Consider the following 135878-nt stretch of genomic DNA (forward strand, 5'->3'; position numbering starts at 1 on the left):
GGCTGCCTGGCTAGGCTCCTTCCCCTTTTCCTTCCAGCACTTACTTACTTAGCATTTCTGAGTTTAGAGTTAAGACGACAGTTTTTATATCTAGGGCTCATTTAAGGACTGAGTTTTCATGGAGGGTCAGGGGTATGGGGAATGGCAAGCAAACTAGCCTCCTTCAAGGAGAGCATCGGGGTGAGAAACAGGAGTGATAGAAAGAGACTCACACGGTGGGCTGGTTTCTGTCAGAACTGGGGACGTGCTGTGGTTCTGGAGGGGGGCTTCTCTAGGGCCACAGCCTGGGTTTCCGTATCTGTGAAGCAGTCACCTGGTCCTACCTCCCTTCCCTTTGTCTTAGAATGTTTTTCACGTTTGCCGCAGCTGATGCTTGTAAGCTGTGCATTTCTGGTCCCTGGTTATATCACGTTCACAGGAAGCCTCTGGCCACGTGTCTGGTTTACCTTTGGTCTGTGAATGTCGTTCCCTGGGAACGTTTCTGCCGAACGGCTGGGAAAACTTGGATTCTTCTCACAGCTTTGCCACTGGCTCACCGGGTCTCTCTGGAAAGCCACCACCCCTCCCTTGGCCTCTGACCCCTCCTGTGTAAAGCAAGTGTATTTCATTAGACCCCTCTCAGGCCCCTGCCAGTTCCGGCGTCCCAGTGGGTGGGCCGGCCCCTGCCAGCTCTCCCTGTGCTCTCTGGCTGATGCAAGACTGCCTGAGACTTGGGGGCTGGAACCGGGCCTGAGTGGAAAGTTCCCTTTCCAGGGAGGATGCTGAGTCCATGCTTTGGACTGACAGGGTTCACATCCCCTCACCCTCCCCTCCTCCTTTCCCCAGGCCCAGGACACTTCTGCCTGCCAGAAACACTGGATTAAGAACAGTTTCCTACCAGCTGTGTGTGTTTTCTGCCCTCCCTGGTCCCGTGGAGGCTGCCCTCTCATGAACGAGGATGGAAGTGCTTTCGGGGAGGCACGTCCCAGGGCGATCAGCTCTCTGACACTTGCAGCAAATCCGGGACAGCAGAGGGTGCTGTGGGAGCAGCCTGATGGTCCCCACAGCCTACCTTTCCCTCCGGAGGTCATCTCAGGCCACCCCTGCCTTTTAACCAGATTCTCCCTCATCTAGCCCAGCCCAGCCCTAGCCTGTTTCATTTTTGTAATTTCACAGTGCCCTGTACACGGAAGGTACTTGGTGTGTGTTTGTCAAATGAATGAATAATGGAAAGAAACAGAAATCTCTTCTCAGTTCCTACTTCTGTGGACAAAGGAGAGACGCTCCTGCCCCAGCTGGTTTCCTGTCCCTCGCTAACCTTGCTGGAATACGGAGGTCTCCCTGTAAGGCCTGTTGCTTCCAAGTGCCTAGAGACTTGCAAGCAGGCAGTGCTGAGTCCTGAGCAGCAGTCTTGAATCACTGTTCTGGTTGTGCACAGGCTCTGTTCTTTATTTGACTAAATCCCACGAAGCGCCCTCCAATGTCAAGAACATCTTTGAGAGAGAGACCAATAGACAGAGGGTCAGTAAGCCCGAGGCCAGGACCATGCACCGAAGGAAGGTGGGCTGTCCTCCTGCTGTCTCTGTGGGAGAATAACCAAGGCACTGAGGTCCTGCAGGACCTGGGGTCGTGGGGCAGCGTGTCCTCCTCTCCAGGTGGTTCTGGGGTTCAGCACTGGGTGAGGCCCGGGGTGAAGGAGGATGGGGTTATGGCCTGAGCGCTGCAGTCTGGTCCCCTGGGAGAAGAACCCAGGCTGTTTGGGTTGTGCATTCCTTCCTTTGAACACCATGGAGGATACACCAGTGAACTGTTGGGCTTTTAGGGAGCTTGCCGGTGAGCAGTGTGGAGAGAAGATGAAGTGGAGGCTACTTCATAGGTGATCTGTGTTGTGTTGAATAGAGACTCCAGGTGCAAGAAGGAAAGATCCACAGGAGGAGTGGAGAGGCTTCAGGGGACAAGCAGAGGGTACGGCTGACTTAATGAGGAGGCGCTAGGTGATTCCTACAATGGCAGCTGAGAGTGGGGCTTAGTGGGGATTGGTGGTGGTGGTCATGAGGAGGTATCACCTCAGTCTACAGAAAGGACGTGCTGGAGGCCAGTAGGAGATGAGTCTGGATGGGCAATTGTGTAATGGTGGCTAGATTATGTACAAAGGGGTAAATTTTTCTTCAGTTTAAAAATATTTTTGTTATTGTTGTTGGTAGAGGGGTCTGAAAATAAAAGGATATATATTCCCTAAGAAGGAGCATGGTCAAGCAATATTGTTGTTAGGGGCACTGACACATCAGCTCTCTAAATTCCGTCTATCATCATTGCCACTTTCTAAGTCCAGGCTGCTATAACTATGTACACTAACCTCCCAACTGGTATCCTTGCCTCCAGTCTTTCTGTCCCCTATGGTTCTGCCAGAATGAGCTTTTGAAAAAAGCATATCAAGGCATGCCAGCTTTCACTTTAAAAATCTTTGTCAGCCCGTTACCTGCAGGATCAGTTCTAAACTCCTTAGCGTGGTGTTAAGGCTTTTAAAAAACGAGCCCCTTTTTAGGAGATTCTGAGAAAATGGGGCAGCTGTAGCATAGATTCAGAATTTTTCCGAATTCCCACTTAAAGACAGAGTAACTAAATGGCAAGATCCCCAAATCATGAACAATAATTATAACAAAATTAGGTTACAATATCCTCACAAACCCCAAAATGCAAGGGGATGAGGGCAAGTCACCTTCTGACCTGAGAACTTGTGTTATTGGTGTCTAGAAGGGAGAGAGCAGAGACAAGTGATGGGAAACCTTGCAAACTCAAGAGCAGAAAAACCCCTAAATGCCCAACAGGTATTCCCTGGAAGGCATTTCAGACCAATCTGAGAACAGCAGCTTAAGATGAGAAGGGTTTTCCTCACTGCATTTGTGGGTGGGTGCCAGGGCCCTGCAGGGAGTCTGAAGAGGCTGGCTGGCTGGGGAGTCAAACCCCTTGTTGGTGTGAAAATATCAGGGCTCCCTTCCAGGGAGGAGAAACCGCTGGGAGTGGAATAAAAATAGTGCAGGATAGGGACAAGAGGGGCAAACTATAGGGAAGAAAAGGTAAGGGTGAGGTAGGGGGACAGAATGGGAAATCTCAGAAGGAAGCCACCATATATATTTTTTAACACTATGTGAAAACAACAGAAGAGGGAGCTTGTGAAGTTAGAAAAGCCACCCTGTATCACATTTCCTTCTGAAGTCCGAGAATACGAATTTTATGTAAAAATGAACAACAGAAAAGTATTAAGGTCAAATACTATAAAAGCTTTTTTATAAAAAAGGAAAAACAACAGAATAACATGCCTACAGACAAGGAAAGCATGCCAAGAAAACATACCCACAGAACAGATCAAATCTTGTAATCTTTTATTTAAAAATGAGGTAAAAGACATCAAGAAAATTATTCAAGACATAAAAGAACAACGTAAATCAGAATTATGAACTCCGAAATGAGGTGACCAAACTCAGAAAGAATGAGAAATAAAAGAGAAAAAATTATTTCAGAGTGAACTTAACTAGAAGGAATGTAAGTGAATTAACATAACAGGTAATGCTTCGGGTAAATAGAAGTGAAAAGTAGGAAAATTTTAAAAATATAAGAGAAATTAAGAAAGATAGGATTCAAGAGCAAGTGACTGATACTGTTGAGAGGCAAATATTATACACGTAATAGAAATCCCTTGAGAAGAAACCAAAGACAGGGAGTAGAACAATTAAAAATCCTACTTTGAGAAATTTTTCCTGAAATCAGAAAGATTTGAAGCTACAAATGGAAAGAGCATATCCTCTACTTGAGAATATCAGCCCAGAATGACCAATACGAAGACAAAATGCAGTAAAATTGTTGGACTTCAGACACATAAAAAGCCTTTGGTCATGTAGGCAAAAACAGTAAGTGACTTAAAAGGAAAAGAAAATTAGATTATCATCAGACTTTGTGATAGCAGTGCTTTGTGTAAGAAGAAAATGAAGTAACATATTTAAGCCTCCAAGGAAAGAAAATGTGAACTAAGGATTTTATATCCAGCAAAACTGACTTGAAAATATAAGGGCACACACAATTATCAATGTGCCCTTCCTGAGGAATCTACTAGAAAATGAGCTTCAGAAAATCAGAGAGACTAGAGAGGTATCAACATAAGGAACGGTGGCAAGCATTAAAAATATAGCTACAGGGCTTCCCTGGTGGCGCAGTGGTTGAGAGTCCGCCTGCCGATGCAGGGGACACGGGTTTGTGCCCCTGTCCGGGAAGATCCCACATGCCACAGAGAGGCTGGGCCCGTGAGCCATGGCTGCTGAGCCTGCGCGTCCGGAGCCTGTGCTCTGCAGTGGGAGAGGCCACAACGGTGAGAGGCCCGCGTACCGCAAAAATAAATAAATAAAAATATATATAGCTACATGTAGAACTAAAACAAAATGAGAGTTAAAAAGAAGGGTATAGCATGAAATGGGTATATATTCAATCAGTTAAGATACAGGGTTACAAGAATGAGGAGCGTACATAGGCATTTTAAAAAAATGAATTTATTTGTTTTTGGTCATGTTGGGTCTTTGTTGCTGTGCGCAGGCTTTCTCTAGTTGCGGTGTATGGGCTTCTCATTGTCGTGGCTTCTCCTGCTGGGGAGCACGGGCTCTAGGCGTGTGGGCTTCAGTAGTTGTGGCATGCGGGCTGAATAGCTGTGGCACACGGGCTTAGTTGCTCCGCGGCATGTGGGATCTTCTGGGACCAGGGATCGAAATCGTTTCCCCTGCATCGGCAGGCGGATTCTTAACCACTGTGCCACCAGGGAAGCCCATGCATAGGTATTTATAAAAACTATTCTGAGTATCAGAGTTGGTAGTGTTAACATTGTTATTTTCATATTATTGTTGTATAATATAGGATAATGTAAAGAAGAAGTAATTGCGGGGCTGTTCCACCATCTAGTGTTTTTAAGAACTAGGATTCTTTTTACTTTCTAGGAAAAAAAACTTGCTGGGATTTTTATTGGGATAACATTGACTCTATAGATAATTTGGGGAAAATAGACATCTTTACAGTATTGAGTCTCTCCATCATGAACATGGTCTATTCCTTAATTTATTAATAATAACTAGTAATATAATATTAACAGTAATGTTTTGTAGCTTCTGTACAGGAAGTTTTCTGTATCTGGTTTTACAATAAAAGGTTTAAAAAATGTCTAGTCCTTTGCTAGAAAGTTCTCCTTTCCATACTCCCATGCACCCCTTTAGTATCTCCATTCTGAGCAGTTCCTCTGACAGCTCAGCGATCTTTCCCCTGCCACAAATTTGTCTGACTGCTCCTTTTGCCTAGGATAACCCTCCCAGGTCATCCAGCTAATAAATTACAAAGTTGGCACTAAACCTTGGGCTGGCTGATTATTCGTGCTGGCTCTTTCCACTGTAGTACACTATTCCTCTTTCATAATCCAAATTGATTCAGAAATCTGCCTGGTCCAGCTATTACCACTTCTTCGGTGGTAAGTCTCCTGGTCTCGCTCAGTGAGTGAGACTGGGGTCCTTCATCACCTGCTTGATCCTTGGGGACCCCCATCTTCTTTTAGGGTCTATGACTTTGGAACTTAGGACTGTGTTCCCTCTACTGATTTTCTTAAGAGTTTGTGGTCTTTGCCACTGCTCTCCTCCTTCTTGGCTACCCGGGAAGTTCTAATCTTCTTAGTCTTAACTTCAGGCAAGGACACACCATATATAATTTGACAGTGAGTATAGTGAATGATGAAGAGCCAGCACAGCAGGAGTGCCAGGACTGATCAGGTTCAAAATCATGGTTCTTTCCATTGACCTCATGTCCTGTCTTTGTACCCAAAACCCTGCATCAGGCCAGAGTTTCTGGGTTAAGTACCTTTTATGATCACAGCCACATGCTGGACTACAGTCAGTTCCCCCATCTCACCTTGGGCCTTGTGTAGTGACTTCCCTTTTGGGAGCCCCTGGTGTCCTTTTCTATCAACAGACTCCATTGGGATAGCCCGAGCAATGAGAGCGGAGTGTGTTACAGTTTAATCCCAGGAGGGAAGGGCTCAGTGTCTTGATCCGCGTCCTCTTAGAAGCTTTGTTGGACCCTGTGAATATTTACTCACTTTCACCCCAGGGATCTGCTCTAGCCGCTGAAGATATTAAATAAACTGGCCTTGTCTAGCCATGTAGAAAAGGTCTGATGATACCATTTCCCCAGGAGAGTGGATACCCACCCATCTTGCAACTGTACAGTTAAAATAACTATTTAGTGTTTCAACCAGAACAATGAAAATCTGCTCAGAGGTGATCCCTTCTCTTTAGACCTAGAAAAGGTTAGTGAAATCTTAAGTTCTGTCTTACTAAGCATTCCATTACATAAGTAATAATCAATTCCAGTATTCATGTAAGACACTTATAACCTGATTGACATAAGCTAATTAGGGTTGGAACATTGGTTTTATATAATTTAAAATAAATGGAGTGATGTTTTATATTTTCTCCTATATATCCTTATTAGTGACGTGTAATTATTATTAGAGTCATTGAAAGACAGCAAAGAGTTAGAGGCCCTACATTACCACTCTCATGAACTGCTAGGGATCTGGATAACCCAGGTGGGAAGCTTTGTTTTATATGACATAGATCTAGAATACACACCACCTCAGGGCTTTCTTAAAGGATGTTCCGCTGGGGCTCACACGACACATGCCCTGCTCTGCATGCTTGTTCATGTCCAATGCGGGACGAGTGAATCATTCCACAGAGGGTGAGGTCCTGCTTCCCAGTTCCCGGGAGGACAACGCTAGATACGCTAGAAGGTGGGTTTAAGGGACACACTTCCCTGTTTTGATGACAGGGAAATATAGACCTTGGTGATGGAAGCGGGTGAGGATAGCAGCTTCCTTGGAAGGGTGTGATGCTTCAGAATGAGTCCTGTGGTTTCCCCCTTCTCTCTCGGGTTTTTGGGGGCAGCTGATCAGTGCTCAGTGTGTATACAATAGGCACCTGTTAGGTACCATGTGATCTTACCTGCCTGTGCAACTTGGTACCCGAATCTGTAATATCATCAGCAGACCCTCCTCACACTCCTGGGAGAGACAGACTGATAGGGCGCAAAAAAACTCTGGACTAAAGTACCGCTCAGAAGTCCAATTCACAGCAACAGCTCAAGGAGCAAACTTGCTAACACCCATGTTCCCCTGTTTTCTCAGTCTTTTCTAGGTAAACTTTCTCTTCCCTATGCCTTATCCCTCCTCCTTTTCCTTAGAGCATTTACTTTAGAAAATTTGAAATTATAAATCCTTTCTCTGCTCCTTTGAGATGTAAATCTTTAACAAAACCTTCCTGTAGCTAGTAGGAAGCAGATGCATAGCACAGGGAGATCAGCTGGTGCTTCGTGACCACCTAGAGGGGTGGGATAGGGAGAGTGGGAGGGAGGTGCAAGAGGGAGGGGATATGGGGATACATGTATACGTATAGCTGATTCACTTTGCTATACAGCAGCAACTAACACAACATTGTAAAGCAATTATACTCCAATAAAGATGTTAAAAAGAAAAAAGCTTCCTGTAGGCTTTACAATCAAGGAACATCTTTCTCAGGGCCTGGGAGCCAACTCTTTGAAATACAATCAAGGACCAGAGTTCCCCTATCTCTTAGTCTGGTGGAGGCTAGGAGTCTAATTAAGGTGCCTGGCTCCAAGTAGCAAAACTACCTCCTGTCAGGACTTCCCTGGTGGCGCAGTGGTTGAGAATCCACCTGCCAACGCAGGGGACACGGATTCGAGCCCTGGTCCTGGAAGATCCCACAAGCCGCGGAGCAGCGAAGCCTGTGCGCCACAACTACTGAGCCTGAGCTCTAGAGCCCGTGTGCCACAACTACTGAGCCCATGTGCCACAACTACTGAAGCCCGCGTGCCTAGAGTCCGTGCTCCACAACAAGAGAAGCTACTGCAATGAGAAGCCCGTGCACCGCAACGAAGACCCAACGCAGCCAAAAATAAATAAATAAATAAATATTTTAAAAAGAGAGAGCAGATTGCTAAAAACAAATAAACAAACAAAAAAACTACCTCCTGTCCTAAAGATGAGATAAGTGTTTTCCTTTGGATAAAGGCAATTAGCTAATGCTCATGACCACCCTAATTACCACGTGAATTTCGGATGAACTCTGTGTGATTATCATTTATCTGGAGACCGTGTATGCAAGTCGAATGTACTTGTCTATACATAAGGGTGAGATTCCTTTCTGTCTTTGCAGTCTCTTTAGTGAATTGCCTGTGATGCGCACCACATTCTGGTTTAATGCTTATTCAATAATACAAGTGTTTCCTTGTCTTCTACTTTTGTGGAAGGATTTTCTGGGTTGGTAGGAGATTTTATCTTTAATTACATCCCCTAACTCCTCTTTCACCAGACTTTTCAGCTCCCTCCTTCGCCCCCTCCTGAAACTACATTTTGCCTCCAAGAATCTCTTCTACAACTGAACCTTTCTCTGGAACTTTCTTCCACTTCCCGGCTTTAACTGAAACCTGCTACCTTTGGGCAACAGGGCAGGCAGCAGGGCGGTGTTGTTTGACCGCCTTGGGCTCTGCTGACAGACACGGTGTGTTAACTCCCCTCTTCTAGGACTTCAAACAGTGACTTAGTTTCTCTGAGTCTGTTTCTTCGTCTATAAGAGAAGGATGACACAACTTTCTGTAAAGAGATAATTAGATTTTTTTTGAAACAGAGTCTGGTTTTTGGAAGCAGAAAGTCATCTGACAAGAAGTGAACGCATTTCCAGATCCAACTTAAACCAAGGCACCGGGGGTTCTGGTTAGGACTCGGAGTTCATTTTGTGTTTGAGTTGTTGTTTATCCACTGACTTCTTGGTTAGTCTCTCAGGTTCATCAACATCTTTGGCATTTGGTTCAGAGTATTCATCTGTATTTCTCTGAGGTCATTTCATTATCCATTTGATACCCAAATATTGGGAAATCATGTTTTCCAATTTCCCAAACATATACACACATATAAACATATTGATACATAGTGTCATCTGTTTCCATACTTTCTCCTTCTTCCCCTACCTTCACTCTCAACACCCTCACCCCTGTCCCCCAAATCTTAGTGGACAAAGCATTGTTCCTAAACCCTTGATTTTATTTCCACATTTTTCTGCAACTTGAACTTATTCCTCTTCTGGCAGTTTTCCCCCAGCCCACAAACATTATTTTATTCCTACTTTGTAGAGAAATCTCTCTTTTAATCCTATGCTCCCCTCTACCTGCTCTATCACTTTTTTACCTTTTACCAAAATTTCTTTATGCTTTTATTCTATTCCTCATCTCTCTATTTACTCCTACATCCATTTAACTGGATTCTGCTCTAACATTCCTTCTGAAAAAAATCCTTTAATCCTTATTTGGTATTTCTTTTATGAATTTGATTTTGCTAATTTCCTTTTTTACAAATAATTCACCATTTTTCCTTAGACAAGTTCATTTAAAATCTTTGAAAATGTGGATTAACAAAATGAAGAGAACAAATCCGTCATTAAAAATGATTATTGAGGGGCTTCCCTGGTGGTGCAGTGGTTGAGAGTCTGCCTGCCGATGCAGGGGACACGGGTTCGTGCCCCGGTTCGGGAGCATCCCACGTGCCGTGGAGCAGCTGGGCCCGTGGGCCATGGCTGCTGGGCCTGCGGGCCATGGCTGCTGGGCCTGCGCGCCCGGAGGCTGTGCTCCGCAACGGGAGAGGCCACAACAGTGAGAGGCCCGCGCACTGCAAAAAAAAAAAAAAAAAAAAAAAAAAAAAAAAAATGGTTATTGAACATTGGAGGAAGCACAGGCTCGAGGGTGGATTGAAATAATGAATTCGATTCCCAGAATGTTGAATTGAACTGGCTGGGTGTTATCCAAGATGTTATTTAGGCAGTTCAATGTACGGGTATGGAATTCAGGAACGATTTCGGGCTGCCGGTATAGTGATGACAAAAATAATACTACTATGTGTTAGATGCTGTGCTGGGAGTTTTCAATTGATTTTCTTATCTAATCCTGTTAACATCTGTATGTTTTTACAAATTAGGAAATTAAAGCAAGAGATGTTATGTAATTTATCCAAGTTAATAAGTGGCATTGGTGGCATTTGAATCCAGGTCAGCCGTCTCCAGAGTCCACACGCTAACCTCTCCGCTGTACTTCCTCTCTCGATCTCTCTCAATCTCTTGTATTCCTAATTTCAATATGGGGATATTTTGGTTTATTTTCCTTAAAGATGTTTATATCTTAATGCATGTTCTTCTAGCTCCTGCCTAACTATTAAAGGATTAATTCAGAGTCTTAATATTTGATCTGTTCTTCCTCCTTTGGACCTTGTGGCTTGACTTATTCTCCTCATGGGTTTTCCAAAAGCAACAAATAACAATCTCAATCACATGTTATCCAAGCAAGAAAATAGTTCTTAGTCTTCATTGAAAGGGTACTGAATTTCTTATGTACCTGGTGAAGGCAATGTCTTCTTTGCTGATTAGCAGATGGTCTGGCCTCCCCGGACACCTCCTCATCTGTGACTGCAGTAGTTACCGTGAGAAGGACATCTGACCTTTGACGTGTAGCCAAGAAGGGAAATTAGAGGCTAGTTCTTCTGGTGAGGTGATAAAGGGGTCAATGCGAAATGAAGAAGCAAGAACAGGGAGTAGAGACGCTTTCAAGAAGTTTGGCCTGGGTGGTGACAGATCTGTGTTGGCAGGGATATGGTGTTGAGGGAGGGTTTTTTCCAAGTTAAGAGTGGCTTCACTATATTTAAATGCTGATGAAAAAGAGACTGCAGATGAACACTGCTAATTTTTTCTTGCTTACACATTCAGATATGTTTCTTTTTTAAATGCTAAATCTCTATACTTCCACTCCTATGTGGTATTATTATTTAAAAATTTTCTTGGAGTATAGTTGATTTACAATGTTGTGTTAGTTTCAAGTGTACAGCAAAGTGAACCAGTTGTACATATATCCACTCTTTTTTAAGATTCTTTTCCCATATAGGCCATTACATTTCCCATATAGGCCATTAAATTACAATATACATTTCTATACATATACATATAGTAATTTTAGAAAATAAGAAATATATAAAACAGTCAAAAGGGAAAAAAAAGAATGAGAATGAAAAAATCACTTGGAATGTCACCGTTGAGGGTTAGCTGTTTTTAACCGTTTCAGGTTTGGGGGGGATATATATATATATATGCATATAGATATGGCAGGACTTTTATCTCCTCTAGTTCTGTTCCAGTACCTCAAGGACTGTTTCTATTTCTTTCCTTCCCCCAGCCTATACTGGAGCAGATACAAAGATTTAAATCTCAGCTTAATTTCAAGACAAAAAGATACAGTTGCTTGCTTGCTGAGCTAGGGGTTCCTCTCCCAAGGCAGGGCTAGAGGAGAGAAGGAGGGGTTGAGTGGAGTTGGAGAGGACGAGGAATCACAGTCCTTGGATTCCATGCTGAGGACCTGGGAGCTGCCTGTCAGAACTCAGTGCTGAACCAATTCTTAAGGTAGACTCATCCACTCCACTGATCCTGTAGAAAACTGTCTACAACAATCCTGGACTCTTCCAAAGCCTCCCTGGGCAGGTGGTCGTGTACTTACAGATCTATGATGAGGCTGAGCCCGAGGAGAAATCGTCACCTCTGGACCAAGGGTAACTAGGCAGAGCCATTGAGAACCTTCCTATGAGCCCGTGCGACAGTGTGACAGATACTGCCACTGTTAATCTATGTAAGTTGTTTATTGAACAAGCTGGACCTGGTAGGAGGAAAGTAGAGAAACAATATTCTTCTCACCACCATCTTTGGAAACCTTTTCTGTAAAACCATTTTTTCTACCCCCGGATGAAACTGCAAACTGTTTTTATAGCTTTTCCAAACACTGTCAATAAATAAGAAGTGAATTATAATATCAAAACTCAAGACTGTCATCCATTTAAAAGCTTTCCCTCTCCTTATGGACTGTTCTGGCTTGGAAGCATGCAGTGTGTTTGGCCTGGTTGCCAATGCCCCCTGCTGTGTCCCTGATCCCCTCTCTCCTGTGTCAATTCATGGAGTGTCCTACTGGTAGAGTCTATCTCAAGGAGATCTAGGGAGCCTTCCTCCCAAGTACTCTATCTCTGGCCCATGGGAAACTCATGTACCATTTGCCCTGCCAGTTTCTGGACACGTGGGCTGTGACCAACACAGACCTTTTGATTCCATTGTGTAGAGTAGTGTGACGGGATAGCTTCTTCGTTTTGGAATTTTCAGGAGAAAGAGTGATAGCTATGACTCACCATTCCTTCAGATCCGGAAGACACATGTCATACTCCCTAAGTGCTTCTATGGAAGCCTCTCTCATCTAGTTTAACATGAAGGGAGGAAGCACACTCTTCCTCCCTGGCACACTGACATTCCTCTCCAAAGGAATCCCCAGTGACGGGCTTTAAATGCTCCATGAATTCTCAGGTTTGTCTCATAGAATCTGGAGACGGGTGATGAGGAATGGAAAAATCCTTTGAACTATCTACGCTCTGCACAGGTGGTATAACAACACGTTGCTTTAGAAGTGAGGGTACTTGGTACCTATTATTTGTTTTTTTCTTCCTGGGGGCTTTTGCCAAAACAAAGACAAAAAGGTCGCATGGAAGCATCCAGTTACATACAAAGACACAGATACATTCAAAAGAATTTCGTCATACTATATATACACTGCTTTTCTCAATGGACACTATATTGTAATACTTTTCAATGTTAATAACAGTACAACCATATCTTACCTGAATGGAGTGTATTTTTCAATTTAATTATTTAAAGATTGAAAGGCAGTACATGCTCATATAAAAATTCAGAAAATATGGAAAGGGGAAAGTTCCCATTTGCTACTGAAATTCTTCTCTCCTCTCTATAAAAAGCCATTTTAATTTTCTATGTGTCCTTCTGAGTCTTTTTCCAATTTACAAACATACGTATAGACTTAAAAATTAAGAATAGGACCATATTTTTATTTACAGCTCAATGTCTTAAGATGACTTCTCATCTGTGCATCTTTCTTATTTTATTAGCACATACAGCCTCATCTCATCTTAAAAAATGGTAGCCTCGTATTTCAAAGAATGAATGTGCTCTCTTTAATTTAGTTACTTCCCTATTGATAGATCTTTGGGGGTTGTTTCCAATTTACCTCTATGTTAATAATGCTGAAGTGGAATTCTTTGTGTACATGTGTGAATATTTTTGAAGGACAGACTCTTCGAAGTTGAATTGCTGGTTCAAGGGATATGTTCATTTGACATACTTTCCTAACTAACCTTTTGTTTATCATATGTTGTTAGAAGAGATATCAGCTTTCTTCTATTCAGAATGGCTCTTTCCATGTTAAGAAAACTCCAAGCATAACACTCATGGCCTCTCTTCACCCCTAAGCAGAAGTGACTTGAAATGAGTGGGGAGTTTGGAAGAAGAGATTGAGTAGGTGTGGCGGGCTGAGCACCTATTCTCCTCTTTCTCTTGGGACCCAAACTGCCCTTGGAGAGCACGTGTCCTGCTGTCCTCCTCCACACTGGGGACCTCCTGTGGGATGGCCTGGGGTGGCCCAGCACCACCTGTGAGTAGACAGGTCACTGTATTTAACTCTGGGATCCAGTGGTAGAAAGTTTCTTTTGTATAAATATGAGCTTTATTCTCCACTATCAGATTTATCTGTAGGAAAGGTAATATCTTAATCATCCTTTGCCATATTCCGTAAAAAAAGGTCAACTTTTTATTCTGAAATACTTTCCAACTTCAATAAAAGTTACACAAATAAACAAGAAACTTCTGTATGCCCTTCCCCCAGATTTCCCAATTGTAAATAATTTACCACATTCGCCTTATCATTCTCACTTATTTTTATTATTTTCAGCCATTTGAGACATGATACCCAATTACCTTTAAATAGTGTATATTTCCTAAAAACAAAGACATTAATCTAAATAACCATAGTATACCCATCAAAGTCAGAAGATTAACACTGATACAATACTACCATGTAATTCACATTCAAATAATGTCAATTGTCCCAATCATATCCCTTGTAGCAGAACAAATAACAACAAAAGAAAACCAGCAACAAAGAAACAACAAAACAACAGAAATCTTCTCTTTTGTACCTTGACTTTCTTTCCAGAATTGAATCTAGGATCATGCATGATATTTGGTCTTCATGTCTCTTTAGCTTCCTTCAATCTGGAAAACTTCACTGCTGTATCTCCAGGGCCCAGAAAAGGAACTCAATTTAGTATTTGTTGAATGAATTAACACCAAACACTTTTCCAATTGAAAAGCTAAAAGAAAAAGAAAACTTTTGGGACCAGATGATGGAGAAACTCAAGCAGAAATAAAAGCAGGACAGGGCTACTGCCAGAAATGTGACCTGCTCTGCCCCCAGGAATCCTGGAGAGCCTTGAAGCCAGGAATAAATAAACTCAAGGAGAAACTGACCAAGGGGATAATCATAAAGATAAATAAGCAAATGACTGGAACAGCCAGGCTAGTCATTCCCCCACCCCTCCTCATGTTTACAGAGTGACTGAAGGGTTTGCCCTGGAGTGAGCAAACAGAGAGAGGAGTGAACCAGGGCCTGCAGTGACTCTGGACCTTCAGATGGTCACAGAGGAGTAAAGAAAGGAAGGATTGTTCTTCAGGAGGAATACCGGCTTACCTGTTGACCCCATTTTCATAACATCCACATACCTTAATAAGAAACCTTTCTGTCAACAGCCTCATCCTGCTTGCTCCTTTAGGCCTTCCAGGAGAAGGAGAGTCATCTGTGATGGAAACAGACATGTAGAAAGTTGGAGGAACCTATGCCAGGTGTTTATAGCATTATAAAGCGCTAGGAGAGGAAGGCCTTAAGGTGCCTCATTTAAAACGAAGAATTATGAAATATTTGCAGAAAAAGAACAGTTTGGAAAAAAAAGAACGAAAATACAGAATAACTAATTCTGGTTTTTTTTGCGGTACGAGGGCCTCTCACTGTTGTGGCCTCTCCCGTTGCGGAGCACAGGCTCCGGACGCGCAGGCTCAGCGGCCATGGCTCACGGGCCCAGCCGCTCCTCGGCATGTGGAATCTTCCCGGACCGGGGCACGAACCCGCATCCCCTGCATCGGCAGGCGGACTCTCAACCACTGCGCCACCAGGGAAGCCCAGAATAACTAATTCTGGATGAAGCAAACTTTTTTTCATTTCATACAAAAATTATAATTACTTAGGAAACCTTGAGTGAATACTAAATGCACAAAACTAGGGCAGATTTTGTTGCAGAAGAGCCAATTGCTAAACAAGAAAGATTTATGATTTTAAAAAGAAAGCAATTAATAGGAGGGCTAAGTAACTGAAAGCACATGGCTAAAGAATAAATCAGTGATTTGGAAATTAAGGTGTTTTTGTTTTGTAATGTAAAGCAAAAAGACAACAGACATTATGGGACAAAAGTTAAGAGATATAGAGGATATGCCCAGGAGAACAAATATTCATTGAAGAGAAGTTAAAGAGAAGAAAACACAGGGGAGACAAAAAGTGAAAAATAGACAGAAATTTACAAAAATAGAAGGAATTTCCCTGAGGGCAACATATACTCAAGACTTTAGATCCAAAGTGACCACTAAAGGTTAGCTAGGTAGGAATACTGAAAGAAGACACCCACATCTAAACATGCTTGAAATTTCTGAATTTCAAGTGTAAAGAAAAACCTTATTACTTTACAGAGAAAAACGTCACTCACAAAGGAAAGCAAATCAGATTAGTCCTGGTGTCCTATCTACTACCCAGAAAGCTAATGGACTGTGGGTCAGAGCTGCCACCTTTTAAAGCTAGAGTTCTGTAGCCAGTTAAATATTCTGAGGGCAAAATAAAGAGCTGTGAAGGTATTTCACTCATGCTTATTCTTTGAAAAAAAAAAATTGGTCTACAAACAGCACAATTTCAAGGAAGGAGAACCTGATATACAAGAAAGATTGGTAAACAGAGATACCAACAGAATGTATAATTAAGTATAAACAATTCTCTTTTTTATCATGGTGTTTAATAGTATTGTTAAGAAATGATTCCTAAAATATATAGTCTCTATTATATTGACTACTATTATATTATTATACATGTATATTTTAATAATATATAATATATAACCATATAAAATTATATATAAAATATTACTATGTATTATTATATAACAACAAAAATTAACAATATCTGAAATAAAATTAAAGATAATTTCATCAAAATTTTGGAGACTGGGGCTTCCCTGGTGGCGCAGTGGTTGAGAGTCCGCCTGCCGATGCAGGGGACGCGGGTTCGTGCCCCGGTCTGGGAGGATCCCACATGCCGCGGAGCGGCTCCGCCCGTGAGCCATGGCCGCTGGGCCTGCGCCTCCGGAGCCCGTGCTCCACAGCGGGAGAGGCCGCAGCAGTGAGAGGCCCGCGTACCGCAAAAAAAAAAAAAAAAAAAAAAAAAAAAAAAAAAAAATTTGGAGACTGAATAGGAAAGGAGCAAATTATATACAAAATTATACATGATGCAGGTATCACTTTTTGCAGGGGGAAAGTCATGGATATTAATTGTTGATATTAATACAAAAATACTGAAATAGGTTCATCAGAAATAGAAACATATTTACTAATAGAATGAGTATAGTATGCAGCTGTGGCAGTGTGTTACTTGCCTACTCAGTATCCATTCTTGGTTCCTTCCATAGAAATAGAATTCTGATGTCATTTAGGGAGGTAATATGTCTACTGAAAAGATGACATTTCCCAGCCACGCTTGCAATAAGTAGTGGTCACATCAGTAATGTAAATGGAGTGCTGTATGAAATGTCAAGAAAGTCTTCTCAAAAGGAGCTGATTCAGCTGACACTTTGCCCTTTGTGCCTTCTTTCTCCCTACTGCTTGGAAATTGTACATGATGGCTAAAGCCTGAGCAGCTGCCTTATGACCTTGAGAAACAGGAGTTATTTTGTAAGAACCATGGAGCAGAAAGAGGAAAGGTGGCTGGATTCATGAAGCCAATGGAGTCTCCATTCCAGTCCTGGTATAACTGACTGGTGTGGACTGACTCTCGCTAGACTTCTTTTGCTTAGAAAAAAAAGCGCTCATGTCTTTAAGCTGCTTATTTTGGAGTTTCTATTTCATGCAGCCGAACTGAATCTTAACTGATTTATAGTCTTCCGTACTGGGAGAGGGAGAAGAGGAGCAACAACAAAAATTTTGATCGACCCAATGAAGGTTAAGAAGGCAAGGTGAAAAAAAGAAATAAAGAACAACAAGAAACCAAAGTAAATAAACGGCAGGTTAGAAAGTGAACTGAAGTCATAGATTTCTTTTGTAAGAGACACACCAAGAATAAAATGACACACAAAAGTTGAAAATAAAGGGATGGTTAGAGAAATGTTAGGTAAATAGGATGGCACTATTAATATATGGCAAAATAGAATTCAAGGCCAAAATAATTAAAGGGAATGTAAAGTGTTACTTAGATAGCATAGATAGGAAAAGGTAAAATTCGCCAAGAGGATAAAATATTTGCAAACATTTATGCACTGAAACAAAGCAGAGACTGTTATAAATATGAAGAATATTTGACAAAAACACGATCTCTGTAGGAAATCTCAGGAAGTGATGATTTTTGTGGACTGAATATAATTTTGTCTATAGAGGATTTGAAGTAGCACAATGGACAACCTTGCTATTTTTATTTTATTTTATTTTTTTGCGGTACGCGGGCCTCTCACTGTTGTGGCCTCTCCCGTTGCGGAGCACAGGCTCCGGACGCGCAGGCTCAGCGGCCATGGCTCACGGGCCCAGCCGCTCCGCGGCATGTGGGATCTTCCCAGACCGGGGCACGAACCCGTGTCCTCTGCATCGACAGGCTGACTCTCAACCACTGCGCCACCAGGGAAGCCCTGACAAGCTTGCTTTGAATGTTATACCCAATGATAAGAGAATAAACATTTTTTTCAGCACCCACAGGACTTTACAAAATTGATTAAATACTATGTACCAGAGAAAATCTGAATTAATTCTCCAAAGAAGAAATTATGAAGGGCACTTTCCTGTTACCACAGTATAATATGTTAGAAATTAAAAATGAAAGGGAGGGCTGCCCTGGTGGTGCAGTGGTTAAGAATCCGCCTGCCAAAGTAGGGGACGTGGGCTCGAGCCATGGTCTGGGAAGACCCACATGCCGCGGAGCACTAAGCCTGTGCTCCACAGCTACTGAGCCTGTGCTCTAGAGCCCACGAGCCACAACTACTGAACCCATGTGCCACAGCTACTGAAGCCTGCGCACCTAAAGCCCGTGCTCCGCAACAAGAGAAGCCACTGCAATGAGAAGACCACGCACCGCAATGAAGAGTAGCCCTGCTCCCCGCAACTAGAGGAAGCCCGAGCGCAGCAACAAAGACCCAATGCAGCCAAAAGTAAATAAAATAAATTTTTAAAAAGAATGAAAGGGAACAATGACAATAATTAACAAAACTAACCACTGGGGTAAAAGAACAATCTTCTTAATAATTTTGGGGTCAAAAAGAAAACTGAAACTTAAATTATGATTGTTTGGAAAGGATGTTATATGAACACTATACATTTTTACCTGGATTAGCTCCAATGGAGTTCTTACAGGATCCCTGGTGTTTAGTGCTTCTATGAGAAATGAATACTTAGCAAAAATAAATTCGGGTTTAGTGGCTAGGAAAAGGCCAACCAAATACCCTGAGAAAAAGAAGAGAAGGGAATTAATAGATATAAAAATAGAATTAATTTAACTAAATTTAAAAAGAAGCTAATAACCTATAATGGAAAATTATCTGAAACTAACACAATATTGTAAATCAACTATAGTTTAATAAATAAAATTTTAAAAAGTAAAAAGAAGCAATCCCAGCTGGAAAATCACAGCTCTCCAGGCATCTCCCTTTCTCTCTGAAGTGTGGCCCACTCATTCCCACAGCTGCGCTCCTCAGGTTAGCGGTGGAGGATGCTACAATGTTGATCACTTTGGACTCACAGCAGTGTCCAGACGTGTCACTAACAACTCCTCCCCCGAGGAGTCCCGGGTCATCTGTCTACCCCTCCTCATCACTTTATCTGCTGAGCTCTCAGTCACTCCCCCTCCTTCATGGAAGACTGACCCTTGGATGGTCGTCTTCTCTTTTGTCTCAAGATTCTGGACAACTTCAAGGATCGTGAGCATGACCCACCCAGCAATCTGGGTTCCCAGTTCCTTGAGCTCCTCATGACTTTCATCTGAACTCCCATACTCAGTATGGACCTGGTCATCACTCAGAGCTACTCCACTTCTGAAAACACCCACTCTCTGACCACAGTCTCCTTTACTTCCAACTGTGTTATTTTGATACTTCCTTTACATCTGTTTTTCAAAATTCACTTCCTTGACCTTTTAATTCTCTCTTTTTTTTTTAATGTATGCCTACTCCAGCCTTTACTTGCTTCCATTTCCAAGTTAAATTGCATGGTCCACCAACTTAGACAAGTCTTCTGCCAATATGTACTCCTCCCTGGTCCCACTTTTACAAAGTCTGGCAAAATTTTGATCCTTGAAGAAACTAGTCATCTACTTTCTCTGGTCCTATTCCAGGCTACCGAGCACATCTAGAGAGGAAAAGATACAAAATTATAGACATAATACATTTAAACTTCTGGTGTGTAATCTCAACTAGGCTCTCAACTTTGTCCAAGCAAATCCACAATACTTTCCTAGTCAGTGCTGTCTCCTATTTCCATAGAAGCTATAGTAGACCTTATTCTAGCTCCTTAGACCACCTATCCCATCACATCCTGTCTCACCCACACCAGGTAACCCCATCAGCTTCACAGAGAAAACAGAAGGTTTTGGACATATAATCCTTTTATTTCCTGGTAATATCTACAATCTTACGTGTACTTACATCCACCTTTTGTGCCTCTTCTACAGTGACTGTGTGAGAGTTTTTACTTCTCTTGTCTAAGACTTAATCCTTCATCTATTGTCTGAATTCTCATCTTCTGCCTTCTCAGAAATCTTGCTCTGCTGGTTATCTCCATTCTCTCTTGCACTTTCTCCTGGCACTTAAAAAAAATTGCGATTAATGAGAATGACAAGGAATTAATCTCCAAAATATACAAATAGCTCATATAGCTCCATATCAAAAACAAACAACACAATAAAAAAAATGGACTGAAGACTTAGATAGACATTTCTCCAAAGAAGACATACAGATGGTCAACAGGCACATGAAAAGATTCTCAATATCACTAATTATTAGAGAAATGCAAATCAAAACTACAGTGAGGTATCACCTCACACTGGTCAGAATGTCCATCTTCAAAAAGTCTGCAAATGGGGCTTCCCTGGTGGCGCAGTGGTTGAGAGTCTGCCTGCCGATGCGGGGGATACGGGTTCGTGCCCTGGTCTGGGAAGATGCCACATGCCGTGGAGCAGCTGGGCCCGTGAGCCATGGCTGCTGAGCCTGCGCGTCCGGAGCCTGCGCTCCGCAACGGGAGACGCCACAACAGTGAGAGGCCCACGTACCACACACACAAAAAAAAAGTCTGCAAATAATTATGCTGGAGAGGGTGTGGAGAAAAGGGAACCCTCCTACACTGCTGGTGGGAATGTAAATTGGTGCAGCCACTATGGAGAACAGTATGGAGGTTCCTTAAAAAACTAAAAATAGAGCTACCATATGATCTAGCAATCATATTCTTGGGAGTATATCCAGAGAAAACTCTAATTTGAAAAGATACATGTGTCCAAATGTTCATAGTGGTGCTATTTACAATAGCAAAGCCATGGAAGCTGCCTACGTGTCCATCAACAGATGAATGGATGAAGAAGACGTGGTATATATATACAACAGAATATTACTCAGCCATAAAAAAGAACAAAATAATGCCATTTGCAGCAACATGGATGGACCTAGAGATTATCATATTAAGTGAAGTAAGTCAGAGAAAGACAAATATCATATGATATAACTTATATGTGGAAACTTAAAAAATGATACAAATGAACTTATTTACAAAACAGAAACAGACTCACAGACATAGAAAACAAATTTATGGTTACCAAAGGGGAAAGGGGCAGAGAGGGATAAATTAGGAGCTTGAGATGAACAGATACACACTATTTTATATAAGATGGATAAAGAACAAAGTCCTACTGTATAGCACAGGGAACTAAATTCAATATCTTGTAATAACCTATAATGGAATGAATCTGAAAAAGGATATATATATATAAATGTACGTATATATATATAAAACCGAATCACTTTTCTGTACACCTGAAACTAACACAACATTGTAAATCAACTATACTTCAATTAAAAAAAAAAAGCCTTCCCCAAATCCCCCAGCAATTAAACATAGTTTACAGGGTCCTTCATGGTCTGGCCTCTTCCTACCATCTCATTGGCTTTTGGGGTTTTTTTTTAATCTCTTTTCACCTCTCAATCTGTGTCCTAGCCTTATAGATTTTCTTTCAGTTCCTTGAGCAAGCCTTGTCTCATTCCTGGGAGTTTGCACATGCCAATCATTTTTTCTGGAATGTTACCTTCCCCTTCACTTCCAATCCCCATATTTGATTAATGCTTTTTACATCTTTCATCTTATATCACTTTCTCTGGGAAGTACTCTCCTATTCTTTAAGTTCTGATTAGGCATGGTTCTAATAGACTTTACCTGCACCCTATACTACCCTTCCATAGCATTTACCATTTTGAAATATACTGAGAGATTTATTTTTCTAACCTCCTCTACTCTTTCTTCCTCCAACAAGACCAGGACTTCTTATTCAATGTTGAATTCCTGGCACCTGGAACACGTCTGGCACATAAAAACCACTCAACATTTATTTTTTGTTGGATTGATTCAATCATTTGACTGACTCTATGGCCTCAAGGCAAAATATAGAACTTTAGGAAGCTTAATTGGTCCATATGGGAAATGTATTTTGTGTGGCTAAGAATCCTAAAACGTGCCATTTGTTAAGCTCAAATTTAAGTCTTGGAATTTTCCACTCAGGAGAGATGAAATCCACAGCCATCAGTGTCAAAGGAAAATGAGCTAGAGAGAGGTTTTCACTGTACACAGATATTTATCCCACCCTGCCCCTCTGTCCGCAACTAGAAAACAAGGTTCAATGAGGGTCTGCAGTCTGCTCTGGCCTCCAAGTATTTCCTCTCCTTGAAAAAGAGTGAAGAGGGACCTTGAGCTTCTTCCCCTAGAGACCAATACAATGATATCCTTCAGTGGAGAAGTTTAATCAGTGAAACTGAGAAACAACATTTGAGCTCTGTTAATGCAATTCTGCTTAGGCATCTTAGTTTGGGTATATTCTTAGCAAACACCCCTTGTTTGAATAGTTTTTTTAAATTGAGGGATTTGATTATTACTATGAAATTTTATGTTTTCTGTGGTGGAAGCAGACAGTGTAAAATGCTTAAAGTAAGTACTAAGTAAGGTGGCCATATGTCCTACTTTGCCTGGGACAGTCCCAGTCTAGGCCTGTTTTCTCCCAGTGTTCAGTCTGGGTTAGCATGTGACCTGGAATTTACATATTTTAATAAGGTATTAATATGATTATTAATAACTACATTACAATAAACAGGTAGTTTGGTAGAACTTCGCTGTGCATTTCTGCCATGGTCTCATTGAGAAGTGTGAGAAACCCATGTACTCACTTTAACGTGTGATTAAATCTGAAAGACAGCTAGTGATAACCTTTCCTTCTTACCTTTTATAGATGCAATTTGACTAACACCTCCCTTTCAAGGACTGCATGCAGGGCACTTCTGATAAAAAATAATGTGCCTACTTGGAACAGTTAGGGACACTTATTTCATTCAGGCCTTGCATGGTGGTGGGAAAAATATTTGACACTGTTCTTCCTTCTGGCCACTTGCTGTGTCAGCCAGTTGTTCAATGGTCTGTGAAAAGACCTGCGAAGTGCAACAAAAATCAGGGCACAGGTTGACAGAGTCAGTAGGAAACCTGGGAAGTTACGTGAGGTATTTGTGGGAGAGAGAGGCTGATCAGTTTTGTAATAGATATACAGCAGATAGCCTGATTTCCCTAGCTAAGTGTTTTGTTTTGTTTTTTTTAAAATAAATTTATTTATTTATTTTTGGCTGCGTTGAGTCTTCATTGCTGCGCGCGGGCTTTCTCTAGTTTTGCGGCAAGCGGGGGCTACTCTTCATTGTGGTGTGCAGGCTTCTCTGATGTTATACCATCAGTGTCATTGGATATTTCAAGTAGAAAATTAATTAATTCCAATCATTCAGTTTTGTTCCCATTCAATTCATGGAATCAAAATAAAGCTTCTGGAAGTTCATTTGATATTATTGAGAATACTAATGTTAATTTAGTTAAACAGCTTAAGTTTGAAGATAAAATCATTTGTTTTTGTGGTGATAATATGAGTAAAATTTTTGGAGGATCATAATGTTGTAGTAAAAATGTTTCAAAATTAATAAAAAACTATGAACTAGAAATGTGCTTGTGGTGCATATATAATTTATAACTGAGGCCAAATAAGTGACAGTGTTCTACCAATCCAAACAGAGCTATAGTTGTAAAAATTTACAAATATATATATTAAATTTACAAATATATATAAAATTACAAACTCATACATAATTTATATGAGTGTAAACATACATATATACATAATAAACATACATACATAAACATACACATATAAGTTAGATATGTATGAGCATAGATATGTGTGCATTATACATGTATGAGCTAAGATAATTTATCAGGAAGCTGATGTCATCAACTTAAATGTTCTACAATGGTATGAAAGTTTTTAAAAATGAGCAGAATAATTATTACTGGTATATACTCATGAACAGTAACCTGTGAATCGTGAGTGCACTTTGTTTAAAATTCACTGGAAATATTTAATAAAAATATTCCTTAAATGACATGCCCAAAACTTCAGCATTTGAAACTTTTAGTAAATTGCAACAATGGAAAATACAGTTTGCTTGTGGAGACATTGAAATTTATCTCCAGAAAAGCAAGTGAAAATCAAACAAATCAAACGATGAGCACTCAAGCAGTTTACAAGGTTTAATTCCGAGAATTTAGAATATCTCAACCTTGTGGGAAGAGTGTTTTGATAGAGCCTCTATATTTAAACAAACAAACTGATATTCTCTTCTCGCATTAGATGAATTGAGAAGCCCTATGATATTGCAGGATCTCAATCTGGTGAAATAGCCAAAGAATCATAAATTAAAGACTACTTGTCAATTCCTTTTGCCTTCTAAAAATATTTGCCAACAGGTTAGAAGATAGTTATCTGTGAAAATTTCTGGGCCAAAATATTTACACATTTCAAAAAGAAAAAATTAGGATAGAATGTTCTATTGGGCAGAATTTTCTGAGTTTACCAGGTACTTCAGCAATTGTAAAGAGAGTATTTTCTCACTGAAAATATTATGGTCTACAGAAAAGAGTTAATTAAAGATGTCAACAATTTCAAATTTGTTAATCATAAAATGCAAATTTGGGAATGGTCACTGGCAATTTTAATAAGAAGTAAAAAAATAATAAAATGCTGTTGAAAAAATATCCTTCAGAATGAAACCAGTGACATATGGTGTTAGAGGCAGAGATGGCTGAGAAACAGTTAAAGTCTGTGAGTACATACCCAGAATAATTATTCTGCTTATGTTATTTTTAAATGTATTGTTTGAAGCATGAGGTGTCTATTACATTCTAGCAATGTCAACACTTGCACTTGTGTTATAACTTAATATAAAAGATTATGTGATTGCTAACCTGTAATTTTTTTTGGTTGCTCTCTAGAACTGTTGGAAATAAATGGTCTTCCAGAAATAGTCCACCTTGAACTCCCTGGGTGAGAGATATTTAATCACATTGCTTGCCAATTTCTGGGGACCTCTGGAGACCTACCGGGTCATCAGGATCAATATATCGGAATGTTTAATACCTTGAAACAATTTCTTTTTCAGAGATAGGCCACCTAGGTCTCTTAAAAATATAGCACTGGGAGCTGGCCTTGTTGCCCCAGGCCTTTCTGTCTGATTATTCAGAAAAAGAGGAAAACAGTAGTGAAACTTCTCATGACAAAGGCTGCCCTTAGCTGTCAGGTCTGACCCCCATGGAGAGGAAAAAGTCAAAGCAGGATTTAGGGAAACCTTCTTTGCCAGAATCCACACCTCACAGAAATCAGAAGGGATGGAGAATTCAGGAACAGAGCTCCATGGCTGTTTCACAGAATATTAAGGAATATTCTCAACCTTTCCTGAAGTTTTAGATTTTTGGATCATGGTTTGAGTCACCTGCACAACAAGTGATCCTCTGCTAGATTTTCCACTACATATTAATCTTCTTTCAGGGGATTCAAATGTTGAAAACATTTGATTCATTTTTTAAGAGTGGTAAGAATTTAATATAAATTGTTAAAGTGCCATGTGAAGATGCCCAGCAAGGCTGAAACCCCTAGACAGTGGGTCTGCAATAACCTGGGAAGGATGCAAAGGTTCGTGGGCCTTCAGAAAATGTGAGATAATCCGGTATGGTTTATCCTGGACATCTAAATAATAATTTAAACAATAATGCAGTCTGTGTAAAATTGTTCATAAGCTCGTTTAAATAAAGAGGAAGCTGGCAGAGAGTCCTTAAGCACATACACAATGTCTGTCTAAGAATTCCAACCCCACCTACTTGGTGTCTGTACTCCTTGAGCTGAACATGGTTGGGGGAAAATCACATGTGGGCCGGTCTTAGTTTAAATTTATTACTGCAAACCTACACCAGGTACCTATCCCCACTTATCAGTCCTACAACATTTCTCCAGTAAATATGCTCCCCACTCACCCAATTAACTATTTCACACAATGCTTTCTCTCCTCAAACCTTCCATGAACACTAAGCTCCTTTCCATGCTCAGGGCCTTTGCATAACTTCAACCATCTTTTCTACTGACGGCTCCCATCTCTTCCCCAGGGAGCTCTCTGACGTGTCTGTACACCTTCCTGGTGACCCCCCATAACTGCTCCTCCTGTTGTGTTTCTCATTCAGCCTAATGGTGTGAGCACATTTTCAAATGACTAAGTCAGAAATCTTGGGGCTTCCCTGTAGAGTCCTCTCGATTCTTTCCCTGTCCTTATTTTTTAGTGCCACTCTTTTAGCCCAAGCCCTTATTGTATCTCAGCCTGATAAAGAACCGTCTTACGACGAGTTTACATTCTGATGGTCTGATCCGTCCTCCAACGGCTGCCAGAATAGCTTTTAACATGAAAATGTGATCCTGTCACTTCTGCTTAAAATCCTCCAAAGCCTCTCAACTGCCTTTAAGGATAAACCTCGGATACTTAGTCAAGCAAACATAGTCTTTCAATGACCTGACCCAGCCACATTTTTAGCTTTTTCACTTCTCAAGCCCTCATTTGGACTTTATGCTTTTGACACAGATTTTTTGAAAGTTTCTCAGTAGATCAAGGTTTTCCATTAAGTTAGAACTTTTCCCACGTTGTTCCCTAAACCTGAGAGCCCTTGCCCGATTGAATAGATGTCTAAATCTACTCATCCTTTAAGGCTCGGATCAGGAATTTCTTTCCACCTGAAGTTTTCCTGGAGTTCTCTGGATCTTCTTCCTTTCCAGTCTGGGTCAGGGATCTTTCTTGTGGGCTCATGGTGCCTTGTGGAGTGTGGCCTGTCTGAGGTTCTCTAGGATGGGCCCTGCGAAGTGTCAGAAGGGAGGTGAAGTCACCATACCTGGCTTGGTGGAGAGCAGCTCTGCTACATCTGAATGGTCGCTTCTTGTAGAGGCTGATATACAGAGAGGAAGGTCAGGTAGGTCTGTAGGAGACAGTGGGTTCACTATGAGGTGGAAATAAAGTGATCAGCAACGGAGGGGCTGAGAGTCAGTTGGTTCTCTGATCAGGAGGGTTCAGAAAGAGATTCCTGGCAGTGAGGGGCGGAGCAGGGTGGTAGTAGGAGGTGGGACAGGTTAGATTGTTGTGGGCCCCACTTACCCACTGGAAAAACTTTTTGTTGGGCACTGGTTATAGAGAGAAGAGTCTGGCAGATTCTTATCCTCAAGGGGTCCACAGTCAGGTTTGGGATTAAATTTGAGATAAACAATTTGAGATTTACCTGGTTTCTAAGGGCAGGATATCCAGAAGAGACAGAATGAAGGGCTGATGTGCTTTAGGGTCAGTGGCTGGAGAAAAGGGCATGTGCTGGATAAGGATTCAGAGGCAGTGTGGACTTGGCCGTTGAATGGCTGAGGGTAGTGAGGGAACGGATAAGGGGTGCATGTCTGAGGGTTTGAGTCTGGGTGTGCACTGGTGTATGTGAGTGTGTTTGTGTGTGGATGAGTGTGTGTGTGTGTGTGTGTAGTGTATGGGTGGGTGGTGGCTTGTGGCTAAAGGGAAGAGCTCTGATTCTAGGACCCAAGTGGTCTCTAGCAGCAGAGTGTTAGAGCCAACCATTGCAAACTGTAACTTGCACAAGTCTTTTGTAAGAGGAGATGGGGTCTCCAAAACCAACACCAGAATGGCCACAGAGCAGAGTCTTTCTAAATATCACTATTTACTATCGACCCAATTCTCTAGTTGCCTCACTCCTGACCCCAGGAGTTAACAAGGAAATTATTCACAGAAATGCAGGTTTAAGAAATATGGGCTTGTGTGCTGTAGTATTGCCCCCCCACTATTTTATGCTAGGTCCCAGTCTCAATGTTATTAAATGTAAGGGAAGGGAAGGAATCCATTGTGTGTGCTGTGGAAGGGTTTGTTAAAGTGAAGCCTCCTCCCCTCTCCTGTGTCCTGTTGAAGGGCTGTTCTCCATGAAGTCCTGTTAGACCTGATGAATATCCATCTGTTTGCCCAGTTGTGTATCCTCCACCCACCAGGCTTTTCCGAACTTCTTTCCCCATTCTTCTGCCCGCCTGTGCAGACCTTGCCTGGGAGTGGGAGGGGTAACAGAGACCCCAAAGAGAGGAAGTGACTCTGACTCATTAGGGTCGAGACATAGATATAGGCTGTCTCTACAAGGGCCATCTTATCCTGACTGCTGTGATTGACATGACTGCTCTTCTCCGCCAAGTACCTGTGATGCTGCTTCACGCCCCTGATGCCCTTGACCCTTCACCTTGGCCTGGTAGGGGAATGTATGACGGAAAGCAATGGAGCTGAATCTTTACCAGATGCCTCAGAAGATGCCTGCCTGATTCAGTCCTTGAGAGTCAACATGTGGCAAACGTTGGTCTTTTGTGGGTTGATTCGACTTTTGGAAACAGTTGTAACAGTTTTACTTTCCTGCAGTCATTGCTTCCACGTATGCTTTGTCGAATCATCTTTTCCTATGCTTTTTTTTTGCGGTACGCGGGCCTCTCACTGTTGTGGCCTCTCCTGTTGCTGAGCACAGGCTCCGGACGCGCAGGCCCAGCGGCCATGGCTCACGGGGCCAGCCGCTCCGCAGCATATGGGATCTTCCCGGACCGGGGCACGAACCCGCGTCCCCTGCATCGGCAGGCGGACTCTCAACCACTGTGCCACCAGGGAAGCCCATCTTTTCCTATTCTTTAACTGCACTTTGGCAAATACCATGACTTTCTGGTCATTTGGTTATTAAGGGTCTGTCCTTGAAAATTTACTATCAAGTTTAGTATAAACCTCATCTCCTTTCTTCCTCCCAGTACAGGCAAGGCACCTGGCTGGAGGGAGTTGGGAGGAGCAGCTGTGTGATCTGGTTCTGGGATGCCTCATATCTGCTGGACAGATGAGGCCCCAGCCTACATTTTCTGTCCAACCCAACCTTACACTATTCTCTCTGGTCCTCTGTCCAGCTGTTAGGCGCTGGGGTAAGAGAAATTAACTTGACAAGATTCTTCTCTTGCAGAAGTTTACAGTGTGGGACTGATACAGAGCTTAATGTCAATGATGTTGAGATCAATCTAAACTGTAATAGGAAGCCCCTAGAAGAGAGGGATAGTAGTACAGGAACAGTGGGAGTGGAGGAAAGAGGGTGTGTTGGATAAACGCTGCAGGGTCTGTAAAGACAGGACTTGGCAGCTGGCTGGACGTGGGAGGTGAGGGAGAGGGAGGTGCGTTGCATGCCCGGGGATTCCATGTAAGTGAGCAAGAGAGTGTGTGGTCTTGACAGGCATGGGGGAGCCTGAGGGGGAGGACAGGAATCAGGTGTGTGTGTGTGCGCGTGCACACGCGCGCACGCGTGCACGGTAGGCGAGCGTGCAAGTTTCCAGGATGTGTAGACAGATGTGGGTCCTCTCATTCTCCGTGATGGGTCATTGAAGACACAGCCGGGGCAGGTCCCACTATTTGCACCAGGCTTTTTCTCAGATGTAAACTGGCCTTCAGGGTTCCTGACTCAGAACTTGCAGCAGGAAACGCCTCTCCAACTCCAGCCCTCCCTGCCTTTCTCCTGTCGGAGGCCCAGGGATTGAAGGGGATGTACTGACAGGGATGAAAAGCAGGGATCTGGGTGGTAAAGATCTTCTCATTAATTTTTAAAAAGTGACCCAAGTTTAATGTTCATCCCAAATGGGGTTAGAGCGGGAAGGCATAGGATGGGAGAGGTAGGGGCTATTCCAGAAAGGTTTACTTGTTTTCTCCTGAGATGGTTAATAAACACATCCCGTTCTGTTTGGGTGGCTTGAGAGCCTATCCTCCCTGGACCTCCTATGGAAGGTCCTAATGATTGTATGTCTGACTGTCCTCATGTCCTGCATGTTCTTTCTGTAGTCCTTGTCGCTGGGTGCAGAGCCCTGTCCCAGAGAGTGGGGGATGGAGGATGCAGAACTCAGCGGGAAGGAATGACCCAGATCCTCCCAGGAGCTCCTAGCCCAACGTGGGAGGCACCTTGCATCTCCAAGACCCAAGTATAAACTGTCTTTACATGAGTTATCTTACTCAGGCCACTGACTTCCCTGGTCCTCCTGCCAAGCCCCTGTGGGCACTGCAGTAGTGAGTTGCTTCCCTGAGCTGACCAATCACCTTGGTCAAGTGCACCAGGTATGAACAGAAGGCAGAGAAGCTGCCTTACCAGAAACACACCTGAGAATAACTGTCCCAGGCTTTGAATACTCTCAGGTGACATATCACAGTCCTATGAAGGCTGAGCTGATGTTTGGAAATAGGCAAATGACATTAAGCTCGAATGGTAAGAAATATGAGGAGAGAAATTTAGGTGGAAAATAGGGCTTGACAGGTATAAGCTTTTATATATAGAATGGATAGACACCAGGGATAAACACCAAGGTCCTACTGTATAGCACAGGCAACTATATTCAATATCTTATGATAACCATAATGGAAAAGAATATTAAAAAAGAATGTGTATATATGTGTAACTGAATCACATTGCGGTACAGCAGTAATTAACACAACATTGTAAATCAACTATACTTCAATTAAAAAAATAAAAATTTTTTATTCCATGTGTATGCCTTGCCTATATTTTTAAAAATCTAAATTTTAAAAAAATAAAAACAAGATTAAAACATTAAAAAAAAAAAGAAAATAAGGCTTGATGACACCAATACAAGGTTTTCTAGTTTGCATGGACTACAAAAGAGCTTCTAAAGGTCATTTTAAACGGGAAGTTTTCACAGGCATTTTTGGAGCAATGAATGCTCTAGCCCCCTGCTCCCCCGTATTTACTGAAATATAATTGACACATAACATTATGTGAGTTTAAGGTGGTTTGAGGTGTACCATGTGTTGATTTGATATACTTATATATTGTGAAATGATTACCACCATAGCATTAACCCCGACCTCTCTCCTATCACATAGATTTCCATTGCTTTTTTTGTGGTGAGAACATTCAAGATCTACTCTGTTAGCAACAGTCAAGCATATGATACGGTATTATTAGCTATAATCACCATGTTGGCCATTAGACCCCCAAACCTGTTAACCTTATAACTGGAGATACGTACGCTTTGACCAATATAGCCCCAATTCCCCCAGCCTGTGGTAATCACGACTCTGCTCTCTGGTTCTCTGAGTTTGACTTTTTTAGAGTCTACATGTAAGTGATCATTGGATGCTCTTTTGGAATATAAGTGCTTTGTCTCTGAGAGTGACTAGTTTGGAGAGGACAAAGGCCACTTAGATGTAGAAGTTCTGATTTATTGGTGACAAATCTATTCTCACCTTGTCATCGTGTATCTTGGACTTGGTCTTACTTAGCAAGGTCATGGACATACTTCGTGGAAGCTGCGTTCCTTCGCCCCACAGGGATGGGGGGACTGAGGCATCATTAGACCCTGGGAAGTTGTGGGGGAAGCAATACACTTCATGTGACTTCCTGAAGGAAGAAACCTATGAAGTAGAGTTAGAAAGGAGGGCAGGTGGAACTTAGGGCTGCCAAGCTAGAGACTGCTGACTGTGGGTTTTGGATATAGAAGGGGAGGGGCAAAACCAGGACAAATCAGCTTCGTGGAACTGATCTGGGGACCCCTCTAAATGACGGGTGACATAAACATGGGGTGGAGGGAGCTGTCTGAAGCCCGGGATGTTTCTTACAGTAGGCTGTGAAAAGACAGAGTCCTAACCAGCTTAGCTCTCTGCCTCGATCTACTTTTGGGAGTTGGGGCCAGTTCTAAAGTTCTGATGGGACCTTAATTGGATCCGGGTCCTTGCCAACCCCGAGTCCTCCTGACCCATGCTTTAATCCCTGGAGGCATCAGAGAGGCAAGCCCAGGTACACGAATTGCCAATTCACTCATGGGAATGATGTAGACAAATAGAATTTTTGTGTTTCTGTCAGTTCATGGGGTGGGGAAAAAGGAGCTGCCCAGTGGAGTATGAAGGACACACGGGTTCCTGTTCCCTGCTGAGACTCCAGGAACTTTGGGAAGACATTGTGTCCTGAAATGCCCCAAATGGCCACAGTCCCTGGTTCCCTCTCATTCTGTATTGGGTAGAATTCCACTCTCTCTCCTTCTTCCTGTTCTGAGTTGGCAACAAGGAAGGAGCCAGCTGGGTACATGAAGGGATTTAACTCAGAGATACTTAGAGGGGAAGGGGCTTAGGTGGGTATCATTCCACCCATATCTGTCAGACTGGCAGGGAGGGGGAAGCAAATAAGCCATGTCTAGTGTAGAGTGGAGCTGGGGTGAGAGAATAAGTCTTTACTCTAGCTTTACCTTTTGCTGTAAGCATGTAACTTTGCTCTCTGGATACATCCTATGGTTAGGTATTTATAACTACGTCTATCTTAAGGCTGGGAGTCTCCTTGTTCTCCAACTTTCTTTAATATCTCCTTCTATGACATGAAAAATAACATATGGGGGAAGTTGAGCTCACACAACCCCAAATATCAGTGGAGCCCCAGGGTCTTCTAGTCTCATGACCACTTTCCCTGTGATTTCCTTTTCCTGCAAAACTGCCGGTCTCATTGGTATCTTGTTCTCAGTAGCTATTCTATTGGCTTTGAATCTCCCCAAAGACTTAGCCCCCTTTCTCTGAGTCCCCCCAGCATCGCCAGCATGAAGCTGCTGTGTGAGACAGGCTCTTGCTAAAGGTTTGGGTTGACATCACAGGATGACTAACAATTTTAGGAGGATGAACCACCCACAATGTATGCTCACGGGCTATGGCTGACACAGAATCTCCCACTCTCCAACCTCCTCCTCGGGCCTCTCATCCTCTCACAGCGCTTCTCTTCCTGTCCGGCCACTGCCCCTGGCTATTGTCTCTCTCCTCAGGTCCCCCCTCTCCTAATTGTTTCCACCTTTTTTTCTTACTCATTCAGGAAACAAGTGTTTGTCGAGAGCGCGGTACCAGGTAGCATTCTGCTCGCTGATGAGTTTAGTTCTCTCTGTCTTATTGCCCAGGGGAACCTCGCCTTTCTGACGAAAGGCCTGCCGGAGGTCCTCAGGATGTAATTTTTAGCAACAAAACAAAACAAAACAATCAAAAAACTGTCTGCTCCTGGATGAAAGCTGTCACTCTTTTGTTGTAGAGTTTTCTTACTCTCTGGGGTCAGTATTAGGGGTAGCGTATGTGTGTGCGCGTATGTGTGTGTGTGAAGGGCTGGGAAGAACAGGGAGTGTCCCACTGAAGGGTCAGGAGACTCCCTGGGCGGTCGTAGACAATGCGTGTTCACAGCAAGGTTTTGACGCTGAGCCTCGGCACCTCTCCCTCATCCTCTGTCCCAGGGTCCCCATGAGTCCCCTGTCCCCTGGCCGATGACGCCTCGCAGGGACCAGTGCTGCAGAGCTGACTCTGTGTTGGGAGGAAGGGGTCTCTTGGCAGTTGGAGGGGAGCAGACTGTCGCTGACAAGGTCCTAGGTGGAGGGGTGTAAGAGAGTTCCCAGGATGGGGACAGATTTCTGCCCATCCTTTCAGGGCAGCTTGGGATCAGCCATCTAGTGAGGCAGGAGGTAGAATGGGACGGCCTGTGAGCTGTGGTCACACAGGAAGGCGAGGACCCTGTATATGAGGCAGCAGAGCACATGTTCTAGGGTCAGAGTAGCTGGGCTTGAATCCCAATTCTGCCCCTTATTTTTTGAGTGACCTTGAAGAGATCCTGAGCTCTTGAGTCTGCGAGATGGGCATGACAGGGTTCTCACCCTCTCATCCTGATTAAAGTTCAGTAGAAGAATTGGAGGTTACTGTAGCCTGTAATGTAAGAGGGAAGGCCAGAAGGGAGAGATGAAGCATCTGTGATAGTCTGAGGACAGCGGGTGTGGAGCAGAGGGTATGCGTTGGATAAACACCGAGGTGTCAGCACGGACAGGAATGCGTGTGTGTGCGCACATGTGTGTTGTGTCTGAGAATGTCTGGGCATCTTATATATTTGTGTGTGTTGTACATGTGTGTATTGTGACTGTGTGTGGTATGTATATATTGTGTATCTGTTTGGTCTGTGAGTTTGTCACAGTTGTGTTTAATTTTTTAATGTTTATTTATTTATTCATTTATTTATTTTGGCTGCATTGGGTCTTCGTTGCTGTGTGTGGGCTTTTTCTAGTTGCAGCCAGAAGGGGCTACTCTTCGTTGTAGCGCACAGGCTTCTCACTGCAGTGGCTTCTCTTGTTGCGGAGCACGGGCTCTAGGTGTGCAGGCTTCAGTAGTTGTGGCACACAGGCTCAGTAGTTGTGGCACATGGGTTCTAGAGCACAGGCTCAGTAGTTGTGGCTCACAGGCTCTAGCGCACAGCCTCAGTAGTTGTGGCACACGGGCTCAGTAGTTGTGGTGCATGGGCTTAGTTGCTCCGCGGTATGTGGGATTTTCCCGGACCAGGGATCGAACCCATGTCCCCTGCATTGGCAGGTGGATTCTTAACCACTGAGCCACCAGGGAAGTCCCATATGTTTAATTTAATTTAATTAATTAAATTTAATTTAATTGTATCTTCCCAGGGCTAGTCTTAGAGGAAGGAGTGCCTCAGGGAGCAGGGCAGGTGATGGCACCTGAAGGAGGAAAGTAAACAGCCTCACAGCCCCAGGGAGCCTGCAGAGAGGTCCAGGGACTGAATCAGAAGGAAGCCCAATCCCGTGGCTTTCCAGCGCTCCGCTGCCTCCCAATTCTCTGGAGTGGTGTTCTGGGCTTAGTGCTTGGAGCCATGTGGGTCATCTATCAAGGGCAGGTTAGCCCCCAGGTGACTCGGAAAAAGCTTCTCGTACAATGTTCAGTCTCTGCTGCTGTCCCCCGCTTCCCAGCCCACTTGCACCGTGACCTTGAGAGAGTGAAGCAAGGCAACCTCAATGCCAAAGTAAATACCAGGCTAGTACTGGCAGGAACCCAGGGAAACATTTGACGAAACGCAGAGCCAACGTCCTCGGGCAGCGGGAGGTGGATCAATGGATTTGGCGGACAGGTGAAGGATGAGGGAGAAATGGAACCCAGGGAGGGATCTTTTGGCCAGGTGGTCTGAACCTTGTCAGGGTTACCTAGGATGGTCTCCTGAATGTCATGGCTGAGGCCCTGGGGTCAGATTCCCAGGTTTCTGGGTGAAGATTTTGGAACTGATAGTATTGATACATGCTCATGGCAAGCAACGTTTGAATGACTCAGGGGAGAGGGAAGAGCAGGGTTTGGTGGGTGGATGAGCAGAGACACACAAAGAGGTAGAGACACATGCAAAGAAAGATGGGAAGAGAGAGACCAGGGAGGGAGAGATTTGGAGAGACAGAAAGTTGAGAGGTCTAGAGTGAGAGACTGAGAGAGAGAGGGAGAGAGGGAGAGACAATAAAAAGTCTGTCCTGGGCTTCCCTGGTGGCGCAGTGGTTGAGAGTCCGCCTGCCGATGCAGGGGACGCGGGTTCGTGCCCCGGTCCGGGAAGATCCCACATGCCGCCGAGCGGCTAGTCCTGTGAGCCATGGCCGCTGCGCCTGCGCGTCCGGAGCCTGTGCTCCGCAACGGGAGAGGCCACAACAGTGAGAGGCCCGCGTACCGCAAAAAAAAAAAAAAAAAAAAAAAAAGTCCAACCAAATGCTCTGCAAAGGGGGTGCCCATGACGTATTTGTTTCCATTGCTCCAACACTCAATATTATTAGCCTTTAAAAAGTTTGCAAATATAATGGATATGAAAGTCGTTTCTAATTATTTTCACTTGTGTTTATCAGTGAAGTTGAAGTTTTTTTTCATATGTCTATTGGCCTTTGTGCTGCTTTTGTGAATTTCTTTTTAAAAATTTTTAATTTTTTTTTTTTTTACTGTGGTAAGAACACTTAATGTGAGATCTACCCTCTTAACAAGTTTGAAAGTGTTCAAACAGTTATTGTTAACCAAAGGCATAACGTCATAGAGTAGATTCTAGAATTCACCTTATATCTACTCTTTTTATTTGCACTTTTTAGGTCTCTGTTCAAAATTCATTTTTCCAAACTCCTGTAGCTAAGGTTATCCACTCTGACTCCGATTAATCTTCATCCTACCGCCCTGCTTTCTTTTCTTTCTTTTTTTAAATTGCCATTTAAAACTTTAACTTTAAAATTAAAAAAATTTATGCCAGCTTTACTGAAGTGTAATTGACGAATAAAAGTTATATATATTAAAGATGTACGACTTGATGTTTTGATATACAGACATATTGTGAAATGATCACCACAATCAAGTTAATTAACATCCATCACCTCCTGTAGCTACCTTCATTTATTTATTTATTTTTTGTGGTGAGAACACAAGATTTACTCTCTTAGCAAATTTCAGGTATACAGTACAGTATTACTAACTATAGTCACCATGGTGTACATTAGGTCCCTAGAACTTATTCATCTTATAACTTTGACCATCATCTCTCCATTTTTCCCACCTCCAGCCCCTGGCAACCACTATTCTCCTCTCTGCTTTTATGAGTTCCACCATACCATACAGTATTTGTCTTTCTGTGTCTGGCTTATTTCACTTAGCATAACGTCCTCCAGATTCATCCATGTTGTCTTAATTGGCAGGATTTTCTTCTTTATCATGGCTGAAGAAGAAGACATGACAATAGTGAAGAATATGAGGGTCTCCTCACAAGCGTTTCCTCTTATTAGGGGTCACAGGAAGCCTTCTCTAAAAGCCCCATCTAAGAATTTTTTCAGCTGCCATTGGCTACCCACCCCTAACTGAAAAGAAGTCAGGATGTGGTCATCTGCCTTTGCATCCTTGATAGGGCCAAGTGGGCTGGCAGCAAGGAATATGGGAACTAACACAACACTGTAAATCTACTATACTCCAATAGGAATTTAAAAAAAAATAGGAATACGGGAAGTGGCAGGTGAAAACATGCGCTGTCAGCCGAGTCAACAGCCAAGTGCCCACCACATAAATCAGTAGAAAGCTGAAGAACCTAACAGAAAATTGTGCTAAACATATGATAAAAAAATTCACAAAAGAATTCAAATGACCAGATAACCTTGAGAAATGTTTAACTTTGCTTGTGAGCAAAGGAATGAGAATTAAAGCAAAGAAACATTGCCTTTGGCTTATCTGGCTGGCGAGGGTGGAAAAGAAAAATGAGAATCAAGTTTGGAGGGGGGGTTTGGAGAAATTGGGAATATTTACTCCATGCCGAACAATTGTAATTTTGCCAGTGTGTCTGAAAATCTTTTAAAAAGATGTATATATTTTTATCCCAGCAGTTCCACATTTAGAATTTTTTCCTGAGTAAATAGACGGACAAGATACAATTTTATTGCTTCTCTCTGTTGTGGAATAGCCCATAATGAAATGGGCACTCCCTACAACTTACTTATCCACTGCACTGGTGATGTTCCAGCCAGTTTTGTTCCAGCTCTTTGCTATCATGAACAATATTGCAGTAAAAAGCGTCAGACGTGTCTCCCTATGAATGTGTGTGGGGTTGGATTGTTGGGCCATAGGATGTATACATATTTAATATCACCTGGGACCGCCCGATTCCTCCTGGAATGGTAGAACCACGAACAGCTGATGAAAATTCCCTTTCTCCACATATCCTCATCAATACAGAATATACCAATATTTGTTTTTATCTATTTTTCTAATTTTTTGCCACATTAATGGTGGTAAAGTGGCAGTTAGCTGCTTTAATTTGCATATTTCTGATTGCTAATACATTTAGAATATCTTCATATAGTACTTTTTGCCCATTTGTATTTCCCTTTTTGTGAATTTTATATTCTTTGCCCACTTTTTGGGTTGTGTTTCTTGTTTTATTGATACCATAAAAATCAGCTAATATTATTGATCGTTTTGTATGTGTTAGGCAAATACTTTTCTAAATAACTTAATCCTCACAATAAACTCTTATTATATTATTGGTGAAGAAAGTGAGACCTTGTGTGGTTAGTAAGTTGTGGAAAAATTACAAGTTCTTTCTGCCCCTTTGAGATGTTAATATTAAAAAACCCCCAAACTTCTTAGGACTTCCCTGGCGGTCCAGTGGTTAAGACTCTGTGCTTCCACGGCAGGGGGCACAGGTTTGATCCTTGGTTGGGGCACTAAGACCCCACATGCCTTTGTTTCAGTAGATTTGAGCTAAGACTGAGTTCTAGTCTCTCTCTCTCTATTGCAATAGCCTTGAATGAAGTCTTTCTTGCCTATTTAACTTTTTCCACTGTGATTTTTTCAATTGGTTATTTTTTCAAAGAAAAACGATGAGAAAATAAAAACCGTATGATAGCCCACTTGTGTGCAATTATGCATACATGTACGTGAACATGTGCACAAAGACAAATATGAAATATGGTTATAAAAATGAACATAATGGCAATCCTAAAATGGTGGAATTGGGATTTCTGGTGATCTTTTTTTTTTCTTTTGCAGTACGCGGGCCTCTCACTGCTGTGGCCTCTCCTGTTGCGGAGCACAGGCTCCGGACGCGCAGGCTCAGCGGCCATGGCTCACGGACCCAGCCACTCCACGGCATGTGGGATCTTCCCGGACCGGGGCACGAACTCGCATCCCCTGCATCGGCAGGCGGACCCTCAACCACTGCGCCACCAGCGAAGCCCGAGCAACTTCCTTTTGAGAGAAAGGTGAAAGAAAGGATTTAGGTTCGGCATCCACGTTATACTTTTCTAAGCCACAAATCGCATTGAGTCCCCTCCCCCACTCCCAGGAGAGTGAGTGAGAGCGCTGTGCGAGGCCAGGAGTACTGGACAAGCAGAACATTATCCGCACAAGAGGAAACAGCAAAATCAGGAAAGAAGCATTCCTCCTTGTGCTAAGAGTTTCCAATATCCATTCCTTTCTTCCTTATCAGTATCAGAACTCCTAAATTTAGCTAAGTCCATGGCCACCCAGAAGAAAAGTGACATTTCTCAACCTCAGACAAGTGTGATTACATGGTTAAATATGTCCATGAGGGGTAAGCGGAAGAGGTATCGTGAAACTTATAAAAAGTTTCCTTTAAAGAGGGGTCATGCCTTTCTTCTGTCTTTTCTTTCCTTCCTGCTGTGTGTAATGTGGGCCTGATAACTGAGGCTACAAATAGCCATGTTGGGCCATGAGATGAATGCATGGTCAGGATTGTAGAGCAACAGGATCAAAGAACCCTGGGTTCGTTATGATGGTGGATTGGTTACGGCAAGTGTAGACTTTCAGGGAGAGAGAGTGAGACAGAGAGAGAGAGAGAGAGAGAGATGTTTAGCATGTTTAAGCCACTGTTTCTTTGTTTATTTATTTATTCGTTTATTTCCTGCTGGATCCAGTCCTAACTAATCTATACTATGGTACTAGGAAATGGGAGGGTACACGAGACAGAAATTAACGTTGGCTTCGTGATTGACTAGCGGGCAGCCCAGATTTTGCAGGGTGAAAGATTTTGCCACTACTGTCATTCAGTGGCAACACATTTGAAAAAAGGAAACTGCCAGAATTGGAGAGCTAACCGCCTGCCCACTGAGCGTGTGTGGTATTAGTGGAAGTGATGGGAAATCGCATATTAGTGTGCGTTGGCTGCTTCTTGCCACTTTCATCAAAGTCCTGGGAGAGAGATGGATTCAGGCTAGAGCTCATCAGTCTGCAAGCCGAGATAGGAGGAGGTATAGCGCTTTGGGAGGTGCTCTCTGCCTGAGGCCTCTAATTTAAGTTGACTGAAAGTCTGTAATTTGGAGTCTTGAAGTTTGGAAAAGAAAATCACTATAATATCCCAAAATGAAGCAGTTATATCAGTGGCTGTGAAGAAACAGCGGGAGCAGGAGGTAAAACCATGGCCCCAAGCCTTTTTAGCATCCTCAAGGAAGAGTTTTCTGCCAATGAGAACCCAGTGCAACGGCAAAGATCAGATTAAGGATGCTGCCTTGATGCTAAAACTATTTTTTTTTTTCATTCTCAGCACCTGTAGATAGCTGCTGTTAACATAATAGAGAGGAGAGAGGCCAGCCAGTACAAACCAGAGTCTTCAGATTTAAAAACCCTTTGATTGACGCTTAGGTTGCTTCCATGTCCTGGCTATTGTAAATAGAGCTGCAGTGAACACTGTGGTACATGACTCTTTTTGAATTATGGTTTTCTCAGTGTATATGCCCAGTAGTGGGATTGCTGGGTCGTATGGTAGTTCTACTTTTAGTTTTTTAAGGAACCTCCATACTGTTCTCCATAATGGCTGTATCAATTTACATTCCCACCAACAGTGGGATAGGGAGGGTGGGAGGGAGATGCAAGAGGGAGGAGATATGGGATATATGTATATGCATAGCTGATTCACTTTGTTATAAAGCAGAAACTAACACACCATTGTAAAGCAATTATACTCCAATAAAGATGCTAAAAAAAAAAGAAGCACCATAGAAAATCAGTTAAATAAACAATGTATTTCTGAATCAAAAACAAAAAACCCTTTGATTGTGGGTTATTTGCTTGTGGGATATCTGGAACTTACCAGATATAAATAGATCAGGTCTCTAAGTTTTTAAGGAATTATAGTTATAAAGAAACCATGAGCCTGGCTGTAAAAGCCTGTGATTTTTCCACCTGCAAAACCTACAATCAGTGGGAAGTTGTATAGCTTCTAAGAAGGTGATGTTTTCTAAAGTTTCTAGGGTTGGCTTTGGCTACCGAAGATGATGCGCAAGGAGGGACAGACTGGATAAGACAGAGGAAAGGGAGTTTACTCTTCAAGACCAGAACCAGGGGAAGCTGGATGGTCAAAATAAGGACTTAGTCTACTACCAAAGAACAACGGAATTAATTAATTGCTATGGACTAGTGACTGGTGTGTATTTTCCCTGCTCCTCTTTACCAAATTGTAGATTTAATCTGTGTCGAAATCCTCCATTGCATCTTGGGTGTGTTCTGAGCAGATGAGGTCTTGTAACTTATAGGTCACCGGATTACAAGGAGCCATATCTAGACCCAACTGAGAAAGAGTTCATCACCCAGAGAGAGCCCTGACTCTGATCAGGAAGCTGTGACTGGTTGGGACTTTGCTGTTGTCTTTTTTTGTTGTTTTGTTTGTTTGTTTGCGTTACGCGGGCCTCTCACTGTTGTGGCCTCTCCCGTTGCGGAGCACAGGCTCCGGACGCGCAGGCTCAGCGGCCATGGCTCACGGACCCAGCCACTCCGCGACATGTGGGATCTTCCCGGACCGGGGCACGAACCCGTGTCCCCTGCATCGGCAGGCGGACTCTCAACCACTGCGCCACCAGGAAGCCCTGCTGTTGTCTTTTTTGAGGAGCCAGTGTGCCTGTCCTTTAGGGAGAGGAAGGATGTACACAGATGAAGCCAAAAAGTCAGACGATGGTAGAGAATGCAAGTTAGTCCCTAATATCCATCCTTCCCTTCTTCCTCAGCCAGAGAAACTTCACATGTTAGCTGGGTACTTGGCTGCTGGACCTAAGGATGATTTTCTAACTGCCATTGAGGCCATTATGGCCGCAGGGCTCTATTCTGGCCAAGAGCGTGCGTACGTGGAAGAGGCTGGTGCATCTGCTGAGAGCATCGTCCTTAGAGAGGAGAATGGGTGCACCCTTCTTTTTCTTGTTTTTCCTTCTTACTGGCTAGGATGAAAGCATGTGAGCTGGAAGTGGAAGAGGTATCTTCAACCAGGAGGCAATGTAGCATCCACATCTTGGGATGGTAGTGTAACAAGGTAGAAGGCAACTGGTTTACTGGTAATTGTGGAGCCAAGTACAGTGATGGTTCACCTCTGCTTATGTGAGAGAAAAAAATGTATTTTTGGATCTAATCTTGATATTTCCCCCCAAATTTATATAATCATAAAAAATCCACTGCAGCATTTACTTATTTTGATTTTTAAAATTTTAATTAATTAATTTTAAATTTTATTGGAATATAGATGATTTACAATGTTGTGTGAGTTTCAGGTGTAAAGTGATTCAGTTATACATATACATGTATCTATTCTTTTTCAAATCCTTTTCCCAGTTAGGTTATTACAGAACATTGAGTACAGTTCCCTGTGCTATACAGTAGGTCCTTGTTGATTATCTATTTTAAACATTGTAGCATGTAGATGTTAATCCCAAACTCCCAATTTATCCCTCCCACCCACCTTCCCCTTTAGTAACCATAAGTTTGTTTTCTAAGTCTGTGAGTCTGTTTCTGTTCTGTAAATAAGTTCATTTGTATCCTTTTTTTGAGATTCCACATAGAAGTGATATCATAGGATATTTGCCTTTCTCTGTTCGACTTACTTCACTTAGTATGATGATCTCTAGGTCCATCCATGTTGTACAGCATTTTTTAAAATGACCAACCAACCAACAGCAACATCCGAAAGAACCAAGTTGAAGAGATTTGAGTAATGGTTTGTATTCAGTTTGACTATCAAGAGGCCTCACAAACAAAGCTGTGTTTTCTTTTCCCTCCGAGACCATCTTAGTTGAGTGAAAGCACTCGATATATTGCTTGGGATTTGGGGATGGGCTGCTCTGCAACTTGAGTGGCAATTACACAGCAGGCCCATGTCCCTGATATTGGCTTGATTTGCCCCCAGTGACGTACATTGTCTCCAGCGTATGATATGTGTCATAAGCAAGCTTTTCTTTTCCTCGACATCAGGCATAAATCGCATTTCTAAGCAGGCAAAAGAGATTAACTCAGTGTTCTTTGGCAGTACGTAAATAATTTAAACGGTACATAAATGCCACAGAAAGGTAAAGTATTTTGAACAAGTTGCAGTTATTAGACCAGTTATGATACTACGTAACAATAGATATGATAACAGCAATATGATGCTGGCCAATTTAAGTATAGATGTGTCTGTATTCTACATATATTAAATTCCTCTATATACAATGCATTATTCAAATGGAATTATTATACCACCTTGAAAAGTCTAATGCTAAAAAGTAATAGTTGAAGTATTTAAATATCATAAACGTTTCAAATATATATGGAAATAAAACACTATAATATCCTTTGTTTTAAATTAAATCTGACTCTGACTTGTGGTATTTAAAGAAGTTGAAAGTTGAGCTCCTCTGATGCAAGCCCTGGTGGGCCAGGACCCAGAGCCCTCTCACTAAGTCCCCGCCCCAGTCCAGCCTCCACTCCCATAGGGGGTTCAAGGGAATGCCAGAGTTCGTAGGGTGCAGTTAGGCAGAACCTCTCTCGTTCTATGCCCTCACTTAACACTGGAGGTGACTGCAGCCCAGAGGGGAAGTTACGTGTTTTGGATTATACCATGTGCTTTCTTCTTCCATTAGGCAGTGGGAATCCTTACGGCGATTGGCAGGTCTCAGGAACCCTGTAGCATTATGGGAGAAAGCGCCTTTTGTATTACTCTTCAATTTGTTTGGTAGATTTACTAGAGAGAGCCTGTGGATGGAGGGGAAATGGAAAAGGGAGAGGAGAGGTAATGAGGGGAAGGAAGGTGCAAGGGTTACTCTTTACCGAGAGTAATCTGATAAGAAAGACAGTTCCTTTCTTCCTTCTTTCCTTCCTTCCGTCAAACTTTTCAAAAAGTTAAACAAACAAACAAACATGACTCTCATACAACGTAGTATGAGAATATATAAAGGATTTACTTAACTCGTCGATGAGGGAAACAGCAAGATAGGAGGGACTAGCATATTTGTTAAATTAAAGAAAAAAATGGTAGAATAAGATTGCAAAATTAAATACAAAACTGGTTAATGTCCAGGACTCGAGCTTTGGGGTTATCTTTTCTATGGGACAGAAATCATTCACCGTTCACTATCTTTTCCAAAGTAATATCTGACTTTACAGAGTCTGGGCCCCACTCAATAATAAACAGAGTCAGAGAACTATGTTCCCTAGACAATCAGATGATCCTTAAGCAGGCTTGTTAGACAATGTCTTGTATGAACTTGAAATGGTACAAAGTGATTTTTTTGGTCTCCTTTCCAAGTTTTTAAATAATTTTTCTTAATTCTTCCTTCCTAATTTCCAAAGATCTTTAATTTCTTGCTTGCTCTTTCACCTGTGGTCCTTTATAAAACTATTAGGAGGGCTTCCCTGGTGGCACAGTGGTTGAGAGTCCGCCTGCCGATGCAGGGGACACGGGTTCGTGCCCCAGTCCGGGAGGATTCCACATGCCACGGAGCGGCTAGGCCCGTGAGCCATGGCTGCTGAGCCTGCGCGTCCGGAACCTGTGCTCCACAACGGGAGAGGCCACAACAGTGAGAGGCCCGTGTACCGCAAAACAAAACAAAACAAAACTATTAGGAGCTCTATTCTGTGCTCTGGGGTCCAATGGTGAAAAAGACATCTACAGAGTTCTAACATTTCTTGCTCCAGCCGGCTCTCTGTCATTGTGATGACAGCTGTACCTTCCACCCCAATCTGGTGTTAGAGGTGAGGACAGTCTACATCTGCCTGATCCTTAAGGTTTAGTCTTTGTCATTCATCTGATGAGGATGCCCTGACAGCTTTTGGGAAGCCTAGTGTGGGCTGTTACTTGATAGACAGCCCTGGGAAGGAGCAGGCATGTTATCTGCTGCTCACGAGACAGACCCGCAATCAGTGAGTGGAGTTCACGGGCTTCACATCAACGTACCCAGGCATTTACTGTGTTATTTTTTCCCCTCTACATTTGTAAGGCATTTCAAAATCCAGACATTCAATATGGTGTTTATCATGAACTCTTCCTCTGCCCTTTACCACTCCCATCTCCTCAGAGTTAGTCCTGGCTCTTTTAAGAACAAGTAATAGCTGTTATTCCATTTTGTTTGAACATAATTACATGACAAAGAACTTCTAAGGTATCTCTTATGACAGACAGAAAAATGGTGAAAGAGGCTCATTATTTCCCTGTTTTCAGCCAGTAACTGTGCTAATTACACTGTGCTTTGTTACTTTCTGAATAAACAACAGGAGGGCATGAACCAAGCCTGATGGTTCCAATTGCATGAGTTTCCTTATTGCTTTTACAGTTTATAAATATTTCTTCAACCAGCTTCTTCACTAACAGGTGTGTGATTCCCAGCAATCTCTCTGAAGGCAAGTGAAGGAGAATAAGATGAAGTTATCACAGATTCACCTTGCTGTGCAGGTGTCTGATACATGAGATACTGAAGTAGAACACCGAGTTGCACTAGTAAAATGTAATTCAGTGGCATATTTTCTAGAAAGAACTTTGTATCTCGGATTAAGTTTGAGAAAAATCTCAAAAATCCTTCTTCAACAACTGCAAATGGTCATCAGTCCATAGTAATAATTTCAACAAGCTTTTTGTTAAAATTTTTAACTTTGACAGACTCAAAACTATAAGGCAGCGTCTTTTAAAATTATTCTTGTAACGCCTGTTGGCTTGAAGTTTGATTAGTGAGAACACAATGTGTTTTTCCAATACTTCACAAAGTATTCCTCTCTCATTTTCCTGTTTTATTCATACCCTTTGTATTCTTCATTATGGCTTGACTGGTGCTAGAAAAACCTGGTTTGTGTGTGAATGTAGATGTGTCTGACAGATTCTTGAACCTGGGCTTACATGATTTTGGTATTTTTCTCTCGATCAAAAATTTGAGGTGAAGAAGTTGACATTTTGCTTTTAATTCATCCTTCTATGATGTGAAGAATTTCCAAATAAGCCTTTTTTCATGAAAGACTCATGGTTAGCTGCAATTAAAATAATAAAAATTAAGTGTGATTCTTTTTTTTTGGCTGCATTGAGTCCTTTTTGCTGGGCACGGGCTTTCTCTTTAGTTGTGGCTAGCAGGGGCTACTCTTTGTCGTGGTGTGTGGGTTTCTCATTGCGGTGGCTTCTCTTGTTGTGGAGCCCGGGCTCTAGGCACACGGGCTTCAGTAGTTGCAGCATGTGGGCTCAGTAGTTGCGGTGTGTGGGCTCAGTAGTTGTGGCTTAGTTGCTCCGCGGCATGTGGGATCTTCGCGGACCAGGGATCAAACCCATGTTCCTTGCATTGGCAGGTGGATTCTTAACCACTGTGCCACCAGGGAAGTCCCAAGATTCTAAAAGGCTATTTTGCTTAATGTCATTTATGTTGCTGTCTCAAACAGTTCTAACAAGAGGAAGATCGATTAGTCTTCTTTTTACTATCATTTAAAATATATTTTATAAATATTTGTTGGCACAAAATGATATTATATTCTTTCTAAATCATCTAGCTGAAGCCAGATGAATGTATGCTTTTCATATTTGTATTGATTAATAATTAAATTTATTTAACTATTTAAAAGTCCTTAGGAATTATTTTTATACATAAAATGAATGGATTTTACAATTGTTAACCCTTGCTGTGTCAGAGGTCCCCAAGTCCACCCTTAGGTTTAATGACTCATTAGAAGGACTCATAGAACTCAGAAAAGAGGTAGTACGTATGGTTACTGTTTATAACAGCAATAGTATACAGATTAAAATCAGGAAAGGAAAATGGTGCATAGGTCAGAATCCAGGAAAGACCAGGCATGAGCTTCAAGTTTCCTCTCCCAGTGGAGTCATGTGGACAGTGCTTAATGCTCCAGTGTGACAACGTGAATGAGCTATTGCCAACCAGGGAAGCTCACCTGTGCTTCAATGTCCAGGGTTTTTATTGGAGGTCAGTCATATAGGCATGGAGCACCTGTGTGACTGACCTTAGCTACTTAGTCTCTAGCTTCTACAGAGGTGAAACAGATGCAGTGTGGCCCAGTGCCCCAGGTGAGCAGAAACAGGTGCCCCCCATAAATCAGGTTGTTAGTATAAACTATTTGGCATGGCCCAAGTTCCAGGTAGTCAAAGACACTCTTAGCAGGCAGGCTATTCCAAGGGCTTAGAGGTTATTGCTCCGCAGGCAGTCAAGGGCCAGCCCTTTCTTTGGGATGGGCAGGATCTGAACACCCTAAGCCTGCTAAGTTAACCTTTCATTGCACACTTGCAGAATTTATTGTGCTAAAAGAATGCTTATGTGAAAGTTAACAATGCATCTGAATGACACAGCCTGTTTGCATTACTGACAGTTTTAGGTTATTAGCTATGAAGGTACTTATGAGATAATATAGTCGTTGGTCATCAGAGTCTCCGTAATGTCAGAAATGGATGTAGGTATTTAGCTAAAGACTGAGGCTGAAGTCAAAGTTGAAAAGCAGATTCAAAGACAAAGGAGGAGGCCTTAGTTTTTACAGATTCCACAGTTTGCATCTTCCTTCTGCTCCTCATTCCCAGTCCAAGCCCTCAGGAGTTGTTTGGGTAAATCCTAAAGGCCCATGTCAGATATTTAACAGACACATATACCCTTGCACATACACATTTCTCTTCTGAGCACCTGTTATGTACATCATGTACATATCTCTACTGGAATATTTAAAATTCACTTTTCTGTTTCGTAGCTGGGTTAAACTTCTTGGAATGGTAAAATAATGAGCTATTATCTGCAAGGCAGAAATAGAGACACAGATGCAGAGAACAAACGTATGGACACCAAGGGGGGAAAGCGGGGGGTTGGGGGGTGGTGGGATGAATTGGGAGATTGCCACTGACATATATACACTAATATGTATAAAATAGATAACTCATAAGAACCTGCTGTATAAAAATAAATTTTTAAAAAAAGAGATGCTATTTTGCTAGGAGGACCAGAAAAACCAGAATCCTATGTCAATCCAGTCACTTCTCCAGTCCTTAGAGATCCTAAGGGGCTATATGTACACAAGAGAGGAAAAACAAAAGCAAAGGCAGAGTCAAGTCAAAATCAAAGCCAAAATCAAAGCAGTTCTTTATGATTAACTAGGGCTACTGGTGGCCAACTCCAGCGCAGAGCTCCAATAAGCTGGGCAGGATCTCTTGGAGGACTTTTTCTCCATAGTTCATTCATTCAACAAACTTTTATTGAGTGCTGACTGTGTATCAAAAACTGTTAATATTACTTAGCTGTAAAAAAGAATGAAATAATGCCATTTGCAGCAACATGGATGGACCTAGAGGTTATCATACTAAGTGAAGTAAGTCAGACAGAGAAAGACAAATATCATATGATACTGCTTATATGCGGAATCTAAAAAATGATACAAATGAACTTATTTACAAAACAGAAATAGACCCACAGATGCAGAAAACAAACTTATGGTTAATAAAGGGGAAAGAGGGGGAGGAATAAATTAGGAATTTGGGATTAACATTTACATACTACTGTATATAAAATAGATAACCAACAAGGACCTACTGTATAGTACAGGGACCTATACTCAATATTTTGTAATAACCTATATGGGAAAAGAATCTGAAAAAGAATATATATATATATATATATATATATATATATATGAATCACTTTGCTGTAACCTGAAACTAATACAACATTGTAAATCAACTATACTTCAATAAAAAATTTTAAAAAAAGCAAAACCTGTTCTATATGATGGAAATATAGGAGGTGTCATAAACAACAGCCCGATAAGTAAGGAGGTTGATTCTATTCAGGCCGTTGCAAAGAGCATGCCCAGATCTGAAAGTCTCAGTAGGGTGGTTTTGCCTTAGCTACTAATATAAGGAGGGGAAAAGAAGTTGCAAATGGGGTGATTTACAGTTGAAGTAGTTGAGAGAGGAGGGGGAGTCCAGTCGGTCATCTGAACAGGAAATGTTTTCCTCCATGGTTCGATAGTTTTAAGGGACACATGGTTCTAATCTTATCTAATCAATTAGGAGGCAGGGATGAGAAGTTGGTGGTTCTGAGTCTGGCTTTGTCAGCAGGTTCAGGCAAAAGGAGAATGGTCTGTGTTTGGCCTTGTTGGAGTGAGTAAAAGAAAACTCCTGCCCTCATAGAGGTTACATTCTAGTGGAGGAAGACAGACAATCAAACAAGTAAATAGATAAATATATCATAGGTCAGATGGTTAAGTACTTTGAAAAAAGGCAGCATCAAATGAAATGTGACATTATTTTCTTTAATTAATTAATTTATTTATTTATTTTTGGCTGTGTTGGGTCTTCGTTTCTGTGCGAGGGCTTTCTCTAGTTGCGGCGAGCGGGGGCCACTCTTCATCGCGGTGCGCAGGCCTCTCTCTATCGCGGCCTCTCTTGTTGCGGAGCACAGGCTCCGGATGCGCAGGCTCAGTAGTTGTGGCTTATGGGCCTAGCTACTCCGTGGCATGTGAGATCTTCCCAGACCAGGGCTCGAACCCGTGTCCCCTGCATTGGCAGGCAGATTCTCAACCACTGCACCACCAGGGAAGCCCCTGATGTGACATTTTGTTATGATGGTGTCACTGGGGAAGAATTCTCTGGGGAGATGATCTGAAGGAAGTGAAGGAGGAGCCTGGTGGATACCTGGGGAGGAGTGATCCCGTCCTGGGTGGAGCATGCCTCTCCGGTGAGTGACAGCAAGGAGGCCACTGTGGCTGGAGAGAGGTGAGAAAGGGCCAGAGTGGGACTGGATAAGATCAGAGGAGGGGCTGGAGGCCACATCACGTGGGGCTTGTGAGAAATGAGAAGCCTTTGCAGGCTTTTAAAGTGGGTTCTCTATAAACCCAAAGTTATGCATTAAGGACTCTGACGATGCAAAACCACATCCGAGATAACCAGTAGAAATGGAACTGGTGGCACTTAACAGGAGAGGCCTGATTATTTCCTAATTTTCTGTCTCTTAGATACTGGATCCAGTTAGAAATCTGACCAATCATAACCATATTCCTCTTTTCTGGGCAAGAGTGAAGAGGCGGGTTGAAACTGTTCACCTCTGTCTTTTCTTTTGAGTTTAACAAACCTATGGTCAGCTCCTTGAAGTAATAGTTAACATTTATTGATCAGTTACCATATGCCAGGCACTGTTGTAAACAATTTACATTTATGGATTAGCTTTTCTCAAGCGTATCCTGTAAATCAGGTGCTATTATTATTCTCATTCTTTAGATGTGGAAACGGGGATCAAGAGAAATTAAATAACTTTCCCAAGGTCTTCCAGGGCCCAAGTTGGGATTCAAATTCTGACAGCCTGGCGTTAGAGCTTGGGGCTGTAGTACAGCTGATGCTGTGGAAAATCAATGATATATCACGTGTATACCCACCTGAGACCAAAGCAATCGACCATACAGCTTCTTTGATGTTACCAGAGAAGATTCTGAATTGTGTAGAACTTAATTCAGTTACTTCCAATACAATGCAGTAAGAATTTGCCTCTGCTTTTTCCCTCTTCCTGTTTTTACCCTTGGATTCAAGGTGTGTTTGGTCACCACGCAATTAAAAAAAATGACCACCAGATGGCAGTACAACCCAAATTTAATACAATACCAGTAATTTTTTTTTTAAAGGGCCTTTATTGAACAATTTTGGTTTCCTTCCTTTTTCATGCCTCCATACAGAAATAATGTCTCTAAATTGAATATTCTGCCCTTTGGTCCCACAGAGAAATTGACTGTCAAGAGTATTTCCTTCTGGGCTTCCCTGGTGGCGCAGTGGTTGAGAGTCCGCCTGCCAATGCAGGGGACATGGATTCGTGCCCCGGTCCGGGAGGATCCCGCATGCCGAGGAGCGGCTGGGCCCGTGAGCCATGGCAGCTGAGCCTGCGCATCCAGAGTCTGTGCTCCGCAACGGGAGAGGTTGCAGCGGTGAGAGGCCCGCATACAGAAAAAAAAAAAAGAAGAAGAAGAATATTTCCTTCTGTTTTGCTCAGTTACAACCCTGCAAATCTTTCCCAGGGCCTGGGTGGAGGCTGGTAGCTTCCCCTATAGCTGTGCAGGGCCTGGGCTTGTACTGGTTATGTTTTCACTTTCAGCATCTACATCAAAAACTTATTAGTGAAACACAGCCAACTATTGGGAAAAGAAAATGTTTCATTTTTCAAAGAATTGCATCTGAGGCACTAATATTGTTATCTTGCATCTGCGGGGATTTCCTGAGGCCTCCTTCTTGCCCCTTAGAGTCGGTAGATGAAACTTAAGATTCTGGCTTTACTCCTTTCATCGGGCTCCAGGAGTCCAGGCATCTGGACGCTGAGATTAGTGCGGGTGTCACCTGTGGACACCACCATGGGCTCACACTGCCTGCAGCCTGTCCTGCTCATTCTGTTTCTCCATTTCCTGAAGGACCTCGAGGATATTTAAGCTTGTCCTGTCATTTATGGCAGCTGCCATAGCTTCCAAGGAGAAGGGTTTTTCTTAATTCCAGAGAAACTCAAGAATGTTCTGCCTTGGTCAAGCCAACATTCTTCTGAGCAGAGCTCCTTAGGGAGATTAATCTACAAAGGAATCACGAAAAGCAAAAGCAACAAGGTTTTGGTGTGTGGTTAAGCAATTCCTTCATGTTTCACACCTCTTTCCCCTGCTTTCTTCCCTTAACTGAGACCTGGCTCTCTCCTGTGGATGCTTCTTCCGTGGGCTCCCCAGGCAGAAGCCGTTCGTGATCCCGCATTTCATGTTCAAAGCCAGCATCTTCATTTACCTGCACCAGCTTCCATCGTCCTCATTTTCAGACTCTCCTGCCATACTGAGGGTTTCAGAACTTACTCAGTCATCCTCTGTATTTTAATCCCTGACATCATCACCCAATGTTCCTACCTCTATTTGTCCTTCTATAGCTTTTTAACTACTGTACCTCACTCTGGAAGGGCCCAAACTATATCCTTCTTACTCTTTGTTGTACATTTTTACCACCTGCTACTTAGTGGTCAGTTATTAAGCAGATGTTGAATTAGATTGATTGATCAATTATTATCTTGCATTTGTTTCCTAAGTTAGAGATATCTAGTAAATTGGGTTAGACTAGTAACCTCAAAACTGGACGACCATACCTTAGAGATATACAGTTACAGATAGCTTCAAGGGAATACATTTCCAGATTCTCAATTTCCACACATTCTTTCCTAAAATGTACTTGCCTGAGAACTGGCCTGTGATCAAGGACTCATGCTGGCTTCCCTTTCCCATCTCCTCTTTCACAGTTTCCCTTCTCCTACTTTAAAAAAGAAAAGCATATTTCTCATTCATGCAGAACAGATGCGTTAACCTTATGTGTAAAAACTCTAGAACATTAAACAGAGGGATATCTGAAATACGGTGCCAGTGCTGAGAAAGTGAAAGACTTGTATAACTGAATAGCCAATCATTTTGCAAATCAAGTGGTTTCTAAATATTTGTCATATGATAGATTATTTTTTTGATAATAGATGGTTGTGTTATGTTTTTAAACACATAACTTAAAAGGAATTCAAAGAACTGAGCGACATTGTTAAAACAAAATTTATCCTTTTCTACTAATTGATTTTTTGAAAAAATTTTATTGGTACTCACAAATAAAAATAAAAATAGAAATAGTATTGATGCTGAACCCTGTAGCATTAAGTAATATTCATTCTTGGATACATGAACTAATTGGGAAAAAGTTCATCTATGGAATGCATTTCCAACAATATATTTTTATGTTTGATATTTGTCAAGATTTAGAATTTATATGTACTATTTTGATCGATAGTAAATTAAAATTGTAACGATAACTAAATTCAGACATAAATTTTCAACATGTGGAATTTTATGGCTACAGAAAAGATTTAAATAATATACATATACGTGTTGCAGAAGAATTTGATAGAGGAATCCATAAAATACTTTCAAGCATAAGAATATATTAAGATAAAGTTCTGTGGAGGAGTGGGGTATAAATACAGGTTAAGGAGAAAAAGGAATTTCATGAAATTTTTAACTCTAGAAACATCTCATCTTAAAAATGTTTGATAGTGGGTGTCAAATTGCTATGGCATTTAGATTCCATTGGATACCTTTAAAAGAGTGAAATAACAGCTTTGTTTAAAATGTCGGTATTTTAAAGTGCTGGAAGTTATATCACTTACAACTATTTAAACTTAAATAATTTCTTTAAAAATCCTAAATGTCTATTTAAAAATGTGTGAGAGGGTATGTAGGGTTCCCCCAAATTTTAAGGGTGCTTGTGAGTGAGATGTTTAGGGATCACTGGGCTAGGCCCCGTGGGTATCTTTTTTTTTTTCTTTTTGAGCTCTTTATTCTGCTTGAGTTGCCCAGTGTACCCATACTGTTTTTAAAAATAAGGTTTTGTAGTATGGCTTAATCGCTGGTAGAGTATATTTCTGAAATTAACCTGGCTGTTTGTGGATCTTTGTCTTCATAATCCATATAAATATATACAATTTTGACTATGATTTTATGAGATATATTATCTTTATAAATTTATTTTAGGGTATCTTTTTTGACTCCAAGCCCAAATGGTCCCCTCCTTCCCTTGCCTAAGACTGAATCTTGGAAGTTACTACCCAAATGGGATGAAGAGTTTATACCTACAAATATTAGAGGAGAAAGAGCCAAAGTGAAGATTTCCCCATTGCCTTTATTCACAGAAAAACATATCTTCACATTTGTCCTGAAATCTGACCAGTTGGAGCAGCACTTTTTCTCCCATAGAAGAAGTGAGGTGTCAGTTGTCAGAAGAAATGGAGAGGGGCTCTGTCTAGCTCCCAAGTGATACTGTGAGTCTAAGGTATAAAATAAATGAAACTGGGAATATTTATATCTGCTTATAGTATTGAGTCGTGGCATGTTTAACCCAGGTTCACAATTTGAATAATTGCTACTGAACTATAATAATAATCAACAACTACTTCATTATTATTTTCTATGATTTTTGTGTTTCCCCTGCCTAAGAATGAGGGAGCTTTCCAAGAATTTGTCCTGCTTATTGTTAGATGGGGTGCATTTACCTTGATATTTGATGTTTAATACATTGAATTTTCTGATATTTTGGATTGAATGTTTTAAAACTGAATGATAGATAGGGAGGGTGGGAGGGAGACACAAGAGGGAGGAGATATGGGGATATATGTGTAGGTGATTCACTTTATTATAAAGCAGAAACTAACACACCATTGTAAAGCAATTATACTCCAATAAAGATGCTAAAAAAAAAAAAAAAACAACTGGATGATAGCCCAAAGGATTCATAGACATTATAGCTCGGTTAATAAGTAATAAATGAATATTTAAAGGTTGCTGGGTATCTATAGAATCAAAGATTATAGCATGTCCCATGGCCCTAGGCTCTCTCTGCTGTGCTGTGGGATTTAGGAGAACCAGAAAGAATCAGGAGTGAATTTCCTTCTAAGGATGGACGTTGCTTATGCACGAATGAACTGTATGTATGTTAGTTTCAGGTGCATTACATAGTGATTTGACATTTATATACCTTATGAAATGACCACTGTGATAAGTCTAGTAATCACTTGTCCCTATACAAAGTTATTACAATATTATTGACCGTATTCCTTATGAAGTGTATTACATCCCCATGGCTTATTTATTTTGTAACTGAAAGTTTGTACCTCTTAATTTCCTTCACCAGAGGGTACCATGATAAGTAAATGGGAACTTTCTTAACATGAAAAAGTTAAGGTCATTTACAAATGACCTACAGCAAATATCATACTTAACCATGAATTAGTAAATGCATTTATCTTAAAATCAGGAATAATTCAGAGAATGCTGCTATCACTATTTGTTTTCAGCCTAGTACCAGGTTCCTCGCTTGAACATTAAAATGAGAAAAGGAAAGAAAAGATCAAATAGTTGAAAAGGGAGAAAGAGAAGTGCCATTATTTGTGGATGACCTGATTATCTCTATAGGAAACCTGAAACAATCTATAATTTATAAAATAGACATATTTCAATTTCTCTATTTGCAAAATCTAGATTATAATGTTATTTTATGTTATGTTATTTTATTTTAATTTTTAGAAGTAAGTAGGACGCTGTGTATAGTCTCCCAACACTGAAATTGGACTGCAGTTTCCAGCTTCCCCTACAACCAGGGGGCAGTTTTGTGTGAACTAGCTCTGCTAATCTTAGCAACTTTTACAAGACCTTAATCTGGAGATGAGCATGTGTGAAAACAGTCTTCATTTTGCTGGCATATATTGCCTGCAGAAGCATCCAGGTTAGAAAGAGAGCAGTGGTTGTAGGATTGAATTCTGACACGGAAGCACATTTCATAAGTAGCACTCACTATTACTTAGTGAAATTCTTAGTGTTTAGTGCTCTGCCGCAGATGTGCTTATGGGGGTGGTTTTCTCACCAGACCAGCCCTACGGCAGAGGTATTGCCACTGTTCCTGGAAACTTCGACATCATCCAGTTTCTCCAGTCCTTTGAGTGATTTTAGGATCCAAATGATAAGCTGTATTAAGTAACCTTTCTGCTGAAATTAGCTTTAGTCCAGGTTAGTGTGTAGTAAGTGTCCTCCTGATACACAATTATTTTTACTTTTTTCTTATCTTTAACACGCATGCTTATTTTATACAGTTGTATTCATTGTGTCTAAACAAGATTGGATTTATAGTCACTTAGTTTTACTATAAATACTCTTTTCATGTTATTTGCTTTTCAGTGTTATTTAAAACTTGTTTTAATGGCTACAAAATAGTCCAACATTTTGCTAAATGCATTTTATTGTGAGACATTTGGGTTATTTCCAGGTTTGGGTTATTTTAAGAAATGTAGCAATAATCACTTTTATGCATTTAACTTTTTTCTTTCTTTGAATCTATTCTTTGGATCACTTCATGTGTGGCTTTTGTACCTACGGCTATGTTACTTCCCAAAATATTGTCCCAAATTTCTCAACGTAACTTCTGAAACCCTGGAATGTAGAATATTTTCAGAGAAGTTTTATACCCATTGTCTTATTTGTTCATCAGAACAAATTCCTTGAGTTTGACAGGGCAGGTTTTATTGAACTCTTTCAGTTGATAAAACTGAGCTCCAGATTTTTCTATGACGTGTCCAGACATTACCCTATAGTAGCAGAGCTGATATCAGAACTCCATGATGCCAATATACTATTGTCAGTGTCTTTGATTTCTGTCAAGTACCTATCCCATTTGCGACACTGTTCTAAGCCCTGGGGCTACAGCTGTGAACAAGACAAAGTAAACAAAGTTCTTACTCTCATGGAACTTGCCTTCCAAAGAGACAGGCAAGAAACAAGAGAATTAATCATATGGAACTTCCTTTAGGTATCAATTACTTTCCTGAAACTGTAGCATTTGAATGAATCCTTTTAACCTTTCTTCCTCCTTTTCTCCCTCTCTCTTTTCTACTTTCTTCCTTTTTGATTCCTCTTTTCCACCCTATATTTATCGATGTATTTAGCTGGACTTTGTGCTATATTTTAAGAAAATAGTGCAACATGAGTGATGTAAGAGTGCAGAGTCTAGATGTGGAGAGAGAATGATTATAATAAAAGTGAATGTAATAGAAAAGCAGAAGATGCAACAGGATAAGATGGCAGCTCACTGAACCAATGTGGGTCAAGGAAGGCTTCCAAGAAGGAGGATGCAGGAGTGAATCTAGAATAATGAGATTTCAGGCAGAAGAGGAGTTGGAAGGGTTTTAGGACAGGAGTTCACAGAAGGATTAGCATGTAGAACAGCCCACAGGGTGCATTCTAGTGTGGATTACCATGGTTAGAACAGTTCAAACTGTAAGTTCCAATTTGAAGAGGAGCCTTCTCAGAGCAAGGAGGAATATGACCTCATTGGGGTGTGTATGAAGCTTTATAGATTGAAAACCGGACAAGATTCATAGGGTTACAAAAAAGTTATTTAATACAAATTCCTGATAGGGATATAAAAATAAACTTCAAAAAGGGCAGTCTTTGTGAGGTATATGGTTCTGAAAACTTTTCCTTTAAAATTAAAAAAAAATTTTTATACAAATTTTAAAGGTTACTTTCCATTTATAGTTATTACAAAATATTGGCTAAGACATGGAAACAACCTAAATGTCCATCGAAAGATGAATGGATAAAGAAGATGTAGTACATATATACAATGGAATACTACTCAGCCGTAAGAATGGCTGAGAATGAAATAATGCCATTTGCAGCAACATGGATGCAACTAGCGATTATCATACTAAGTGAAGTAAGTCAGAAAGAGAAATACAAATACCATATGATGTCACTTATATGTGGAAACTAAAAGAGGATGCAAATGAACCTATTTACGAAACAGAAACAGAATTATGAACATAGAGAAGAGACTGGTGGTTGCCAAGGGGTAGGGGATAGGGGAAGGGATGGAGTGGGAGGTTGGGGTTAGCAGATGGAAGCTTTTATATATAGAATGAATAAACAACAAGATCCTACTGTATCGCACAGAGACTACATTCAACATCCTATGGTAAACCATAATGGAAAAGAATATAAAAAAGAATGTATGTATATGTGTAACTGAATCACTTTGCTGTACAGCAGAAATTAACACAACATTGTAAATCAGCTGTATGTCAATTAAAAATAAAAGAAGCCCAAACCACATAATATTGGCTATGCTCCTTGCATTGTACAATACATCCTTGAACCTATCTTATGTCAAATAGTTTGTACATTTATGTTTGTACATCCCGCTACCCCACCCTGTTATTGTCCCTCCCCACCACCGGTAATCACTAGTTTGTTCTCTATATGTGTGAGCCTGCTTTTTTTTTTTTTTTTTTTTTGCGGTACGCGGGCCTCTCACTATTGTGGCCTCTCCCATTGCGGAGCACAGGCTCCGGACACACAGGCTCAGCGGCCATGGCTCACGGGCCCAGTCGCTCCGCGGCATGTGGGATCTTCCCGGACCGGGGCACAAACCCGTGTCCCCTGCATCGGCAGGCGGACTCTCAACCACTGCGCCACCAGGGAAGCCCCTATTTGTAAACTTTTTAATGATGGCCATTCTGACTGGTGTGAGGTGATACCTAATTTTAGTTTTGATTTGCATTTCTCTAATAATTAGCAATATTGAGCATCTTTTCATGTGCCTGTTGGCCATATGTATGTCTTCTTTGGAGAAATGTCTATTTAGGTGTGTCCATTTTTTGATTCAGTTGTATGTTTTTTTGATATTAAGCTGTATGAGTGTTTGTGTGTATTGGAAATTAATCCCTTGTCTGTAGCATCATTTGCAAATATTTTCTCCCATTCTTAGGGTTGTCTTTTCATTTTGTTTATGGTTTTCTCTGCTATGCAAAAGCTTTTAAGTTTCATTAGGTCGCACTTTTTAATTTTTGTTTTTATTTCCATTGCTCTCGGAGATAGCTCCAAAAACATATTGCTGCAATTTATGTTAAAGAGTGTTCTGCCTATGTTTTCCTCTAAGAGTTTTACAGTATCTGGTCTTACATTTAGGTCTTTAATCCATTTTGATTTTATTTTTGTATATGGTGTTAGAAAATATTCTAATTCCATTCTTTTACATGTAACTCTCCAGTTTTCCCAGAAGTGGGAAAGCAATCTTGAACTTTAAATCTGGAACACATACTGTAGCTCATTCCTGACTTACTACAAAGATACACACATACGATCAAAGGATTTTTGCAAAGCTAGCCAAACAATTCAATGAGGAAATATAAAAACTCTTCAACAAATGGTACTTGATAAATATCAATATTACAAAAGAGAATCTAAATCTTATGTAATACCATTCCAAAAAATAAATTTATGATAGATTATAGATATAAACCTAAAAGCTAAATGAGAAAGCTACTAGTAAAAACACAGAAAGGTATTTTATGAGCTTATGGTAGCCAAAAATTTCTCAGAAGGAATACAAAATGCATCAATATTAAAACAAAAAATTGATGAGTTGGACTTCGTCAAAATAAAAAAGTTTGACTCATCAAAACCACCATCAAGAGAAAATAAACAAGCCACCAATTGAGATAAAATACTAACAACACATATCTGATAATTAATGAAAAGACAAGCAAATTGAAATGGGCAAAACACCTGAAGATATAATTTACAATCAAAGATGTAAATAAGCACGTAAAAAACCGCTCAGGTTCATTAGCCATCAAAGGAATACAAAATAAAACCAAAATGAGATATCATTACATATCCACTAGAGTGATTAAAATGAAAAAGTATGACAACAGATGTTGGCAAGGATGTGGATGAACCAGAATTCTCATTCATTGCTGGTGGGAGTGTAGGATAGAAGAAGGACTTTGGAAAAGTGTTTGGCAATATTTAGAAAATACTTATATCTATCCTATAACCTGGCAATTCTATTTCTGGGTGTTTATTCAAGAAAACTGAAATATGTCACAAATGGTTTCATAAATGATAATTCACAGGAACTTTATTTGCAATTGCCCAACAGCTGGTGAACCTTTCTAATTTTTTCTCAAGTTTAATAGAGGTATAGTGATGACTCCTGCTGAATTTTTTATATTTAATAAGAACTTTTTTTATTAGAATGGTAAGAAAGACATCCGTATATTAATAGGATGAGGACTAAATAAAGCCATACAACGTACATGCAGGATGATATGTGCATATTCTTGCTGAGTTTAATCAGCATTTGCCAGTCAGTAAATTCAAGCGTCTTGCAATTGCTGATTAGCTTTCTGAGTTCCTGTTTTTGTAAGTTGCCTATTCATATCCTTTGCTCATTTTTTCTATTAAAAGTGTTTTTTGGTTGATTTTCTGCAGTTCCCTCATTATTTTAAATATTGGACATTTGTTGGTTTTAGAACTAACTTTTTATGTCAACTGTCTATTAACTTTGCCCATCATGGACCAAGGAGAGTTGAGGAATTAGGCATAATTAAGAAAAACATGAGAATATACTGGCATTTCCCAATAGCAGAGTTTTCACCAATTACAGATAGAAATCTTGACTAGAATAAATATATTATACCCTGGATCTTTTGTAGCATATCCACACTATTTATTTGCACCATCCTTTGAAAAATCCTTAATCAATATGGTTTGTGTTAGTGTATTCTGTTAAAATGATGAAAGAGTTTGGGAAATTAAGCCCCACTTTGTAGCATATATGTGTTAAAACGAGCTCATACATAGGATATATTTGGCTTTGTTTTTCCAGACAATTTCATTCACTGGAATGATCCCATCCTGGCACAATAAAGAATCTCAAAGACTTGATTATATAAATGGGAACTAATTAAATTAAAAAAACTAAATATATGATCCAGCAATCCCACTCCTGGGCACTTATCCAGAGAAAAACATGGTTTGAAAGGATACATACCCCTCAGTGTTCACTGCAGTGCTGTTTATAATAACCAAGACATGGAAGCAACCTAAATGTCCATCGACAGAGGAATGGATAAAGAAGATGCGGTACACATGTACAATGGAAATTACTCAGCCATTAAAGAGAATGAAATAATGCCCTTTGCAGCAACATGGATACAACTAGAGATTATCATACTAAGTGAAGTAAGTCAGAAGGGAAAGACAAATACCATATGATATCACTTATACATGGAATCTAAAAAAAAAATGATGCAAGTGAACTTATTTACGAAGCAGGAACAGACTCACAGACGTAGAAAAGAAACTATGGTTACCAAAAGGGAAAGGGGGTGGGGGAGAAATAAATCAGGAGTTTGGGATTAACATACACACACTACTATATATGAAATAGGTAACAACAAGGACCTACTGTATAGCACAGGGAAGTATATCCAATATATTGATTTCCTATTGGCTGAAAAGTGTGGAGTCTGGAGTCTGTTCCTTACAGGGCACCTCTTGCTGCATGTACATTAACAACTCAGGACACACACAGGCCAACCTCTAGAAGACGTCTTAAAATATAAAGGTCATGTATAATATAACGAAAATATTTCAACAAATTCCCACACTCCCTGAGCTTCCTGATTTGGTCTCAGGGATCTCTCCATTCACCTGGGGGCAAAGGCTAAGAACTGGATTTCAAACAGAAGCAAGTCTGTTCATCAAGGGCTTCATCATTATTGCCTTGGTTAAATGTACATTGCAGAGATCTCAGAAAAAAATATCTGTCTTTTAACCTATCAGCTACACAAGTGATTGCTATTCCTGATGCTGAGACATCACAGGATGGACCGGTGAGAGTTTAGCTAACGACTCCACGTGTGGCCAGGCAGCCTGCAGGGGCCTTGGACTGACATGAACCCCTCCCGCAAACGCACACCTCAGATAACAGCCACAAGCGAAAGTAAGTTCCTGAGATGACTTCCCCCGCAGCCCTTGTGAGCAAGTCTCCCCTGCCTCCCAGGGCCCTTCCTCTGGTGTCCCTTAGGTGAGACCCCTGGAGAGTTTAACAAATCCCCGCTCTTCTTGGTTTGAATTGACCATTCGGGCTTTAGCTCAGGCACCCCAAAGCACTCCACCCACAGACCCTAATAAAGGCATGTGGCCCAGGTCCTGCCGCCCTCTCTCTGCCTGCACCCAGCCTTGACTTCCCTGTGTGGCCCCGTTAGGTGTGCTGTGTTCCTCCTCCAGGACCTGTAATAAACTCTATTTCATTTTTTTTTTTACATCTTTATTGGAGTATAATTGCTTTACAATGGTGTGTTAGTTTCTGCTTTATAACAAAGTGAATCAGCTATACATATACATATATCCCCATATCTCCTCCCTCTTGCATCTCCCTCCCACCCTCCCTACGCCACCCATCTAGGTGGTCACAAAGCACCGAGCTGATCTCCCTGTGCTATGTGGCTGCTTCCCACTAGCTATCTATTTTACGTTTGGTAGTGTATATATGCCCATGCCACTCTCTCACTTTGTCACAGCTTACCCTTCCCCCTCCCCATATCCTCAAGTCCATTTTCTAGTAGGTCTGTGTCTTTATTCCCGTCTTACCCCTAGGTTCTTCATGACATTTTTTTTTTCTTAGATTCCACTCTATTTCAATTTCCTCTGTGGTCTTTTGTTGAACCACGGCTCACCATTTGACACCCTAAGCCTCTAGTTGAATGTTGGTTTAACAAAGTCACAACCGAGGCTGACACAAGTTGTTTCCTAGCTCTCTCTTCTATTTCTCAAGCTCAAGGAAGTCAGTAGAGACTCAGGGCTTAGAAGAGTTAGAAGCCAGACCTCAGGCTTCAGGTGACCTTAGGGAACCATTATGTCCACCAAATTCATATCCACTTCCTTACAATTTTGTCCTTTACCCTAGATCATTGCTGCCAGGATTGGGCAACACTGGTGTCAAAGGAAATATTAGCAGAACAAACTCTTGACAGTCTGCACGTACACAGATCAAAGCTGTGTTACGTGAGGACAAATGGCTTGTGAGGCTTATAGTCAGTTTACAAAAGAAAACAGCATGGAAGCCTTTCAGGATATGCCTTAGATTCTCTTTCAGCCTCCTAGAAGTTTTTCTGTGTGTCTCCATTTTCTTTATCACCTTCTTAAGGATACATTATGCTTTCACTGTATTTCTTTGGTTCGATTAATTAGATTTTTTTTTCCTCTAGAAAGACAAGAGCTCTAATTTCCCATTTTGGGGGAGACACACATTGGCTTACGTTCCTTTAAATAATGTAGCAGCTACAATAGGTATTGTGTAATTTACACATCAATTTGTAGCACAAATTTTTATTTATTGGGATTGTAAAATAAAAACGAAAGTAAATTATAAGACAGTATTATAGAAATAGAAAACCTATTCTATTTGACACCATTTTTTTCTATCCATTATGCCATGTAGTGTCTGGGAGGCTGTGTTGTTCATTTCCAGAGAGAATTCACTTTGTTTTAATAACAAATACAATTGGAGACCAAAGTTGTTTCAACATTTTTACTTCTTTTTCCTACTGGGTCACCTTTACATTCAAATAGAATCTGATTTAGATAGCCTTCTGGCATTGTTCTCTGGCCCTCATCCTTTTATGTTTCTGCTGCCTTCTCAAGGTCCCATCTCAATATATTCTTCTAACTTCTGGAAGCTTTTCTGTTTTGCCCATATAAGTGCTTATATGTGGAATATTTTTTTAAAAAATAATACAAAGGAACTTATGTACAAAACAGAAACAGACTTACAGACTTAGCGAATAAATTTTTGGTTACTCGGGGGGAAGTGGAAGGGGAGGGATAGATCGGGAGTTCGGGATTGACATGTACACACTGCTATATTTAAAATAGATAACCAATAAGGACCTACAAACAAAAAAAGACAATATAAAGCTACAATAGGGATTTCCCTGGTGGTCCAGTGGTAAAGAATCCGCCTCCCAATGCAGGGGACGCGGGTTCGATCCCTGGTTGGGGAACTAAGATCCCACATGCTGTGGGGCAACTAAGCCCGTGTGCCACAACTACTGAGCTTGCACCCTCAATGAGAGAGCCCGTGTGCTGCAAACTACAGAGCCCACACATTCTGGAGCCTGTGCACCACAACTAGAGAGAGAAGAAAAAAAGAAACCCACACGTCACAACTAGAGAGAAGCCCGTGAGCTGCAACAAAAGATCCCACATGCCTCAGTGAAGATCCCACATGCCTCAACTAAGACCCGATGCAGCCAATAAATAAATACATACACACATACACACACACACACACACACAGATATGATGACAGTAATTATTAAAAAAAAAAAAAGCTACAATAATTAAGACAGTGTGGTACCATGCAAGAATAGACAAATAGGAAAACAGAACATAATGTAGACAACTGAAATAGAAGAATTATACTTTTTTTTTTTTACCACAAAGGTAGCAATGCAGAGTAGTCAGAAAATAATGTTTGTTTGTTTTTAAGTAAGTGGTGCTGGGACACTTGGATATCCATAAGGAATAAAATGAAATTTGACTTCTATATCATTGCTCACAAAAAATAAATTTCAGGAAGACCTTAGATTTAAATGTGATGACAAAACAGAAAAGCTGTTTTTTTTTTTTTTTTTGGCTACAAGGCATGTGGGATTTTAGCTCCCTGACCAGGGATCAAACCTGTACCTCCTGCACTGGAAGGCGAAGTCTTAACCACTGGACCACCAGGGAAGTCCCCATCTCATTGTTTTTCTGTAGATTCTTTTAGATGTTCTGTGAACACAATTTTGTTATTTTTAAATAATTAGTTACAGTTCATATTTTTCTTTCTATTCCTCTTTTTTTATTTCTCACCTGATTGCCCTGGTTGAATCTCTAGTGCAATGATAATATAAATGGCATACGTCTTCATCTCTGGAGAATGCTTTTAATGTTTCAACCTTTAGTATGATGTTGCTGTGGATTAAGATAATTCTATTTATATTAAAATTTTAAAAATATAATGAATAGGTATTGAATTTTATTAAATTTTTTTATGTATCAGCTGTGATAATCATATAATTTTCTTCCTTTATTCTGTTAATTAGTTGACTAACTGGTAGAATAATGAGTCCACAAAGATGTTTGCATCCTTCAACCTGAATACATGTTAGATTACATGAAAAAGTGGGATTAAGGTTGCAAATGGAATTAAAGTTGCTAATCAAATGAACATAAAATAGAGAAGTTACCCTGGCTTATCTGGGTAGGGCTGATGTACAACCAGGGTCCTTTATGGAAGAGGGAGGCAGAAAAGTCAGTGTCAGAGTGATGCAGGATAAAAAACACTCAACTATCCATTGCTGGCTTTGAGGATGGAAAGCTAAGAAATGTGAATGCCCTCTAGAAATTGGGGAAAAAAAGGAAATTTATTTTCCTCTAGAGATTTCAGAAGGAATGCAACCCTATTGATACCTTGCTATTTGTCTAGTGAGGCCCATTTCAAACTTCTGACCTCCAAATCTGTAAGATTAAAATTTTTTACTGTTTTAAGGCACTAAGTTTGTGATAATTTGTTATGAAGTAATTGGAAACTAACATAATGGCATTGATTGATTTTCAAATATTAAACCTATTTTGCATTTCTGGAATAAACTGAATTGGTCATGTTGTCTGATCCTTTGTATTTATCACTGGAGTTATTTTGGTAATTTATTTTTTATAATTTTGGCTTTTATGGTCATGATAACAATGGTTTTATAATTTTTCTTTCTCATAATATCTTTTTCAACCTTTGACATCAAAGATACAATGGTTTCATAAAATGAGATTAAAAATATTTCATAGTTTTTCAACATTTGGGAAGAATTTAGATAAGATTGGTATTTTCTTCCCTGAATTTTAGATAGAGCTCTTGGTGAAGCCATCTGTAGCTACAATTTTATTGTTGGGAAGATGCATTATGAATTCATTTATTTAATAGATATATGATTATTCAAACTTATTGTTTCCTCTAGAGACATTTTTGTCTGGCCCCCTGATAAGTTGTTGAAGAACAATGCTCTTACAATTAATTCCTAGAGGCCTTCTAGTTTAACAGGAAGAGTCTGTGACATACATTCATGAAATCCTTAGAGAGCTTAAGGACCAAGGTGAAAGCTTCTATGAGATTCTGGATATCTTTCTTTTTTTTTTAATTGAAGTATATTTGATTTACAATATTATATTAGTTTCAGGTATACAACACAGTGATTTGATATTTTTATAGATTTTCCATATAAAGTTATTATAAATATTGGCTATATTCCCTGTGCTATACTTTACATCCTTGTAGCTTATGTATTTTATACCTAGTAGTTTGTACCCCTTAATCACCTTCCCCTATCTTGCTCCTCCCTCCACCCCTCTCCCCTCTGGTAACCACTAGTTTGTTCTCTGTATCTGTGAGTCTTTCTCTTTTGTTATGCTCTTTGTTTGTTTAAATTTTTTAATTATACATGCAAGTGAAAACACAGTATTTATCCTTATCTGTCTGATTTACCTCACTAAGCATAATATCCTCTAGGTCCATCCATGTTATTACAAATGGAAAAGTTCTATTCTTTTTTTATGGCTGAGTAATATTCCAATATATATATCACAGCTTCTTTATTCATTCATCTGTTAATGGATACTTAGGAGGTTTCCACATCTTGGTTATTGTAAATAGTGCTGCAGGGTATATTGGAGTGCCTCTATCTTTTCAAATTAGTGTTTTCATTTACTTTGGATATATTCCTAGGAGTGGAATCACTGGATTGTATGGTGGTGCTATTTTAAGTTTTTTGCTATTTTCCAAAGTGGTTGTACCAATTTACATTCCCACAACACTGTAGTAGGGTTTCCTTTTCTCCAATTCCTCATCAATATTTATTACTCATTGTCTTTTTGATGATAGCCCTTCTGATAGGCATGAGGTGATATCTCATTGTGGTTTTAATTTGCAATTCCCTGATGATTAGCCATGTTGAGCATCTTTTCATGTGCCTTTTGGCCATCTGTATGTCTTCTTGGGAAAGTCTCTTCGGATCCTCTATCCATTTTTTCATCAGGTTGTTTGCTGTTTTGATATGGAGCTGTATGAGCTCTTTATATATTTTGGATATTAACTTACTAACCTAAATTATAATAAAAATGATAACACTACTTAAATTTAACATCAAAAATATATTACGGGGCTTCCCTGGTGGCGCAGTGGTTGAGAGTCCGCCTGCCGATGCAGGGGACACGGGTTCGTGCCCCAGTCCGGGAGGATCCCACGTGCCGCGGAGCGGCTGGGCCCGTGAGCCATGGCCGCTGAGCCTGCACGTCCGGAGCCTGTGCTCCGCAACGGGAGAGGCCACAACAGTGAGAGGCCCGCGTACCGCAAAAAAGAAAAAAAATAGTAATAATAAAAAAAAATATATATATATATATATAAAATGAATAAAATTAAAACACGTGTTAGATTGGAAAACTTTGTGATTTTTATAAAAGATAAAAAATACTATCAAAAATATGCATGTAATTTTATTCAAAAACCTCTGGTGATCTTTAGCATTGAAATAAAATTTTTGGTAAATAGGGTACATAAAAAAGTCTATCAATGGCTTCATGATTGGTAGCAGCAAAAAACTAGAAATGACATTAACTCCCATCAACAGGTAATGCTAGAGAAAATTATGACATAACTAAGCCAATAAAAAGAATGATATAGATCTATAGTGGCTGACTTTGATTTCTGAGAAGTTGAGTATAGAAAGAAGTTTCTATATGCATATGATATGCATAAGTTGCATATGATAATGGGAATATGGAAGAATTCATTTAACATTTGCTTTTTGGTAGTGGTAACTGATAGTGTGGAATGAAAGGCACTAGGAGCACATGTTCCTATGTGCATAAAAGTGTTTAGGAAATATATAATTTCCAAACTAATACAGTTATCTCATTGTGTTGGATGGTCTGGTGACTTCTATTCTCTTACATACACTTCTATTTTAATTTTTATAATGAAAAAATATAAAAATAAATAAGTGATGGGAAAGGGCAGTAATAAAAAGTTTTGGATACATTATGGATTTCATTTCAGTTGTTAATTGGACTTAATTTTAGTTTGATGTTATGGAATGAATTAGCCTTTTTTGGTTACCTTATCTAAAATTATAACCTCACTCTCCATTCCAACAATACTTTCCTTCTTCTCTCTTGTATTGTGATTTATTAGGCTTTATCACCTGACATGCAGCATACTGTTTTCCTTCCTCCCACCCTCCTTCCTTTCTTCCTTCCTTCCTTCCGTTCTGTTTACTTCTTAATGTATGAATTCCCGCAATAGGATGTATGGCATAGAATTTTTGTGTGCTTTGTTCATTGCTGTGAACCAACATTTACTAGTTAAAAATATTCACTTTGATTCCACCAAACTCTGCTATTAACTGCCCCATAATTACTCTCATATTTGCAGTGACTTAGCAGGTGAGAGTGAGGGAAGCAGCTCCTGAGGTCAGGGAACTGGCCTGACATTCCTGGGCTTTGGAATTGTTAGGGCTTGACCTGGGCTCACAGCTTAGAAATGGTGCTCTCTTGTTGGAGACAAACAATCTCACAAAACACCAACATCAGAGAAGGGAACACAGTGACTTCCATAATTTTGACAAATTCATAATTTTGTTTCAGTACAGACAAAAACAAGTGCACTGTGCAAACCACGATATACTAAGTATCACCCTCTCCTCGATAATGAGTTCATTATGTATTCCAGCTTTAGCCTCACTCTAGTCTCTTCTAGATACCGTTTGTTAAGATACCCAGTGACAGAATTATTCATGCCCCCTTAGGGTCACCAATCCAAAGCAGAGGCCTGTTTCCCTACCCCTCCCCGCTCCCCCAAATCACCTCATACAGGCCCACACCCTGTATAAGTCCTTTCTAACACCCTTGGACTAAGGCACCTCTCTGAAATTCCCCATGGTTTACGTACTCCCCACTGCAATGAGTACTAAACCCAACCCACCTGAACTATAGCTGTGTTTCTGGTGGGTTTTGGCTGGAGAGATTTTATACCTGAATGTATAATTGAGATGAACACTATATAAGAGCAAGGTGTGGTACTTTTGTCCTTCTCACTTTGGACATTTGCTGGGTTCAAATTTGCCCACTTCTCAGAGGCTTGGTTAATGGGAGCCTTTAAAATTGCCTGATCTGTCGGGTTTCCCTGGTGGCGCAGTGGTTGGGAGTCCGCCTGTCAATGCAGGGGACACGGGTTCGTGCCCCGGTCCGGGAAGATCCCACATGCCGCGGAGCGGCTGGGCCCGTGAGCCATGGCCGCTGAGCCTGCGCGTCCGGAGCCTGTGCTCTGCAACGGGAGAAGCCACAACAGTGAGAGGCCCACATACCGCAAAGAAAAAAAAAGATAAAATTGCCTGATCTGTCACCATCAGTAAACTAAGCAGTGCAAAATTCAAGAACAATATCAATGGTCCGATTAAGGAGGTGACTGAGGTTGGAATTTGATGCTTACTAAATCTTTTTTTTTTTTTAATAATTCCACTTAGTAACAGTTAGTGGAGAGGATTGAAGGTCAAAAAGATGTGTCCACTGATTGTTTCAGCTATACCTGACATTGAGATAGGCTGGGACCTGGGACCTGGAACCTGGGACCCTTTGCTGGATTAATTGCACCTGGACAAACGTCTCCTGGAGCAACAGAATACAAAGAAACTATAAGGGACACGTGTAGTTAGGGCAATTGTGAACAATAACATACAAAAAAGTCACAAATCAAATGCCACTTCTGAGGTACCTGGAGCAAAAGCAGGGTACTACGCATGATCCCTGCACACAGCACCACCAAGGGAGTGGGCAGACAATCTAAGCTATGTTTCCTGACCAACACATGGACCTGCTCCATTGTGACTCCTTTAATGACCCAAGCAGCTCCTCTGGGGGAGTGGGCAAGGGTATCTGTTACTTGTTTTTACTCCCCTGTGCTACAGAATGAGTCCCAATAAAGCCTTGCTTGGAACTCTAGTCTGGCCACTTAACGTATTTCTATTGATTAAAGGTCCAAGGGCCTGGGTTGGCAACAATATTATAAAGACTATTTAGGAAGACTGACAGGCCAAGAGGGATTTGTGAACCCTTATAGACTTAGCTAACACCTTCTTTTCCATAATAGTTTCTCAGTCCACCCAGGCACAATGTGAATTTTTATAGATTGGAGTTTGTATACATTGACTGTATTGCCCCAGAGATATTTGAGTCTATTAGCATATTGCCATAACCAACTTAGACAAGATTTGGAATTAATAACCATTAAGGGCAAATTAGTACATATCCTGTTAATTGCTTCCTCAGAGGAATGAACTCTAAAGAATTCAGGCCTTTCCTATTTGTATGGTAACTAGAGGGTAGTGGTTTTCAGGTCATATTCAAGGCATTGTTCCATTTGTGAAATTCCCGGGAATTATGTGTTGGAGCAACCAGAGACATGGCTCAAATTATGCAACATGTAGTCATGCTTTTCTGATCATGCTAATAATAAGCAAGATGGGCAGAGACCAGTAGGACTCTTCTGGTTTTGGCAAAATCATATTCCTAACCTAGGAATCCTGTTAGCCTCCTCTCACAAAGTCACCAGGTAGAAATCTGAAGTTTAGCAGGACCCTAAGCAGAAATCCTTAACAGATTTACTGAGAGTGGGCCCCAGGCCTTCTCTAGGAGCCCATAGGGTCTGACAGTTCATACAGAAGTTTCTGCCACATATATGTGCACACTAACCCTCTGGCAGAAATCAAATAGGATTTCTTTGCCAAGTTCTCTTGGGTTTTGGATTTGAAAACTACCCGATGCAGATTCTTCTTACAGACCATTTGAAAAATAGATGCTAGCTTCTCAACAGTATTTGGTAAAAGTAGCCTCGCTATTGAAGACCATCACACTATTCTGAGGCCATAAATAACTATGCATTCCGGTTGTGCCCTGGATGATGGGAGATAGACAGTCAAATATGTGAGGGCCATTAAGAAATGCTCCCTCATAGTGTGGAAGTTTACTTTTAAGAGTGTGCTAAGAATGAAATTTCAGGGAGTGACCCACTCATACAGAAACATGTTGCATTGCTGCTTGGTGGTGGCAAATAGGGCTCTCAAAGAACCTCCCTGACACCATTTCAAGTGGTCTGGGGTATAAAATGACTGAATTACCAATGAAAGTTCTTGAACTGAGAACAATGTTCCTGCTTGGAAGTTAGTCTCAAGCAGGCTCTGCAGATACCAAAACACTGATGAAAGAAAGCAAGGGTAAATCTTTTCACTGCATAGAGTTGAAAGTTCCTTATTTAGCAGTGAACAAAGTTTTAAGCTCCTGCCCTCTGGGAAGAATTTAGATATGATAGACAATAAAAAGAAATGATGTAATGAAGAAAACGCATCCAATATTAACAGGAAAATATTGGATTAATAATGGCTGTGGGTGAAATGACCTGACACTGGCAAGTGGATCACATTGGACCTCTATTGTTAGCACCACGGTTCTGTAAGTGGGTTTAAGTATTGGGTATTAACTGGGCACTCATGCTCCACAAGGATTTGCTTATCCTGTAAAGGACTAATCTTGTATATAAAATTAAAGTGTGGAACAACCAATTCATCATTAGTTTGGTCCACTTGATTGTATTTCTTCTCAAGGTATGAACTGTACTGTTACTAATGAACTACTATTTAATGTACAGAAGTGATCAAGAAACATGATGTTTTTTGATGAAATCCAGTTTTTCAATTTTCTTTTTCCTATTATTATTATCATTTTCCATCTAAAAAATGTTAGCATTCCCTAAGTTTAGATAGATGCACTTTTTGGTTTAATTCTAGATGTTTTATAATTTTAGTGTTTATGATTTAGTCTTTGATTTTTGTGTATGGTATGAGATATGAATCATGTTTTTGTTATCATATAGGTAGTTCTGTGTTTTTTCAGCATAATTTGTTGAAAGAATTTCCTTTCTTCTATTGAATATCCTTAGCATTTTTCTCAAAAACCAATTAACAGTAAATGTGTGAATCTATTTTATAATTCTTTATTCTACTCCATTGACCAATTTTTCTATCTTTATGTCAATATCTCAACGACCTGATTAATATAGCTGCATAAGTTTGGAAATCAGGTGTGTGATTCCTGCAACTTTTCTTTTTCAAGATTATTTTTGTCCCCTGACATTTTTACTTTGTCATATACATTTTGCGATCTATTTGTTAATTTTAACAACAAGCCTTCTGAAATGTTGACTAGGATCAGAGTGAAGGTACAGACAAATGGATATTTAAAATTATTATTTCTTCAATGACATGAACAGAAATACCTATATTTATTTAAGGTTATTTGATTTCTGTCATTGAAGTTTTGTTTTTGTTTTTTTTTTGCGGTACGCGGGCCTCTCACCATTGTGGCCTCTCCCGTTGCAGAGCACAGGCTCAGGACGCACAGGCTCAGCGGCCATGGCTCACGGGCCCAGCCGCTCCGCGGCCTGTGGGATCTCCCCGGACCGGGGCACGAACCCACGTCCCCTGCATTGGCAGGCGGACTCTCAACCACCGCGCCACAAGGGAAGCCCTGTCATGGGTATTTTGATAGAGATTGCATTACATAGTTGCCTTGGATAGACAGATGGGACGTTTTAACAATATTCCTCCAATCCATGAATATGGGCTATCTTTCTATTTACTTCTATCATCTTCAATATTCTTCTTCAGTGTCTTACAGTTTTCAGAGTGTACGTCTTCCACTTCCTTGGTTAGATTTATTCCTAATTTTTTGGAATAGTTTGAGAAGGATATAGGTGTTCACTCTCTTCTAAATGTTGCATAGAATTTACCTGTGAAGCCATCTTGTCCTGGATTTTGTTTGTTGGAAGTTTTTAAATTACTTCTTTGATTTCATTACAGGTAATTGGTCTGTTCAAATTTTCTATTTATTCCTGGTTCAGTCTGGGGAGATTGTACATTTCTAAGAATTTGTCCATTTCTTCTAGGTTGTCCTAGTTGTTGAGTGGCAAGCGACCTAAGTTGAACCAATCAAAAACTTTTGTATTGAAATAGGGGGAAGAGATTTATTCTTCATGTTACATGTACTTGAGGAAGCATTTAGCCCAGGATTGAGTGGCAGCCATTTTTGGATTATGAAAGGCAAAACTAATTGAAAATAGAACAATTGTCAAAGAAGCAGAGGCAAGAAATGGAAAGAATAAGCTGCTTTGTTCCATTACTTGAGCTATAAACTCAAGCCTCAACTGAAGACAGCTCTATCTCTAAATTCTCGGGCACATGAGACAGTACATGTCCATTATTACCTTAGACCATTTGAGATTTTTGATACAATCAAAGTCATTTCTATTAGAACGAAGTTGCACAAACATAAGGCATTTAAAAAAGTACTCATCAGCCTGTAGAATAGTGACTGGCATGTGATAGAGGTATTTGTCTTGAAAATGTTTTTGTATTAGTAGCAATAGTTAATTATTGTTATGTGTAGCAACAGTAAAAATTAGCAATGAAACTAATGATCACTTACGTCTTCAGGTTCTGGATGAATGTGGGTGTGACCACAGAGGCCTGAGCATTTGTTCAAATGAGACTTAGCTGAGCTTTCTCTTTCCTACTTGTCACCATCTTCCCTCTTAATTGCCAACACCTGCAAACACAGAGTTCTTGTCTCAGTAGAAGACCCCTGGCTCTTGAATATGTCCCCTTTGACATTTAAACAACCGACACTCCTCACATGCACCATAAAACGCTCATATTTCAGCTCCTTCATAGGCATCCTAAGAGGGATACAGCCACACTGAGGGACCAAGGGGTTTGAACCAATTTTCTTTCTTGGGTAAGACCTGGAAAATTGGTCATCTGGGATTAATTATCCCTTTCCACTTCCAATACTTCACCCTGCCTACAAGCATATGTGATTTTTAAGGGACATTTCCCAATTGCCATGAATACTTCAAGTTTTCTGAGTTCACAGCCCTTTGAATTATCTGAAGAATTTTGGTTTGCTTTTGTTTGCAAGGAGTTCCAAAGCAGAAATGCACTGTAACATCTTGCTCAGTCATCACTGCTATGTTGCCTTACGGTTATTACTGACAGTTAGTGCCCCCATGGGTTTAGTCTTAACTTCATTCTGCTGAAATCTTAGCTCATTTCTCTCCTCCCATTCTTCAGCAGGGAAGAACAATTGTTCCCCATTCTCTGCAGGTAATAATGTGGCTTACACATGTAAGCAGTGACTCAGTTCTCACTCAATCTGCTCTCTCTTCAGCTAAATCATCCTAATGCCCACTGGACAGATTGAAATAGTCCAATCTATTTTTAGGCACTTTTGGCAACAGACAACTTAGAAAATTCATCTCATCCATCTCTCTGCATCTAGGCAGGATCACTTTTTGCCTGGTAGAGCAATATTCTTTCTTCCTTCTGAAGTATTAAGATCCTCAAGGGGAGGGAACAAATCCCAGACTTTCGTCCTACTGTTTCTTTACATAGCCACTAAAGCCCTACTTTCAAATTTCTTACTGTCTTCCTTTGGGTGTACAGATAAAGAGAAGGTCCCAGTGCCTGTCTTCTAGTAGTTTTAATATATATTGGGAGATAAATTTTATATAAGGAACAAATTGGGAGCCGTTTCTGGTGTAAGAGCTAACATAGAATTTATTTGAATGGATGAGGAAGGCTTTGCATCTAACCTAAATCTTTGTTGCTATTGTTAAGTTCATGAGATGGTGGAAGTATTTTATTACAGTTCATTTGGGAGGATGAGGATGCAACAAGGTGGAATGAAACCAAATGGTGAAATACCTCATGACTAAATCAAAGATTCAATGGTTAAGATTTGAGATCATCTAATCTGGTCTCCTCATTCCTCATTCGTTCATCTATTTAAGAAACAGAGTGACACTTATGCATCAGGTGGTTTTCTAGCCCTGAGGACATTAGTGAACAAAACAGATAAGTGTTTTCCTGCACAGAGTTTACATTCTATTAAGGAAAAAGAGGCAATAAACATGGAAGTAAACATAGAATGCGAAGTAGTGTAAGTTCTGTAGAGAAAAATTATGGCAGGAAAGGGGGACATGTAAAGGGGCTTCTACAGCTGTAATAGGGAGTTGAGGAGGACTCTGAGGCTGAGAGAGAGAAAGAGACTTGTCCGGGGTCAGGAGGCAGGTTTACAGCCATGACAATGCACAAGCTAACATTTCTTACTCTCAGTCCTGTGTTCATTCCTCTACTTCTTCTGCAAGCAGTAACTACTGAAGGTTACTGCATCCTGACTCACTAATGAGAGGCCACAGGGAAAAATGCTGAACAACGCATTTTTCTTAAAATGCTATAAATACAGTAACCTTGATTTTGATTATAGTATAAAAGTTGAATTTACAGGTACATTTGGGAAGTGGTATAGGATATAAAAAGAGACTAGCTGTGCCTTAAATTGCAACTTATGAAAAGAAATAATATAATGCCTTATTATATATATATGATTTACTGTTTGCTTTCATGCATAGAAATCATCTGCTTGCATATGATTGTTTACTGGTGACCAAGTATAGCCATAGGAACGTATGGAAGGAGAAAGTTGTATTAAAGAATGGTAACTTTATCATGCACTAAAATCTGAGAAAGAAATTTTCTTAGGATAGAAAATCTTTACAAAACCGTGTCATTAGAATCGTCTTGAGCCATTTGCTGTCCAAGCTTGGGTGTCCTATTATAGCCCTTTATGGAAACATTTCCCCGTAGAGACAGGACTGAGGAAGGATGGATGAAGCAGAGGTCTTCCTTAGATACCCTCAGGCTATTAATTCCCATCCTCACGCTAACAAAGAGGTGGGTATAGGGAAAATGATCATGCCAACCAGCAGATAATATAATAGTCATTTTGCATTAGATATTAATAAGCACCAAACATCAGCCTTCTCCACCCCTAGAAGAGTCACATCACTAATTTGGTCTGGTTTATAAAAACTGAAGTCTTGAGACCTTAGGGGCTGTGAATGTGTTAGAATAGGCAGCAAATGTGTGCTGAGCAAGGGCAGGAAAGTGACTGGAGATTAAACGTTCACCTTGGAAAACTGCCTAAGAATACAAACTGATGCCCAGGAAATTGAGACTTACAGTTGTTTTATGAGAAAATATCGTTTTTCTGTATTAAAGTCATTAGGTCCTAAAGAATTAACAAACCTCAGAAATGGAAGAAATCTCAGATATCATTTATAATATTAATAATTTCAGGGCTTCCCTGGTGGCGAAGCGCTTGAGAGTCTGCCTGCCGATACAGGGCACACGGGTTTGTGCCCGGGTCTGGGAATATCTCACATGCCGCGGAGCGGCTGGGCCCGTGAGCCATGGCCACTGAGCCTGCGCGTCCGGAGCCTGTGCTCCGCAACGGGAGAGGCCACAGCAGTGAGAGGCCCGCGTACCGCAAAAAAAAAAAAAAAAATAATAATAATAATTTCAAACCCTTCTCTCATGATTAATAAGTGCCAGGCACTCTGCTCTGCTCTTCCAGAAAATAACTCATTTGATGCTCACAGCAAGCTTCTGGAGTAAATATTATTCTAATTAGTATTGAACAAGATGGCCTTAATGTTCCCTTCAACTTAACTGAGCTTTAGGCAGGCTTCTTCTTGATTCTACGCTCCTGATCTCCATTTTCTTAGAGCATTTTTTTTTTGAAAACTTGCCATTGTAGGCTTAAAGACTTAAATATAAGACATAGCACCATAAAATTCCTAGAAGAGAACATAGGCAAAACATTCTCTGACATAAATTGTACCAATATTTTCTTAGGTCTGTCTCCCAAGTCAAAAGAAAAAAAAGCAAAAATAAACAAATTGGACCTAATCAAACTTATTTTTTTCCACAGCAAAGGAAACCATAAGCAAAGCAAAAAGACAACCTACAGACTGGGAGAAAATATTTGCAAACGATGCGACCGACAAAGGATTCATCTCCAAAGTATACAAACACCTCATGCAGCCCAATATCAAAAAAACAAACAACCCAGTCAAAAAATGGGCGGAAGACCTAAATAGACATTTCTCCAAAGAAGACATACAGATGGCCAAGAGGGACATGAAAAGATGCTCAACATTGCTAATTATTAGAGAAATGCAAATCAAAACTACAATGAGGTATCATATCACACTGGTCAGAATGGCCATCATCAGAAAGTTTACAAACAATAAATGCTGGAGAGGGTGTGGAGAATAGGGAGCTCTCCTGCACTGTTGGTGGGAATGAAATTGGTGCAGCCACTACGGAAAACAGTATGGAGGCTCCTTAAAAAACTACAAATAAGTTGCCGTATGATCCAGCAATCCCACTCCTGGGCATATATCCGGAAAAGATGAAAACTCTAATTCAAAAAGAAACATGCTCCCCAATGTTCATATCAGCACTATATTTACGATAGCCAAGACATGAAAGCAACCTAAATGTCCATGGACAGATGAATGGATAAAGAAGATGTGGGGTGTGTGCGTGTGTGTGTGTGTATACAGTGGAATAATAGCCATAAAAAGGAATGAAATAATGCCACTTGCAGCAACATGGATGGATCTAGAGACTATCATACTAAGTGAAGTAATTAGACAGAGAAAGACAAATATTATATATCACTTATATGTGGAATCTAAAAAATGATACAAATGAACTTATTTATAAAACAGACTCACAGATGTGGAAAACAAACTTATGGTTACAAAAGGGGAAAGGGGGTGAGGGATAAATTAGGAGTTTGGGATTAACCTATACACACTACTATACATAAAATAGATGACCAACAAAGACCTACTGTATAGTACAGGGAACTACATTCTATATTTTGTAATAACCTATAATAGAAAAGAATCTGAAATATATATAAAGAATGTATATATATAACTGAACCGTTATGCTGTACACCTGAAACTAACACAACATTGTAAATCAACTATACTTCAATTTTAAAAAGTAAAAAAGGTGGGAGGGAGGGAGACGCAAGAGGGAAGAGATATGGGGACATATGTATATGTATAACTGATTCACTTTGTTATAAAGCAGAAACTAACACACCATTGTAAAGCAATTATACTCCAATAAAGATGTTTAAAAAATAAATAAATAAAAAGTAAAAAAAAAAGAAAAACATAATAAAATAAAATCCCACCACAGCAAAAAAAAAAAAAGAAAAAGAAAAGAAAAAAAACCCCTTGCCATTGTAAATTATTCCTCTACCCCTTTGAAACAGAAATCTCCAAGTCTCTTCCCAGTTCTACAACTCAGGACTGTCTTTTACAAGGACCTGGGAGCCATCTCTTTGGAATGTAATCAACGAAAGAGAATTAGCACCTTTATATCCCAGTTTCTGTGGGAGGGTAGGAGCCTAACATCATAGATGCCTAGCCCTAAGTTGAAAAACTATCTCCTGTCACAAAGATATGAGAGAGGTTTTTCCTTTGGATAAAGCCAGTTAGCAAATACAGATGGCCTATGGCCACCTCCTAAGGTCCTTGGTGCTTTTCCATTATCTCACTCTCACCCTTAAAAACTATCACTCCTGCTTCAGCAGAGTTGAATTCAGGCTTAGTTCTGGCCTCTCTCCATATTGCAATAGCCATGAATAAAGTAACACAGTTAGTGAGTGTCTAGATTCTAAACCTACCCCTCACTTTACTGACATTCTGATGCTGTGAGTCAGGGCTTTCTGTCTCATTAGAATCCTTCCTAGAATAAACATTGCTGTGCTAAAAGCACTTTTATACCATTACTTTGCTTATTCCCATCCAGTATACTAGACAGGACAGTCCTCAGTAACTTTACTTTACAGTTGAGAACTTAGGGAGGTTAAACACCACGCCTAAATCATACAGCTGGCTAGTGAGTGATGAGGGTATAGGCTTTCATATTTGGGGCCCCAAGTTGCACTCTGGAGCTGTGAATCTAAGTAGAGCCAGATACCTGGGAAGGGATAACTTGAAATACCTACCCAATCCTCAGATTTTGGCAACTCTGAAAGCTTATACCCTCTCCAAACCAGCTAAGGACCTCTGGTCCCTCTGTCCCCATTCCAGTGGTCCCTCTCCCCACTCTTCCACCCAGCAGCCTCCAGAGGCCTTCATGTAGTCCGGAAAAGCCATCTCCTAAAGCCTTTTCCACCCACATTACTTTCCTTTGAACCAGCTCCCTGTAATGACCCTGTCTTTCCCCAGCCTATACTTAGAATTCACTTAGAAACTGCAATTTGTATATGGACACTTGTCACTTTGCCTTGTGGGGCTGCAAGTATGAGCAGCCTGCTTCTTGTGGGTGTCCTACATCCCAGATTGGCTCCTCTCCTTTCACAGGGTTTCCTAGGTGACCCAGGATGGCAGTGAGGGCAATGGGGGTGAGGTGGGAGTAGTTGTGGCAGAGAGAAATCAGCATTGAAAGGGTGTTAGAGATTAATCTCCAAAATATACCAACAACTCACGTAGCTCAATGTCAAAAAACAAACAACCCAATCAAAAAATGGGCAGAAGATCTAAATAGACAGTTCTCCAAAGAAGACATATAGATGGCCAATAAGCACATGAAAAGATGCTCATCACTGCTAATTATTAGAGAAATGCAAATCAAAACCATAATGAGGTATCACCTCACACCAGTCAGAATGGCCATCATCAAAAAGTCTACAAATAACAAATGCTGGAGAGGGTGTGGAGAAAAGGGAACCCTCCTACACTGTTGGTGGGAATGTAAACTGGTAAAGCCACTATGAAGAACAGTATGGAGGTTCCTTAAAAAACTAAAAATAGAACTACCATATGATCCGGCAGTCCCACTCCTGGGCATATATCTGTAGAAAACCATAATTCGAAAAGACACATGCACCCCAGTGTTCACTGCAGCACTATTCACAATAGCCAGGACATGGAAGCAACCTAAATGTCCATCAACAGAGGGATGGATAAAGAAGATGTGGTATATATATATATATATATTCCATTGTGTGTGTGTATACACACACACACACACACACACACACACACACAAATGGAATATTGCTCAGTCATAAAAAAGAACAAAATAATGCCATTTGCAGCAACATGGATGGACCTAGATATTGTCATACTGAGTGAAGTAAGTCAGACAGAGAAAGATAAATATCATATGATATTGCTTGTATGTAGAATCTAAAAAAATGATACAATGAACTTATTTACAAAACAGAAATAGAGTCACAGATGTAGAAAACAAACTTATGCTGACCAGTGGAGGAGAAAGGATGGGGAGGGATAAATTGGGAGATTGGGATTGACATATACACACTACTATATATAGAATAGATAACTAATAAGGACCTACTGTATAGCACAGGGAACTCTACTCAATACTCTGTAATGGCCTATATGGCAAAAGAATCCAAAAAAGAATGGATAAGTTTCCCCAGTTTCTGTGGGAGGGTAGGAGCCTAACTTAGGGGTGGGGGGAGGAGGGCTAGTTCCAAGTTGCAAAACTACCTCCTGTCAAGAAGATACCAGAAAGTTTACTTTTCCTTTGGGTAAGGACAATTAGCAAACAGAGGTGGTCTAAGAAGCCTGCACTATAGCTCTTAAAAACTCTCCAGCCCTTTGTTTCCACCTAGCTAGGCAACCAGACTGGTCTATGCTCTGTGACTGGCAATAGTATCAAAATAAAATAGAGTTCTGTTTGCTCATAATATCTGGTATGATTTTTTTTTCTTTAACACTCATGGTTATCCTTTCTGTCTAATCCCTTTCTCCTGATCTTCGCTATGGTCGACTAAAAAATTATTCACAACCTAAAAATTGAGAGCTGTTTTTTTAAAAATAAATTTATTTATTTACTTTTGGCTACATTGGGTCTACGTTGCTGCCCCTGGGCTTTTCTTTAGTTGCAGTGAGCGGGGGCTACTCTTTGTTGCAGCGCGCGGGCTTCTCATTGCGGTGGCTTCTCTTGTTGTGGAGCATGGGCTCTAGGCACACGGGCTTCAGTAGTTGTGGCACACAGTCTCAGTAGTTGTGGCGCACAGGCTTAGTTGCTCCGCGGCATGTGGAAATCTTCCGGGACCAGGGCTCGAACCCATGTCTCCTGCATTGGCAGGCGGATCCTTCACCACTGTGCCACCAGGGAAGCCCTGAGAGTTATGTTTTATTTGGCGGGAATTTTTAGGACTTCAAGCCTGGGAGGCAGAATCTCAAGTAATCCTCAGAGTACCGCTCTGAGGAGGCCAGGGAGGGGAGCTAGGATACACAGGAGTTTTTAACAAAGCGCAGGTGGTCGGGAACATCAAAAGATTACTGTTAATTAAAGAAAACCAGATATGTCAAGTTAAGGAATTTCGTGCTTTTCTATGTATGAGAAGATGCAGGAATATGGGCTCACTGAAATCATTCCTTTGATATGCACCTCAGCTATCTGGGGCCAGTATCCTGTGTTTTCATATCCTGAGTTTCCTCAGGGCTCACCGACTCACACTGAAGGGCTGCAGTCACTGATGACTGTGACATCCTTTGTTTACTGGTATGGTAGGCAATATTCTAATTGTCTACCATACACTACCTTGCAGTGTATTAGGTAACCAAGTAATACATTACTGTAAGCGTGCGTGCACGTGTGTGTGTGACCTCTCCCACCCTATTAAAATTTTCTTCGAGAAGGAATATATCTAAAATGCTCTATACCACATATAGCCTGGTAGAGTCCTGTCAGTGTTCAAGCTCTGTTTATTGACAAAACATTTTCCTTCTGACACAAACCACAACTGCTTATTCTTTTTTAAAAATGCCAAGGTTGGGCTTCCCTGGTGGCGCAGTGGTTGAGAGTCCGCCTGCCAATGCAGGGGACGCGGGTTCGTGCCCCGGTCCAGGAAGCTCCCACGTGCCGCGGAGCGGCTGGGCCCGTGAGCCATGGCCACTGAGCCTGCACGTCCGGAGCCTGTGCTCCACAGCAGGAGAGGCCACAGCAGTGAGAGGCCCGCGTACCAAAAAAAAAAAAAAGCCAAGGTTTAAAAACATATTTTTATTTGTATTGTTTTCTGCCAGCAGAAAATACTGTGAATTTTTTGCAATGGCCAAGAGGAGGGATTCTGAATCCCGCTCATCTCTTTTCTTATGAAGATCCAAAATTTAGGATACAGGGAGAAAATGGTTTTAGTGGGGAGGCTCCAAGAGTATCTCCTTGGATGAGGCCTCAAGAAGAAAAACAGGACCCTGTATGGTGGACGACTTCCTGGAATTTAATTGGGAGCACAGAGGGATGAATAGAGGCTCAGAGGGAATCCTACTGTAGGCTGCACCAAGGTTTCAGGGCCTGAAAGTGGGATTTGTGCTTCCTCATTTAGCTTGAGCCCTTTGAGAGTATTCCAGTAGCAACCCTTGTTCCTCAAATTTGATCATCCTTAAAGCTTCTAACTGTCCTAGGCAGTGTCAAAGCTTGAGAGAAAATTAAGTATTTGTCCAGGTTACCACTGTCCCTATCATGTAGATCATGTATTCTAATACCCACAGAGTAGAAAAACCAAAGAGAAATGAAGTGACTGCCTAAGGTCTGTCTCTGTGCATGCTGTTCATGATAGCATCAGGATGGAGATTCCAAGTCTCTTACTCTGGTCTTCTGCCCGGTGTACCATGCTGCTTTTCTCCTACTGAGATTAGGAGTTTGTAGGGCCAGAGAGCAGGAGCTGGATACTGGAGGCCATACAGCCTCCTGCAAGAGGAGGTGGGAGTTAGGCTCTTCTATGAAGCTGCTGCTGTCAGAGCACGTGCTGTGGTGGTGGTAAAAGCCTGCAATGGGAATTTAAAAGAAACACATCATGCATTTTTTTAAAAATTGAAGTATAGTTGATTTACAATGTTGTGTTAGTTTCAGGTGTACAGCAAAGTGATTCAGTTATACATACATTCTTTTTCATCATAGGTTATTACAAGATATTGAATACAATCCCCTGTGCCATACAATAAGACCTTGTTGTTTATCTGTTTTATATATAGTAGTGTGTATCTGTTAATCCCAAACTCCTAATTTATCTCTCCCCCTCTCCCACTATCCCCTTTGGTAACCATAAGTTCTCTTTCTATGTCTGTGAGTTTGTTTCTATTTTGTGAATAAGTTCATTGGTATCATTTTTTAGATTCCACATGTAAGTGATATCATATGATATTTGTCTTTGTCTGACTTACTTCACTTAGTATGATAATCTCTAGGTCCATCCATATTGCTGCAAATTGCATTATTTCATTCTTTTTTATGGCCGAGTATTATTTCATTGTGTATATATACCATATCTTCTTTATCCATTCATCTGTCTGTGGACATTTAGGTTGCTTTCATGTCTTGGCTATCGTAAATAGTGCTGCTATGAACACTGCTGTGCATGTATCTTTTTGAATTAGAGTTTTCACTGTATATATGCCCAGGAGTGGGATTGCTGGATCATATGGTAACATTATTTTTAGTTTTTAAAAGAACCTCCATACTGTTCTCCATAGTGCCCGCACCAATTTACATTCCCACCAAGTGTAGGAGGATTCCCTTTTCTCCACATCCTCTCCAGCATTTATGGTTTGTGGGTTTTTTAATGGTGGTCATTCCGACTGGTGTAAGGTGATACCTCATTGTAGTTTTCATTTGCATTTCTCTGATAATTAGTGAAATTGAGCATCTTTTCATGCACCTGTTGGCCACTTGTATGTCTTCTTTGGAGAAATGTCTATTTAGGTCTTCGGCTCATTTTTGATTGGGTTGTTTGTCACATCATGCATTTTTTTTTTTTTTTTTTTTTTTTTTTTTTTTTTTTTTTGCGGTACGCGGGCCTCTCACTGTTGTGGCCTCTCCCGTTGCGGAGCACAGGTTCTGGACGCGCAGGCTCAGCAGCCATGGCTCACGGGCCCAGCCACTCCGCGGCATGCGGGATCTTCCCGGACTGGGGCACGAACCCGTGTCCCCTGCATCGGCAGGCGGGCTCTCAACCACTGCGCCGCCAGGGAAGCCCACATCATGCATCTTTGAGACAACTTTGTGTACTGGATTGGTAGAAACTTTTATACCCTACCTGGGGAAATGTTTCTCACTACTATAAGTAATATTTAAAGTTATTATTATTAGCAGCAGCAATGGGATCAAAGAGTCATGTGACTTAGGCTTTCTGCTCTTCTCACCATGAAATGAGATTCCTGAAAAAGTTCACTTCTTAATGTTTAGACTTATAAAAGTATACCTACGCTTTTATTCTTATTCTTTTGCATAGACTGCTGAGCACTGCTGGAGAAAATGACAAAACTATTCCCAATCCATGTTCTGCACCTTGAGCTGAGCCCTAATGCTATTCACCAATTCGACTATTAATACATATTTCTATTAATAAATATTATTCTTGTCCTTTCTCCATAGAGGTGATCTCAAATCTTTATGATCCTCCTCAAATTTCTTGCCTCATGCTTTTAATGATGACCCAACAGGAAAAAGAGAGAAACCAGTAAGCATATATTTCTTGACCTCCGCTCCAGACAACCAATGTAACTGTATTCACACCTGTCCTTTTTCCTTTCCTCTAAACTCTGGTAACCCCCATCTGTTCTCTGTATAATGAGTTTTGTTTTGTTTGTTTGTTTTGTTTTTAGATTCCACATAGAAGTGCAATCATATGGTATTTGGCTTCTCTGTTAGACTGATTTCCTTTAGCATAATACTTTTTTAAAGACGTTTTTATTGGAGTATAATTGCTTTACAATGGTGTGTTATTTTCTGCTCTATAACAAAGTGACATATACATATATCCCCATATCTCTTTCCTCTTGCGTCTCCCTCCCTCCCACTCTCCCTAGCCTACCCTTCTAGGTGGTCACAAAGCACTAAGCTGATCTCCCTGTGCTATGTGACTTCTTCCCACTAGCTATCTATTTTACATTTGGTAGTGTATATATGTCAATACCACTCTCTCACTTTGTCCCAGCTTACCCTTCCCCCTTCCCGTGTCCTCAAGTCCATTCTCTAGTAGGTCTGCGTCTTTATACTCTTGAGGTCCATGTATGTTGTTGAAAATGGTAAGATTTCTTTTTTTTTTAATGGCTGAGTAGTATTCCACTGTATACATATACCACCTCTTCTTTATCCATTTATCCATTGATGGACACACGTTGTTTCCATATCTTGGCTATTGTAAATAGTGCTGCCATGAACACAAGGGTGCATGTATCTTTTCAAATTAGTGTTTTCATTTTATTTGGCTAAACACTCAGAAAAGCATTTACTGGTAGTTCTAATTTTAATTTTTTGAAGAACCGCCATACTGTGTTCCATAGCAGCTGCATCAATTTACACTCCCATCAGCAGTTCATGAGGGTTCTCTTTTTTCCACATCCTTGCCAACACTTGATATTTGTTTTCTTTTTTACCATTTTGACAGGTGCGAGGCGCGATCACATTGTGGTTTTGACTTGCATTAGTGATGTTGAGCATCTTTCCATGTGCCTATTGACCTGATCTGTATGTCTTCCTTGGAAAAACGTCTATTCAAATCCTGCCTATTTTTTAAATAGATTGTTTGTTTTTCTTATTAATTGAGTTATATGAGTTCTTACATACTTTGGATATTAACCGCTTATTGGGTATATGATTTGAAAATATCTTCTCCCATTCAGTTGGTTGCCTTTTTATTTTGTTGATGGTTTCCTTCACTGAGCAGAAGCTTTTCAGTTTGATATAGTCCTATGTATTTACTTTTGCTTTGTTTCCATTGTTTCTGGAGTCAGAGCCAAAAAAAAAATATTGCTAAGATCAATGTTAAGGAGCCTACTGCCTATGTTTTTTTTTTCCTAGGATTTTTATGATTTCTGGTTTTACATTCAAGTCTTTAATCTATTTTGAGTTGATTTTTATGTATGGTGTAAGATAGTGGTCCAGTTTCATACTTCTGCATGTGGTTGTCTAGTTTTCTCAACATAATTTATTGAAGAGACTCTTCTTTCTTCACTGTATCTTCTTGCCTCCTTTGTTATAAATTGGTTAACCATACATGGGTGGGTTTATTTCTGGGCTCTCTTATCTGTTGCATCAATCTGTTTTTATGCCAATACCATATTGTTTTTATTACTATAGTTTTGTAGTATAGTTTGAAATCAGGGAGTGTGATGCCTCCAGCTTTGTTTTTCTTTCTCAAGATTGCTTTGGCTGTTCAGGATCTTTTGTGATTCCATATAAATTTTATGATTGTGTATTTGATTTATGTGAAAAATACCCTTGGTATTTTGAAAGAGATTGTACTGAATCTGTATATTGCTTTGGGTATTAAGGAAGTTTTAATAATATTAATTCTTCTACTCCATGAGCATAAAATATCTTTCCATTTATTTGTGTTTTCTTCAATTCTTTCATTAATGTCTTGTAGTTTTCAGTGTAGAGGTCTTTCACCTCCTAGGTTAAATTTATTCTAGGTATTTTAATTTACTTTATGATGCAATTATAAATGGGATTGTCTTCTTAATTTCTCTTTCTGATAGCTCATTGTTAGTGTTTAAAAATGCAACAGACTTTTGTATATCAATTTTGTATCCTGCACCTTTACTAAATTTGTTTATTAGTTCTCACAGTTTTTTGGAGGAGGCTTTAGGGTTTTCCACATATAAAATCATGTCATCTGCAAATAGTGACAATTTTACTTCTTTCTTTCCAATTTGGATGCCTTTTATTTCTTTTTCTTGACTAATTGCTCTGGCTAGGGCTTCCAGTACTATGTTGAATAAAAGTGGTGAGTGTGGTCACCCCTTCCTTGCTCCTCATCTTAGAGGAAAAGCTTTCAGCTTTTCGCCATTGAGTATGATGCTGGCTGTGGGCTTGTCATATATGGCCTTTATTATGCTAAGTCATGTTCCCTCTATGCCCACTTTGTTGACAGTTTTGATATATTTAAGTTGATAGCAAGTTAAGTTCGAATGCATTCTAAAACTCTATATTTTAACGCCCCCATCCAAATTTTGTGGGTTTTATTTTTATTTATTTTTGTTTTTTAATTGAAGTATAGTGGATTTGCAATGTTGTACAAATCTCTGCTGTACAGCAAAGTGACTCAGTTTTACACATTATACATTCTTTTAAAATATTCTTTTCCATTATGGTTTGTCCCAGGAGATTGGATATAGTTCCCTCTGCTATATAGTAGGACCTTGTTGTTTCACATTTTGTGTTTTTGATGTCACATTTTACATCTTTTTATTTTGTGTACCTCTTACCTGATTATTTTAGTTCTAGTTATTTTTACTGCTTTTGTATTTTAACCTTCATACTGGATTTATAAGTTATTAATCCACTACCTTTAATATATATTTACCTTTACCAGTGAGATTTTCACTTTCATATGTTCTCTTGTTAGTAATTAATGCCCCCTTTTTTCAGCTTAATGAAGGTTCTTTAACATTTACTGCAAGACTGGTTTAGTGGTGATGAACTCCTTTAGCTTTTGTTTGCCTGGAAAGTTCTTTATCTTCTTTTCAATTCTAAATGATTACCTTGCTGGGTAGAGTATTAATTGGTTGGAAGTTTATTTCTTTCAGCACTTTGAATATATCAGGCCACTCCCAGCCTGCAGTTTTTGCTAAGAAATCAGCTGATAGTCTTATGGAGGTTAGCTTCTGCATAACAAGTTGTTTTTCTCTTGCTATTTTTAAGATTCTCTCTTTATCTTTAACTTTTGACATTTTAATTATAATCTTGGTGTGGCTCTCTTTGGGTCCATCTTGTGTGGAACACTCTGGGCTTCTTGGATCTAGACAGATCCAGACATCTAGTCTGTTTCCATCACCAAGTTAGGGACATTTTCAGCCATTATTTCTTCAAATATGTTTTCTGCCCCTTTCTCTCTTCCCCTTCTGGTACCCCTACAATTCAAATGTTATTCCTCTTGATGTTGCCTCATAGGTCCTTTAAGCTATCTTCACTTTTTAAATTTCTTTGTTCTTTCTGCTGGTCTGTTGGGTGAGTTCCACTGCCATGTCTTCCAGATCACTGATTCTTTCTTCTGCTTCATCTAGTGTGCTGTTGAACACTGCCAGTGTACATTTCAGTTCAGTTATTGTATTCTTCAAACCTGTGATGTTTGTTTTCTACTTTCTTTTATTATCTATAACTTTGTTTAAAGTTCTCACTGTGTTTATCCATTCTTCTCCTGTGTTTGGTGAGCACTTTAATGACCATTACTTTGAACACTTTATCAGGTAAATTACTTGTCTCTATTTCATTGAGGTGTTTTTGTTTCTTTTCCCTGGGTTTTTATCTTGTTCTTTCATTTGAAACATATTCTTTGACTCCTCATTTTTGCTTGACTCTCTGTGTTGTTTCTATGTGAAATAGCTACGTCTCCCAGTCTTGAAGGAATGGCCTTGTGTAGGAGATGAACCTTATCATTTAACCTTTCCCTAGCTTGTTGTCTCTCAAACATTTGTGTTTGTCTAAGCAGCCTGATTTATTCTGGGTAGGTCCCAGTTGTTGAGAATGTGCCAGGACCTCTGAGTGTCCTAGAGGAGGGATCTCAGTTTGGGGCTGATTGAAAGTTAGACCTTCAGGCAGCAGCTTTTAAGATATGCAAATATATACGGTCCTGTAGGACTGAAATTGTAGACTCTGCTGGCATCAAGACCAAGAACCCAGAGGTGTCCCTTTGAGAATGTTGCAAAATTCTGGGCTCCAGTTGAGTGTATAAGCACCTTTCTGGGAGGTACTGGTGAGCTGTAGCGAAGTCAAGTGAGAGTACTGGCTAATGTTCCCTGAGAACACTTCTGTAGCATCTAGATGTGTGGTTAACTTGAACTCTACTTCTCAGGCTGATGCTCCAGGACAAGTAAATAGGCCTTTTGCATGGGAAGACTGGGGGTTGTTTCAGTCTGCTGTCTGTGCAGTGCCCTGCGGGTGGTAGCCTGCCAAGAACGCTCTCTCTAATTGTTTCAGACCTGTGGAGCCCAGAAAGGCAATCCTACTGGCCATCAGAACTAGGTTGACTCAAGGAGCATTCCCAGTGTGGGCTGTGCTCACCTGGCCACTTTGGTAGGGCCATGGGGGTGTAGTGCGCAGGGGCAGGTCACTCACCTGGCAGGTTAAAACATGTCTCTTTAGGAAACTTGTAAATTCTTTGTTTCTTTGAAATGTATGTAAATCTTTTTTAAAGGCTAAATAAGCCCCTTGAAACCTTTACAAACCAGAAATGTCTCTCTCAAGGATATGGAAGCCATTGCTTTGAAATGTATCAAGGATCATAGAACCCCCATCTCCCAGTCTCCAGTCTAACTTAGATGCCTGGCTCCAACTGCAAAACCACGAATTGCCATAAAAACATGAGAGGTATTTATTATTCCTTTGGCTAAAGGCAATAAGCTAATATGGTTGGCCACCTCAGTTACCAGGTGAATCTAGGATGAACTATGTGTGAAAAATGGTGCTGTCAAGTCCTCTTACTTGAGGACTAGTTATTGTTTATTTTGACAACATGTATGTAATGGGTTGTATCTTCTTGGATATATAAGAGGGTAAGACCCCTTTCTGTCTCTGCAATCTCTTTAGCACACCCTTTGCCTGTGATGCACATCATATTCTGGTGTAATGTTTATTCAAAAACATAACTTTTTTCTTTCTCTTATACCTTTCCGGAGAGGGATTCTGGGGTGGCAGAAGGTTTTGTTTTTAATTATATTTACCCCACAGACACAAAACAACCTTGGGAAGAAATGTAAATGAGGCAGAAAAATAATTATCACATTCTCATAGTCCTCTCTCTCTTTCCTCTCCCTTTTCTTGTCTCTCTCTACACTTCCTATCTGATAGTTCCTCTTGAGAATTTATTTTGGTATAAAAATAACTGTGCCCAGGGTCATCACCTATAAAATGGGGAACAATAAAGCAACCTATATCACAGGATTAAATGATTTAATTCCCACAAAGTGCTAAGGATAGTGTAGGACATGTAATAAGCACTATATATATTTGTTATTGTTAATATTATCATATGGCAAAATCTTTCATCAAGGAGCAAGTCTGTAGCTACCTGGCTCACAGAGTTTCCACCAAGTACAAACAGATAGTGTGTTGAGTTACCCACCATTTGGGATTATCTCAGACTAGTTTTCTTCTTTATCCTGTGCTCTGCACCAGCCTCCCCACCTAATCCTTCCTGACTCTTCTCCCACTGCTGCTAGCAGTGTTGATAATAAAATGAAACCTCTCACTTCTAGATATGATCACTTCACAAACAGGATATATATTATGCTGTACTACCTCAGATCTGGTAAAAGAAACAACAACAACAAAATAAAAATAAAAATACTCTCCTTAGCAGTGCTTCTCATAAATGTGGTAAAGGTCAAATGATTTAAATTTCAGCAACAGGGCACCAATAAAAGGGCCATGAAGCTGAAATTCTTGAGCAAGGTGCAAATTATGAGGGATGAGTGTCATTCTTTGCCAGGAACTTGGAGGAAGATTAAGACTTCTCTGGAAGAGACTAAAAGATGGAGTGGGAGGGATGAAAGCTGATAGCTGGGAACAAGATCCTCTTTTAACAGAAAATGTGCCCTTGTGCTAATTACAGAAAGGTGCTCATCTTATATAGGTAAATTAGGGGAAAAAAATAAACTCTCTCTTAGAAGAAGACGACCCTTGAGATTATGGAAGGTAAGCTCAGTAGAGCTGGGTTCCAACCCCTATTTGCCTCTTCAAGTGAGTGTCTTTGTGAAATATGAGGACCACACCACTAGACACAGCTGCTGGCTGGGTGCTGCTACCACTTTCTATCCATGCTTGCACCTCTCCTATGCTTGACAACAAGTAGTAGATTAACACCTGGGACTAGATACAGAGATCCTGGGAGATAATTACAGATCCTGGAAGGGGCAGTAGATCTGAGGAACTGTCCCACCTAGTTCTGCCTTTGATGGTGGTGAGTGAATTTCCCTATCCGTGTTTCTTATGCAGTCTTTAATCTTGCCAGTGCTGAGCTGTTTTCATAGCTACTTCCCACTCCATGTGATCTCTTAAAGGATGATAGAGGAGTGGATTGAGAGAGATAGCTTATAGCTTTGTGAGAAGATTAATAAAGAAACTCATAGAACATTGGAATGATTTGGGAACCACTGTGACCCCCTGCCTCAGCTGAAGTCTGTGTCAGTGAAGAAGAGATCTCTCATCTTTCTAGGGGAATCATAAAAGGAAAATCTATAAAATCACCTCCTCATTTACCTGAGAGGCTAAGTGCATTGAATTTCTAAAGTTACTGTGTTTCATTGAATCTGATAAAACATTGTTTGTAAGACATAATTAATTTTGTATTCCATTAAGAAGACAAATATATGTATTATATATATATATATATATATATATATATACACACACACACACAAGTATATTGGTTGACACTGCCAACTGTTAGACTCATTCTATTTCAGAGATATTCAAGTGCGGAAAAATGTACATCTTAGAATAAGTGAAATATAGCATCTCTAAACACAGTAACTCCTGCTGTAATGAAATCCCATCATCACCTAACAGAAAATGGAGTCTAGTTACATCTAGTTACTTATTTGAAATGTTTAATTCCTAGAAACTTCCTCCCTGGCAACTCAATTCCAATCTTTCTGTATACTGACATTTAGTCAAAGATGGGACGTTTGTGAGAAGAACTGACGTTTTGGGTGTTGCATGAACTGTCTAGAAAGGTATAATCATATAGATCCTACACAGCCTGCTTTGCTGGACAAATCGGCATTTTCTTGTGCGAGGCTGACATCTGCTGGACAAGTAACACTTGAGCAAAGCTTTGTTTTGCTATTTTAGAATAAATTAAAATTTTTGGCAGGGAAACCTAGCTGTGGTGCATATACTCCACATTTTCTATTCGAATTTGATAAGTTTAGCAGTTAATTTTCTTTTCAAATTTTGTATGCTGTGGCTGAGTTTCAATGAGCTTTAGAATGACAGCTTACCCTCAGGGCAACTTTAATATGTGAGGATAAAGCCCTTTAATTAAACTAGTCTTTCTTAACCCTCATGGGGTGTCAGAATCACTGTATGTGAGAGACTGTTTATAAATATGGCCACAGCAACCCTCCCATTCCACATTGCCTTTTCATAGCGTGACTTTGCCACTCCTATTTAAAAAGTAAAGTCTGTTTTCCTTCCTTTTGAATCTAGGTTGGCTTTGTGCTTTGATTTCAGCAATAACATGTGGTAGAGGGGGCACTGTACAACTTAAAACGTATCCTTAAAAAGAGCCATTGCAACTTCAGTTTTTGCTGAACATCCACGTAAGAAAGACAAGTTAGACTGCTGAAGAATGACTCACCACATGGAGAGAGTGCCTGCCTGCCTGCCTGACAGTCAGCAGAGAGATTCAGCACCAAGGCTAGCGCCAATAGGGTGAGCCCATTTAGACCTTCTAGTCCAGCCCAGTCAACTAGCCGAAAACAGCTTGCATAAGTGAACCCAGATGAACCGAGCAGAAGAATCCCCCCCAGTAAACCCACTAAACAGCAAGAAATAATAAATAAGTTTTCCTTTAAGTCACTACATTTGGGGTGGTTTATTATGCAAAAATAGGTAACTGCTAACACTAGAAAACTTTTAAAGAAGAATAAACAATAATGCCCAAGTCCAAACCTAAGAGATTTGTATTTAATTCTATTAGGTGGAGTCCAGGAAATAGCAATTTTTTAAAAAGCCTGTAAGATTGGGATTCACTGATCTAAATATTTTGCCCATGATTACCTTTTCTAAAATCAGTAGCAGCAGCAACAGCAACGTCGTAACGGTTATTCCAGCATGGTGCATTACCTACACAAACTCTCTGTAAGGTTTCATGGGAGCAAACAAAGTTAAGTGAGCTTGGCAAGATTATTGAGCTAGTAGGAGGTAGGTCATTTGACTCCATATCTTAAATTTTTTCAACTACATATAGTAGATTGCTGTCTTCTGACATTTACCTCTTTTGTGAGTGACTGATACATACAAGCTACATATCTGGAGATGAAAGTTATGGGTAAGAGAGAACGTAGAGCGATTAGGACCCTAAACTCACAGATAATTAGAATTAAAGGAGTTAGAATCATAAAGACCTTTGTGACTCTGGACCAGTAACAATGAAATTTTGGTGTTAAACAAAAAGCTATTGGACTAGGAAGTGCAGTAAATAGTACTAAGACGTTCAAAATGGAGGGATCCCTAAGCAAGATGATTCATTTACTTAATTCAAGAAATATTTCAATTCTTCCTATCTTGGGAAAATCAGTATATCTGATGCCATATTCTCTGTGGTCCTAGCGGATAGGCAGTTGAAGTACCAGGAGATTAATTTCTGCTTAGTTTAAATAATAAATCTTTAGTCAAATTTTTCAAAAAATAAAGGAAAGCTCTGAAAGAGTTAATACTCGAAATTCATATCTAGAGGAAAGACATTTTAGCTGCAATAACTACCTACGTGAGATTCATTGTCCTTCTTTGAGGAGAGAAGGAGAGCTATGTACATCAGATCCTAGCTGCAGAATGGAACTCAGAGCCTAAATGAACATACATGTGAGATACATTGAGGACTCTTGCCTAAGTCCTATGATTTGGGCTGATTAGAAAGTAGCTAAAAGCAGGTGCTGGGGTATAAATCTCCATGGTTGGTCTTCATCTGGTTGGTCTTCACCTGTTGCAAACTACAATGCTTCTCAAACTTCAATGTGCAAGTAAATCACCTAAGAATCTTAATAAAATTTGATCCATTAGGTCGGGGGTGGGGAAGGGCTGGGATTCCACATTTCTAACAAAATCCCAAATGATGCTAATACTGCTGATCTGCACACTACATTTTGAATATTAAGGTTATACAGAATTTTCCCCCCGAGCAACAGTTCTCAGACTGTGATCACCAGACCAACAGCATTGACAACACTTGAGAATTTGTTAGAAATGCAAATTCCTAGGCCCTGTCCAGATCTATTCAATCAGAAACTCTGGGAGTTGGGACCCAGCCATCTGTAGTGTCACAAGCCCTCCAGGTGATTTTGATGCTGAAGTTTGAGAACCACTGATCTAGAAAAGTATTTATCCAGCCATAATAGAATTACACTAGGAGCTTTAAAACAAAAAAATTCAGTCCCTGGGCTCCACGCCATACCAATTAAATCAGAAGGCAGGATGTGGGACACTTCACTGTGAGTATTTTTAAAAATCTCCCCATGTGCTTACAATGTGCAGTGAGGTTTGAGAAACACACACACACACACACACACGAGAGAGAGAGAGAGAGAGAGAGAGAGAGAGAGAGAGAGAGAGAGAGAGCTCCACTTCACTTACTTCCTGAGTCTTTGCCAGCAAAAGTCTGGTAGAGGTGGTGGTTTCTGGATCTGCTGGGCCAGTGGCTCTCTTCCTCCTCACTGTTGCTTTGCACCTGTAACCAAGATCCCGGCAGAACTCAGTCAGTGCCAGTGTTGGAGAAAAGTGCAGAACGGCAGATAGCTGTAAGGGGAAGAGGCTGAATGTACTTGAGAGACTTGGCCTCTTCTCTTGTGGTAGGAGCCTGGTAGTGAGGAAGGCAGGATCAGCTCTACATTCAATGAGAGGTGACATACATGCAAATGACACTGCAAATCATCATGGCTTCTCTTTGTGGCAAGGATCTGAGGGCTTTTCCTCGAGACTCTAGCACTTGATGGCAGTACTGTCCATAGACCCAGGCAAGAAGAATTCCAAGTTTTAGAGAGCTCATGGGATGAAGAGTTGGTGGACCTAGAGGGTGTGTCCACTTTGATCTTGTACTACCCTTTCTAGACCATGCTCTGGATACCCAGAATACCCCCAAATGCTATTCAAATGGCCCCAAGTCTGTTGCAGGGAAAGGCATTGGCTTTGCCTCGTGTCTGTTCTCTCCAAGACCAGCCTTTCTCCTAGTGTATGCACTCCCAGGCCTGAGTGATGACTAATGGTGGTTATATGTGTGGGTAGGGGGTTTGTGGCATTTGTATATGCAGGCTGGGGTGTTCACATATGTATGTGCAAAATCCCTTATGGTGCAGGGCAGATCTGGCCATGGGAAGAGAAGGGGACAGGATGGGGAGGGTCTCTGCCCACCCTGCCATGTTCTAGCACTGAAGTCCTAAGAGTGAGAATTCTAGATTTGAACCTGAACTTCTAGGACCTTGCGGTTACATGCTTGTCAAGGTAGAAGAGAAGATTTTATTTAATCGTGTTTAGCCTAGTGTGTAACCTCTATCTGTACTCTTGTGTGGATCCCACAAATGACAGGGGCAGGTGTGCTTGATGAGAAACTTCAGTGAAGATCAGATTAGATAAGGAATTAGGAAAATAGTGCTAGAAACCTGGGCACTCTTAAGAAACCAGGCTCATTTCTTTTTCTCCCTCCTTGTATATTAACCCATTCCCAAAGGTTTCTGAATATAATTCAAGAATTGAAAAAATAAAACAAATAAATAAATAAGAATTGATATATCTGGCAAGGAAAAGGAGCCTGGATTTCCTTTACCCAAGGGAAGGAATCCACAGCCTTTCTCTGCCAGCCTCTCCCTCACTTTCAACCCACTCACCTCCAAGTCCAAAGTGTCCTGCAGCTGCTGGGTTAGAGATCGGTGCAGTTCTGTTCTCTCTTGGCCCTGTTTCCATTTCTGTTGGATGGTGGACAGGTCCAGTGATTTAACCTTCCTGCCCATGGGATTCTTCTGAAACAAACTCTTTCTTGCTCTGCTCTTTCTTTTCCAGAAGGTCTCATCCTTGGCTGAATGGGCTTCCTTACTGGTGGCTTGTAGACCCCACAGCTGTCTCTTTACCTGTGCAGGGTCTGTGCTCCACTGCAGATCTGCTCTGGGCAGAGAATGTGTGCAACAGGGGTTAGAATCCAGAGTTTCTGATGGTTCTTGCAATGTGGACATCCCCTGCTGTGTTTCCTCTTTAAAGCAGAGGGCACATGGACAGGAAGAAGTGGGCAGCTTTGTACCCCTGATGGGGGGCACAGGATCTCCCTGTGGGACTGGCCCAAACCCAGAGTCTTGCTGGAGGACCAACTTCTCTCCTCGCACTCTGTCCATCACTTCCCACACCACCTGGTCTAAACTGTTCCTTTTGGGGGTGTGGTCGGGTGGTGACAGCCTATCTCGTGGGCACGTGTACAGGCACATTTTGGAGATGGCTTTCCGGAGGCGCTCTCTGGGTGAGTGAGGTTCAGGTTCTGGGGCCAGAATCTTGATGGATGGCACATCAGTTGCGTTGCAATTCCAGAACATGTGGGATGGTGTGAACTTTTGGACAGGGGTCTTAGATACGTAGGAGTAGAGACAGAAGAAGGCATCGGCGGTGACGGCCAGTGTTTGCACTTGCTTAAACCTGCCTGAGTGCAAGGGTTGAAGATGGTGAGTCTAGGGGTCATCAGCAAATTACTTCTTGAATCTTTCCCTTCAATAGCCTTCCTAAAACCCAAAATTCAGAAAGAAGGTGCCATTTTCCCTACCAGCGTTTCTCCCATTTAGATTTCTGACACCCAGGATTCTCTTTCTTGACCTTCTTGACTTTTTGACTCCCTATCCCAAATAGTCCAAAACTTAATTCTATACGGGATGAAAAACTTTTCTGTATCTTGATTTAGCATATCCTTTCTGCTGTCAGTATACCATGGTCTCTATCACTGTGTTTGCCATAGATGACAAACATGACTAAAAAGGGCAAAACTAACATTATTTTCTTAGTAAGAAAACTTTAGGGTTATAGAAGTCTTCTTTGATAGCAGCAAATTTGAGGGATAGCAATTACTAGGCAATGGACAGGGGTAGAGAAATTTAGATGAACTGTATCATTTCTGCTAGACTTTGCTTCTCAAAGTGTGGCCAGTAGTCCAGTAGCATTGGCATTACTTGGGAATTTATTGCAAATACAGACTCTCAGACTGTAACCCACACATCTACAATATCCTTCAGTAATTCATACATACACCCATGTTGGAAAAGCACTGTGATAAACCATATATCCCTTAAACTGTAAGTGTCCTAAAGGCAAGAATCATGTTTCTCTTGCCTAGCTGCTGTTCTTCCAGAGTTTAACAACTAATTATGTACTTGGCACATAAAATAAATTCAATAAATCATCCTCAATCTTTAGTGTGCGTAAGAATCATCTAAAGTGCTTGTGCAAATACTCCAACTCAAAATCCTTGTTCCAGCAGGTGGAGCTCAGAAGCGTAGTTTTACCAAGTTTTTAAGTTGAATCTGTTGCAAAGAATCTGAAACAGCACTGTCAGAAACACTATGTTGGGGGGCTGTAAAACAATATAATTTCAAATATATTGTAACATATAGAATAAAATAGAGACTTTTATCCCTCATCCAGGTAGAGAAGCCCTCTCATATCTTTCCTTAGTATGGAATTGGGACAACTTAAATCATTGTTTCCCTAGACGTGGTCTAAGTATTATATATAAGAATCATCGGCGTGCTTACTTAACATAAATATTCCTGAGCCCTTCCTTCTCTGGAAGAAAAGCCTATGACTATGAATGTTTTATTAACTCCTGCACAATTTAACATAATTAACAGAACCACTGCCCTAAATGGAAATGATTTTAATGTAGTGGCTATAAATGGGGAACATTCAATAATTCCAACTGAGAAATAGAAAATGGGGACAAGATTTAAAGACATTGTTCCTATTTGATTCAGCTAAAAGAGAGAAGATCTAAAGAAAGTGATAGTGATATGAGGTCTCTTGAAGACAATTTCTTCAAGAGAGAGAAGAAGTCAAAGTTCTCTATCTTCACTGAAGACAGCATAGGAAGAAACAGACACAAGAGACAAAGGGTCGAGTGAAGCTGACCAAGAGAAAGTAGTATTTAGAGCCACTGATCCCTGTTGTGAATGACTGCAGGCTGGGAGAGAAGCTGAGCATGTATCTGTGGTAACACTCACTGGCCAGCATGAGGCACGGGTCTTCCATCTCAATCCTCCGCACCTGGGACTTCAGGAAGAGCTGGAAATCAATGCCTTTGGCCTGAGACGGAGTGGTGAAAAATCGGGCAGGAATTCGAGAAGTGTCTTTGTGGTCCTCCTGGCCAAAGCCCAGACTGAAAAGGACATCTTCTGCATCTTCTTGCACCTTGTCCAGAATCTCTGAGATGCTGCAAAGAGGGGGTTTGGTAAACAAGCAAAGCTTTGAGACACAGGGTAATCCAGAGTTATCTAATAAAAGCGTCAGGAGACTGAGATACCTTTCTGGCCATTTCTCCATCTACCACTGTGACTGAGAAAAGCTTTCACTGCTCTGAATCTAAACTCTCTGTCTGAAATATGGGAATTACAATCTCGCCCTGGTTTAAAAATTGAACGAGATTCTGTCATGACTACAGTGATTACAGATGAATGAAAATTTGCTATGAGAGGGACCTGAAAAATCAAAAGCAGTCTAGGTGCAAAGAAACCTTGCAGTTGTGTTATTAACCTGTCAGTTCCCACTTGCACATACTGTGACACAGCTGGCTTTTGCCAAGCGCTTTGTAACTTGTAGCTTGTGCCAATGGCTGTGTGGAACACCCAGGCAATGAGTGGGTAAGGAACATAAAACTCATTTTATTCTCACCCTGAGGATAGAATTTTATCTATACAGGTATGCTCAAAACCTGATTTTGAGAAGTAGGCCCCTTTACAGCACAATTTCAGGACAGAAGTCCTGCATTACAGACCAAACACTTTCTCTCCGTCTCTGTCTCTCTCTCGGTATGGCACCAACATATGTCTACATCCAAAGCTTGGTAGCACCGAGCTGGGTGACACTAGAGCTCACCAACTATGTGCTCCAAACAACCATGTGGGTAGGGGAGCTGTGAATTATTGGAGGCTTTGACTAATCACTGTTACTCTCTTCAGAAAGGATGCTGGGCTTTTTGATCTAAATCGAGACCATCTTATTCAAGTAATAGCTGGATAATTCGAATACCTGGATCTATTCTCGTGCATTCCTCCTAACTGCCAATTTTTTTTTTTTTTTTTTTTTTTATGGTACGCGGGCCTCTCATTGCTGTGGCCTCTCCCGTTGCGGAGCACAGGCTCCGGATGCGCCATGGCTCACGGGCCCAGCCGCTCCGCGGCATGTGGGATCCTCCCGGATCGGGGCACGACCCCGTGTCCCCTGCATCGGCAGGCGGACTCTCAACCACTGCGCCACCAGGGAAGCCCCTAACTGCCAATTTTATCTTCATGATCCTAAGTTTCCTTATCTGAATTGTGGGCATACGACTAGATCACCGAGGAGGGGGGAGATCAAGGTGGCAGAGAAGGAAGACGCTGAGTTCACCCACCCCAACGAACAGATCAAAAATACATCTCCATGAGGAGCAACTCTCGCTGAAAACACATTGGAGACTGATACACTCTTACACAGCCAAGGCTGTAAAGCAAGATCTACATGGAATTGGGTAGGAAGAGTAGAGAAACAGTCAGGTCAGGACCTGCATCCCTGCAAGGGGACACAGAGGAAGAGGGGGAATTACATGGGCTCTGAGATCCTCCCTGGGGAGTGGGCGGTTCAAACCACAAATTGGGCACCCCAGCCCTAGGGTCTGATGCTGGGCAGAGGAGTCCTATTAGCTGGCTTGAAAACCAGTGGGACTAACAGGAGGGCTGCAGGAACCCTAGACTCTGCTCGCGAAGAGAGCGCGCTCGCTCGCTGACTCCCTGAGACAAGGAGGAGGAAGCAGATTGAAAGTGCCTTGACTTTGGCCATCTTCCTGTGACCCACACGGGGCACCCACTCTAGTCCCTCTTGCTCCATGGTGCAGCTCTCCACTAGGGTGAAGGCTGCCATTACTGAGAAGAGCGTGTAGCTGTGGGCGATGGAGCTGGCTTGGACCTGGCGCTACATCTGAACCAGGCAATGGCAGCCATTACTGGCGCTCCCAGCAGAGGCAGATGGAGAGCGGTCTGGAACTCTGACTCGTGTGCCAGGACCGCTCCCCAATGGGCCCTTGCTTGCAGTGGGCACCTGCCCCAGCCCTTCTTGCTCCAGCCCTGCTCCCCTCTGGGGCGAAGGTACCAATGCTGGGATGCAGGAGAGCACACACTCAGAGGGAATGGAACCAGCTCAGACCTGACCCTCAGGAATTCTGCCCCAACAACTTAGGACACAGTCTTGCCCCGGATAGGGTGCTGTGAGCCACTGAGCACAGGAGAAGCCCTGGCTCACACCAGGCTCTGGCTCTAGCCCTTCCATCTCCAGCCACAGCTTCCACTAAGGTGACAGCTGCCAGCACACCTCGGGGGGGGAGAGGTGACTTGTGTCCACTTCAGATCCGGTTATAAAGCTATAGTCATCAGAGCAGTTTGGTACGGGCACAAAAGCAGATATATAGATCAATGGAACAGAATAGAGAGCCCAGAAAAAAAACCATGCACTTATAGTGCATGAGTATACAATGGGGAAGCAAGAGTATCCAATGGGGAAAAGACTGTCTCTTTAATAAGTGGTGCTGGGAAATTGAAGAGCTACATGTAAAAGAATTCGAAAATTTTCTCACTCTGTATAAAAAAATAAACTCAAAATGGGTGAACACTGTTCCATAAGAACAGAAGTCATAAAACTCCTAGAAGAAAACACAAGCAGAACACTCTTTGACATAAATTGTAGCAATATTTTCTTGGATCTCTCTCATAAGGCAAAGGAAACAAAAGCTCAAATGGACAAATGGCACTTAATTAAACTTAAAGCCTTTTGCACAGTAAAGGAAATCACTGATAGAATGAAAAGACAACTTACTAAATGGGAGAAAATATTTTCAAATGATATGACTGATAATGGGTTGATATCCAAAATGTATAAATAGCTCATACGTCTCAATATCAAAAAACAAAGAACGTAATTAAAAAATGGGCAGAAGACCTCAATAGACATTTTCCCAAAGAAAACATACAGATGGCCAGTAGGCACATGAAAAGATGCTCAACATTGCTAATTATCAGAGAATTGGAAATCAAAACTACAATGAGGGGCTTCCCTGGTGACGCAGTGGTTGAGAGTCCGCCTGCCGATGCAGGGGACACGGGTTCGTGCCCCGGTCCGGGATGATCCCACATGCCGCGGAGCAGCTGGGCCCGTGAGCCATGGCCGCAGAGCCTGCGCGTCCGGAGCCTGTGCTCCTCAACAGGAGAGGCCACAGCAGTACCTTTTTTTTGCGTACCGCAAAAAAAAAAAAAAAAAAAAAAACTACAATGAGGTATCACCTCACACCAGTCAGAATGGCCATCATCAAAAAGTCTACAGGGCTTCCCTGGTGGCGCAGTGGTTAAGAATCCGCCTGCCAATGCAGGGTACATGTGTTTGATCCCTGGTAGGGGAAGATCCCACATGCCGTGGAGCAACTAAGACCGTGCGCCAAAACTACCGAGCCTGCACTCTAGAGCCCAAGAGCCACAACTACTGAGCCCACATGCTGCAACTACTGAAGCCCACGCGCCTAGAGCCTGTGCTCCACAACAAGAGAAGCCACTGCAATGAGAAGCTTGCACACTGCAATGAAGAGTAGCCCCGCTCGCCGCAACTAGAGAAAGCCCACGTGCAGCAACAAAGACCCAACACAGCCAAAAATAAATTTTAAAAAAAAATGTGTACAAATAATAAATGCTGGAGAGGGTGTGGAACAAAGGGAACCCTCCTACACTGTTGGTGGGAATGTAAATTGGGAAGTCGCTATGCAGAACAGTATGGAGATTCCTCAAAAAAACCAAAAACAGAGTTACCATATGATCCAGCAATCCTACTCCTGGACACATATCCAGAAAAGATGAAAACTCTAACTTGAAAGATACATTCACTCTATTGTTCATAGCAGCACTATTTACAACAGCCAAGACATGGAAGCAACTTAAATGTCCATCAACAGATGAATGGATAAAGAAGATGTGGTATATATATATATACAATGGAATATTGCTCAGCCATAAAAAAGAATGAACTAATGCCATTTACAGCAACATGGATAAATCTAGAAATGATCATACTAAGTGAAGTAAGTCAGACAGAGACAGATAACTATCACATGATATCACTTATATGTAGAATCTAAAAAAATGATTCCAATGAACTTATTTACAAAACAGAAATAGACTCACAGACATAGAAAACAAACTTAAGGTTACCAAAGGCGATAGCAGAGGATGGGGAGAGATAAATTAGGAGTTTGCAATTAACACATATACACTACGATATATAAAACAGTAAACAATAAGGACCTACTATGCAGCACAGGGAACTAGACTCAATATCTTGCAATAACCTATAACGGGAAAGAATCTGAAAAAGAATATATATATATATATATACACACACATATATATGTGTATATATATATCTGAATCACTTTTCTGTACACCTGAAGCATTGTAAATCAAATATACTTCGAGAAAACTTTTCATGCAGATATTTGAGTCTCATCTCCAGAGATTCTGTGTTAACTGAACTGGGGTGTTGCCAGGGCTAAGGTTCAATAAAGACAAATCACTAAAGGTAGTTAAGAGCTAATAAGGTCTCAAGTTCAAACTCGGACTCCAAATTCCAAACAATTTTGATTATAGCACACTAGTTTTCATCACTTTCCATCTTGTTTTAAAGTTATTTGTGTGCGTATTTTGTTCACCCTATAGGCTTGGTGGGCTCCTGCGGGCAAACTCTTTGTCTGCTTCATCTTCAAATTCCACACAGTCATTGCCTGGCCTGCATTTGGGGGTACAATATTATCTGAATGAATCAATGTTTTATTGCCTCAATCAACCAATCAATCAATCAATTAATACATTTATTGATTGTTTACTGAGTACTTATAAGTCCAGGAACTGTGATGGTACCGATACTACACCTCTTGGGGTACAAGGTTCAGGGGAGGAGACACCTGTATTTTACACACAGCATCCAGCTCTGAGCAGCAGATTCCTCTGCATCCCTGCTATTCTTGAAGCAGATATTGTTATGCTTGTCAAGTATGTGACTACATAAAAGCTCTAGCAGTATATCCCAGAAAAAAAACTGGCAACGGTTCTTAGTTCCATTCTCTTCTACCTCTCATCTTCCCCGCCCTTACACCCCTGCCAAACTTGGCACCTACCTTGAACTAGTCTTGTTGGTCCCACCAGTCATGCTACTGGAAGCCAAACTGCAGCCAAGATCCAGTAGCTGCCCAGGCCGGGCTGTCTCCAGGAAGCTCCTGCAGGGATCAACGCTGAAGTCATACTAATCTTGTGAGCAGTCTGCACCCTGGTTCCTAGACATGCCCTGCTGGGCACTGTCACTCCATGCTGGGCACCTTTGAACCATCTACTGTAAAAACTCAATCTATGGTCTCATTCTGAGTTGGAAGTCTCACCCTCTATTGTGAATCTGCAGCTCTTTGTTTTTAATTTCTTGGACTCTGACACCCACCCCAGTTCAGTAGGTCCTGAAGGAGACATCGTTCAGCCTGGCTCAACCGAACACTTACCTGGAGAAGAGTTTGCTGTTGGCGGCCAACAGTGTGGCTGGACAAGGAACAGAAAGGCAAAGAAAAAGTTAGAAGGGAAAATGCAAATCACCTAGGCTGTCCCTCCAAGTTTAAAACTCAGCCCCCTCTGTTCCCCTCTGCCACTACTATAGGCCCCTGAATCCCATGAACTCTGTTCTTTATATAAGTATCTGAAGATTATCAAACACAGACCTGGACAAATATAGCAGAGAAAAACTGGCCCCGAGCCTCTGAACTTCTGAACCATGCCTGGTGTCCAGACAAGAGTTTCTCTGTCCTGAGGAGGACAGAGTCATTCAGGCACCCAGGCTAGTGTTCCTGCCTCACCACGTGAGTCTCTACGGGTCCCAGAGGACACTGGTAGGTTGCGGTACCTCCATCCTTTATCCCAGCCCTTATTTTCCTCCAATGGAGTCTCTCTCTTACACCCAGTACTCAGACTGCCTGGGGCTTCCTATACAGAAAACCATCTCAAAGATGTCTGGGCAGCCACTTTTATGGTGACTTTATATATTCAGGGGCCAAAGGAAAGCTCCAATGATGGACCAGTAGATGTCTTGATAGGCTGGTGAGGAAGTATTTCTGGGCATGTGACACTTTCTGAGTTTTCCATTAGATCATATGAGATGGCTCTTTCCCTGCAGATAAGACTCCAGGGATGGGCTGCTTCTTTCTGCAGTTCTCCCCTTCCATTCTATCCTTAATTCATCCAGTAGATGGTCTCTTCCGCAATTCCAACCTCAGAGAGCTGTGCCACTTACCTTCTGCTCCGAGGGTCAAGTCATCTTCAAAGCTGGTTCCATGGCTGGGGCACCCTGTCAGATAATAAGGCAAAGGCTGCAGAAAATCAGGCTTGGACTCACACGCACACACACAATCACACATTAGTATACACATCTACAACCACACAATTACATCATACATCCACATGTTTGAAAAACTACCCCAGCCACACAGATACTAACTCAGAAGTCACATTCATGTTTTGATTTAAAAAATCACGTAAAAACTCACCTATAACTAACCTGTCCCCTATATCACATAGTCACGTACACAGTCCTCTGCCAAAGAACGGGCACATGGGGGTATGCACTCACACATACACACACATATATAGACACACATTTTATTTTGAATTTTATTTTATTTATTTTTTTATACAGCAAGTTCTTATTCGTTATCCATTTAATACATATTAGTGTATATATGTCAATCCCAATCTCCCAATTCATCCCACCACCACACCCCCGTCACTTTTCCCCCTTGGTGTCCATACATTTGTTCTCTACATCCACACATATTTTATAAAGCTCGTTTTCCATAGCAGTGGTTGTTAGCTGAGCAGCCACTAACAGAAGCTAACCTTTGAGGACTAGTCAGCCTGTGGGCTCTGACCCAACACTTACTCTATCCTCTGGGCCTCCTGGACTGTCTTATGACCACTAATAGGTGTTCTGTAGGCAGTGAAAAGATAGCATCTTACACACGCATACACACATGCACACACACACACACACACAGCCGTGTCACTGTCTAAGGTAGAGGAACAAGAGGAGAAAGAACAGAGCCTCTGCTTACCGTTGTGGATCGGCTGTCCTGCTTCCTCAAAAAACCCTTCTTCAAAGTATCTAAAAACCAAAAAGAATCTCATAGGTTTAAATCACTACATTTTCGAAAGGGCTTTTCTTCAAATATTTCCCACAAGTTCACGTAATTTTCCAATGAGAGTCAGTAGTATTTAAATTGCTTTTATGTTGAAGAAAATGGAGAGTGATGATTTGACTGACAAATCCATAGAGGTAGTCAGAAGGTGCTGTATTTTATTTTATTTTATTTTATTTATTTATTTTTTTGTTCATCACATTTATTCATTTTCATCCTAATTAATAATAAATAGAATTAGTTAAAGCAGGAATAATGGATTTGAGATTTGTTAGATAATGGATTTGAGAGTTGTTAGAGATCTTGCCAACACAGAGACACACAACACAATTTCTTACATAAAATAATTTTACATCCCAAGGAAATTATCAGTATGATACACACACACACACATATATATATATATATATATACATAAAACTTCATAAACTGCCAAGGTGCTGTATTTTAGATTGTGCTGCCATTGTGCTGTAAACAGTGGTCCCAAGTCAGTTTAGCAATGATTCTTCAGTAGCTAGGAAATAGGAAAGATACGGAAGCAAAACTGGAGAAATATATTTACAGAAGCAGGGGTCTGGGTGCCATAAACTTTCCATCAGAAATACAAATATTGAAACTAAGAAAAAACTCTTAGGAGGTCATCTTATCTACCTACACCTCCTTCCTTTTCTTTGAGCCCCATTGTCGCTGAATATCACGTCTTTCAGGAAGCAGCAGGAACCGCATCTTGGTTAGAGATTACATTTCTACATTTTGAGATATGGGCTTATCAAACATTTACTGTCTCCACAGGAAGAACAATTGGAATTCAGCATACATGGTAGTGAGAAACAACTTAAATGAGGAAGAAATTCACTGTCTCAAACGGGTGATTGAAGTTGTCTGTGAAAAAGCTTTGAACAGGGACTGGAGCACCTGGACTCCAGTCCTGCCTCCTGGCTGCTGCTATGTTCCCAAATATTAAGTAAGGGGATTTAGATGCCTAGATATTATCATTATCTAAGTTCACGTCAAACACCGACGTGTTGTGAGTTTTATAGTTAGCTTTCCTGAAAGTTTTAAAAATGGAAGTTGCACGTGATGCTTTGAATGTAATCTCAAATGGAGGCTGGAAGAGAGAAGAGTTGTTCAAGTGAGTTAACAGGGAAACTGACTGGAGAGCATCCATTGGAGCTGGTCTTAAACGAGCCTTCTCCTTTATCAGTCTCCAGAGATCTGGGCACCTCTCAGGCTATTGGAGTATCAGTTCACGAAATGTTTATTAATGAAAATGGGCTTACAGACTCAACGTCTGTAGAACGAGCTGTGTCTAATTTGACAAAATAAATCCCTACATATATAGACATCTTTTGCTGGTACTTTCCTTTCAATAGTGAAAAAATCAACCATATTGTCTAAAATCTGGATTTTTACATGTCCTCATGAGAAAAACTGTACATCAATATATGCTATAAAATGTGGAATGATACTCAAGGTAATTAAGAATGGGTAACTCTAAGAAACACAACTAGAACTACAAATACATACTTCTCTTCCTAATATACAATTACATAAAGATATATATTATAATACTACAAACGTGTCAGTGTATATATAACATTACAAATATTAGTATAAATTAATATTTCCTATTACTATTAAAAAACATTATGATAACAATATAGTCAACTACTAGAATGCTGAGATCTACTGTTGCATTTAATGCTTGTGCTGGAGCTACACAGTAATGCAACTACTAAAGCCTACAATTACTATAACTACAATAAAACACACTACTGTTACACGTCTAGGTATGCAATCAATGGAAATGCCTGTATACGTTCACCAAAAGAAACAATGTTTATAATAACTCAGAATTGGCAGACCTCCAAATCTCTAGTTATTGTAAAACGGATAAATTGCACGATCAATAGACAATGCTACACAACAATGGAAAAGAATGAGCTATTGCTGGATGCAAACACATGGATGAACATCACAAACATAATGCTGAACAAAAAAAAAGACACATGAAACAGTGCATATTGTATGGTTCGATTTATATAAAGTTTAAAAAGTACAAAATTTATCTTTGATGCTACAAGTCAGGGTACTGGTTACCCTTGGAAGCAGGGCAGTGAACAGAAGGGGACAGAAGGAGCTTCTGGAGTGCTAGTGATGTTCTATTTCAGATTTCACCACTATATTCCCTTTGAGAAAATTCATTGAACCGTGTATTTAAGACTCGTTTATTTTTCAGTAAATACTTTATACTTCAACACAATTTATATTGCTATTATTTTATATTTATATGTATACATATGTATATTTATATTTACATACAGCTTTATTTAGGTATAATTGATACACAAGGAGCTGCACATATTTAATGTGTGCAATTTGATGAGCTTGGACATAGGTAAACACTGGTGATACCATCCATCACCCATCGAACTAACAGACACATCCAACAACTCCCAGAGTATCCTTATTTCCCTTTGATTTTTTTTTTTTTTTGGAAGTAAGAACACTGAATATGAGATTTACCCTCTTAACAAATTTTGAAGTGCACAATACCATATTGTTAGCTATAGGCACTATGTTATACAGCAGGTCGCTAGAATTTATTCATCTAGCATAGCTGAAATTTACATCCATTGAGTTGCACGACAATTTATATTAAAAAGAAAAATGCTACTGATATGTATGCTATACTTCAATAAAATTTACATTAAAAAATACCACTGATAAAATTCCTTACTTGCCCAAAGCAAAATTTAGTAACACAATATTTGTTGGGTGTGCATCTTTCATTTCTGTTTTCTAGCTGTGCCCTACCAGGCATGTCCATAGGCTCTAGATGAGGACCAGCTCAGGCTGACCCTTGTGATGGTATGCTTTTCTGTGTGTATGTGGAATACACCACAGAAGTATGGACATAGGCCTGGATCTGTTGATCCATGCTCAGCTCCTCTGAGCATGGTGGTTTGAAATTTCATGTCCCTCATCCAAGTCCCAGGCCTTTCATGAGTTATCGCTTAGGACATAAAATCAATGACTAGAGACTAGATCCATAGCTGCTCCTCTCCGCATTTGTGCTGAAAGGTCCCTTAGCATCATTTCAAGTCTGACATAGAAGAGCCAAGCTACTGCTCTTCCTGTATACCCCATTCATAAACAAAGAGTAGGGAGGAGGATTGGACTGTGAGAAGAAGCATGTAGCTATTTTTAGCTTCTTCCAGAAATTTCCATAGATTTTGCCTGCAGAGACTGATGAAATAAAAATTCATTTTAAGGCAAGACAAAAATTTTTTTTCTGCCCATTTTGGCCTTCTTCCTCCCCTCTGGTGTGCACTGTGCACCTGCATTATGCATTAACCAGACCTCTGCAATGGCAGAAATATCTGCTCGACCGTAGAGATCAATTTTTCTTCTTCTGGCACCAGCCATGTAACGCCCTAGATGATATTTCTTTCTCAATCCTACGTATGGGGTCGTGATGACCCACCTCTCGCCTTGTACGTGCAGACATCTTTGGTGAACTTTATGTACAATTCCAATATGTCATTTCCCTTAAAGATAGGGACTGGTGCAGAACAGACTGGTCAGATGACCTGGGGAGATACAGGGCAGCACCTAATAGAATTTCTTAGCTTCAATACTTACTTATGACCTATTAATGTTACTAGCTACGTTACTTGTAATCTTATTTTAAAAGATTATTTTTTCGTGCATTACCGTATGTGTGACTGAGCTTCAGATCAAATTAATGATGATTAGGTGACTTGAAAAGATTGATCAAATATGTAGTTCTATAAGATCAGTGATAGTGTAAGTCTAGATATAGGAAGAAACAGCAAGAGGAAACAATTTCCTGGACCATAACAGACCAGTATGACAGGTGGTCCAGAGGCTTTCGGCTACTGTTAACAAGGCCTGGTCCAGTAATAGTACATTGAGTGGCCTATCAAAGAAGTCCTCACCTGACCTGGGAATAAGCATTCCTAGTGCCATGGGACAAACTGGTCATGAAATGCCTCTCAAAGCTTGGTCGAAATTAAGACTGAAAGGGAAGGGACTGTAAAATGAAGAATGTTGCCCACCATCCAGTTCTACAAGAATCAAGTCATTAGCCACTGCAATCGCTGACCTACAATACACCTTGAAGGAATTTCAGGGCAAAGATCAGGAGAAGGCACGTTTGCGCTCTGGGAAAACTGACAGAACTGGCCCTCAGATAGTTAGATATTTTCAGGAGAAGTTTTACTCCCATTCCTTCCTAACTTTCTTCCTTCCTAGAGGTAATCACTGTCCTAAAGTTGATATGCATCCTATCTGGACACACTTTTCCGATAAATAAAAGGATACAGATAGATGCCAGGTAAATAGATAGATGGACTTATTTTGTGAAATTTTAAAGTAGCATAAAACTCATCTTTATAAACTTCATGTAGGGGAGCAAAATTTGCCACCCTGAAATGTCCCTTTGGCATGTGGATTATTTCAAGCTGAAGACAACCAAGGCTCAAAAGACTCAGGAAGAAACTTTGACCTTCTGCCTTAGCTGCCTAAAGAATTTGGATAGAGGGACTGTAACAGGAATAGAGATCTCACTAGAGAATATGAACTAGGTGTGTTGGAAATCAGAGTCTGCTTAGTATCCCATTGTCTTTACATAGTCCAGTAAATGTCTGTTTACCAAACATTTGCTTTTTCATCTCCGTGTGAATTGCCTTCCTCCCCTTTGAAGTGCCAAACCACTATCCCCAATATCATCTTTTGTCTTTAGCTGAGGATGGTATTTAAGGGGAGGGTTTCACCATTTGGGTGAGTTACTCAGTTCTCCGGGGTGTCTCCCATGGATACATGTTTAAACTTTTGTTTGATTTTCTCCTGTTAATCTGTCTCATGTCAATTTAATTCTCAGATTAAAGAATTAAAGAAGGACCCAGAAAGATGGGTAGAGGAAAATTCTTTCCTCCCTGACACTCACCACTCACATACTACTACAGACTATAAAGCACTTGTACACATAGATCATTTAAATCTCGCAAGAATCTTTTGGAACTTTATTATTCTAGCTCTCCACTTTACAGAAGAGGAGTCTGAGATAGAATTTCAGTTGTTTGCTTACAGCTGGTTATACAGATGCTTAGCACAAGAATTAGGCTCAAATCTTGGAGGCTTTTCACTCACCAGACTACTTTTTCATCATAAATTTTGGTTCAGGGTTTATCCTGGTAGAATATAGGTAGGGAAAGGTGATTTCTGGAATTTACAATCTTGTATTTCTGGGAATTTATTCTTTTCAACTAGAATGTAGTATGTTTGTGGTCAAGGAGCATATTTTAAACTACTTGGCACCCCTCTAGGCCATTTAGACAATCAGACAGTTAGCAAACGCACGGTCAGTAATTAATTATTGACTTGAATTATAAGACTGTAGAATAGTTAATGGGATAAAGACAGTAACTGAGCCCACTGGTTCTCCTGTACGTATCTGGAGAAGCATTTTAAATCCTAGGACAGTTCTCACACACCCAAACCTGCAAACATTACCACCATCCATTTACTTCCCTATATTTTGATTACCCTTAATAAACTTTGAAATTCTGAACCAGATTATGACAATAAAGACAACATGTTTTGTACACAACAAAAACACAAGATAAATTCTTCCTTGCCTTACCTCCCAGGGCAGAGTTAAAATAAACAACCTTGGATTATACAGTGTTATTTATTTCCTACCAAATAAGCCAGGATGGGTTTATTCATATGTTAATCAACAAGTTTAGATGAAAGGCTATATACAGCTTGAAACATTTCTGAAGAGGAAATAAAGAGTAGGAGGGAGTTATAAGTTCTGAGAATTCATTATCACACAAATGATCACACTTAAATAGGTCACAGAAGCTTTCCCTCCAGGTCTGGGTAGACTGAACCTAAAATGGTACAGGCAGAGGGGGTGTAGGGTTTCAAATCTTAAAGTGTTTCTCAGGAAAGAGGTACTACATTTTGCCTTGAAGTACCTGCTCCAATTCGTCACTGCTTTGAATGACTGGGGTAAACCCTTAGCCCCTCTTCCTGTGTTCTTCAGTAGAAATAAACAACATAATGATTCATAATGAAGAAATACTCTGACCATAAGAACAATTAGGTTTCTAAGTCCTCTTTTGTTACACAGTGTAAAACTCCAGTCTGAAGGGAAAAGCAATGGGGCAGGAATCTGGAATTTAGCCCAGCTCTCCCCTGTGGCTACCCATTTCCATCCTTCTTAGTTTTAGACCAGGTCCAGCCTGTACTTCCAGATCCTCACCCTAACTTAGTCTCAGCCCAGAGGTGCACTCGATTCATAGCCCCAATCCCCACACCCACCCCAAATCTTTACAATCCCCTCTCCCTTATTTCAACCTCACTTCTAATCATTACGCCCAATTAAAATTCATGTCCCTGCGCTCTGAGTTCTCAAGAGTCAGAGCCTGTTAACACACCCAACCATCAACCACGCTCAGTCCAGCTGCCTCGCCAGCACTTACCCACAATCCTGCAGCCAGTCTTCAATCTTGTTGATTGGATTCCCTAGAAAAGCCAGACATCAGATCACCGTGGAAACTGAAGGAAATCAGATTTCCTCCCTGAAATTCACCCCATTCCACAAACATCATTATATAAGCCACCTCATGACTCCTTTTTGTTCCCATAAAACTTTTCTTTAAGATAAAAGAGGAATATACCCGTGTATAAAAATAGTGGATAGGGCTTCCCTGGTGGCGCAGTGGTTGAGAGTCCGCCTGCCGATGCAGGGGACACGGGTTCGTGCCCCGGTCCGGGAAGATCCCACATGCCGCAGAGCGGCTGGGCCCGTGAGCCATGGCCGCTGAGCCTGCGCGTCCGGAGCCTGTGCTCCACAACGGGAGAGGCCACAACAGTGAGAGGCCCGCGTACCGAAAAAATAAATAAATAAATAACGGATATTTCTTCTCTCTCTGCCTCTGTGCCCCCTTTCTCCCAGAAACTTGGAAAATACCCCAAGGTTTGGGAACAGGAATAGATCCTTCTCTTCAAAAAAAAAGGAAAAGAAAAAAAGAAAATAAAAAGCACAATTTTGCGCTTGTGCTTTTTGTTTCCTACCAAATAAGCGAGGGTAGGTTCACTTAGATAAGATTTATTTTTAAATTTATTTTTTACTTTTTACTCTTATGTCTGCAGCGTCATTGGAACCTAAAAGAAGCTCTGAGAGGCATGTGGAAAAGGTACTATTACTATTTCAGGTACTAATACTTCAATTAGACAAGCATGTCCTAGAGCGGTGAGTGACTTGCCAAAGGTCACGTCACACAGCTGAGTTGCAGCCAGAGTCCAGGCACCCAGATTGTGTGTAACCTTGTTACACAGACACAGAAACACTCCAAACATTCATAGAGAACCCTGGCCTCGGATCCTCACAGATAGCTGCTCAGGACGAGGCAAAAGTGTGCCTCTTCCTTTTTCCTAATCTTACGCTGTTTCTTTCTCACATAATTCATGCCTCATATTACTTTACTCATCTTCCCTTAAACTCATTTAACCCAGTCAAAATAAGCCTCGTGGTGGTGGGGGTGGGGGGCTAGTCTAAACCCAGGACCCGCTGCCCGCACTGCAGACCTGGGCATCTGGCACGTTTTCCATATCACAAGAGAACGTGCAAGTCTGTTTGATGTCTAATGGCCTCTTACCTTCCTGGAAAACATCATCCAGGCCAGAAGGCTCGGGATCTGGGACACCCTGCAGGGCTGCGGCAGCCTCCTCTTCCAGGACCTGGGTCTGCCAGTGCCGGCTCTGTCGGAGCCAGGCCCGTCGCCTCTCCCAGGATGTGGGGCTCAGCACAGAGCCCTCCATGGCGCTGGTTCAGACTTCAGGGCCTCCCGCCACAGGGATGCTGTCCTGTGAGTTGGAACACAGTGCTGCTGCCTCATCCTCTGGTCAGTAATCACCACTCCCAGGGCTGCCCCCACATCTTCCCAGCTCTGCAGAAAGGAGCGTAACCCTCTGCCCGTTCCGGAGGAGGGAGGAGATGTCTGGTTCCTCCTCCATCTTCCAAAGAAAGGAATGCGCTGAGCAATCTAAACACCAGGTCTTCCAAGTTTGGAAACTGGAAATATCATATGATTTAAGGGACACTGAGAAAGCGCTTCTGACTTGAGAGTTGCTACTTCTCATGATAGGTGAAATGCTGTATTAGAAAACATTTTCTTTACTTCTTAAGAATTTTGTCTCCCAGAATCTTCCATTGTAATTAAAATATCTTTAAATTTGCAATGTGTAAATTTCACTTTATTTGATCCTCATGAAGATACATGAAGTCTCAGATCTCAAAGGTTAGACGGATTTTCTAAGGTCTCACAACCAGGATGTCAGTCTAACTACAGTCATTCTGGGCTTGTTTTGTTTCCTATCTAGCATAGGATTTCTCTGGGGGCAGTAGGGATGAGGGTGGGGAGAACCCCATAATAAAAACAACAAGGAGACATTGCCTGAAGCAATTAGCAGTTACCACTTTCAGGATCATCACTTTCTAATTCGTCAGCTTGGGTTTCTCCATGGCTCTGAGTTAATTGTCCAGTTCATCAGTGTGCTAATACTTCATTTAACACTGCCTAATCAACACCTCTGTATTCTTCCAAGAGATATATTCTGATGGCACGAGCCACTGATTCAAAGAGGAAGACAGAGAGGATGAATCATTCGATTGTCCAAATAGAGCTTAAAAAGGCTTGAGGCTAATGTACAGTCATTGGCTTATACTCTGTCCTCCTGCCTCTTCCCCACCAGCTGCCCTCACAGTCCCCACAGTGAACAGGTGGAGGTGGGACCAGCCCTTGTCACTGGAGCTGCCATAAACGGTTCATCCTCATGGCTACACCTTTAACTGCTGGAGTAAGGAAAAATAAAAGGGGGAAATAAATAAGAAGAGTGCCAGTTTCCAGAGACTTCTGCTTCTCCAACACTTAAAAACAAAATCATCAGTGAAGCATTCAACAATGTAGGCACTAAAATACCTATTTTTGAAAAGAAAGTCCTGAACATAAAATGCATTCCTAGGGCAATAAAATTCTTTTGGACGTTTCTGCTTGTGACAGACAAAACATATCCAGAGAAAAATAGTACATAATTACTGCTGTCTGATCTAAATTCTTTTACTGCAGGTCCAGCCTAAGGCATGTCTCTCCCAAGGAGAGACAGCAGTTGGCACTATGAAACTTTATTAACCCTGGACACCCGGCCCTTTCTCCACTGCCTGTGCCTTTAAGGGGAAATTAAACAACTGAATGGAGTCTGTGGTGTATAGTGAAGCCACAAAGAGGGGTAGCAGAGAGAATTTGTTGTCCTTTGGCCAGAGCTGTTATGAGGTGATAACATGAGGACGAAACTGCCACTATGAAGAATTTAGGGAAAGAGTCTAAAAAGCCTTGTTAGTGTGCATTTACCTAGTACTGCACCTCCAACCAAAATATTTAATATGTTGGTGTCAGTCAGTCCGGAGAAGAAAATATCAAAGGCTAACTTGCCTATTGTCTTTAATTTCCAGAGCAAATGAATCTCACCTAAATCACAAGAAATCTTCAGGTCACAAGAAGAACTAATTTGGTGATCAGGGGAATTTAAAAGGAATTCAGAAAGGAAGGGAGGGAGGGAGGGAGAGAAGAAGGCAGGAAGAAGGGAAGGAAGGAGGAAAGGAAGGAGGGGAGGAAGGAGAAAAAGAAGGAAAGAAGGAAGGAACCTTCAACTCCCACACTTTATTCTGCCACTTACTAATGGTATAGCCCTGGCGAATTCAATCCCTTTCTCTGGGCTCAGTTTCTCAATGAGGATGTTACAGCCTAGCACAGTGTCAGAATCTCACTAATTGAGATGAGTGATGGAGGCCTCTACTTTGGTTTCAGCATCCTCTGTGATGTGAATCTGTCCCACACTCCTCCTACATCTTTGAAAATACGCCAGACTCACACAGGCTCATTTCCCCTCTGCCCCCTGAAAATGCTTATCCCCCGTTCAACCCTAGGCTTTCCCCGTGTTTTTCCCCTCCCTCTTCTTCCCTCCTAGCCTTTGGCACCCTTAACCTGAAAGCCCAACTCTTAACCAGTTTCTCCGTGAAGCCAGGCCTGGCTTCCACAGCCTCCAGATGACAGGCGCTTCCACTGAGCTCCTTCCCTGCTTGACTTTCTTCTTCATTGTTCTTATCACTAACATACTTTATGTTTTATTTGTTAATGCAATTTATTGTTTATTCTTCTGATTAAAATAGAAGCTCCACAAGGACAGAGATTTTTGTCTGGGTTGTTCACTGCTATGTCCCTGAGGCCTAAAACAGAATCTAACTGATTTTCCCCAATCTCTGCCACACGGGGGTTATAGAGACCTGTTCACAGGGCATTATGGGGGAACACTGTAAGTACAGCAGGATTTGGAGGCTGGGAGAAATAGAATTGTCTGGTTAGCGGTAACAGCTGTGCTGCTTGGAGATGAGAAACCGGGTGTTCTCTGTGGAAATCTGGAGGAAGCGGCACGTGATTATCAGACACGCACGTCGGCAGTGAGAGTGTTAGAAAGAACTGAAGGACGGATGCACACAGCTGTCAAGATGGCACCTTTGAGAGCATGGAGGGTCCTTGTGACAGACAGAGGGCATGGAGAGATTTCCTCCAAACGAGTCATACAAAAAACACACACCTGGAGGTACAATGGAGTTTGGTGCCGTGAAAAGAGCACTGATGGGAGTCAGGAGTCTTGGGCGTTCTTCTAGACTTTCTGTCCAATTAACTGACTTCTGGCAAGTCAATTAGGTTTTCTATCTGGGCATTGACTTCAACCTCTAGAAAATGAATTGGTGGGACTCAATGTTGTAAAAGTTCGCCTCTAATATCATTGTTTATGAATTTATTCCAATTGAGTCTGAAATATTTGTAGGAATAATACCTGTACAAAAAATGCATTTGTGTAGTTTTTCCTGTAAGAATTAGGAAACGGCCCAGTGGCCTCTGGAGTTACTTGCCACTTAACAAATTCCCTTTCAAATTAACACTGACTTATGAGGTTCTTGGACTTAAAACCTTCAGTGACCCAGGAAGGTGTGAGCCTGGATGAGGGAGGCTGAGAAGGAGCCCAAGGAGTGTGATTCAGTCAGGAGAGCTCAAGGACCCCCAGCACTTCTTGAACTTTTCTGCTCCTTTGCTTTAGCTTACCCAGTTTCAGCCACCTTCCTCTCTACCCAAACACATTCTACATTTTGAAGGGCTCCTCAAGCCATCTCCGTTCTCTTGCCCACCACTAGCACCCAGCACGTGCGCCTAGACCACATTCAACAAGTCGTAAGTGGCTTACCTTTCTGGCCGTTATCCACCATTGCTTGTAACCTGTCCCCTAAATCCTACCTCAGGGCAGTGCATGGTACATTGCAACAGAAGGGGCTCAGTAGATACTGTACCTGCAGAGGACCAAGAGTCACTCTGCTGCTGAAATATTAACCCCCTCTAGTGTGTATCATAGGCCAGGGGTTCCCGACTTTCCACATGGTCTCAAATCCTAATGTATGTATTTTGGATACCTTCTAATGAAGAGGAAAAAGGCCTGGGGCATAGTCACGCCACCCCTTTATTGATAGAACATAGGGCCACACAAATCTGACTGAACTTATAAGCTGAAACTACCAACTTCTCTTGTCCTAAAAAAAAATATTTTCCAGAATTTTTCATTGTAGGTTTTTATTCCCTGGTCAAAAGTTCCTTCTGGAATCTGAGTACCATTTTTCTTGATGCTGGTTTAGATTATAATATTACATTTAGTCTATCTTCTGTGGGGATGAAAGTCTGATGCCTGCTGATATATTTTCTCTGACATTCCCACTAAGTACCTCCCCACCCCCAAAAAAACAACAACACGAATGCCACGCTGGTTCTGTTTCTACTTGCCTGAACCACCCCAAAGCCTCCTTTCCCCCTCTGCTATCATTTTCAGTCCTCTGTCTTTTCTTCTTTCCTACATTTTTCTAGGGATTTACTCCCAAAATATTTCTCCACAATCTGTTGAGTGCTCTGGAATCTGACTACAACCAAGTACAGTAGGAGAGAATTCTCTTTTTCTGAGGATGTTATAGTTCAAAGCAGAAATTGCAGCAGCCATGATTGAAGTTAGACAGGAGGAATCACCATTAATGGTTTAAGACTAGGGAGCTGGGGACTTCCCTGGTGGCGTGGTGGTTAAGAATCCGCCTGCCAATGCAAGGTACACACGTTTGATCCCTGGTCCGGGAAGATCCCACATGCCACGGAGCAACTAAACCCATGCGCCACAACTATGGAGCCTGCGCTCTAGAGCCCGCGAGCCACAACTGAGCCTGTGAGCCACAACTACTGAAGCCCGAGCGCCTAGAGCCCGTGCTCCGTAACAAGAGAAGCCACCGCAATGAGAAGCCCGCGCACTGTAAAGAAGAGTAGCCCCCGCTCACTGCAACTAGAGAAAGCCCGCACGCAGCACCAAAGACCCAACGCAGCCAAAAATAAGTAAACAAAATAAATTTAGTTTAAAAAAAAAAAGACTAGGGAGTTGTTTCAGAGCTTTGAAAGGAATATCTTCCAACTAAAATCATCAGCAGAAGCAGTAACTTTACTAGCAGAGAAAATCTTTATGGGTATGTGATTATTACTACACTGAGAACATCACTTACTTCCAGTCTCTTTTCTAAGGAATGTAGTCAGAGATTCACTTTATATAAACATGGGCAATTCAAAGCAATAGGTACTCATAATAACTGAGATGTATAGAGTTCCTTATATTTATCCATAAAACTGTCCCATTTGTCAAGTATATCTAAAAAAACAAAAAAACAAAAAAACTGTCCCACAAACTACTTCACTTAATCCCAACAATCTCCTTGGAGCTAATTATTGTTATCTGAAGCTCAGAGAGATATGTGACTAGTCCAAGGTCATATATTTAGGATCTTATGGTGCTGAGATTTAAACTCACATTAGTCTGACTCTAGTTGTATCATCTTTCCACTAATAATGGAGTAAGAGAATAACCTAAGATCACCATGCAGGTGTCACTGATAAATGTAATTTAGGATAAAGGAAGAAGAAACTATGTTAGTAGATTCTCTATTTCACATGCTAGATGAACTCTCCATTTTATAGTCTAGTATAGAAGAGGCAGATAAACCAAAAGTAATTTATGCTTGACTTTGTGACAATCTTAGTAAAGGAAGAGTTGCTTTGTTTGGTTATTAGTGTAGTTTTCCTTCTTGACTCCAACTAGATGGTTATGAGGCAGTTTTGCCTTCCTCAAGCTTAGAGTGGTTTAGCAGCCAGGGAGGGCCCAACTAGGTTCTAGCTCAGAGGAGAGCGTCCGCCTGGAATTTCCCATTACTTGTAGACTGTTGTGGCATTCAGAACATTTAGCAATGGTTATGGAGCAGCACAGGCAACTCAGAGGTCATACCAGTCCCAGTCCTGTGACTGGGCCCTTCAAGTGTGTGGCTAGCTTGGTCTAGGGAGTCTTGTGGGAAGAGCTCGGGTAGCTGGGTTAGTGATGGGCACTCAGTGGTCTTGGAGTGATGAATATTTACCAATTTGATATGAACGTATTTTAATATCTTAGCAACCATATGGGCCTACCAATCTAAAATACGAGCTCTAGTTACAGATGTCTCACCAAGGGGATACTCTGAAGGGGTCTAGGAAGGATGGCCAACTCTTGAGGAGGAAAACTGTAGAAGGAGTGTGGGGCTGTGCAATCAGAGTAAAGCTTGTCTGAAACCACAATTCTGCCTACTTACTGCATATGTGTCCTCAGTGACATCCTTATCCCCTCTAAACCCGAGTTTCTTCATATGTAAAACAGATAGTGTACCAAACTTGTTGGGTTATTGGGGTTTCAAAATCAAAACTCAGATAATGCATACTAAGTCCCTGATGTATAAAGGAGGTGCTTAATAAATATAGTTATTATTGTTATTAATTTCCCCTCAGTCTAAGCCATTCACTAAAGTTGGAACATTTTCAGGAATAAGGAAAGAAGGAAGGAGAAGGAGTGGGCAGAGCAGGGTACAGAAGTGTGCGTCAAGTCCAGACGGTGAAAGAAGGATGATGCTGTCGAGAAGAGATAAAAACTAAGCGGTAACTAGGTCCTCTGTTCTTACTTAATGCCTAAAGCAATCAGAGAGATCATCTAATCCTGATCACTCATTTTGCAGTGAAGGAAACCGACACAGAGAGAGAGACAGAGAGACAGAAAGAGAGAGAGAGGCTTATCTTAAGTCACATAGAATATTAACTGTTATCAACAGGACACACACAAGTTCTGAGTCCCAGGTGTGTGCTTTCTTCCTTTATATCACACAGCCTTCCTCCTCACTCTTGGTTTCCAAGACCCAGCCTTAGGTTTCTCTTGAGCACGCTGGGCCTCCTCCCGGGATGTGTATCAAACAGACCTCTCTTCTCTTCTGGCTGTACTGTGCCTATACCCCAGCAGTGCCTGTGAACTGGGACTGAGAGTGAAAACAAGCGTGGGAGGAGAGAAAAAGGAAACGGAGTTTCCATGATGGGGCCTGTAAGACCTTCCGCAACTTATGCATCTTTTCTGCAGTCACAGACAAGATAGACATCACCACTCTTGCAAGGGGTTGTGGGAAATCCCAGGACAGCCAATTTCTCGGTTTTCAACAAGGACAAACTCCACCTCAAGCCAGGTTGACTGCCCCCCATTCTCCATACCCCCAACCCCTGCAACAGGCTCTCACACTCCTTCACAGATAGGCAATGTCTTGCTAATCTCTAACCCTCTCCCATGTCACTGCCATTTGGAAGAACATCAGAACAAAAATTACCCTGAGTGCAGCATTTTTGCATCCTGAGACTTCTTGTGGTCTAAGGGAGCAGTTCAATTGATTTGAGGAGAAAAGAGGGATGCTATTTGATAAATAATACCAAGAAAAATGCCCACTCACTTTCGTAACTCGTTTCCTCTCTCTTTTCATCTCCTCCCTCCCACAAATAAGTTTAGCTGAATAAATCCCGAAAAAAGACCATCTACAGCCTCTTTTTCTCTCCTCTTTCTTACTTACTTCTACCTCCATGATGTGGATGAGTTTTATGGGGGCCTTGTAAACTCCTACAGGAAATATTAAAGTTGTACATTTGGAAAAAAGGGATCACGTGCTGTCCATGTTGGGAGACACTAGATTCTTTCATCATCAAGGCATCAAGAATAAGAGACATCAGTTTGCCTGGACTGGTTTACAGGTAGTTCAGTCTAGAAACAGGAGTGAGAATAAGCAGACTTCTCAGTCATTGAGTTAGTTCTGTGAATTCCTATCTTTAATTCTTCAGTCTCATTTCCTTGGTAATGAAGCTCTGTCCCTCCGATACTCATGTTTATTCTTCCCTCTTTTTCTTTCACAATATCTACACCCTCTTTTCTTCTTCTCAAAACCTGTGTTTAAGCCTTTTTGCAGTAGGCCCGTGTGTGGGCCGGGCACACAGTACTGTGGGTACTGGAATACCCACCTTTGTCTTGTCCTTTAGGCTGTAAACAGAACAGTTGGCAGTTATCAAGTGGAGATAGATGTCTGATCATTTCCTCTTACTGTGTGAATCATGATCTGGGCTGGGACCAAACTTCCTCTCCATTTTCTAACAGAATATGAATCATTAACCAAATGATGGTATTGGGTCTCCATGGCTACTACATTATGCTTAATCACAGGACTCCATCTAAGTTTCAGTAGAGCAAAGGGGTTATGAGAAAGTGTCTTTAGTATGGTTGTAAAGAGTTTCCTTGGGATGCACATGAAGAAAAAATCATTTGTAAGATCTCTTTCTATCTCTCTTGCGATAGCTTTAGCTTGTTATCTCTGATAGTCTCAGTAGAGATAGATAATAAACCTATCTTACTTTATTCCTAATAATGTTTCAAGTTACATGAAAATTAGACCAGATCTTTAGCTCTAATCACTCAAGCCTAATAACTCAAGATTGGACACACAGGTAGAAAGTCTGCAACCTCCAACCTCCTATCCTGGGCGCTGCTGTGTACTGTCTAGAAAGTTCCCTTGCCTCTCTATTTGGGGCTATTTGTGGTAGACAGAGTCACTGGGGATCTCTTCCAAACACTTGGGGTCTTATCAATTCTGGGGGGCTCTTTCATCGTGTCCTTGTTCTACACTGGGGACACACCTCTGCTCCTCCACCCACTGGTGGGTTCAGTAGCAAGTAGGGCACGGGAAAACCCCAGCGTAGAGGATCTTTCCACTCCTCTACCTTCCCCCAAACTCATGCAGGTGGTGACATGCTCAGCCTGGCTACCACTGAGACCAGGTGTGTTGGAGGAGCAGACCCCATCCCTCCTCAGGATTACACAGGTCATTAAGTGGTCAATAGATTCATCGATCCATCTCTGAGATGTACGGCTTGAACACGAAACCTGACAGGTGGTTATTGATCTTGAGCCTTCCAGTAAATTTGGCCCGGTGTCGTCCAGTTGTATAAATTCTCCCTCCCCTTTCACCCTAGTATATGTTGCTATAGTTATCTCCTCAACAACTTTCTTCTACAGCTTTTGAAGAAAGTGGTCATACCCACGAAAAGCAAAATTCATTCTGGCTAGGTATTCCCGAGAGTCAGAGTTAGGGATGCTAGAATGGGACCCAGATGAAGCTAACAAACATTTCTCCTTGAGAACTTTTCCAAGTGAGAATCAGACTGAAACGCACTAAAAGTGAGGACAGCAAGACACAGAGAGGAACTTCTCAGATGAGAAAGATGAAAAATTCCTAAATATTAATTCAGGCCGTCGAAGGAACCCATGTTCTGTGACCCTAGCAAGAGTACCTCTCTGATAATAGGAAGGAAAAAAAAATAAAGAGACCTTGTTCCAAGAGGCGCAGTGATGTATTTTTTAAGGTTGAAGTCAGGGATGTGGGAGCTTTTCTCCTGACATTTCCATTTTTTTCGCAGCCTGATTTTTCTCTGACTTGTTTCCTCCTATCTCCCAGCACCATCCTAAATCAGTACAGTCTTAAAATTGAGGTGGAAGTTGTACTCACCTGTTCGCTGGTAAAGAGCTGAGTTTGAGGCAAAGCAGTTCTCAGAGCTGGGCACAGCCCCTCTCGGCTGGGATGGAGGTGAGGAAAGGGAGAAGGTATCATATTGCATATTGTATCTTTCTCTCTGTCTTCATTAAAATGCTGTTGCCAGCTTGAAAGGGGAAGCGGAAATGAGAAAACAGACACACACGTACACTCACATATGTACAGTCCCCTCCTCCTATCCTGGCCACATCCTCTGCTCTTTAGCTCTGCAGACTGACTGTAGAAGAAAATATCTGCGGTCCCCAGAGCTCACCACTAGGGAGCCCGTCCCATCACAGAGCTGCTGTGGTCTTTGCAAGACAACGGGAGATCTTTTCCTGTTAAGGGGAAGGTACAGCTCATTTAAGGATGTGTGTATAGGAAAGTCTTCTAACCATATAACTGCCTCAAATAACCCCACTGCCTCACATAAAGCTTCTGTCTCCAGGAGGAGAGGTGTCTAAAAATGGTAAGGCTATCTTCCGAAAATTATCTCACATTTATCTCAGGAAGATGCTTACAGCCCCGTCACACCCTTGAGAGGGCTCTAAGCCAGAGTGGATCTGTTTTCGTAACTCTTTCACACTCTGGTAAATTCCCCAGAAGCTTGTTTTCAAATACTGCACCATTGTAAGCAACTGTTTCTCTGTTGACTTCTTTTTTTTTTTTTTAAGCAAGTTTCTTTTCTTTTCTTTTCTTTTTTTAATTTTATTTATTTATTTTTGGCTGTGTTGGGTCTTCGTTGCTGTGCGAGGGCTTTCTCTAGTTGCGGCGAGCGGGGGCCACTCTTCATCTCATCATGGTGCATGGGCCTCTCACTGTCGCAGCCTCTCTTGTTGCGGAGCACAGGCTCCAGACGCGCAGCTCAGTAGTGTGGCTCACAGGCCTAGTCGCTCCGCGGCATGTGGGATCTTCCCAGACCAGGGCTCGAACCCGTGTCCTCTGCATTGGCAGGCAGATTCTCAACCACTGCGCCACCAGGGAAGCCCTTGACTTCTTAATATTTTGTTTTCATGCTCAAACCAATTCCAAGTATTTCTTTTTGTAAATAAATGATTGCTTTCCGAAGGTTTTCCAAAATCTGTCACATCCTGGGGATGTCTTCAATTTATTGGCTTTCAGTTCCAAGAAGACTTACTAGACTCTAGAATTTTTTCCCATTCCTCTATCACTTTCACCTCTTACCAGCATTCAGCATCCTTGACAATAGCTCTCCTTATCTCTCCAATATTTCCTAATATTTTTTCTTCTTTGATGTTGCACCATTCAAGTTATTTCCTATCTTTCTTTCCTGGTCCTAATTCTGTTTCCTTCCCTGTGTCATTTACTTATAAATATGTATCATAATATTTATTGTACAAGACACACCTCTGATGTGCTAAGTAACTGTGACTGACTTTCGCATATTCATTCTTTTTTTCCCAAAAAATGTATGGCTATAACTACAGCTGGATCTCTTTTTACCATGTTCCCAAATTCCATTTCCAATTGCCAACAGGACACCTTCATTGGATACTCACAATATATAGTATCGTGGAGAAGCCTAAATAAAATTTCTGCTCAGCAAATTGTTCTCTAAACATTACTTTCTTCAAAGATAAGTAGTATTAAAATAATAATTCTTGATGTCTCTCTCTCTCTAATACAGAGACACACACAATACATTCATTTATATGTAGGGATAAAAATGTCTAACATATTTTCCCAGTACATAGTAGGTGCGTTTAAACATATGCTTTTCTGAGAATCAACTCAAAATCAACAAATAAAAAAGCCAATGCTAGCACTCCCTTGGTCTCTTTAACATTATTTTTTTCTGTACAAATTAACTACAAAAACTAGCTAATGTAACTCTTAAAATTATTTTTAACCTTAAGTTTCTGAAATTCATTAATTTCCTTGACAGTTATTTTCAACATGCTGGGGACAGGGAAAGTACCACCTCTATAGCGCATTTTAATTTTTAGCGTGATAGGAAGCTGCTCCTGGTATTTAGTGCCTGAGGACCAAAGATGCTGAACGTCTCCGAAGCCACAGGACTGTTCAGCAACAGGAATGACCGTCCCAGCCATAATGCCAACATTCTGATAAACATGGGTGGTTTCACGGTTAGGAGATTCGGTTCTGGAGTCACACCCTGGTGCTAGGTGACTCTGTGGTCCTGGACACATGAATTAACACCTCCAGGCCTCAACTTCCTATCTGCAAAATGAAGATAACCTTAAAGGACTGGTTGCAAAGCTATAGGAAAAAAGGAATGGAGAGTATATAGTCCAGGGCTGAACTCACGGCAAATGCTCAACAAATTGCAGCTATTTTCTTAAGGCTCTTGAATACAACGTTTTCAATTTATCTATCAATTGAAATGCTATATCCCTGTATCCATCAAAGTGACCTTACTGATTAAAGAAGCCATTTCACAAGGAAATTTCTAGAGATTCTGTTTGTTAAAGAAATGTTTGCTTCTTTATAAGCTGTTGCTGAAAGATGAGGATGGGGCTTCCCTGGTGGCGCAGTGGTTGAGAATCTGCCTACCAATGTAGGGGACACGGGTTCAAGCCCTGGTCTGGGAAGATCCCACATGCCGCGGAGCAACTGGGCCCGTGAGCCACAGCTACTGAGCCTGCGCGTCTGGAGCTTGTGTTCTGCAACACGAGAGGCCGCGACAATGAGAGGCCCGCGCACCGCGATGAAGAGTGGCCCCCACTCGCCGCAACTAGAGAAAGCCCTCACACAGAAATGAAGACCCAACACAGCCTAAATAAATAAATATATTTATAAAAAAAAAAAAAAAAAAGATGAGGATGAAGGCTATATGATTCCCAGGAGGATAAAGAAGGCCAGAATATTCTTCTATGTTTGTCTTCTTCCTCAGTTGTAGAGTATTTCTCTCTTAGCTACTCTTCCTCTGTCCTTTAATAACATTAAGAGCCTCAGTTGACACTGTAAAGTTCTCTGATCATATATTCCACAGACTTCCTGAAACTTTGACCAATTGTCCTTTTTCTGCTAGATGCAGTTCAGGATTTCAGGAGCTTTTTAGGAGATTTTGTTCATTTTTTTTTTCTTGGTTAAAAATAAAAACGCTTAAACCATCTGAGATGTTGAGTTAGCTCTCTGCTGCCCATGCGATTCATCAGTTCAACACTTTATCACATGGCCAGATTGTCATTTTAGGGTGGCCTCCCTCCATGCTTTATGAAATTTAGTAAAAACACTGAACTGGGAGTAAAAAAGCCATCTGGCTTTTAACACTAGCTATATGACAATTACTTATCTTCCCTGGCTATCAGTTTCCTCTTCTGACAAATAGAGGAATATTTTCTAAGATTCTCTTGGGTCTAGAAACCTATAATACGTACATACACTGTTTTTCTCTTCTTTCATGTACCCATGTGTGGTTTATTACAGAAAACGAAAATATTAAGTGACGGATCTTTGGTAAGAAATCACTAGGAAGATAAGACAGAATGCGTTAGGGAAAAAAAAAAAAAAAAACCTGTTGGCCTTTGCAAAGCTAAGTAAAAATTGCTTTTGCATGATAGTATCCTCCAGACATGTAACCTGATAACACTGGTAAGTAAGCACTGAGGTGTCATCAAACAGATGAGCTGGGGCTGGGCATGAGTTCTGAAGCTATAGAACGGAGAGCTAGTTGGCAGGCTGCCAGCCAGACCTGGGGCAGAGCCAGGACAGCTGCCTGGCGAGGCTGTCCCAGGATGGAGAAGCTGCTGTTCACAGCCGCTGCTCTGGGCCGAGCAGCTGGGCCTCCCGGCCCAGGCCCAGATGCAAGCGACATGCTTCCATCTCAGTTCTCAGCTTTCTCTTTTTCACACCCTCGGGTTTGCAAACAGCCATTTTCTACTGAGTCTGTCTCTTCAAATTACCAATGTGGGAGTTTGAGTGAGTTTGTCTCCTTCCTGTGCCAAAGGCTCAAAATTGGGGAGTGGGCGTGGATGGAACCCTAGGGGAGAAGGTGAGGGTTCAACTTGTCAAGGAGTTGAAAGTTTTCTGAACTGTCTCCACACCAGAAAATGTCCTCCGAGATCATCTTGTCCTTTTCTCTGCTTCTGTGCTCTGTGAGTACAGGATTCCAAGAAATGGGATTTGCTAACTTTTCTATCGCACCCGTTCCCCTGAATCACTCAACTTAATTGCAGGAAAGTTCTTAGTTCTGTTTTGCTATCTCTTCCCTAGTTGGAAGTCCAGCAGAACTAAAGAGCAATATGTCACAGCCCTCTGCAGAAGGTGTTCCTGTAGAGATCTGAAATGATAATTCTATTTAAATTGTATTTAATTGGGTACCTTCTAAGTTCCAGAGATAAGCTAGATCCAGGGGGATACAAAGAGAGACAATATGAAATGCTATCTCCTAGAGGGCTTACTCTCTTGTGTGATCAAATAATTTGGGAAAATACATGGTTAACAAAAGAAAAACCTGATTCTTTAAGGTACAACTTCTCGAAGCTTTTAATAAGCTGATATGAATTGTGACTCTCTTAGGAGTTTCTATTTCCCAAATGTCTTAGTCTTTTTGTTTTGTTTTGTATTTTTGGAGGAACATCCCAAGAAAATTACTTATGGGGAAGTTGTCCTCCACTACATCCATTTCAGTTCTGCCTTCTCTAGATTAAATAATGACGTTCCTGTCTTTTGTCGTACTCAGATGATTTGAACACAGATTGTTTGACAATCTGGTAAGCCTATGTCCTAGCTTTCATCTGATCAAGCCTGTTTAATTCAGAAGCACGTTGTTGAATTTAAAGGTCTCACTGGGGTCTCAAGTGTGATTCACGTAGTGAGCTCAGTGTTTTATAACCCCTTTGAGGAGGACAGAGCCTGGGGTCCACGGATGTGAGTGGAGGAGAAGGGATCTGGGGATTTCACAGGATGGGAGTCAGAGGACTTTGGGGGCCCTGTGGACTTCAGGAATGAGAAATGTGGAATAATTTTCAGCTTGGTCTCCCTACCTAGAAGAAAAGAGGGCTTCTAGGAGGGTTCCTCTCTCTACCAGGAACCTGATACAAAGTCAACACTTATAGCAATGGTAAAACTGGTGGTAGGAAAAGAACAAGGGGGATGACTGAAATGCAATCAAAATGTTTGGGTGAAAGAGCATTTAAAGTGGGTTGAACCTTTGAGAAACTATGGAGCAAGTGCCAGCAGGCGAGTGACCTCACGGATTTGGGAAGCGTTTTAAGCTGGGGTCTTTAGGTCCAGCACTCTAAAACCTTAAAAGGATAGGCATGAAAAGCCACAACAGCAGGTAGAATTTGGAGGCTGCTGTAGATTTAGTATAAGGGAAAATATGTAGGGTTTGAGTGTGGGGTTAGGGTTTAGAGGCAGAACACAAGAACTTGGGTTCCAGTGAGGACGGGGCAAGAGTTAAACAGATTGGAGGAAGCGGGGGACTCTTTTCTAAGCCTACGTCCTTTGCTCATCTCTACAGAAGGGAAGCTCCGAAGCCCTGAGGCCATTCCTCCAAAGCGAGACTGCTCTCCCCAGACACAGTGGACCAGAGACCCAGTGGGCCGAGTGGACAGGCAGGCACGGGAGGGTGTGGGGCAGCACCCGTGATGGGGGTAGAACACCACACCAGGATTGCTGGAAAGATGTCAAAATGCTTCATCCGCGTCGTGTCAGTTAATCAGAGGAAGTGGGACAACCGTCAACCTCTGATCAGAGGGACTGCTGCAGAGAGGGAGACCGTGTAGCATCCAGCCCAGCCCTTGGTCTGGGCAGGAGTCTCGGCTCCAAGGAGAGTTCTCTCTGTTAGGGTTAGAGAGAAAGAAGGAGGAAGAAGTGAGGAGAAGAAAGAAGAGAAGCCGAACCAGGGAGAAGCACAGAGAGAATCTGAAAGGAAGTGATTCACACACAAGAGAAAGTAAAACTGGAGCGTAACCTCCCCAGTTTTGAAAGGCGAGTTGCTCTAACCGACCTCTTACAGGAAACATCTCATCTTTCGCAGGCACCTGGTCCCGTCACAACTGCCCTCCTCCTTCCCTGGAGGAGCAGTTCCCTCCTCCGGAGCCCCTCCTGCCCTTACCAGCTCAGACCTAGCAGCTGGCAAGGCCCACCTTAGAAGGTAGGAGTAAATGAGAGGGTGGGTGTGAATGAGATTTAAACCAAAGTGTTCTACAATCACATACTATCATTTTTGCTGCGCTCAGGATGAACTTGTTTCTTTTGACCTACATTTGCTAAAAGAGTGAGGAGTCCAAAAGCCTGTCCTTTAGGCTTTGCTCTGAATCTCTCCTGGATTTCAGGATTCTTCACTACAAAATGATCAGATACAAATAAATGGTCTTTAAGGTTCTTTCCAGTATAATAGTTTCTGTTTCTAATAATACTAGTTACCATTTGTTGAGTAAATCTGGGAAAAACAATGAATGTCTATTAACTCTAGCCTTCAAAATCCACTTCTGTAGAGTGGATTTGATAACCCACAGATGAATTAAATGAGACTTTAAGCAGAATCTGTGTGTCCTGACGTTTCCCTTCCCGCAAACCTCTGTACTCACAGATGAATTCTTCAAATAATTTTTTCCCTAAAGACCACCAGGTGGCAGCCTATACCAATACTCTGAGTTCCAGTTGCGGTTACTTACTAGGTGGCATCAGCAACTAGCCCACAGCTCAGAAGGTTGACCTAACCCAAAATGATGAATTAACCCAGGAGACTGGCTGGATTTAGGGGCTAAAGTGGGTAAATGAGGGTTTCTTCTTCAGATTGGGTAAATTTTTGGGGGGGTCAAAAAGTTCAATAGGATTTCAAAAGGTTGAGGAAAAAAATGAAGGTTATGCTGGCAGATCTGAGCGAGCATTAAGTACCAAGGTGGAAAATACAGGTTATGTTTGGTAAAACTCAAGTAGCGCAAGGTGAGTTGTATGACGAAGAACGAGAGGAACATAAGATTGTTAAGACAGTTTGACGCTAGATCTAAGAAATCCTTGGATGTCATGGTTCGGGGTTTGAACTTTGTTTTATTTTGTAAATTTTTCTTTTGTAATAATTTCGAATTTATGGAAGAATTGTAAGAAGAATAAAGAGAACTCCAGGACACCTGTCACCCTGACTGACATATTTTTCTTTATCACAGTCTCTTTTTTTTTTTCTGAACCATGTGAGAATAATTTGCAGATGTTATGCCCCTTTACCCTTTACCTAAAAACAAAGCTACTGATTTTTACACATCTAGTACAATGATCAAAATCAGGAAATTTGACAGTGATACAATACTATTATCTAATATAGATCTTATTCAAATTTCATTTCTTCCCCCATAATGTGCAGGATCACACACGGCACACAGATTTCACGTCTCTTTCGTCTCCTTTTGTCTGGAACTGCTCTTCAACTTTCATTTGTCTCTCATGACCTTGACATTTGGGAAGAGTATAGTCCTTCTATCCTGCAGGGCGTCCCCCAAGTTGGTTTTTTTGCAGTTGCATGTTATTAACGTTGGGTTAGACAACTTTCATGGGTCAGGATGATGTAAGTGATGTAACATCCTTCTCAGTGCATCACATCGGGAAGCCCATGGCATAAATTTTCCCATTATTGGTAACACAAAGCAGTATTCTCCTTTTGTTTTGTCTTTTATTGTAAAGTTATAATTTTCCTATTTAATTAATAAGTGCTTTTAAATATTTTGAAAGTAAACATCCTATTCCTTATCAAACTTTCAACTTTCACTTACTAGTTTTAGTATTATATTTTCTTAATGGTGGAGAGTCAAAAATATACCAAAAATGTATGGAGTAGGGTAGGATATAATTAGAACCATGTTTAGAAATATCATTCTGGAAGCTGTGTCTGTGCATTATGTGTTTGTGTGTGGTGTGTGAGTGTGCGTGTGTGTGTGTGTGTGTGTGTGAGAGTGATTTTACTCTCTTTAACTCCTGTTACTGACCTTCTTCTGCCTAGAACTCTGGTATCGGAGTTCTAACCTGCTTCAAGAAATCTTTTAACCTTGAGTCTAGCACATGACAACCCTGATAGATTATAGAGGGGAAAAAATACCCTCTTCCAGGTCAATGCTGCGCGATCTCAGAGTACCCACCTTGGTTGTATTTGCTCGCTTGGGCAGACACCCCTGTGCAAGACACAACCAGCACAGTGATAACTGCAGGAGCCTACAGCTCTGGCTTGGATTTGGGGGCCATTAGAATCTGGGAGAGAACAAACATTTCTTAAGCTCTCACTATCCACCTACCTCTCTTCTAGATGTTTCACAATGCAGCCACTCAGTTAAATCTCACAGCAAGGAACCCTTCAAGGCAGGCATTATTATTCCTAACGTACAGATGAAGAAAATGAGTTCCAGCGGTCTCCGTATAAGGCCAGGATTTCATCCCTGGTCCGTCTGATTATGAAACCTGTATCATTTCTGCTCCACTCATTGCCATGGCCATACCAAGAGCAACCCTTGTCATTGTCTCAGTAACTGATATAAACAGCTTCTTAATATGCATTTTCCTCCCAGCATGGTGGGCAATAAAGGGCAGACGCCATTTGTCTCATTTTATAGAGGAAGATGTTGCCACACAGCTAGTGACAAAATTCACCTTTTTGACTTTCAGTCAGAAGATTTTTCTAATTATAGCTTGTCCCTTCTTCTGAGGAGGAGGGAGGAAAGGATATGGGTGGCTGAGGGGGGAAAACATAGGACGTAAAAGCTGTAGGGATGGAGGATTTCAGGGGTAGGGAGACGCCTCTTCTGGCTTCCTGGACATGGGCTGTGGAGCTGCCCAGTGGTGCCTGTGGGCTTTGGGATGCAGGACACATCTGAGCCCTTCTTGGCTCCTTTGCCAGAGCCCATGAGATTGGCAGGGACCCTAGAGAAGAACCACTCTTCTCTCGGGGGCAGGGCCAATGCTGAGCAGCTGAGCAAGCAGGACTGGGCAGGCAGGCAGGGCCTTCTCCTCCAGCTAATCGGTTGTCCAGAGTCCCTGGAGCATAGCTTCCCTCTGTCCTTCCTCCCTCCCTCCTTCCCTCCCTTGGGAGGCAAGAACTGACTTCTCTCCCTTCTTACTCCCAGTGGCTCTCAAGGCCTCCGGGGGAGATCTTTGCCTGGGAACAAGAGAGCCGAAGGAGTGATGGAACCTCAAAGTACAAAAGCAAAGGAAGAACCAGGTTTCTCCTCTGTTTTTTGCTTAAAAGACAAGAGGCCCCCAGGATATAGAACAGAGGACAAATTTGCAGGACATTGCAGGGGAGGGGAAAAGTTAAAAGCCACAGGAAAAGTTAACTCTGAGAGTAAAGAAAAAGAGCCCCAATAAATATCTGTATGTCTTCCCACTCCCCCAAATAACAGGCTGAAATGCGAGTGGCAACTGGCTTAGGATTGAAATAAAGGAAGATTTCTGTGGAGTTTTGAAGTTTTATGTCACTTTATGGGGGTAGATAAACCTGTCAGGTCCAGCTTGGACACTGAGGGAAGGGTGGGATGATGCTGGAAGGAAGAGTGTGTTTCACAGGAAGACAGTGATGAAGCGAGTGGTGGGCTGTCGGAATTTGAATCCCTGCCCCGCCATCATTAACCAGCGATGTGAGTTTGGACGAGCTGCATGGCCTTGAAGCCTTAGTCTTCTCATGTAACGTGGGACAGTAATAGTGCACATCTCTGGTGTAGTGGGAGTGAAATGAGAGGGTACATAAAGCTTAGTATATCACCCAGTACATAGTAAGTGAGCAAAGAATTTAGCTGTTTGTTATCACACTTTTTTTTTTTTTTTTTTTTTTTTGCGGTACGCGGGCCTCTCACTGTTGTGGCCTCTCCCGTTGCGGAGCACAGGCTCCGGACGCACAGGATCAGCGGCCATGGCTCACGGGCCCAGCCGCTCCGCGGCATGTGGGATCTTCCCGGACAGGGGCACGAACCCGGGTCCCCTGCATCGGCAGGCGGACTCTCAACCACTGCGCCACCAGGGAAGCCCTGTTATCACACTTTTTACTTATGATGAAAAGAACGTTGGGTTGAGGGTGAGGAAAACCGTTCTTTTATTTCTACATCTTTCAAGATATCCAGTTCTTTTCCTGGTAAATAATATCTTCTTTCCTTTATATGTCCTTTATGCAAAAGGGCTGCATAGTGTGAGATCCAAGATCTGTTTCCAGTTGTGATATTAACTCACGTTTTGAGATAATGCAAATTATGTCGCTACTCCGAGCCTCAGTTTCCCCAAATATATATGGAGAGGATAACACCTATTTTGGGTTGCTGGTTAATAGCATAGTGTTTTGAGTCAGACAGGCCTGGATTTAAATTGTACCTTTAACACTTACTAGCTGTCTGACTGTGAGTATTGTAATTAACATCTCTGAGCCTCAGTTTCCTCCATTGTTAAGTGGGAATTATAATACCAAATACCTTGTTGAGCTTTCAAAGGACAATTTAAGACATTTAAGTATAAGCTGCTTAACCCAGAGCTCTGCACAAAGTAGGCATCCTCCAAGTAAAATGAGTAGCTGGTAGCTTTTTGGTCTAAATGAAATTGCCTACGAAGTATTTTTTTCAATCACATTTCTTTTGCCTAAGACAAGACGTAGATAATGAGTGTACAAATTTAAAATCCTTCTGCTTTCCCCATTTAGACAGACCCACTGAAAAGGTATCTGAGAATATCAGTCCAGAATTCAACCACAACCTGCTCCAACACTCCCGTCCCCTGTCCCCTTCCCCTCCACACTAGCTAACAAGGCCCATCCGTCAACTCTCAAGCTCACCTTTGTCATGCAGAGTGGACGAGTCGCTAGCTACCAAGCTCACCACCCCCCCGCCAAAAAAACACACCAACACACGTGCACACATTCTGCGCTCCACACACATAATTTCTCAAAAGCCAAATTAAAGTCACCGTCCATCCACGGACAGAAGTCTCTCTCCTCGTCCCTTCTCCCAGGGGAATCCTCACTTTCCACTGACATCACCCTGCACTCCCCATCCTCTAACACAGGCACAAACTGGACACCATCTCACTTCTCCTCCCCTACTCTATTGCTCAGTAATTATATTCTCCGCCTCCCAGTGTCATGCTAATACAGGCTCCTGGCACAGCTGCCCAGATTAAATTAGAGCCCAAACCAGCAGGCTGACTAATTATATTTTCAGCCTGGAATTCTCTTCCCCCACCTTTGGGGTATGGAGCCAATGAGGAGTAAATTAGCGCTGCCAATATTTGCTGAGGACATTTGACTCTTCTTGCCTGGGTGGTTTTGTCTTCCCCATCCAATCTGGGCCCCTGGAATTAGATTAGATCAGAAAGAGAGAAGAGAGTTTTACTCAAAGGACCTTCCTAAATCCCATCCATCCTCCTGCCGGCTAGCTCAGCTGTGCGTGGCCACCAACATCAGGCCAGAGACGAAAGAATGGCACCGAACTATTTCTCAAGACTGAGATTCTACTCCTGCCTTTAGGAGTCCTTCCCCTCTTCCCAACTCCGAAGTCTCTTCTCCCAATATTCATTGCCACTTATCCTGCAATGATTGTGGCTGAGTTCTTCCACCTCTGTCTCAAGTGGAAAAGAAGGCTACTTTCTTTAACAGAATACTGTTTTACAGTTTATCCGCCAACTTTTGTCTTCGTGGCTGGAACATAGTAAGTATTCCAAATTGCCTGGAGACAAGACTTGCCAGTCCTTCATTTCTTCATTCCATGAACATTTGTTGTGCACTTACCATACGCCCCATAATGAGATGGATGTGAAAGTATGGAAAGGCGTAACTCCTGCTTTGAAGAAGAGCAGGGACGCATGATTGGTCTAACTACGTATAGATGTGCAGGTGGATAGATCCTTTGAGAAATCTGTACTTCATGCAGTGCTGGCACAGAGGCTTGGGACAGGGATCAGCAAAGGCATCATTGAAGAGGTGACCCTTGCGTGAAGTTTTGAAAAGTTGTTCAGAAAACCATTAAAGGACTTCTCTGGTGGCGCAGTGGTTAAGAATCTGCCTGCCAATGCAGGGGACACGGGTTCGAGCCCTGGTCCGGGACGATCCCCCATGCCCTGGAGCAAATAAGCCTGTGCGCCACAGCTACTGAAGCCCACGTACCACAGCTATTGAAGCCCGCATGCCTAGAGCCCGTGCTCTGCAACAAGAGAAGCCACCACAATGAGAAGTATGCACACCGCAACAAAGAGTAGTCCCCACTCGCTGCAACTAGAGAAAGCCTGTGCACAGCAACGAAGACCCAACGCAGCCAAAAACAAATAAATCTATTTTTAAAAAAAAAGAACACCATTACAGTTAGGACAGGAATTCTGAGAGAAGAAGAGATCAGAGATACAGAGGCAAGAAAGGCACGGACATTCATGACCTGGAAGCATAAGGAATAAGACAAGTCAGAAGGATGAGTCTTGAGAAGTATAATAATGTTTTATTTCTAGATCTTTGGGGGCCCCTAATTCATGTCTTCTTAGCTCAGGGAGAACAACTCTGCCTCTCCAAGACCTGAGCTCCCTCGGTTAGGGTCCCTTCCTTTGTTATCAACTTTCCTCTTCAAGTTTGCTTGTAATAATCCCTCCTACCAAAAAAATGTCTTATTCTTATACGGGACTATTTCCCTTGGAGGCACATTTAAGAAGGAAGCTACGATTTCCAAAGAACTGAAGGCAAAAAAAATTCTGGTGGTAGATTTGTTAAAAATAAAATAAAACCAGAAAAAAACAAAACAAAACAAAAACCTCTGACTGGCTCGTGGATGATTTCCCATATAGTTACCAATCTCCTGTACCTCTTCCTTGCTTCATTTGTTCATTTAGCACTCATTTTCCCAGGCTCTTTTCTATATCAAGCACTATTCTAGAAATGATCCAGCATCGGTGAATAAGACAGCCCTTCCCCTTGAGAAATTTAGTCTAGAGGAAGATAGACTGACACACTGATACTTAAAAGGAGAGTGTGGTGAGAGCACAGAGGAAGAACACTGTATTCATTTCCTAAGGCTGCTGCAGCCAAGTGCTGAAAGCTGGGCTGCTTAACACAGCAGAAATTTATTGTCTCCCAGTTCTGGAGGGTAGAAGTCCAGAATCAAGGTGTTAGCCAAGCCATGCTCCCTTGAAGCGAGTGGTGGGAAATCCTTCTTTTTCTCCTCCTACCTTCTGGTGTGTTGCTAGCAATCTTTGGCATTCCTTAGCCAGTATAAGCATCACTCCAATCCTCTGTGTTCACGTGACATACCCCCTGTGTAGCTCTGTCTTCACATGGCTGTCTTCTTATAAGGACACCAGTCATACAGGATGGGGTCCCACCCTCCTCCAGTATGACCTCATTTTAACTTAACTAATTACATCTTCAGTGACCCTAATTTCTTAATAAGATAGCATTCTAAGGTACTAGGGGTTAAGATGTCAACACATCTTTTTTTTGGAGGGAACACAATTCAACTTGCATCAGGTACCTAACTCTTCCTAGGTATATCATGAAGTTTCCTAGAGGTGTGATTGAACTAAGTTTTGATTCCAGAAAATCAAGTATGAGTGAGCCAAAAGGGTGATTTAGGGGAAGATGTTCTTACAGAGGAAATAACGTTAGAAGGGGCATAAAAGTATAGAAGGGGCATGAACAGACCAGGGAAGTGTGAGGAGTTTCCCGCAGCTATAGAATAGAATATTCAGAAATAAAGTAGTAATTATGGACATGAGAAGTGCTTGCATCAGATAGTGACAGGCACTAAGATGTGTAGACTTTTTCCTAGTGTCAATGAGATGCTGTGTTTTACTTAAGGACTTGTGACCTACCACTCTGACCACAGAAGAATGGGGCCCTTGGCTGTTAGTAAGTGTGATACAGGAAAAGGAAAGTGGCAGATGGCTCTTTCTCCGTGGCTGAAATGGACTCCTATGGCCCTCCTTCAGTAGAGTGGGCGTGGGCCTCATCTCTGGACTTCCCAATAAGATACAAATCCCAAAGGAAACAGACTCTGCCTTATTCATGTCTATGTTCCCAGTTCTCTGCACAACAGCTGGTGCAATACAGTGCGTGCTGAACTTAGATGGGCTGAGTGAATGGACAGATAGTAAGGTATGTTTAGGGCATGAAGACTGAGCAGGCCCTGTTGGCCAAGTAATATACCTAGACTCATGCCATTCACTGGGCCTTGGCAGGTAATAAGGGAAGACTCACAGAAACCTCCTTTAGTAGTCCAGGTTTACTGTAAGGCTATGTGGGGAAGTAAAGTAGCAGGAGAGCACGTGGTAGCAGCAGCTCAATTATTCTGAGTCCAGGAATGCTAGGACTGTGATGCCCAGAGAGGGAGAAAGGGATAATTAAGGAAACAAGTTGAGCTCTCCTAACTCACTGTCTGCGCGTCCCTAAGTTTGCATTTCCCAAGAAATGATCTGATTAGGTCTCTTCACCAACATCTGAAATGAAGCGTCCCACTGGGTTTTGTTTTTTGGTTTTTTTTTTTTTGGCTGCGTTGTCTTTGTTGCTGCACGCAGGCTTTCTCTAGTTGTGGCGAGTGGGGGCTACTCTTCGTTGTGGTGCGCGGGCTTCTCATTGCGGTGGCTTCTCTTGTTGTGGAGCACGGGCTCTAGGTGCATGGCCTTCAGTAGTTGTGGCACGCGGGCTCGGTAGTTGTGGCTCGAGGGCTCTAGAGCACAAGCTCAGTAGTTGTGGCGCACGGGCTTAGTTGATCCGCAGCATGTGGGATCTTCCCAGACCAGGGCTCGAACCCGTGTCCCCTGCATTGGCAGGCGGATTCTTAACAACTG

The 135878-nt window shown here is 41.4% G+C and overlaps 1 protein-coding gene and 1 long non-coding RNA gene across 2 annotated transcripts in view; both read right to left on the reverse strand.

Annotated features, from left to right (window-relative positions):
• LOC137202851 (uncharacterized) overlaps positions 1-987 on the reverse strand; it is a 1909-nt gene extending 922 nt beyond the window's left edge. Inside the window, exons 1-2 of the long non-coding RNA XR_010932805.1 lie at positions 878-987; positions 447-584 (exon numbers count right to left, since the gene is read on the reverse strand). This is a non-coding gene — a long non-coding RNA (uncharacterized lncRNA). The remainder of the gene's footprint in view (positions 1-446; positions 585-877) is intronic.
• A 79920-nt stretch (positions 988-80907) lies between these two features.
• On the reverse strand, positions 80908-121290 carry TESPA1 (thymocyte expressed, positive selection associated 1). The gene is made up of 11 exons (XM_067698670.1): positions 121137-121290; positions 111772-111979; positions 110593-110635; positions 103994-104043; positions 103177-103230; positions 102395-102431; positions 102023-102121; positions 96843-97051; positions 94479-95275; positions 93232-93325; positions 80908-81701 (listed from the first exon to the last, which is right to left on the reverse strand). The coding sequence occupies exons 2-11, from the start codon at positions 111932-111934 to the stop codon at positions 81496-81498; spliced, it is 1752 nt and encodes a 583-aa protein (XP_067554771.1). The 5' UTR covers positions 111935-111979; positions 121137-121290; the 3' UTR covers positions 80908-81495.
• Between the last annotated feature and the right edge of the window lie 14588 nt (positions 121291-135878).

The sequence above is a fragment of the Pseudorca crassidens genome, chromosome 11 (assembly GCF_039906515.1).
Source record: "Pseudorca crassidens isolate mPseCra1 chromosome 11, mPseCra1.hap1, whole genome shotgun sequence".
Lineage (NCBI taxonomy): Eukaryota > Metazoa > Chordata > Mammalia > Artiodactyla > Delphinidae > Pseudorca > Pseudorca crassidens.

Coding starts and splice junctions, on each gene's coding strand:
- TESPA1 (XM_067698670.1), bottom strand. CDS start 111,934: ATGGAGGGCTCTGTGCTGAGCCCCACATCCTGGGAGAGGCGACGGGCC. Junction 110,636..111,771: donor GGATGATGTTTTCCAGGAAG/GTAAGAGGCCAT, acceptor TGGCTTTTCTAG/GGAATCCAATCAACAAGATT. Junction 95,276..96,842: donor CCCGTGCCTCATGCTGGCCA/GTGAGTGTTACC, acceptor CCTTGCACTCAG/GCAGGTTTAAGCAAGTGCAA.